Here is a 144,179-nt window from a genome sequence, read left to right on the forward strand (position 1 = left end):
ATACTTTGTGTTAGTGTGCGTGAATTGCTCAAAATAGAGGTTAGTTCTAAAGTCTATTTTTTTTCGACATTTTCACAGCTGTCATAGTCTATCTAGCCATAAACATAAAGTTTACGGTACTAAATAGATACTTATTATAATATAATATATAATATTTAAAGACTTTATAATCAAAACAAATATAAAAAAAAATGTGGGTAGGTTAATGTCAACAATAACTGTGGTGGTGATACCAAAATTATTATGTAATACTAGCTGACCCAGCAAACGTTGTATTGCCATATAAAGTAATTAAAAAAGACCTCTTTCTCAGACCTACCAGATATATCGTACTACAATTGTTGTATTCGATTGCCATCTTGCAACCCTATAGTGGATTAATTGTGGATGGAACAGAATAATATTAAAATCGGGGTACAAAAATAGTTATAAGTCGTAGAATGGCGGAAATTTCTATGTATTGTTCAATGCTGAATCATAATAAAAAAAATGTTAAAAGAAATACATATAGGGGTATTAAAAATAGATGTTGGCCAATTCTCAGACCTATATATGCACACAAAATTTCATACAAATCGGTTTAACCGATTCGGAGGAGTTTTGTAATAAAATACGAGAATTTTATATGTTAGATTAATATTTATTTTTTAATTTATCATGATTTAACTACGTGGTACAATTAATTATTTAATTATAATATATTCTTGACATAAAATAAATTTATCGTAATATCTACGAATTAAATTTATGGTCTGTAGGTATCATCAACAAGCTGAATCACTTCTTCATAATAACAATTTGTTATCTGTGGAATCGGTTTAATTATTTAATGACCAATAAAACAATTATTAATGTTACATATTTACAGCCTGTGTCATAGTTTCTCATTAAATTGGATAATAACATGTGAGAAGTTTGAACTACCCACTCTTTGAAATAAGTATCATTATATAAGAAAATTTATTTGAAATAGGCGTTACTTTGCGGAAATCCATAATTATTCAAATGATTTGAGGTTTCTTTAGTGGTAATTCAGATTTTGGACACGTCCTGAGGATGCCTCGTGTAGAGGCGAAACACGTGTAGATATGTTTAAAGACAAATATTGGCGGAATTAACACTAAAGAAAACTCAAATCATTTGGATAATTATGGATTTCCGCAAAGTAACGCCTACTTCAATAAATTTGTAAATTGATAAAAAAAAATAACGGGTTGTACTCCGGGAGTGATGGTGGAAGTGAAAATTTGAACATTAACGTTGTGCACTTTTGAATATTTTAATAATATAATTTTTAATATTATAATATCGCACGAATTGCTTTATTTATCAGTATAAAAGTACTAGCTAACTAAACTCTCACCATCCTAGCGATGAAGTATATCCGTTGTATTAAAAAAGAATAATTGAAATCGTTTGGTTGATATTGAGTTATTCGTCTATTTGTCCCGCACTTTCTTAATCAAAACTTAAGACTTTTATAGCTTTCTCGTGGATGCCAGTTTTGGACCAAATTGCAATGGGACCACAGGGGAAGCACCAGCTTTCGAACAAAACAAGCATCATCAAGATCAGTTCACTCAATCGGAAGATCTGAGGTAACAAACATAAAAAATACAGTCGAATTGAGAACCTCCTCTTTTTTTGAAGTCGATTAAAAAATTAATTCAAAATCACAAGCTCCTCCTATTTTTGAAAGCAGTCGAAAAGACCTCCAACCTATACTTAATATTTGTGTATCTTACCTACTGTTCCTACTAAATGTAGTATTTTTTTATGAAATAAGAGACGAGACGAGCATGACGTTCAGCTGATAGTAATTGATACGAATTGCCCATAACAATACAGTGCCATAAGAAATGACATAAGATGTTAAGTCTCATTTGCTTTAATTTCACTTGCTATTGCACACTTCAGACCAAAAAGCAGTAATGCTTGCAAGGCAGAAATAAGGCGCCGTTGTGGTACCCATAATCAAGCCGGCATCCTGTGCAAAGGATTCTATACCTTCCACTGTAGTCTATTGAAATTCAGATTAATTGACTTAAAACTAAAGCTCATTTATTCAAAATGTCAAACACGTCTCAAGGAAGAACGTAGAACAAATAAAAGTCTTCTCAGGTAAGAAGTATAAGAGGCATATAATTAACGACAAAGAATTCAGCAGCTCTTTCGTTACTTAAATCATCTAAGCTAAACTTTTAATTGAAAAGATAACTATAAAATAGTTGTCTAACAGTTTATTGATGTATTAACACATGGCACGTGCCACGGAATACATATTATTATAAATACTTATTCAATTAAATCACGTATAACGATCTACAACTATTAGTATATTAAATATTAGAATTTGCATAACTTAAACGCTAGGCGCCAAAGAACACCTACACAACAAATTACGTAATGAGCTAGCGACTTATTGTTTTCAATTTCATAGAGCTCTGATGTCGTTAATTTTAACTCCATAGTGCTCAAATCTATTATTATTATTGGCTTTGAAGATGTCGCTTCATTGTCTACTACTGCATTTATCACGGGGAGTGTTCCGAAGAGCTGTTTCACCTGATTCTCCTTGGTGCAGTTTTCAAGCAGAATTCTTCCACGTACAACCAGTCTGTGGAATGAGCTTCCTTGTGCGGTATTACTAGAGAGTTGTTTTACTGGTGTTGCAAGAGAGTTTGGCCGGCGGGGATCACTTAATATCTGGTGACACATACGGTTTGTCCTCCTCTGCCATAAAAAAATAAAAACTGATATAAGATAATGACGTGTATGTAAAAATGTGACGTTTATGGAATGACGGATACTAGGTAACTATAAGTCCATTGATGAAGAGGAATAAAGGCTGAACAGACACAATGGTCGGTTTGCCTTACACAAGCTTAAATAAAACTCCAATAATCTTTATTTAAATCGAAAAAAAAACTTATTTAATTTACTGAAACGTGCTGCATACCGCATATTCGGTAAAAGTGGAGCCCCTATAGATAGAGATAGCTTTAAGGGAAATGACAAATACGGGGCGGATAAGCAAGATGCTTGCAAAATCACGTAACATAAGTAAATCTGTTCTGGCAAGTTTCTAATTTTTATCTTTAATTGATACACACCAATGTGTAAATAAAATAATTTTTAATTAAAACTTCATAAAGATATGTGTCAATTTGATTGCAGGTAACACTTATTTTGTTTTCACTTTTTTTATAAATTATTTTTTTAATTAAATTAGCCAGAAAAGTGGAAGAAGACATAATAACACGGGCTAGAGTATGAAATTGCTGTTTTATTGTAATAGGTACTTCGGATTGACATAGAAACTTCATGGATTGAGATTTTTGAGTTTAACTTTCTTCACATACCTATGTAGTTCTTCTTTTAAATAATGAAACATTCGATAATCGACTTTCAGTTGTATTCTTTTCTTCAGCTTAGACAAGATTCCACCTTCGCACGACACGCCACAAGGAGGATATCATCCCCACCATCTGGATGTGTGGCGGTCCTCCACAGTGCGGTTTTCAAGGAGCTTTCTTCCACGTACTACAAAGCTGTGGAATGAGCTTCCTTGTGCGGTGTTTCCGGGACGATACGACATGGGTTCCTTCAAAAAAAGCGCGTACACCTTCCTTAAAGGCCGGCAACGCTCTTGTGACTCCTCTGGTGTTGCAAGAGAATGTGGGCGGCGGTGATCACTTAACACCAGGTGACCCGTACGCTCGTTTGTCCACCTATTCCATAAAAAAAAATGGATAATTTGAAAATTCGAGTGATTTTTGAATACGCGTTCCGACGCGGAACTAACGCGGCAAAAAGAGCTTGCAATATCCATGTTGCGTTTTGGAGAGGGGACTAATGAACACACCCTGCGAATTATGTTTAAACGCTTTCGTGATGGACACTTTGATTTGAAGCACGAGCCACGTGGAAAACCCACACAGGTGAATAACAATGAATTGAAAGAATAGGTGGAAGCCGATCCGAGCCAAACTCCCCAGGAATTAGCGGTATGGTTTAACTTTATCTTACCAACAATATTGACTCATTTGCGTCAAATCATTAAAATAAAAATATAGTAAAAATGAGTGCCTCATGCTTTGACTGATCTGCAGAAAGAAATGCGCGTGTTGAAACTTGTGTTGCCTAGATGAATCAACCCCAGCTCAAACTTCGCAACAGTGTCCTAAAGAAAAGCTTACCATTAAAAAGGTAATCCAGCTGGCTTGGACTTAAAAACACATGATAAACATTTAATTGTGAAAATTGATAACTGAAGATTATATTATTTATAACGTACTTAGATGTAACATCTCTAACATAATTAAAAAAAATCATTTTGAAAATTACTCCTTATCATTCTGAATAAGTCCAACAAACGCTATTATTATAATGTACGCATGCTAGCCTAGAAAGCATTGCTAATTCGCACTCTGTCTTCTTCTATTGACCTAAGTCAGAAGAAGAAAAAACACTCCTTAGCTGCTGTTTAAAGTTAGCGGACCATTATGAATAAGGGGGTAATACTCTATTTTAGAGTACGGTTGGTATCCGTACCATCAGTACTATAAACTTTCTGGCATGCGTTATAAGGGGGTTAATCTCTAATATATCGGGTATACTAATATAAGACTTATCTAATAGAGTCATCATCATCGTCATTTTAGCCGGCAGACGTCCACTTGTGGACAAAGGCCTCCCCCAAAGATCTCCACGACAATAGGTCCTGCGCTGCCCTCATCCAACCTATTCCAGTGATCTTGACCAGATCGTCGGTCCATCTTGTGGGGGGCTTGGTGCCTACCAACACTACGTGTTCACGTACATGGTAGCCTTTTGAGGACTTCTCTGCTCCAGTTTCGCAACCATCTGGGCTATGTTGGTAACTTTGTACTATGGATCTCCTCATTTCTGATTCAATCTCGCAGGGAAACTACGAGCATAAGCCTCTCCATCACCCCCTAAGCGACAATGAATAATAATAATAATAGCCTTTAATAACAATCTTTACATAGTTTTCGATCTACATTTAGTTTGCAGTAGACATCGGCACAGATTGTTTTGCTTTCGCATAGGCCTCCCCCAGGCTCTTCCACTGTTCTCCGTCATGACATGATCTGCTCCACGTCACACCAGCGGCATCTTTTAAATCGTCGCTCCATCTACGACTCGGTCTCCCTCTCTGTCTTTTTCCTTCTCTAGGATACCATTCTGTTACTATTTTGGCCCATTTTTCTTGTTTGTCTCGTATTGGGTGTCCTGCCCATTGCCATTTGAGTTTACTAATAGTTTGTGATACACCTGCAATGTTTGTCCTTTTTCTTATTTCTGTTATGTTGCCATGTTTTTAGTTTGTTGAGATTATCGTTGGTTGCCCATGTTTGACATCCATACGTCATGGCTGGGAGTATGCAGGTGTTGTAAAAAAATACTTTTGAGTTTTAGTGGTATTGACGGGTTTTTCATAATCTCCTTTAGGGACCAGTAACGTTTCCATGCTATATTTATTCTGTTATGTATTTCCTTTGAGGTAGTATTCGTAGGGGAGATTATCTGGCCGAGGTAAGTATATTCGTCGACGTAGTCTATTGTTACGCTGTTTACTTCAATCGGTGATCTTAAACTATTCGTCATCAGCTACAATGAATATCTACGCTAAAATAGGTAGGTCAGTTTTACATATACCTACTTACAAATTTTTTGGTAGCCACTTATACTTCCTTTCTATTTTCTAAACTAAATATTTGGAAAAACTTTTTTTGTCTCTATACTACTCTTAATTTATTCCTTCTGAAATCAGACATAGCCTGTACTTTAAATCTTCCATAAAAAGCTGGCAAGCCCAACAGATAACATATTTTATCCCTTTTTTGCATACTTGCTTTTGTATACAGCTCGGCTGGCTTGGACATAAAAACACATCCTATGCATAAAATGTGAAAAATCATAAACCGTAGACTAATTATTAATAACGTACCTTTTTTTATGAAAATAAGGGACGAGACGAGCAGGACGTTCAGCTTATGGTAATTGATACGCCGTACCCATTATAACGCAGCGCCGCTCAGGATTCTTGAAAAACCCAAAAATTCTGAGCGGCACTACAATTGCGCTCGTCACCTTGAGACATCAAATGTTAAGTCTCATTTGCCCAATAATTTCACTAACAACAGCGCCCTTCAGACCGAAACACAGTAATGTTTACACATCAGCTGCTTCACGGCAGAAAAAGGCGTTGTGGTACCCATAATCTAGCCGGCTTCCTGTGCAAAGGAGCCCACTGGTGTACCTCACACCTACGTATGTATCTTCTTTATAAGAGCGCGATTTGGTGGTATTAAACCTGACGACAAAAAGAAATCATTATGGAAATTATTCTTCATCATTCTGAGTAAGGCAATCAAATAAAGCTGGTGTGCAAACAAAACAATTTTGTTATTATTATAATGCACGAAGCGTTCCGCGCCCAGACGTCGCCAGGTGGGGCGCCGTCAACCGGGCGTCGCCGTTCTCAATAAAATAACGATTATTTTTATTGGATTCAAATTGATATCTACATTAATTTATTACTATTTATGTCGCACATTCATCACTAGGTCTTATGAGTGTTTTTTTTTATGGAATAGGAGGACAAACGAGCGTACGGGTCACCTGTTGTTAAGTCATCACCGCCGCCCACAATCTCTTGCAACACCAGAGGAATCACAGCGTTGCCGGCCTTTAAAGAATATGTACGCGCTTTTTTTGAAGGTACCCATGTCGTATCGTCCCGGAAACACCGCACAAGGAAGCTCATTCCACAACTTTGTAGTACGTGGAAGAAAGCTCCTTGAAAACCGCACTGTGGAGGACCGCCACACATCCACATGGTGAGCATGATACCCTCACTTGGAGTGTGGACTTGATAGTACTCCTACTTACCTATACCTCTCTTTATTGTTTAAGAGAAGTTCCCATTCTAAGGATGTTGAGTACAGATATCAATTAGATCTTAAGGCGAAGAGTAAGCAGAAAACACGTTACACATATCCTTAAGTCTTGTTTGTAGGTTGCTAATGCTTGCTGTTGGTTATAGTTAACACTCCCGAGCCTTTTTAAACTACCACTTTTCTTTGCAGTTTAACAAGTTTTTTTGCATGACAGGACGCATTTTTTTAGTACTACTCTCAGAAAAGTTATTCTTATAGCTTGTACTTTTTTGTGTAGGTACATTTATTCAGATTAGTAGTGAATAACGAGGATTGTAAACAAATAAACTGTTTTCCACGCAAGAATTTTGAAAATATTGGCTTTGTTACATAGATGGCAAGCCGGCAGCCGTGAACTCATATCGCTCAAGGTCGCTAGCATTTAGTGTCGCCTTAAGGCTGGGGACCGAGCCAACGGCCTTGAGGAATCGAGCGGAGCTAGGTTACCTCTCCCGTACAAGATCGCCATAGTTTTAATTCGAAATTAGAAGCATTTTTAATTTATTACAAACATTATACAATTTTCTTTACAAAACTACCAAAACTGTGTCATGTTTTAAAGTATTGGTGTAAAAATTAATAAATTTTCGTTCAATGTTTATCTAGACTGAATGCTAGCATGGCTACAACTGTAAAAGTTAGGGGTATTTTGGTGTTTTTTTTTCCGCACTGTCTATAAAAAATAGAAATGTAATGAAAAAATGAATTTTCTTCTTATGTTCTGTAGATATGTAATTATTTTTGTAAAAATATTAGCTTTGTATAAACCGTCAAGAAATGGTTTCAATTATGCGCTATTTTGGCGATTTCTTGGGATAGCTGCCTTTATATCGGTTTTTCTACACATCACTCTAGCGTACAGCTAAGTCGAAGGACTAGTCGCGTCGCTGTTGGCTTAAGTACTTGTACTAAATATTCTTTGGCTTAAGACCTTGTGAACATACAAATAACATTGTGAATAGTGGTGTAACATGGTGATAAGGAGTTTTTTAAACTTTAAAGTGCCAAAACAATCTGTGCGTAATCCATTCCTATTTTCAATGGATTCCTCAAATAATAATTTATCGCATATCAACCCCATTAAATCTATCGAATGCCGATGGTCTGTTAGGAGGACTCTCAAATCTAGTGTGTGATGATGTCATCATCGGGATCAACTTGGATGTGAGGTCATTATGGTGTCATGTCAGTATTTCACACAGGGATGCTGTAGAACATAGGCGCACGCCTCCCTCACCAAGATGTTATTTATTAGGGCGGTGGTTTGCCTTGTCGAAAAACCGAGAAAGCTCTTTGAAATATTGAACGATGCGGGCAACTCCAGTTCATATTATATAATTTCCATGACACAAAATTTACCTATTCTGGCAATTACTACCAAAAATTTCCTTACAATTCGTATTTGTAAAAAAAAGCGTGTAGGTATTTACAGCACACTACAGAAGTAAAATCTTCAGTCCCCTTAGTGGGCTTGAGGCGACTGCAGCGCATCGATGTTAATAGCCAAGCGTGACAGCGAGAAGCATCAGATATGTGCTTAGCTCGCCTAAAGTTTCCATTTCAGCCGCCATTCATCCACTTGGCTGCCCTTGACCAGATCGTCGATCCCTCTAGTTTTACGTGGTCACCATTCGAGGTCTTATCAGCCCCAACGGTCGTTTGTACTCGAGCTGAATAACCTGCCCATTTCCACTTCACTTCCGCAATCATCAGGGCTATATGGGTAACTTTGGTCCTCCTACGGGTCTCGTTTCTGAACCGATCTCGCAGGGAATCTACGAGCTCTCTCCATTGCCCTCTGAGTGACCATAAGCTTTCTCATAAGGCCCATAATTAGCGACCACGACTACGTTCCGTACTTATCACTGGCACCATGCTGGTACCACACAGGTTAAAAATTTTCATTGTGAGACACATAGAATAAGCGTTATTATTCTATGGTAAGACACTATAGTATTTGGAACGAGACGATTTTAAGCAGCTTCCGAAACACTGCTTCAATTGAGTTAAGGTTTATTTTAATGGTTAACGAACTAAGCAAAAAGTCATTAATTGTTTTCATAACTTTCACAATTCTTTACCTATTATGTTGTCGTCTATGTCGTTGTTTCTGCTTCATATTATGTATAGACAAGAAATTTAATTCGCGTACCGCCTAAATTTCTGATGACAATTGATAATACTAAGGGCAATATTTCTTTGTAACGCTACTATGACCTTTGTGCGAAAGTGCTTAACGAATATAAACTTTCACATATCTCATATTTCAAGCAATAAGTCAGCGATAATGTACGCGAATCAAATTCCTTGACTGTACAGACGAAGGTAAGTAGATACCTATGCCATTCAATAGTTGTCATTAGTTTGCAGTAAAGAAAATATTTGGTTGTGATTTGTATTTAAAAAGAGATTGAAAAAAAAACCTTGGTTTTTTGGGCACCTATGGAATGATACTTTACTCGATTTGATAGGTTTTATCAATTTTCTTTTATTAACGTGACTGTTACACGTTTAAATAAAACACTTTTAAAGGATTAATAAAGCGTGTAATTGTAACGGTTTTACATTAGATTTTTGCCCCAGGTGTTCGATAATTTTAGACTATCTTCTCTATTCTAAATTTAAAAAACACCCAAATTTCAATAATCCAATAATCTCTAAATTAAAACCCATAACTACACATACCAAAAAAGAAGAGGATACTGTCAATAAATAATGCCAAAAACCACCTGTGTACAGCAAATACCACATCCGAGGAAATAAATGGTGCTAAAAAAAAACTTCATAATGACAACTATGACAAATACCTACTATCTTTGACTCATTTCATCTGCAGTCCCCTTGAAAACGAGATCAGGAAAGGTCTTGAAACGTCGGGTTAACTAAAATAAAAATGTAACTTTTACGCAATCTACAACTCCATGACGTTCTATACATGATAGAACGTCATGGAGTTTTATAGATAAAACATCAAAAGTAATGTATACCTACATACATATTATAGGTATAGCACGTCCACCTACTTACAACACAGAATAGGGTTTGCTTTCCTTTTTGGCAGGAACAGCTATGCGTTGTAATAAATCGATTATCCCTTTAAAAAGTTTTAAAATTGAAATTCTACAGCAGGGATCTGCAAGTAGTTTTAGGTGGGTTCCGTACACTGTGGGAATATTTTAACGAGGTCCAGAAAAAATTATTGTTAAGTGCTACTTTCCTATTTAATGTATGGTTGCAAATACAACTCAGAAATTTTAAAACACAAGGCCTAAAATTAATGTGAGAAACTGCACCGACGGCCTTGAGCCAGTTTTTTATAAGTAGTTTGTTTCTCGAGAAGATCAGCAAATTCGCAGTTTGTCTTCTAGGTGAGTGTCCGTTAATCTCGAACGATATTTTCAAATAATTAATATCTGAGAAAAATGTTTCACATACGTATTAGAGAGCTCAACGCTCAGCAAAGTCGCTAAATTGCGGAAGTCTCACTCCGCAAAATCAAATAAAGAAATAGGGACTCTTGCGGTCATAGAATAAGGTTTAAGATCGCACAGCGCTACTAACCTACATTTTTATTCACCTAGAAGTTGCCTCTCTTTCTATCGCGTGACTCTTAACCTCTTCTGACGACATTAGGGTTGACTTCTTCACCTACAACTGTAACTTACCTAGTGTAAGGCCGTTTTATAAAAAGAGCTCAGTTTTTTCTATGATATAAAAGGTATGTAATCGTTATTTTCAAACCTACATTAGTTTGAGATAGTATTGTAACCGTTGGAAGACCACGACATAGTCAAACCTACTTAGTATAAAGGAACTAAATGGGTAGCTATTTCATGAATAGTTATTTCATTATAATAACAATCACTTTAAATTAGATTGTTTCAGCGTCTTTAGGAAGCTTAAAAAAAGTTTGGATCGCAATGACCTTTTAATATGCTTTGCTTTATTTACCTATGTTTCTGTATTTTTAAAATATCGGTCGGATCTGTGAAGTAGGTGACAACAAAAGCTAACTCGTGCAACACTGCTCGCTCGTGAGTCCCTACTGGCTGGCCTTCTCTGTAGAGACCCCTGCACGTACTTACGATTTCGATACCTACACGGGGAGTGAGACAGGCGTGTAGCTAGTTTTTTGCAATTTTCATATATATCATACTTGGTTTTAAATTATTAATTCAATAAATAAAGGTATAGTACCTACATATACCTTATCTATGTAGTTATTAATTTGTACCTGGTATACAATACAGAACAATATTGGGCGGTCCGAGGTTCGACCTATCGCGATGCACCTGTTACTGACTCTTGATCTATGAAATGAAATGATTTATTTGTATGAATCGTGGTAACATAGTTGTTAACAATTAATTGTTGTGCAGCACAATTCGCCAATATATCGGCAAACAAATTTTTGCTTGTCAATATTGGAATTTTTATATTTATACGTCATTAATACACATTACATAGTTTTAATTCAATAATATAATATTAAACATTAGTTTGTAGGTACCTCTTAAAAAATTACATTTAAATACTATTATTTTTGGCTAAAGAATTCTTATAAACTATAAAAGCATTTATCTTTTAGCCATAATTTTAATTTTTTATGCATTAATGTTTTAGGCATCTCTAGAATATTAGATTCTAGAGGAACAGAGATATTTGGTAAGTTGCAACTTGCAGCATAGAAGATTATTTTAAACCTTCAATTTATCTATCTCCTAATAATTACTCACTTCATAATATGCACCTACTTATAAGTTCCGGTGAGTTAAGTTACGTAATGACCATAAAAAACCACAAACAAAAATACTTTCCATTGGACGGTGTTTCCCTGCGAGATCGAATCAGAAATGAGGAGATCCGCAGGAGAACCAAAGTCAACGACACAGCCCAAATGATTGCAAAACTGAAGTGGCAGTGGAGGGGAGGGTACATAGTTGAACGGGCTGATGACCGTTGGGGCAGTAAAGTCATCGAATGGCGATCACGTACCGGATGGACTGACGATCTGGTCAAGATCGCCGGAATACGTTGAACGAGGGCGGCGCAGGACAGGTCGTTGTGGAGATCTTTGGGAGAGGCCTTTGTCCAGCAGTGGACGTCTTCCGGCTGATGATGATGATGACGAGCATGGTGTAGGAATTGCATTTCGCGCTTTTATACATAATATTCCATGGGGTAAGTCCAGACAAAGCGTATCTGATAATCAATAATATTACTCTTTCACTGTGGTTAAATATCTTTCGGAAATAACAATTAAAAAACTTATGGTTATGGCCGTATTAATGGCCATAAAAAATTGTTGATCGGGCGGTTCGCGCAGAACGAATACGCTTCAAAGGCAAAAAAACTTCTTGGCATTTATCTGAATGAAGGTACCGGCTAGTGCATATACCCAAAACGTAGTGTTTAAATTCTGTTTGTATAGAAGGCATTTATTTTCACAAAATTTATTCCTTTAGAATTCTTTTTGATGTAATTTCTAATATACTAGACATTACTATCGCTTCGGAAACAAATGGCGCTCTGAGAGAAAAGAACCGGCGCAAGAAACTCTCCCAGCATTTTTTTGCGCTCTTTTTAATCAAATATACTATAGTCTTTCACTTGCAACCTGTTTTCGCACCAGCTACAGATGCCAATTTGCAATTATGAAAGATTCACTGCAGATTTTGGATGGTTTTCTCAGTGGTTACTACCGGAGTCATTTGAAGGGCAGTCGGTCATAGTACAGTATGCATCACTCTGAGAAGTCGGTAGTCTATGGACCAACATTAACAGTCAGAGCTGACGATAAGTCATGAAAAGGACGATCTGTCATAGTCAAAGGAGGGTAATTTTTTTCTCCTAATATATTTGGATCATAGGCCCTAATTGCATCCAAAACCGATTTGGCCTAGCTGCATTATTGGAATAGTTCTTGTTCGAAATACAGCCATATTCAGAGGCTGCATTCGATCACTCGTGTGTGGTGCGAAAAGTAATAAAAATGAGATTTTTTCTTTTTTTTCATTAATTATTTCCAGTGTCGGGTCGCGGTGTGGTGCGGGGCAGGGAATTCCGCGTAGCACCTAACCTAGCTAAGGATCCCACGGCTGAGCCTAGGATCAAAGTTATATTACTGAGCCTTCAATTTTTTTTAGTTCTCTCTCATCTATAAGAAATTTGAAGAAGTATATTTTGCCTGTAGGGCGTTAAATTTCAAATTTGATAAAGTGACTTTACACCAAAGTTAATAAGTAAACTTGACTGGCAAAAAACAACTTGAAATTGGAGCGAGTAGCGTCGCGCCTATAGGTGATAGTCGAACACCGAAAAAAAAACCACACACAGGTGCTATGGCGCCCTAAATAATCTCTTCCCTATACCTACCTACCTTAGTGTCAGATTTATGTAAGTGAATATGTATTAGAAGTTAAGAAGAAATAAATGTAAATTTCACACAGCGTGCAGCCGTTTCATTTAATTAAACGGAAGAATCTCATTTTATTTGTTCCACAGGGTTCTATTCTCGGTCCTTTCTTTTTCTTATATATATTAACGATCTACCGTTTGTGGTACATGATAGCCACGAGATTGTATTGTTTGCTGATGATACTTCACTTATTTTTAAAGTGAAGCGACGTGCAGATATTGATGACGAGGTAAACAATGCACTCTCAAAGATAGTGCGTTGGTTTGAGACGAATAATCTGCACTTAAGCAGTAAAAAAACAAAATGTTTACGGTTCATTACACTAAACACAGCGGAGGTACAAACCAACGTACTTATAAATGACCAGAGATTGGAACTTGTGGACACTACGGTCTTCTTGGGTATCACGTTAGATAAAAAGCTTCACATATTGCCCATCTAGCATATAGACTCAGCTCTGCGGATTATGCAGTTAGAAAGATTAGAGAGTACACGAATGTTGCGACCGCTAGATTAGTGTACTTCAGTTATTTTCACAGTATCATGACGTACGGTATTTTACTATGGGGTCATGCTGCTGACATTGATATAGTGTTTGCTCTGCAAAAGAGAACTGTTCGTGCTATATATCAGTTTGGTTATAGACAGTCTCTCAAAGAAAAATTTAAAGAAATAAATATTATGACTGTTCATTGTCAGTACATTTTTGAAAATTTAATATACGTTCACAAAAATCAACACCTTTATTATAACACTAGAAATAAGGGATTGCTTGTAACTTATTCTAGTAGGCTTCATAAGACGCAGAATAGCTTTAAGGGTAAATGTATACGCTTCTATAATAAAGTCCCAGACACTGTTCAGGCATTATCTATAAATAAATTTAAATGTTTTATAAAAAAAAATGGCTCTGTCGTAAATCCTATTACTCCACGGCTGAATATCTAAATGATCGGACAGCCTGGGACTAGATTGTGATTATAGCGATACAAATGACTGTACAATATTGTATATTTTTATTGAAAAGAGCGCAAAAAAAAGAATGCTGGGAAAGTTTCTTGCGCCGCTTCTTCTCTCTCAGAGCGCCATTTGTATCGGAAGCGGTATTAGTATCTAGTGGTTTTTAGAAATGACATCAAAAAGAATTCTAAAGGAATCAATTTTGAGAAAATAAATGCCTTTTATGCCTTTTAAAGGAGATACAAGAAAACGCCCCCCTTACCTACGCCTTTACCCCCCCGACATCTTCGTCAACACCCCCTTGACACCTCCAGTCATTCAACATAATAAGAAACTGTAGCAAATTTATAACATTTATTCGACAGCAGTCACCAAAACTTAATCAACAAAGGAATCCGTTAGAGATTAATTTGAAGTTCTTAAACAGCAGTTATATAACCACTGTTTAAGCTCGATGGCAGAAATAAAACACCCACAACAAGAATAAATAACATTTATAATTAAAGAGAATTCGACTTGTCATGAGTTCAATTCTAAATTAATATTCACAGAGACAATGCTCCAAATACTGGGAACGTGATATCTTGTTTGACATTATATTTAAACCTATTTAACAGACCACTAGCGATCAAAACACCTTTAACATCGGACACAGATCCACTAAACACTGTTCTGTTCGGCTTCAATATATTCAAACTTCTACAGTTTTTTATTTTTATAACAATACTTCTTCTCCTATAGTTAGACACTTCAAACACGTCATGCTGCAACTTTTTTCTGACATTTGGAGGTATCACTTTGACTTTTGCCCGACATAACGTCCGGAGGGGCATATACAAGTCTTCATCACACTTTTCACTTTTTTCACTCTCACTTTGTTGATTTTCTGTAAATAAGGAGACTCTTGTACATATTTTTTTTATGAAAAATAAAGGACGAGACGAGCAGGACGTTCAGCTAATGGTAATTGATACGCCCCGCCCATTACAATGCAGTGTTCAGGATTCTTGAAATACCCCAAAAATTCTGAGCGGCACTAAAATTGCGCTCATCACCTTGAGACATAAGATATTTATTTTTATTTTTTATAAGTGTCGTTTGCCCAGTACTTTCATTAGCTACGGCGGCCTTCAGACCGAAACACAATAATGTTTACACATTACTGCTTCACGGCAGAAATAGGCGCCGTTGTGGTACCCATAATCTAGACGGAATCTCCGGAGCCTCCCACTGGTTTTAAACTAGACATACTTATTTGTTACTTTTTTTGCTGATGACACATCTTGATTGATAGTAACATGAGTTGTGAAAGAGTGACAAACATACGTCCATACATTCTTACAAACTTTCGTGATTTTGTAGGATGCAACCAGAAATTCTTAATAAATACTAGAAACTTTGACCAATTTCCTTACTTTCTTTCTATCTTTGAACACTTTCTGTATTATTAATAAACCTGAAGTAAAATTATTCCAAATTTAAAACTTTTTTCTTTATCTTACCTGACAGGGAGAAGTAATTTTAAACTTGTGGTAACTTTACATTGCGTTTATTAATAAGACAGTTTAAGAATATCTTCATTTTTATTTTATTATTAACGAGGACCAACAGTCTTCAATTAAAACTAAAATAATAATAAATACAAACTTTAAAAGCTCAATTGCAGGTCATCGCTAGTAGAAATAAATTAGAGGTACACACAATTCAGATTTATAAAAAAATGGTTAAGAAAAACTAGGAACTTAATACTTCATAAGTAAAGTGCAAAATAAATAAAAACATTAGCACGACACGCCACAAGTTAGGATATCATCATCACCATCTGGATGTGTGGCGGTCCTCCACAGTGCGGTTTTCAAGGAGCTTTCTTCCACGTACTACAAAGCTGTGGAATGAACTTCCTTGTGCAGTGTTTCCGGGACGGTACGACATGGGTACCTTCAAAAAATGCGCGTACACCTCCGTTAAAGGCCGGCAACGCTCCTGTGATTCCTCTTCTGGTGTTGCAAGAGATTGTGGGCGGCGGTGATCACCAAACAATACGAACCCGTACGCTCGTTTGTCCTCCTATTCAATAAAATAGAAAAAATAAAAAAAAAAAAACAAAAGACATCATAGTCAACTATGCTTATTTTTAGAAGATAGATTCACATAAGTAAAAAGAGTTACCTAGGTAAGGGAACAAAGTTCTCCTGGGTAATATTGAGTCTCCGAGCATTTCATATAATGTGTAGTCTGTTGTAACGAAATCTTCCAGATATGTTGTAAGCTCCGATCTCAAAAGACATGTTGAAACGTCCTGAAAGATAAGAAAACATGGCAGATCAAGGACAAGACAAAGAGAAATGAAATACATCGGGGGATCACAAGACATAACACACCAACTAAAACGCGTAACAGATTTCAAATCTGCCCTTGCTGCTTATTATGCATATGCACATTCTAGATTATCATATGGAATATTAATATGTGGAAACTGTAGTGAAATAAAAGATATATTTATTCAACAGAAAAAATGTATCAGAATTTTAGAAAATATCCAGCAGATGGATTCATGTAGACCATATTTTATTAAACACAAAATTTTAACTCTTACTTCAATTAACATCCTAGAAGCATGTAAATTTGTTAAAAAACATTCGGACTTATACTCAACACTACCAAATAACAAGCGAAATAATAGAAATTTAAACAAATTAAAAATTCCCCAAACAAGTATGTCATTAGTGTCATCGAGCCCTCACCACATGGCAATAAAAATTTATAATCACATCCCAAACGAAATTAAAAATAAAGAGAAGCCTTCTCTATTTGAAAGACATCTTAAAAATTTTTTAGTTTCAAAATGCTTCTACGATTTACCCGAATTTTTTAATTACAAGTGTGAGAATTAGTTACAATATAGTATAAGACTTATTTATATTATGTATAACGTTGCTGTGCCCTTGCAGGGCGTCACATATTGTCTACCCATTAATGTACCAACCATCCTACTGTAAAATGTGACTTGCAATAAAATATTTTGATTTGATTTGACATAGAGGAGGATCTTTTGCCCCTATTTCAAATACTTAAAAAGACTCAAAGAAAGTTATATTGATTTTAATAAATCAAATAATATAAAAAATTTACATTTTCACCAACAAATATTGACCATGCGACATGTGAACGACATCGCCAGAACAACTCACGCACATACAAATTAATGAGATAAATATTGAATTAGGCGTTATTTTGCGGAAATCCATAATTACTATCCAAGTGTTGTGTTTTGTTTAGTGTTAATTCCAATATTGTCTTCAAACAATTCGACACGTGTTTCGCCTCTACACGAGGCATGCACAGGAGATGTTCACTCGCCAAGTTCTGCCAGAATTGTTTGAGGACAAATCTTGGCGGAATTAATCAAGAAAACTCACAACATTTGTTTTTTTTTTATATGACATTAAGGGACGAGAAGGAGGAAGTTCGGCTGAAGGTAATTGATACGCCCTGCCCATTACAATGCTATGTCGCTCAGGATTCTTGAAAAAATCAAAAATTCTGAGCTGCACCACAACTGCGCTCGTCACCTTGAGACATGTATATATATATGCTAAGTCGCATTTGCCCAGTAATTTGACTAGCTACGGCGCCCTTCAGACCGAAACACAGTAATTCTTAAACATAACTGTTTCACGGCAGAAATAGGCGCCGTTGTGGTCATAATATAATCTAAATCTTCCATATGAATATGATCTATCCCTTAGAAAAACCTTAGACAAGCTTCGACTCATGTTTAAATATAATCAAGGTATAAAGATTGTTGAACGCTAAACAGAAAGACACGGATTTGTAAAATAAATTTTTTAAAACAAGTTTTCAACACATGTTTAAATTTTCCTGTACACAAAAATAGCAGCTTTTCATGTCATATCCTAATAACTCTGTTGTAGCGAAAAGCGAACATGGTGATTTTAAACAATTGAATAGTTTTTAAAAGAGTTACAAGTAATTTATTTTTTTATGGAATAGGAGGACAAACGAGCGTACGGGTCACCTGGTGTTTTTTTTTTTTTTTTTTTATTTATCATATTACATATACCGATATAAAACTAGGTCAAATTAGCATCTAAAAAAAAAACCACAAAGGTTAACAACTAATGCTAATAACACTTAATAATACGTCACAACTCAACAACAACTTATGCTATAAATTAAATGAACAACAGTGAAAATATTTTAAAAGACTTAAAAACGAATAAATATAACTTATAAATATGACTTAGCAGGTTCAAGTGATCACCGCCGCCCACATTCTCTTGCAAAACCAGAGGAATCACAAGAGCGTTGCCGGCGTTGAAGGAAGGTGTACGCGCTTTTTTGAAGGTACCCATGTCATAGTTAAACATACATTGTTTGTTTGTTTGAACGCGCTAATCTCTGGTACTACTGGTCCGATTTGAATGATTCTTTTAGTGTTGGGTAGTCCATTTATCGAGGAAGGCTATAGGCTATGTTTTTTTTTCAAAATTAGGGATCCGTAATAAAATTGCTATTTTGTAACACAAGGTGTAAAATCGAAAACCTATTTTTGCGTGCGCTGCAAAAACTATTGACAATAGAACAAAATGATGTACAGGCTATAATATAGGCAATATTTTATTACTTATAAAACTATCGCGTGAATTATACTTTATATGGCAAAACAACGTTTGCCGGGTCAGCTAGTTATGAATAATTTAAGAGAGTGAAATTTTAAGAAGCGCGCGCATCACTGTAAAAGTAACAGGTTGAAGTTGGTTCCTAAAATATTCTGACATTTGCGATATTCGTTATTTTTTTTTAAGATTTCTTCGTCCATTATTAGGGCAAAGGGTTCAAGCCCGTGCAGCCGTATTCGGTTTTTAATAATTAATTGTCAAAACCATCGTTGCAAGATTTTTACAATATTGTTCTTTCTACAAACGTAGAAACGAGAAATAATTAATTTTAAGGACTTTTGGTTTGTTAGGCCAAAGAAGTATAACTTCTTGCGTGCATACATATCTGGATACATGCACACACTTTTAGTACAAAATCAGTAGAATTATCATGTATTGGCGATGTGCTCGATGTTAAAAAACCTCACCTCGAAAATAGAACTGTCAGTTATAATAAAGTATTTTGATTTGTATTAGTTTAAAATAATGCCACAAACGACATAATCCTCACCAGCATTGTCTCTCTCAGGTCGCATTGTCTATGATTCCTCCGAGGTGCGTGTATACTATTATCCAGGTGCTCCAAGTGATCACCTAGGCATTCGATCAGCGCGCCGCGACCCAGGGCCATCACACAGCGGATCATGGGTGCCGTGAGACGGTCCTTCGTACCTTGCGAGAGGTAGTCGAAAAGAATACCTTTACCTGAAAATTATTGGTATGTCAGAAACAAAAATGTTTTGACAAAAAATTGTATGTAAAGTCGGTTTACGAATGTTAATTTTAAGTACCTAATAACGTCTAAAGGAAACATAGATAAAAAATTGCATACAAAATTATAAAAATAATTGATTTATTATCACTGAACTATCATTATTTTGTATACCTAATACAAAGGAATATTTTTGAAGAATTGAAAATAACAAATTTTTCGATAAAGGCAGAAATCGATCGACATTATTTAAAAATTAACGAAGCATCGTACATAGGCAAGTGGATATATATTAGTACAATTATAAGTTCATTTGATGACTATATGAAAATTATTTAGATTCTAGGGTATGGGAATAGAAAAAAAAAGAAAATTTAAAGTTGGTTACAACATATGTTGTCCTGCAAAAACGTAACGCTATGCCATAGAGATATTGTTGAAATGACAATTGACAGCCCCTGTCAGTTGTTATTTAAGTTTGGTTTCACAGTTATTATTATAAATTGTACCTACCTTTATACTACCTATAGGTACCTACTTTTTAGTGAAAACCTGAATAGCTAGGTTTATACAATATAATATTATAAACATTATGGATACAGTCAACACAGTCTATCGGTAACAATAACCTCTACTCACACGTCTTAATACTATTAATAATAATAATTATACTTCGTTTTACATTATCTTTTTTCTCCCACTCTTTTAGACATACTTACCATTTGCTTTTTTGTTACTTTTATCCCGTTGTACAACAATAACTAAGTTTCCAAAATGTACGCTATCTCTATCAGTGGGTCCCAAAATACATGCAAATTCGCCATTCTCCTTTAGAATTATATGCACTCGTTTAATCAAATATTTTTTTACTTTAGGCGAAGAGTAAGCAGAAAACACGCAAACATGGTGTTTTTAGACAAGTTTTGTGGTGTAAGTATAGCATTTCGAGCTATGAACATAACTTAATCCTGTTACAGATATCCTTAAGTCTTATTTGTAGGTTGCTAATGCTTGCTGTTGGTTATAGTTAACACTGCCGAGACTTTTTGAACTACCACTTTTCTTTGAAGTTAAACAAGTTTTTTGGCATGGCGTGACGCATTTTTTTGGTACTTCTCTCAGAAAAGTTATTCTTATAGCTTGTACTTTTTCGTGTAGGTTATAGGGGTAGGTAGGTTATTCAGATTAGTAGTGAATAACGAGGTATATAAGCATATAAACTGTTTTCCACGCAAGAATTTTGAAAATATTGGCTTTGTTACATAGATGGCGGGCCGGCAGCCGTGAACTTATATCGCTCAAGGTCGCTGGCATTTAGTGTCGCCTTAAACCACACCTTAGGCCGGCCATACGGCATATTTCTTTATCGCTTGTTCCGCGTTTTCTCTTGCACGCTCAGCTAAGCCGGAACGTGACAGTGAGTCATGCTTCCATTTATGAGACAGTGTATGTTTATTTATAAAGTTCGCACGACACGCCACAAATTAGGATATCATCCCTACCATCTGGATGTGTATCCTAACACTGTGCGGTTTTCAAGGAGCTTTCTTCCGCGTACTACAAAGCTGTGGAATGAGCTTCTTTGTGCGGTATTTCCGGGAGAATACGACATGGGTACCTGCAACGTTCCTGTAATTCCTCTGGTGTTGCAAGATAATGTCCGCGGCGGTGATCACTTAACACTAGGTGACCCGTACGCTCGTTTGCACTCCTTTTCCATAAAAAAATGTTTTTTGGGAGCGTAGAGGTTGAGGGTTTTGGTCTATGAAGCACGCTGCATTCGCTTGGATTCGGATGTGACCAGGTGTGGATACAACTTTTTACAACATTTACATGAGTCGCATCAATCCACACACACTGTATAAGCAATGTGTGTGTATTCATTAGTTGCATAGAGCACCTAATTTTGTTGGTATTGAATGAGATTGAACCATCACGCTCAGCTGTAGTAACATTTAGTAACGCGATAAATCAAGTTCATCAAGCCTCGTAATGAATTTTAATCTAAAAAATATTCCGATAATTTTGCTTCATTGATGTAAAATTTTCAATAGAAGAACACATTTAACGAAAGCTTTATCTTTAGATATATCATAAATATCTTATGAAGATAGTTTAACATATTATAATATATATATTAACTAATATAGTATATATAGACGACCTCTATAGCCGAGTGGTTAGCGATCCTGCCTACTAAGCTAGAGGTCCCGGGTTCGATTCCCGGTAGGTGCAAGCATTTATATGATGAATATGGATGTTTGTTTCCGAGTCATGGATGTTTAAATGTATTTATGTATGTTTATATGAATTTATGTATTTTTAAGTAAGTATATTGTATTAAATATATCATTGTCTTGTAACCCATAACACAGGCTATATATGCTTAACTTGGGGCAAGATAATTTGTGTGAAAAAAAAAGTGTCTCAAAGTGTCTCAATATGATTGGTTTTGAGCAGATTATCGGCTATAATAGATGGCGCCACAGCAGTGCTTTGGACAAACATATCAAGATTTAAGGATAAAGCTATATTCGGATGATTGGCTAAGTGGTTATAGCTCTGGGGCGTATGTGGCCGTAGAGGGGGGTGAGGGTAATCATTTAAAAGTGACAAAATAATATTAAACAGTAAATATTTACCTATAATAATGAATGATGGCCAAGTCCTTGTTATTTTCGTTAATATTGCAACCATTTTCTCTGCCAGTGATCCATTGCCTAATATATTTGAGACCATGACGGGAAACAATCTCTGAAACTAGAAAACAACAATTCAAATAAATTGTTAAATTGAATTCAGAAACTAAATCACGTACCACAGCAGAGAGTTAAGATATTTTCTACACAGAATTCTGGGTTTTTCAAGAATCCAGCGGGAGGCTCCTTTGCACAGGATGCCGGCTAAATTATGGGTACAACAACGGCGCCTATTTCTGCCATGAAGCAGTAATGTGTAAGCATTATTGTATTTCGTTCTGAAGGGCGCCGTCGCTAGTGAAATTACTCGGCAAATGAGACTTAACATCTTATGTCTCAAGGTGACTATTGGGTTTTTTCAGTAGTCCTGAGCGGCACTGTGTTGTAATGGGCAGGGCGTAACAATTACCATCAGCTGAACGTCCTGCTCGTCTCGTCCCTTACTGTCATAAAATAAATCCTGGTACTGTTTTGTAATCGACATCACGTACTACTACCGACCAGGTAAACATCTTGCTAGTCTCGTAAGTTTTTCTGATAAAAAATAACTCCTCAACAATAACTAAATACCAAAATTTAGTTAATTACATTAGATACCCATTAAAAAATCTTAAATTATAGTCAACCATACCAGCTTTAAAATAATTAATTAATTACCTAAACCATGCGTTATTTTACTTTATTATAATAATAAAAACGTGTTGCTATGTTATCGCTGTGGTAGATTTTAACATTAAATATGAGAATAATTTACAATCATATACTTAAAAAATTAATAGTTAATTATTTAAATGCTACTGCCCTGTTCTGCCCCAGGGCGTAAAAGGGGATGAAATGGACTGAGTGCTAAGAAAGTCATGGTTGTACAGTGGGCCTACCATGAACTCTTATTGCGATTCAATTGACAACCTAAAATGAACTGCTTTGCTATTTCGTACCACGACGTGATTAGAGCTATCTGATTTAGGTTGACGTCAAATAAACTGATTAAATCGCAATGATGTCAATTGAATGTCAAAAATTATATCAACTGAATCGCAAATTGATTTAGTTCGTTTATTCATTCGTACCATGAGGTAATATTTCAAGCTAAACTGGATACCTAATGTGTCAAAGTGAGCGATTGTTAATAACTTTTAAAAATAGTGAAAAAATACAGAAAAGGAAATTATTATTATTATTTATATTAATATAATTTAATAAGTACAAGAAAAGGCTTTATGGTTTTTATAATTTGACGCTATAAAGCGCAATTTAAAATGTTTTTTTAGTATTTTCTACGCAAAAAAAAACCGCTAAAATCATATCATTTTAGGTTTCGAAACGCAACGCATATGGTTCGAGTAAGAGAGACAAACTTATGCAACGACTGTAGAGCGTCATCTCTTTCTCACCACAGACAAATTTATTTCGTTCATTCTTCTTAAGGGATCCAAACGCCATTCAGTAAAAGACACGTCTTGGTACGAATTTTAGCAATTCAGTTTAGGTACCTAAATCGAACTGCATCGGAATCGCATCGCTTATTAAAAGTTAATGGTAGGCCCTCAGGGCAGATTGAACGGCCTGGACACTCATACAGAAAAGCAGCATGAAAGTGGCCTGACACCTCTGTTTCACATGGGTTAATGTCAAAAAGCAGCAGAAATTTAATGTTATGATAAGGATTCCTTTTTTAATTTATATAATGTTTCTTTTTACCTACATAAACCTATATTCTAATCACCTGCTGTTGAATATTAGTGTCCATGCTGCAAGGGTTAGAACACAACGCGTCAACCATATCCAGAACATTCGATTGAAGCGGCTTCTTGGCGGGAACATTCAGCGCGTTCAAATTATCATCGTTTAATACTAGCACAGCCAGGTTGAACAAGTTTGGGAATATGGGGCCTATTCGAGTATTCGTTGTCAGATCTTGAACTGCTATCTGCTTCGGTTTCTTCTTAAGATTTAAAATTGCTACAAAGGACAAAACATAATACAAAACTAGTAGATTCTGATTCCAACGGCCTAATTCCACCACCGGACATTACGTACAAAGTGCCACCATCAAGATGACTTCTGGCATTCCACAACCGCGCGTTTTGCAAGATATTTCTTGTCTCGCACAGCCACTTTGTGGAATCAATTTTTAACTAGATTATGATCGTAAGATAGATGCAAAAGAAATCTCTTTTGTATCCATTCGATTCTTTGTGAGTAAATATTAAAGTGTGGATTCCATACAACGCTGCAGTATTCCAAGATACTACGTACCAAAGTTAATTATTTACTCAGCTAGTTACGAGGATAAATTAAAGTACTTCAAGCTTCAGTCACTTTCGAATCGAAGACAGCTCCTCGATCTTACTTTCTTATATAAGTTGGTGAATGGCGTCATTGATAGTACCTATTTATTAGCTCAATTAAATATTCGTGCCCCACTGAAGACACTAAGGCCGTCGTCTTTTATGCCATTCGAAGAAAAAAGCACACGCTCAATTAATAGATTGATATACAAATTATTCAAGTTTTCTTTAGTGTTAATTCCGCCAATATATAATATATTGGCAGAATTAACACTTAAGAAAACTTGAATAATTTGTATAGTTATGGATTTCCGCAAAGTAACGCCTTATTCAATAAATTTTCTAATAGATTGATGTTGAGTTATAATGCTATATATAAATTATCACATGAGAAATGTATTGGTGTCATAACAACTACTGTTAATAAAGAAAAGGATAAAGAAAAAGATAAAAAAGTTGATATTGATATATTTTCAGACCATATTTCGTCATTTAAACGGAATTTATTTCATTTATATTCATTTTTTTTTTGTAAATTATAGGCAAAAATATATTTTATTCAAATAATTAATAAATACTGATAAGTTTAAGTCTGTTTTATATAATTGTGAAATGATGCATGTTTTAATTATTATATAATATTATTGATCTCTTATTCATTTACGTTTAATTCAATTTGTAAATATTCCGATAATGTTTGCATTCATTTTAATTAAATATGTTTGTGTCTATGTTTTTGAAATGTGTGTAACACCTATAATTAAGTCAACACTTAGAATTTATTATTTATTGTAATAATGTCATTATACTTTCGTTAGTGTTTGTCTTGTTGGTGTTAAATAAATAAATAAATAAATTACCAGCTGCGGTTTTCCTGAACCGATACGACTTAGGGACCTTTAAGAAAAGAGTATACTCTCACCTTAAAGGCTGTCAACGCATCTCTTCACACCTGATGCTGCGGATGTCCATGGGCGGTTGCCTCACCTCTCCCCATCCCATGAGCTTCTTGCCCATTTAAAGATAAAGATAGCCCTTATTGCTAGATATTAGGTGTAGTAACATGTTTAATTTTATTTCCTCTATTTTTTAACTATTTCTAGTTTGTCCATTGACATAAAACTCCTCAAAGACCCCTCTCTCACCCGCGCTTTTCCAATCCAAACTGGTCCAACAACCTTCTTTATATCATCTTCCCACCTTAGTCTGCTTGCTCATTTGCCCCATTTTATATTAAAAAAAAAAGAATGTCTGGCGTTCCTCTACAGTGCCGTTTTTAAGGAACTTTCTCCCACATTCAACCAAACTATGCAATGAGCTTCCGTGTGCGGTGTTTCTAGGACGTTACAACATGGGCACCTTCAAAACACATACATTTCTAGAAGGCTGGCAACACTCCATCGATTCCTCTGTTGTTGTAAGAGAATTTTGTGGTGGTGACTTAACACCAGGTATATTATATGTTTGTCCTCCTCAGCCATAAAAAATACAGTCCTAGTGGTGAGCAGTCGGTGTCTCATAGGTTAGTACCATTGCCTATCAGGCGGCAGAATCCTACATTCAATTAATGTGTTATCTATTTTACGAATTCATATTATATTTGATTTATCTATTGGCTCATACCGTTTGAAAACCTACAGAAGGTTGTGTGTAAAATTAGCCAACTTGGACTTGGCTTATAATATGAAACCAGGAATACAAATGAATTTCACTCACACTAGGCGCACAATAGACATCAATTTTCAGAAAAAAACCACATAACATTTTACTTTTAGGTATATTATTTATCATCTGACTACTGCTGTGGCTTTATTATTATTACTAGACTAATAAAAAAATTATTATGATATCATGATTTTTGTTTTTGTATCAGTCAGCAATGGAATATCATGGGGTTCTGTTGATACTAACCCCCTTATTCATAATGGTCCGCTAACTTTAAACAGCCGTTAAGGAGTGTTTTTTTCTCATTCTGACTTAGGTCAATAGAAGAAGACAGAGTGATAATTAGCAATGCTTTAAGTTAGCAGACTATTATGAATAAGGGGGTATGTGGTGACCTCATCCATTACATTACTAGTAAATGGACCAGTGGGAAGGTTTTAGTTAACAGTAATAGGTAGTTCATGCCACTGTCAGAATTTATTAATGTGTGTAGACTTACCTCTAGCCACTTTTGTATAGTAGTTTTGTAAATTAGAACCAATGTTACTACTGCCGCTTAAACTTCTCTCATCCATTATCCATTCAACTGTCATTGTTGGCACAGATGAAAACACATAGCTCTGACTTTTTAATGCCTTATCTGTTATATTTACTAGAGTTTCCTGGAACAATATATTATAATATATAAAGGCATAAAAGGCATTTATTTTCTCAAAATTTATTCCTTTAGAATTCTTTTTGATGTCATTTCTAATATACTAGACACTACTACCGCTTCGAAGAAGAAGCGGCGCAAGAAACTCTCCCAGTAGAGTTGAGACGTACTAGGTATGACGGTGACTGTGACTCAAAAGTAACAGTGACAAATACCTGTTACAAAATACTAGCTGTTATTTTAATACTATCTGTGATAAGTTTTATGTTACCTGTTAGCGCCATCTATACGTATTACGTAGTACTTTCTCTTGTGATAACTTCGAATTTTAAAAGTTCTGTTTAGGTGAAGCTGTACAGAACTAGATTTTTTTTATAGTTTTGAAGTAATAAAAATAATCATTATACTTTCGTATTCATTATGTTTCAATACTACCTATACTTAAATAGTGATCCCATTCTTGTACATAATTAAAATTCATACAAATAAGCCCTTATCATACAAATAATTCAAGAATAAATTAGATATAAACATCATAAAAATATATTATTCAGTAGGTACTATTAAATTACCAAATGAATGAGTTGAATTTTCCTGCTCGTAGGCACAATATAACTGAATAAACACGAATACGAAAAATGATATCAGAAACAAAAAATTTAGGTAGCCTAGATACATAATGGAAATAAAAACAGGGTCTTCCATTTTAAATTTACTTCAATATCTTAATTACTTACCTATCTTATCTAGTTAATGTATGAAAGTGATGTAGCTATTATTTACGAATATGTCTGAAAGAAAAATATTCAGTAGACAATTTAAGTAAACAGGGTTTTTCTTATACCACATTTAAAAGAAGACTTGAGCCATAACTATTTTACTACCTATTGTATCAAAATAATATAACATAGGTATGTATGGTACCAATCACACAATTATAGAAGCTCTAACAAAATACTAGTGTTTACCTACTAAATACCTACTCCTAATCATTTGTCCAGTAACAGCTATTACTTAAATATCTGTTGTTACTAAAATACTAGTTGTTATTAAATACTTGTTCAGTAACAGTTATTACTCAAATATCAGTCGTTTCTAAAATACTAGTTGTTAAAAAATACCCCTAATACTTGTCACTGTTATTTTTGATATCTTGTATCAGCGACAGCCGGTGATATTTTAATACCTGTGACGATAAATACGTCTCAGCCCTATCTCCCAGCATTATTTTTTGCGCTCTTTTCAATAAAAATATACAATATTGTACAGTCATTTCTATCGCTATAAAATCTAGTCCCAGGCTGTCCGATCATTTAGATATTCAGCCGTGGAGTAATAGGATTTACGACAGAGTCATTTTTTTTATAAAAAATATAAATTTATTTATAGATAATGCCTGAACAGTGGCTGGGACTTTAATATAAAAGTGTATACATTTACCCTTAAAGCTATTATGTATCTTATGAAGCCTACCAGAATTTGTTACAAGCAATCCCTTATTTCTAGTGTTATAATAATGAAAATCACTATTAAGAGCAAAAAGGTGACTATTTTTGTGAACGCATATTAAATTTTCATAAATGTACTGACAATGAACAGTCATAATATTTATTTCTTTAAATTTTTCTTTGAGAGACTGCCTATAACCAAGCTGATATACAGCACAAACAGCTCTCTTTTGCAGAGCAAATAGTATATCAATATCAGCAGCATGACCCAAGAGTAAAATACCGTACGTCATGAAGCTGTGAAAATAGATATAGACAGTCAAATTGCAAGGATTATTGCAAAACTGAATACAAATTTTAAGAGAGGTCCAATTTTTTCCACTGGTGTTATTTTGTTGTCTATGCCCAGATGACCACTAATTATAGAATTTTAGGACATGTTAATGTATATTATTTATGTTCGGGTATATATTAACTTATATTTTTATACCTTGCTGTGGGGACATCTTTACTAAAAGCTTATTTGAGGATGACCAAGATGGTTGCTGTGGTAACCTAATATGCAGGTGCACAGTGCATTATATTTCAGTTAGTTCATTTGTTTAGCCATATATTTTCATAAATATCCTCCTCTCTACAGATTGTTTACAAAACTACCCGAAAAGCCGAAAGGAGGTTAAATCGAGCCTTATAACAAGTCCATTCACTTTATTTCAGAACTGTAGTAACACTGTATAACATACCAACCCCAAAAAAAAAATATAATATTTTCACTGATGTGCAATAAAAGTATTTCAGTAAAATTTAAGAGTAAACTACGGAGAATGTAACCTACATTTCTACCTAATTCGCGGAACGACATAAATTTTAAAAGACCTAACCTAACGAAACGACCTAAACACACACTTACTTTTTATAATAAACGTTAAATTTACAGACACGGCTCAAATAATACTCCGCCTTGCTTAATACACAAGCTCGCTTGTCCGGGGAAGGCTCGTGTGGCATTGTGTGTGGTGTTCCTCACCTCAGCAACAGTTGGGCAATCGGAGAAATACACTCTGTCCTTCACATAACCATTTCTTCCAACTAGACATTTTTTAAAGCCAGTACTTGAGTATAATGACATCCTTGTATTGTCGTAGCAAACGGAATGAATGAAAAATAGAAGAATTATTAAAGTAGACAATTAAAAGGGAAAATAGGTATGTAGGCCTTTCTGTTTAATTATCTGGTTCCCTGACATGACAGGTTACTAGGGTTGACAAAATTGTTGGCTTTGATAGTTACGTTATATTTTTTACAGGGTATTTTGTAACATGTTGCATATATGTAAGAACCACATATATCCACAGTGCAAGTATCGAGGAACTTTCTTCCTTGTACCTTATACATTATAATATTATTATAATTATTGCTTGTATTATTATATACCAAGGTATCAAATGAACGTCCTGGCATTATTTTCACAAAAAGAACCTTAAATACTGTCAAAGCTTCTTATTTTTTTTTTGGTGTTGCCAAAGAGTATAGATCACTTACTTAAAATATCAAAGAAGATATAAGCAAATTGATACTAACTGTTTCAACACATAGTTTTTCATCTCCCGAGGTTATTGTTGTATATTGAGTAGAAGAAGTGCCAATAATCGGGCTGGTGTCGGTCAGCATGAGGAGAGTGTTCACATCCCAACTATCCAACACAGACTTTTTCATCAATTCACTGTGCAATGATATAGCCTGCGGAAACAGAGTCATTAAGTAAAAATTTACAACATTTAATAAAGATCATACCTTCAATGATGTGGGGATCAGAAGATAGAGTATGGTCAAAGAGTAAGAAGAATTTGAAGCTTTGTGCCAAGGGGAAATTCCAACATAGAATTATTTAAAAGTAAATGAATATCCAAACTCAATAGTAGCCAAATATGAACAGCGAGCTAATAACTGATTGATAATTCAGTATTGAGTAATTATTATTTAACCTATCATAATATCTGACAAACACAACATTAATAAGCATTTACAAAAACTTAACAAAATAAAATTTTAATTTAATATGTTAATATTTTTTTATATGCTTTTAATACAAACTTAAGATAACAACCTCCAAACATCTATAAATGTTGTTGCCATACCACAGAGTGAGGTCTTCACAACAGATGAGAGTGAGCAAGTAACCATTGGTTGCATTTCAGCAGGTTAATATAATTTTTTTTTTATATAATTTTATCATGCAATCAGTCTAGAGAAAATCCCTTATTAGGAATTTCTCTATACATATTTAATAAAAAGAAAATATAGAAGTTTTGAGATTTCTTTAGTGGTGATTCTGCCAATATTTGTCTTTAAACAATTCAAGTGTTTCACTTCTACATGAGGCATCCTCAGAAGATGTTGACTCGCCAAACTCTTGGAGTGCAGAGTCCAGTCTCATGCCAGAAACCAAACACATTTGGATCTATATTTAATCTTTTCAGCCTGTGCATTGCATCAGGAAAAGTTAACAACAAGATGTTTTGGGTGAGAGGTTTTTTTAGTATGTAATTTTGGTTTTCCTTATTTCCTCTTAGACTATCTTAATATTTAGGTTGCTATGGATTTCAGATTAACTCTTCAAAGCCATTTGAGATATGTTTCAGGATTTAGTTCTGACATCTTTATATTAAACTGATATTGGAATCACTAGCCGAGCCCCACAGTTGAATTCCATAGATCCCTATTGGCCTCAATAAGGTCTTTATTTATAAGCAACAAAATTTCCAGTGACAGTCTGGAGTACCTTAATTAGTAAAATAACATAATACTTACACTAATAGTCTGTCTCAACTTGTAGCTAACATCTTCAGCCAGGTTGGTTGCTGCTTCAGCACTCATCTCTGCTCCAATTTGTTCACCCATACAAATAATAGAGTCTGGCCCAATACCCGCAAATTTTCCTTGAGTTGAGCTGCCATCCTGGATTTGAGAAAAATATTCCCTACTTACTAAATTACTGTACTACTTACTGTTACTAAACTATAAATTACTATTTCATCCCTTTTTGTCAAGTTTAGTGGTTGTAATATAAAGATATTTTATAGGGAAGACAGTTTCTAATTTATTAGAAGTACTAGACACTGTGTCTAGTTGGTAGGACCCCCGACAAGGTGGACCAACAATATTGTCAAGATTGCCAGAATACATTGGATGAGGGCAGCGGAGGACCAATTGTTGTGGAAATCGCGTGGGAGGCCTCTGTCCAACTGTGGATGTCTTACGGCTGATGATAATGATGACAAGTACTTATAGTATTGACCTAATTTATTTGAAAAATTTCTTATTCATAACAGAAAATCATTTTATTGCTTACTACATATCAAACAACAATTTTATAGACTTATACCTACTTTCAGAATTATTGTACTATTATTATACTATATTTCTGAACATAACCCGTATTTGTAACTGCTGAGATATTTACTATGTTAAATCCTCTAAGATATAGATTTATCTCGTTAGTGTATAATTATCCTCACTAGTTTTGTCTTACCTTCTCAGTGAGAGGTGGAGTATCGCATTGACTCGAACCACCAGATTCTGAAGTTATAGGTTTAATTTTATCACGTTCACGACTACTATTTATTACTTTTTTGGAATGGTTCTTGGAGCTGCTTAACGTCGACATATTATTTTATTTAAGTGCTGATAGAAAAAACTCCGTTTGCATGAAAAGACTAATAATTTGAAATCACCATATTAACTTATATTTTTTCACTTATATTTACTATGTATAAAACACATTATAATTTTAAAATTCAAACATAATTCAAAACATCTAACAATTTTTGGGAGGTACGTACAATTCGTAAGAGTAATAAAAATAAATATTAAATAGTGTTCTAAAATCTAAATCTAATTCAGTCTAACTTCTGAATCTGTGGTCTCAACTGACAAGTGTGACAACTCTCAAGTGTGGGTACTGGAACTGGATACTGGGCACAGAGTACAATATTGAATACAATATACTGAATTAGGTACAACATTATACAGAGTACAATATCGTCGGTTTACTGCAAGAACTCAAAACAGAACTATGAATTGAGCCACTTTTAGTTTTAGTAATATTGTTTTCCCTATATTATCATCTTAAATATTATTATGTTAAAGAAAAGTAAATTACTATTATATTGCTGAATATATTTATTATTAAAATGAAGCGAGTTTTTTAAATATTAACAAGCCATAATTAAAAAAAAAAATTAAATGTGAAATTAATGATTTCTTGCGATTGGGCCTTTGTTCGAGGTTTCAATTAATTATTTCCTGAAATTGAAATCTATTTTAAGAAATACGTACTATTAATTAATAATAATAATTTTTTTGTGGAAAAAGAGGGCAGATGGGCATGAGGATTACTTTTCAGGAAAAGGTGTGGAAATGGAAGCAGAGTGGAACTATGGGGCTCTGGGGGAGGAAATGGGGGTAGCCCTACGGGACTGTGGTGGAGGTAAAGGGAGTGGACCTCCGGGACTCTCACTGACCAATTGAAACGCGACAAAAATACTTTTCTATGAAGGCCTGCTCTCCTTTTATACATTTCTTACATTTTCCATAAAGTGCTTTTAGCCCAGTTAAAAATATTCGCATTCTTTACCTTAAAAATGCTCGTCAACTGCCGTCTTCATCTCTTCTTCACTTGGAAATCATCACCTTCGGAGGTCTTTCTTTACATTAGAAAATAGAAAATAATTACTGGGAACTAGGTGGGTGGTTAATTTCTTCAAGCCCTGTTTAATCAAGGGCACGCATTGCAGCTCGCTCTTAGTTAAATAAGGCATCAAAAACAGAATACCACTTCACGCACTTTTGTCAGCAATGCGGCATAAAACTCCCCATTAGTTTTTTAGGAATATAATAGACAAGCAAATCCCTTCACAATACCAAAAAACAGTGGAAATGAGTTTGGATACCAATTTGGATTGACTTGGATATCAATTGTGCAAATGATTATACGAAATTCCGCCGATGCGTTCCATATAGCTTCAACTTTCTGCCACAACTTAGTTGAGTGAATAATTTAGTTATTTATTTATATAGTTTAATAAAATTAAGTGACAGACTACCGAGCGAATCGGCAGGTTGAAGCAGCCCACCCCGCACGTTATCCTACGTTGCACTTATCTCACCCCACGTATGATCCTCCATTGCACTTATCCTACCCCGCCTTTCATTCCTGAGCTATTACAGTAATAATTATTTATTGGTTTTAAGAAAAAAAAATCACTAAATAGTAATAGAGGGATAGTGAATTCCATTATAAGGTACTAACTGATTTAATCGATATAAAAATAAATTTACAACTTCTTTATAAGAGCAATGATAAATCATAAAAATATAATTCTTTTTTGATAAACAAAGTTTAATATGATTGCAGTTGTTTATCAATCAATTAAAGTTGTTTAATATGTCTTATTGTAACATTATTGTTTATAAAACGTAGTGACTTTTAGCCAAGTTTCGTTCTAAAGTGATTTTCGTATGTCATATTAAAAAAAAAACACTAAATAACATGAGTTTTGTGATATGGTCATTGTTCATTATTTCAGTGCTTTGATGTTTTAAAAGTTTACAAAGTCATTTAATGATTTTAATAGAACCAATAGTCCCAAATTGTAATTATCAACTTTAGGAAAACATAATAACATCCAAATTAAAACAGCTAGAAATACGTGAGTTTTTGCATTCTAGAGAGCTCTTCAAGACGATGTTCGCGCAATTATTATTAACTGCACTCAATGATTTCTTGCATTTAGTGAGTTCTTGCAGTAAACCGACGGTATACTGAATTAGGTAGGGGCATCAGCCGCATCACTCGCCTAGGAGTACTATAGTTCTATACTCATTCCCTTTTTCTGGTAACTGTACAGCGCCATCTGCATTCGTGATATAGACCTGAGAGTATAAAACTGCTGTTTTCGAATAATAATAAATTTGAATTGACATAGAGCCTACATGGTTTAAGATTTTAGAGTGAAACTTTTTTCACATTGCACCTATGTAGTTCTCCTTTTAAAAAATGTGCAACATTTGATTATCGACTTTCAGATCGATCGATCGATCGTTTCGAAAATTCGAGTGATTTTTTTGTAATGCGGCAGAAACAATTCGCAATATCAATGTTGAATTTGGAGAGAGGACTGCTAATCAACGCATCGTGTGATTTTGGTTTAAACGCTTTCGTGATGGAAAATTGATTAGAAGAACGAACCACGTGGAAGACCAATTTGAAAGAGATGGTGGAAGCCGATCCGAGCCAAACTACCCAGGAATAAGCGGCATGGCTTAATGATACTTGGCCTTTGTTCGAGAAATGATAATTTGAACTTAATACTCATTTTGTTGAATAATATACTGATTATGACTATATTAAGTAAATGCACATTATTTCTATTCTTGTGACTTTTCTTATTGCATTTTAATAAGCTTCTGTTCTTAATAAATCAATATTTACAAAGCAAGACATATTTTAACTAAAGATCGTAAAAAAGGATAAATTTCTGCTCAATTAGACCATCATTTATAAAATGAGTTTTATGCAACACTCAATTACCACTAATCCGCAATACTCAAATTACTGTCACTAACGCAAAACTTACAAAATAATGACGTTCACATACGATGTTTCTTGGTCGCAAGTGAAACTAAACAGAAACATTGACAAATAGTTATTGTTATGTAATGATATCGCATGCATGAAGCATGGTATTATTATTTATTTGTTTACACATCCAGGTAAGTATAAAGTTTATCCTAGGTTTGACCAGATGGTAATGTTGCCAGGACATGAAATAAATCCAATGACTCAAAAAAGTACTGACCCTCTATTAAACTTTGTAAATGTTACTTTAATTGTAAAACATATTATTGATGAAAAAAAAAAAGCCCGCTGAGTTTGTTGCGCCTATTCTTGGGTTGTAGTTTTATGACTTTCAATAAGTGATTTCACATCCTGTTTTGAATAAAAATATTTGAATTTGAATTTTAATATATAATAATTATTATTGTTTAATATTAATGTTCGTGGTTAAAAATTAATTAAGTAAACAATATTTATTGATTTATAAATATAACTGGGGGCGACTAAGCAGCCAATTACACACCAAGTACCTAAGTAATTATTTTGTGTATGTAATTATTAAATAAGCAAGTAAGTAATTAGTGACTGTTTACCAAATGAGAAAAACTTTCTTTTAAATTCTATTTTTCACACAGACACATAATCTTCAAAATAATTATGATCACCCCAATTGAACTTGAAGCACGCGGTGTAAAAGTCATCATCGGCATCATAATAATTGTAATAGGTAATAATCACACACACATAAAATTATCACACAAATATTATACACACGTGATTTACTTTATTTTTTCTCTTGATATTGAAAATTTGAAATGTAAAATGGTTTATATTTAATCATAACATTTAGGCAATTTAATATTCCTCATTTCATTATCTTAGAAGGACTCTCTCTCGGCGGCCTTTTTTGTTTAGCATACAACGTGAACGTTATTTTATAAATTAAAAAAAATGTTCTGGAAGAAATTATGAGATCAAATTATAAGGTGTCGACTATAGTAAAAATAATACAAAGAATTCAATAGCATATAATAGCAATAGAGATTAAATCTGAATCTGTTAACTAAAAAAATGAAAGAAACGAAGTCAAATAGATAGAACGATCGCGTCACTTTTCAATAACGTAACGTAAGCGCATTGCAATTATTTATTACAGACAGTTAAAAATTCTGCCACAGATCGCACCCTTACTGTAAGCCGTTTAGGAGTTCCATTGATCACCAAATTTGACTACGAAAATTACTTGACCATAACGACGTTTTGGTAGGTGACTCAAATATCCGGATAGCAAATAAAAAATTCGGCCGAATATCGTTAATTTGCTCCTAAGAATTGAAGGGTTCCGTTACTTTGTCACAGATTTTTTTGTTGACATTAAGTGATAAGACGAGCAGGAAGTTCAGGTGATGTTAATTGATACGCTCTGACCATTACAATGCAGTGCCGCTCAGGATTATTGAAAAACCCAAAAATTCTCAGCGACACTACAATTGCGCGAGGTGACCAACCTTGAGATATAAGAAGTTAAGTCTCATTTGCCCAGTAATTTCACTAGCCACGGCGCCCTACAGACCGAAACACAATAATTTTCATACATTACTGGTTCACGGCAGAAACAGGGGCCGTTGTGGTCCCCATAATCTAGCCGGCATCCTGTGTAAAGGAGCCTCGCACTGATCCTATAATCAGAACTTTATCAAACTCTCATCAAACTACTCATCATCGAAATCGGTTCTTAGGTAGCAAATATAAAAAAAATACACTCGAATTGAAAACCTCTTCCTTTTTCGACATTATACTTATTAAAATATCAGAAAAAAAAAAGAAATGTACCTACTGGACCATCACCAAAAGTTAGGTAACGAATACAAATTACAAAATCTTCTTTCAATAGATTTATGATCAACAATGGCTGGCGTATAGGTACTAGGCCTTTCGAAACACACTTTTTAGTTTTCTATAAGAATCTAACTTGCTTTGAAAAAATCTAAGTCGAAACTCTCTAAGAAAAAAAACGATTTACTCAATTGTATGAAACGTGCAGTGATTGATAGATTGACAGATGACGGCTTTATTCTTGTAAAAAATGGAGATAGCCGAAATCCACTACGTTAGTTTTAAGTTACTGTGCACTTTCAAACCTAGCCGGATTATACATGGTTGCCGTAATGGAATGTACTATTTCAAACGTATGAAAAATCTCACTTCACGTTTCATACTAAACTAAATTTAAATTTTTACATAGGCATTCCCGCATCCTATTACATAGTATTTACATCCTCTTTGATCGAAAACGTTAAGAAATAAGTTCATAAAATTGTGCACTGAAAACATTGTGTTGGCATTTCTCTATATGGAGTATGGTAGGCCCCCACTATCTACTAAACCATTTCTTTCAGTAGGTACAAATTTAATTAAAAATTAGATAACTTGCGATGCTAGCACTCTTATTAAGTACTAATTCCTTTCCGATTAAAGATGAATTTTATTTCTTTGGTATCATAAAATGTTAATTTTACAATAATTATAAATAATTGTGCACAATTGATTTAGAAAATTTATAGAATGACTAATGAATACTTTAGAAGATACCAATTATTTATATAAAAAAAAAGAGAAAATATACGTTGCGGATTGACCCTGAGTGTTTAGTGCTTTTTCCATTGAAATCATTGTTCGTACCTATTGAATGACGAAAAGTCAGATCTAAACATATTGTTTAAGTATTAAGAAATGCCATTTTGTGCCCCTTTTTTTTCTTAATTAGGTACACAACAGAACAGAATATCTACCTTTCTGTGTTCTGTGAGGTTACACCAGGGGTGGTAGTCCCACCGTGGGACAGACGGGCTCATCAAACTTAGCCCCCGAAAAAAATTTTTTTTTCTATTTTTGAATTTTCAATATCGCATATCGTTAGTTCGTAGTTTGTTCTTAATTGTTCGCTATAAATAATTGTTTGTTATTTTGTTGTTTATTTAAAAACAAATTAATTAAAAATGGGGGGAAACGCCTACTGTTTTGTTCTAGCACTCGCCGGCCGCTGCCGCGGCACGCTACGCTCGGCTCGTGCGTTGTTTTAACTGTTCTAACATAACCTAACCTAACCAATTTTAATGAATTGCAAATTAAAAAAAAAAATCGAGAACAAACAAATGTTTATAGAGAACAATCAAGAACAAATGGCGAACTAACGATGTAATAAATAAAAAATCTGGGGGGCTTGCAATACCTACATTAAAAAGTAGAGTTAGTTATTTAACTGCGTCACAACAAAATGAATTTTATAATTTCGAGCTTACATATAGTTATTGTCGGGGCCAATCTCCAGATGGCGCTAGTTTTCAAATAGACAGCTCATAATGCGTAGAGAGGGCTCTCTTTTCCCTATATATTATTATACTCTTTGGGTTACATCCAGGGCATGGGGCTATTTATAACAGGTCAATGACATGTAACACGAGAAGACACTATTGCTATCAATATATTGTAGGTGACAAATAGTCGAATTTACACTAATAATATTTAAACAACTATTTCCTTTAGTTGTGCTGTGTTACATTAATACTCACCGAAAAACACTATAGGTTTTGATAAACTAAATTAGAAACCTGAATTTTCCGTACCTTTTGATGGGTTGAAAGAGCTAAAATTTTACAGTTTTAGATGCTGGAGACACCGTAAGCCTTTGATGTTAATGTGAACTGCTTCCTTCACGCCTTTCATAGAAAAAAAAAAGATATTTTAGTCCGTCAGTCATTTGGTAGTGATTTTATAAGAATTTTTATTTTATTTTTAGAGGTAAGTAACCTGAAAGAAGAAGAAAACTTTGAAATATTAACATCATACATACATACCTACCGATTTGTTAAAATACAACTTAAAATTTTTTAATATCATCACGTTCACCGCCATTTGATAACACCACAGTTAACACCAGTATCAAAATTTAGAGAATATCTAATTTTAATTTTTAATTTACCTTCCTTTTGTTAATTATGAGAAAATGTGGCGTCTTATTAGCCCAATAATTTCACTAGCTACGACGTGGTACGGTGTGCAATACAAAATAACCTAAGTGAATCAGCGTTCTCTGATCCGCGTGATTTTGGCGCTAATGCGTAATATTTTACGTGTAGCAAAAGATTGCTTATAATTAGAATGATTTGAGTGATTGTATCAGAAAGCTATTGAAACAAGCTATAAGACCATGCAAAATAAACCATCTTACAAACAAAATAAGGGTCTGAACTTGGTAAGGGAATAGAAACTTTAGTTATTTCCATAGTATTATGCCGATATTAATACAATTTTTGTGCTGCAGAAGAGGACTATTCGCGCTATTTATAACCTAGGTCCTAAAGAATCATTGAGAGCAAAATTCAAAGAAATTAACATCTTGACTGTTGCTTCTCAATATATTCTTGATAATGTTATGTCTGTTCATAGGCACATAAGTGAATTAGCCAGAAACTGTCATAACCATAATGTTAACACCTGGAACAGACATAAACTGATGCTGCCTACTACTCGACTAAGTCGAGTTAATTAGTCTTTTGTGGGGCGATGTATATGCTTTTACAACAAGATCCCAGAAAATGTTCAAAACAAAAGTATTACGTTATTCAAAAGAATTGTTAAAAAACGTTTGTGTGGTAAAGGTTACTATAACATAAATGACTTTCTTTATGATACCACAGATTGGGAATGGAGTGACCGCCCTCAGGCTATTATATATATATAATAAGTTTAATTGTACAATATTACTTTGTAAACATATTGGGTGGTACTTTTTTGACTTTCAATAAGTGATGTCACATCCTATTTTGAATAAAAATATTTGAATTTGAATTGCCGTAAGTACACTCGGTTTTGGTGTATCTGAACAAACTAGTGCCCTGGGGCACTCCCGATTTGGAGTGTATAAATAGAATATACACAATACTCCTTGGCGCAAATTAAAGGTGCCGCCGTACCTGCCATTCTAGCAGATATCCTTCAAAGAAGCCACCAACTAGTTTTATCACTCCAGACGGCAATAACGTCATATAAGTTTCTAATATCCCAATTTTATTCCTTCTCTCTTCGATAATAATAGCTCTTTATGAAGCCTTGTAAGAGTTGCGTGCAATTAATGCTCTGGCTGCCCTCGACATTTCTTCCTACAATTATTAATTAGTGTAATATTTGTTCTTACATTACACCTTATAATATAGTTCCGTCACCTTGTAATGCAGGTCACGAAAGGCTAGGAGAAATTTTGGCTCAATCAGTTTTAGTGTCATTTTTGTACCAGTGGGAAGGCTGCTTTGCACAGGATGCCGGCTAGATTATGGTTACCTATTTCTGCCGTGAAGCAGTAATGTGTAAACATTATTGTGTTTCGGTTTGACGGGTGAACTAGGTAGTGAAATTACTGGGCAAATGGGACGAGCGCAATAGTGCCGCTCAGAATTTTTAGGTTTTAAAATAGTTATAATTTATTTTTCTCCTCGCGCCGCTCCTTGCTGTTATTTTGCCTGTTGTAAAAAGCACTTTTTATAGAATTTTTACTTTGGTGTTTTTTTTTATTTTTTTTAGTCTTGCATTGTTGAATTAAAAATTCTCTTTGGTATTCGAAAATTTCCTACTATTAGATAATTCGGTTAAAGATAATGGTTAAAATTAAAAATTAACATAAATTCCTGCCTTATATAGACGATAGATGAAAATTATATAAAATAACAAAAAACTTATTATGCAAATTGAAAAAAAAAAATATGGAATAATTTAATTAAATTTATTTACCTATTGTCATCGGTCCTCGATAAATCTACGAAGTTTGAACTAAATCTGGCCGTTTAAAGTGGGTCAAAATCACGCCCAAATGAGTTACAAACAAACATACATACAGGTGAAGCTAATAAAAAGCGTGTAAAAACGTCGATTGTACGTATTTGTAAACAAAACATTTTAACGCTGAAATTTTCACTTATCTTAATTACAATATATAATTATTAATTAATAATAAATGAGATCATTAATTGTGCCAATTCTCGTCATAAATTATTATTAAATTATAACAATAACATATCATGAAGGAGACTGGGGTAAAATGAAATTAGGATCAGTATATGCCAGGGAAACTTAAGGTTGCGTGTTTTGCTATGAAACAAAATAAAACTCAATTTTATGTTTATTGTGTAACAAAATCTAGTGTTAAGGCGAAGGGTAAACAGAAAACACGCAATCAAGGTGTTTTAGACAAGTTCTGTGGTGAAAATATAGCATTTGGAGCTATGAACACTACTTTATCCTGTTACACATACCCTTAAGTCTTACTTGTAGGTTGCTAATGCTTGCTGTTGGTTAAAGTTAACACTCCAGAGCTATTATGAACTACCAGTTTTCTTTGCAGTTAAACAAGTTTTTTCTGGGCATGATGCATTTGTTTAGTATACTACTCTCATAAAAGTTGTTTTTATAGCTTTTACTTTTTTGTGTAGGTACATTTATTCAGATTAGCAATCAATAATGAGGATTGTAAGCAAATAAACTGTTTGCGCCTGTTAAATGTTACATTTTCGTCGCATGAATTTTTAAAATATTGGCTTTGTTACATAGGAGCCGTGAACTCATATCGCTCAAGGTCGCCGGCATTTAGTGTCGCCTTAAAGACGAAGTAGCTTGTATGAGGTAACAAAGCAAGTTTTACCCCTCTCGATCAAAAACAATAACTGTAATATTGTATTTAAATAATTGTTGCTGTATAACTTTTTCTTTTTTTTAAAGACACAGGCATATAAAGAGAAAGTTTCCATACTTTCATATTTATAACATGTAATATCAATGGTTTCTATCATGCACTTGGTCGTTTGAATCAAAACGATTTTTACTTATTGTCGATAACTGAATAGTAATCGACATGATCAGTGACATAAGTCAATCTATTGAATTCATTATCTTTATTAATTTAAATCACTTTTCACAGATTTGAATTATTTTAAAGACTGCAAGTTCACATTCTTCTTTTGTTTTTTATGCGAGCAAAAAGTTTTCCATCATTAACATCTAATATGAACTGTTAATGATTTATGTATATTTTTTGAGATAAAACTGACAATTATTTGGTGATTTCTCTCATATATACATGCGAAGGTGCGTTAATTATTATAACACTAGAAATAAGGGATTGCTTGTAACAAATTCTAGTAGGCTTCGTAAGATACATAATAGCTTTAAGGGTAAATGTATACACTTCTATAATAAAGTCCAAGCCACTGTTCAGGCATTATCTATAAATAAATTTAATTGTTTTATAAAAAAATGGCTCTGTCGTAAATCCTATTACTCCACTGCTGAATATCTAAATGATCGGACAGCCTGGGACTAGATTGTGATTATTTTATAGCGATAGAAATGACTGTACAATATTGTATATTTTTATTGAAAAGAGCGCAAGAAAAGAATGCTGGGAGAGTTTCTTGCGCCGCTTCTTCTCTCTCAGAGCGCCATTTGTTTCCGAAGCGGTAGTAGTATCTAGTGGTATAAGAAATTACATCAAAAAGAATTCTAAAGTAATCAATTTTGAGAAAATAAATGCTTTTTATGCCTTTTTATGCCTTTTAATTTAATATATTTTATTAATAATAATAAATCTTCATTGTCATGCATGTCCATAATATTCTCTGAAATGTAGGACTATTTTAATGTATATTGTGTACAATTATTATCAATTTGAATTGTATCTGTGGTTGAGGACGTGAGTAAGAATAGGTCAATCAGCAAGCTTTCCTTCGCTTTGACGTTTCAATTGAGAACGGGTGAAATTTTTGATCCGCGCCGTACGAAATTAATTAGAATTAGAATTATTTAATAGATTGTCTTTGAAACCGCCTCTCATTATCATCAGACGTATCAAAATCAAATGATCTAGCTAACTTTGTAGAACAGCAAAAATATTAACGTGATAATCAACTAATTACATATAATATTAATGGAACTTTGAAGACCAATAACAAATCCATTAAAACCAGTTTTGCGACCTGACTGTACGATTAAATTACCATGGGACATTTTTCAATTTGGTTAAATATATTTATATTTGATAAAATATAATACATTTTTGTTTATCAACTGTGCAATATAGAAGTTAATTTACTACGAATGTAGGTACTAAGCAATTGTGTATCTAGCCATAACTTTAATTTTTTGTTTGCAAACATGTATATGTTTGTTAGTAAGGTAGTCTCTTTATTAATGATGTAATTCATGCAATGACATACAAAACTATTTTTAATGCCTTCTTTGTCCACTATAATTTCCACTATAAGGAACTAGACGCATAATCACGCTCGAAAATTGTCTAAAGCAAAACTCTGCCTACGCTTCTATTAGGCAGACTTTTCGTTCACTTTTGACTGCGTTTTGTATACCGAACGCCACGCAAAGATAAAGTGGTCAGGGAAAAACTGTCCAAATTACAGGATATCCAAACTGAAAAAATTGGAGTGCTATATTTCAGGTAGGCAACTGCCCCGTTCAAATTAACAAAATTGATAAAACATTTCAATTGTTAAAACAAAATGATCTTGCCTCATGTTCGCGTCAGTCTCGCGCGTGTGAGTGTTTATATTTCTAATGAGCGTATACAATAGACTTTGAACATTATTGCCACGAAGTAAGGTATTAATTTGAATGAATGTTTTAATGTTATCTGTAAGTTAATGTATACGTATATAAGATGCCGCTCGAACATTTTTGATGACCTTTTAATAGGCGATTGGGAGTCTTGTTGTTTATTGTATGACAATGTATACCACTTTTTGAAGTTTAATTTTTTTATGGAAAAGGAGGACAAACGAGGGTACGGGACACCTGGTGTTAAGTGATCACCGCCGCCCACATTCTCTTGCAACACCAGAGGAATCACAGGCTTTCGTGGCACGGATTATAAAAAGCATTATTTTCTGTATTTTTAAATGTAAAATGTGGCCTGTATTACTTAATTAAAAATACAACTTATACTAGTACCGTTCCTCCCCTGTCTACCCTATCTATAAATTAAATCACACATCATACGTTAACATGAGTAATGTGAAATGTGATTTTAGAACGGAATGGGAGTGCCAATTAATAAGTTATTGAGAGTGCTACAATTATCATGCTTGTTTATTGAAGAAGATTTTTACAAAATTATCAAAAATACATAACTTATTGCTCAAAAGATGAATACGAATCCTTTTAGACTACTACTCTTAGACTATCTCTTATCTATCTCTTAGCACCTCTCAGAATTTAACATTTACAGAACCGAAGAACGAAATCACAAATAAATACAATAGAAATTCCATTAATCACAGGTCAAATAAAAGGCACTTATGAATGACAAACTTCGGAAAAGGTTGAGCTGTAATGAGAAGAAGAGGCAATTATTTAAAATAAAAATTTATAACTTCATATTTTAACAAATTAAATATCTTCATGACTTTAAATAACAAAAAACAACAGACTTAGAAAAAACTATTCCAAAACAATATAATATGCACTAAAAAGTAAAACAATAATTGCGTTTTCTAATCAACTTATTTTTAGAGTTCTCCTAAGAAAAATGAAATGAAACATATTGGACTACCTATAAATCAATCAAATTATTATGAAAATATAATGTAGTTACAATTATTGATAATATGGGAATCGGTATCCTCCCGCAGCGGCCCCGCGCTCGCCTTGGCCTCGTCACGTCTCACGTGCGACACAAGCACATCACACCTATAACTATGTATGAATAAATTAATATACTTTTATGACATTGAATTTGTTAATATTATACATAGGTACTAAATGAATTATTAAGTTATTTACGTCTCATATTATAATATTATATAAGTATTAAAATTTCATTTTATAAATATTATTGATATCATTGTGAAATCCGACATGTTTCAATATAACAGTACGATTAGTGTTTAGACAATTTTGTAACATATTTTGCATGTCAATTGACGAAACATATTGGATTATCCATTATATTGTTAACACCTTAAGTACAATGTTTCCTGCAAATAAATTTCATTTCATTTCATTTTGTAATTGCAAACCTACCTTGGCTGACACTGACTAAACGTGCTGGACTGAACTGCTCATCAGGAGCACGTTATCGGCGCCGTTTAAATGAAAACAACGAAGTCAGGGAGAAACGCCTATCTCAACAGACTAAATCTCCCTCGAGGACAATTTAAATAGGGACTTGCGAAGAGTGCAAAAATAGATAGAACGCTTGCGACATGTTGCAATGCAGCAACGGTGGTAAGTTCATTGGGATTTGATTACAGACAGTTAGAATTTCTGCCACAGATCGCGACCTTACTGTAAGCCGTTTAGGAGTTCCAAATTCGACTACGACTCAAATATCCAGATAGCTTTTAGATTCACCTGAGTAAGAATTGAATAATTCCGTTACTTTGTCATGGATCTCAAAATCCCTAATCAAACTTTAATACAAACATAAAAGTCAAATACCGTGGAATTGAGAACCTCCTCCTTTTTTGATGTCGGTTGAAAATAAATGTTAATGAATTAAAAATAAACACATATTTTATTAAGTACAGTGGATTCATCAAACCACACATTATGTAAAAAAGTTAGGTACTATGCGAGTACCATTATGCTTACAATTATTAAGATATAATACCTACATAACTTTTTTTTTTAATTTTAGCGACATAAAGCGGAATTCTAGATGACCGGATTTAAACATTACCACCGCTTCGGAAAAATATCTCATTACTTGAAGATAGAAGATGCGGCGCAAGAAAAGAAAATCAATTTGAATTTGTAATATATATATTTGAGTGAGTAATAGATACTAGAATTGTCCTAACAAAAAATGCAATTTAGTAGAAATAATTGCTTTTGAGTTTGCGATTCCATGAATACCTAAATAAATAAGATAATTTTAAGCATTTTAAAATTTCGTTTATACTACCTACTCGTAATTTTGTTAAGTTATGGTAGGTAAAAAGGTAGGTATTTTTTAAGGTTTTCATACCTCATAAAAGGCATAAAATACTAATATACTAGATACTAGTACCGCTTCAGAAACAAATGGCACTCTGACAGAGAAGAAACGGCGCAAGAAAGTCACCCAGCATTCTTTCATCTTAGTCTTTCATCAGTCAAGTGTTCAAATATTTTGTGGATAGTGGAATGATAAAATTGATTCGAATAGTACTGCAAATAAAAATTTACGCAACATAAAATAATATAAACGATAATTCATAAGTAAAACTTCTTCTACCGTATTTATCACGGGAAGTGTTCCGAAGAGCTGTTTAATCTGATTCCTGCCGCCGAATTCCACCTTCCACAAGTTAGGATATCATCCCCACCATCTGGATGTGTGGCGGTCCTCCACAGTGCGGTTTTCAAGGAGCTTTCTTCCTCGTACTACAAAGCTGTGGAATGAGCTTCCTTGTGCGGTGTTTCCGAGACGATACGACGTGGGAACCTTCAATAATGCGCGTACACCTCCCATAAAGGCCGGCAACGCTCTTGTGATTCCTCTGGTGTTGCAAGAGAATGTGGGCGGCGGTGATTACATAACACCAGGTGACCCGTCCGCTCGTCTGTCCTCCTATTCTATAAAAAAAAAAACACCTGGGATTGGTAAGATTGAACGTTTAGTTACTTACCTAATTATCATTTTCATAGTCAACTAAATACATTTTCCAGTTGGAACAAACCGTATTCTTTTCAGTCCATTAGTAATGAAATCACAACAATAGCTTCATTCAAAGTAGGGCTGATATAATTTGCTTGGAATCCGACAATTTTTACATCACAAGCAGTGAACATAAACTGTCAGTCTGTATCGAGCTATAGTGACTTGCGTTTGTTTATAAAAATAGCTATAAATATTTTAAAATGAAAAGCCACCATAGATTGCAGGTAATTGATTTTTTATTGTTATCAAATCTGGATATTTAAATAATCTAATGATTTAAGTATAATGTTATTCTTAATGAAAATTAAAAAAATTAAAAATTATCATATAAATTCATACAATAAATATTGATATAAATCTTTTAGGTTTTATATTATGTATATAGATTCATATAATCCCAAGGTTTATTCATATTTTATTTATTATTATATAAATTAAATTTTCAGCACGATTTATATATTATTATATATAATAGATTGTTATATATCATGGATGTATATAAATGTATATCTTTAGTGAGTAGGTCTTTCTCGTATGTTTTATACAAATATTTCGTTTTCAGCTAAATTTATTTGAAAGTAAATTATGGATATTTAACTAAATATAAATCCCTACTGTGCAAACACTCACTCATTAAAAAAAACTTATTGCAGTCCGGACTGTATCGGCTGTAGTTAAAATAAAATTAATCGAGTCAAGTCGATATGTGTGGCGGTCCTCCACATTGCGGTTTTCAAGGAGCTTTCTCCCTCGTACTCCAAAGCTGTGGAATGAGCTTCCTTGTGCGGTGTTTCCGGGGCGATACGACATGGGTACCTTCAAAAAAAGCGCGTACACCTTCCTTATAGGCCGGCAACGCTCGAGAATGTGGGCGGCGGTGATCACTTAACACCAGGTGACCCGTACGCTCGTATATCCTCCTATTCCATAAAAAAAAAGTTGTTTCTCTATTTTTTGTTTAGCTACATGATTATATTATAAGATCTAGATTAACTTCCTTTATATACATGGCATCCCACGATATGCCACATGGAAGGGAACTACCTTAAATATTGTGAATTGAAGGATTAAAATCTTCTTTCAATTCATTTATAATAAATTATAAAAAACTATAAAAAAAAAAACAATTTAAGCCACATCTAAACAAACATAACGAGTATGTTTAAAAAGAGTAATAAATGTAGAGAAAGCGCATGAGGTTTGTAAGGATAGAAGAAGTGGCTTTCTATTGTCTCTGCCTACCCCGACGGGAACAAGGCGTGAGTATGTATGTGTGTGTGTGTGTATGTTAAACTGCATTCATAGATTTTGAAATAATTCCCTGATTGAACCAGGAGTCGAACATAATAATGTTAGTTGTATATCCATACGGCAATGCCAGCTTTATATTTTTAACCGACTTCAAAAAAGGAGGAGGTTGTCAATTGATCGGTATTTTTTTATGTTTGTTACCTCAGAACTTTTTACTGGGTGAACCGATTTTGATAATTTTTTTTTAATTTATTTGAAAGCTGATGCTTCCCCTGTGGTCCCATTGTACAATTTGGTCTGACAATGCATAAAAGTCTTAAATTTTCTATAACTATGTGCGCGACAAATGGACGAATAACTCAATATCGCCCCAATTGATTTCGATAATTCTTTTTTTATTTTAAAAGGCTATATAAAAAGGCATAGAAGGCATTTATTTTCTCAAAATTGATTCCTTTAGAATTCATTTTGATGTCATTTCTAATATACTAGATACTACTACCGCTTCGGAAACAAATGGCCCTCTGACAGAGAAGAAGCGGCACAAGAAAATCTCCCAGATTTCTATTTTTTGCGCTCTTTTCAATAAAAATATACAATATTGTACAGTCATTTCTATCGCTTTAAAATAATCACAATCTAGTCCCAGGCTGTCCGATCATTTAGCTATTCAGCTGTGGAGTAATAGGATTTACGACAGAGCCATTTAAAAAAAAATTAAATTTATTTATAGATAATGCCTGAACAGTGGCTGGGACTTTATTATAAAAGTGTATACATTTACCCTTAAAGCTATTATGTATCTTATGAAGCCCACCAGAATTAGTTACAAGCAATCCCTTATTTCTAGTGTTATAATAATGAAAATTACTATTAAGAGCAAAAAGGTGACAATTTTTGTAAACGTATATTAAATTTTCATAAATGTACTGACAATGAACAGTCATAATATTTATTTCTTTAAATTTTTCTTTGAGAGACTGTCTATAACCAAGCTGATATATAGCAAAAAGAGCTCTCTTTTGCAGAGCAAACACTGTATGCACTGTATCAGCAGCATGACCCCATAGTGAAATACCGTACGTCATGATGCTGTGAAAATAACTGAAGTACACTAATCTAGCGGTCCTACTTTCGTGTTCTCTCTAATCTTTGTAACGGCATATGCCGCAGAGCTGAGTCTATCTGCTAGATGGGCAATATGTGGACCCCACTGAAGCTTTTTATCTAACGTAATACCCAAGAAGACCATAGTGTCCACAAGTTCCAATATCTGGTCATTTAAGTAAGTAAGTAATTAAATATATCTTTATTTGGAACAAACACTACAAATACTCGTGAATATTTACAAAATATAATAACAAATAATATGAAAAAACTTATCTAAAAAATTACTATAATATGCCTAATCTAATTAAAAACTAACATGCAATCAAAATCTAAAGTAAGGCTTATTCTATATCAACATAATAAGGTGGTGTTTGCAGTGTTATGTCCCAAAAAGGTTTGCTACTCAGCATATTAGTTGGGTATCACCCAACACTGATTTTCAGTAGCTACCTTCAATAAGGCGGCCGTCGCGATTACAGCCACAAGTGCTTCCATTATTAAATACAATAATTAAGTAATTAATAATAAATAAATAAATGATAGTACTCAAAACATACGGTAAAAAATAATATTATAGTAGACATTTATAAGTACGTTGGTTTGTACCTCCGCTGTGTTTGGTGTAATGAACCGTAAATACTTTGTTTTTTTACTGTTTAAGTGCAGATTATTCGTCTCAAACCAACGCACTATCTTTGAGAGTGCATTGTTTACCTCGTCATCAATATCTGCACGTCGCTTCACTTTAAAAATAAGTGAAGTATCATCAGCACACAATACAATCTCATGGCTATCATCTCCCACAAACGGTAGATCGTTAATATATATAAGAAACAAGAAAGGACCGAGAATAGAACCCTGTGGAACACCTATTCCCACTACTATTTTTGTTCATTAATTAACAAAAATGCATTTGTAGCTGTTGAAACAAAAGTTTTTCAAAAATTTTACTAAGAATATAAATATACTTCACAGGTTAATTTACGAATAACTCAATATCGCGCCAACGGATTTCAATCATTCTTCTTTTATTGGATATACTTCAAAGGTAGTTTGGTGAGACTTTGGTTAGGTTCTTCTTGTCATGGAATCCATGAAAAAGTAACCGTAATCTTCAATTCTTAGGAGCAAATTAACGGTATTAGGCCGAACCTTTTATATTCTATCCGGATATTTGAGTCACCTACAGTAACGTTATCATGGTCAAGTAATGATCAATGGAACTCCTTAACGACTTACAATAAGAGTGCGATTAGTGACAGAATGTCTAACTGTCTGTTATCAAATTGCAATACGCTTTTCATTTCTGCATTGCAAAGTTTAGTAAATATACACATATTTAGACAAATTATTAGTTAGTGTAGGTACTTCAATCTCACTAAAACAAAAAAAAATAAAAAATAAACACTACACAATCAACACAAAAAAACACTATGCAATCTAATTCTAGTTACAATTGTTATTTTTGGAGTAGGTTAGCCAAGGTAGGTGAGCCGTGGAAGGCCTTATATATTATTAAAAAAATTGTTCAAATTTATATAACAGCAAATTATTATTGTGAGATTGAGAGTCTGAAACTATAAAACAAACAAAGATCTGTTCTTTAGAATCGGGAATCAGATCGGGTATCGAAGTGTGGACCATCACTCGACTTAACCCCACTACATTCTTTTTTGGGGTTGCGTTAGATGAAGTGTGCAAAACTAGCTACGACACCATTATAAACCAAAGAGCAACCATAAAGGCAATTTTAAAGGCGCTGCCCCACAATCACATACATTGTCCAAAGAGGATGTAAATACTACGTAATACGAGGCGGGACTGCTTAAGTAAAAATTGAAATTAAGTTTTGTATGAAACGTGCAGTGATTTGACATAAGTTTGAAATAGTAATAATTACAGTATGGCGGTTGGTAGCGAATAATCCGGCTAAGTTTGAAAGCGAACAGTTGCTTAAAACGTAGTGGATTTCGGCAATCTCCGTTTTTTAAAAGACTATATCCGTCATCTGTCAATCTATCAATGACAGCACGTTTTGTACAATCGCGTGAATCGTGAATTTTTTCTTAGAAAGTTTCGCTAGGCTGACACTGCAATGCATTTTATTCATTCTAGATATCAAGTGTTATAGTAACACTTACTGCTTTACCTACTCAATCTTTATCTAAATAGAAATAATGTACAGTTTATGTATTACTTTTCAAAACTTTCAGGTTCGATTCTCAAACTTAATAGTAGTTTTTTTTAAATCTATGAATGCATTTTTTTCATCAGTTCCTAGGAACCGATCGAACGAGATCATCGTCTTATGCCTACATAAGGCATTCTGTATAGCGAGTTTACCTTCAGCACACTAAATAATCTTATATCATTTATACGTCTCGATAGACTATGGCAGCTTTGAAAACGTCGAAAAAAATTGAGGTTGACAGTTTAACCTCCATTTTGAGCAAACACGTGACGCACATATTATCGCGAGTGAAAGACGTAGTTTGTCACGCGCACTTATCTAATACACCTGGACTGTTTTCATTGGTATTCTAACAGCAAGAGGCTCTATCTAGATGTATAAAATTACCTAAGTTTATAATAATAATTCTTTTGAATAATGTGTGTATAAAAGTTAAGAAAAATTACAATACGAATGATCACATTAGCCAAAAAGAGCACGCAAATTAGATCAGTTCTGCCTCATTATAAAATAAATAAAATTTTACCTCGTACATATTTCACTGTCACATCACTTATTATTAATATCTACACAAACTATACAATAGATATTCAAAAACATAAATGGCCTTACAAATAAACTCTATATAAATTTATTGCTGAAGATAAACCAAGAATATGCTAAATGTTGACGATATCGCTAACAACATTGTCATTACAATGATAATTCTAGATTTCCGAATGTCAAGCTGCCTTGCAAATAAACGTGGGAAACGTTAAATGTCTGAATAAATCAATCATAAGCAAATTGTCTATTTCTAAACATTTTGATTATTCTTGGTTTGTTCTCAGGTATAACTTTATACCAAGTTTATTTGTAAGGCCGAATATTTTTAAAAATATACAAGTTTGTAAATGGCAGATACAGCATAGAAATTGTTATTATTTAGCCATTCCCATAGTTTTGTCTTAATAACCCTAATAATGTTTAGAATCGGGAAGTTTATTAAATATTTGAATACACATGTCACTACAAATTTTTGGTATACAAAGTGGTCCAGTGCTTTTGTTATAAACAAGTCTATTTGGATGTCGTTGGTCGAGGCCATACATTTCCTTGGCATTTGTGAACACGAAGAGATAGGCACCTCACAGCTAACTATTTGAGTTTAATAAACAGCGGTTTGTACGATTCGCACGTACCTACACATATCGCACGGGTAGGTTTTTTGCGCAATAAATACTTTTTGGATGTTAAGCCGTTACTACCCCAAATTATATAAATTATATATACTTAACTCTGTAATTTTTCGTAGGCACCTCAAGGCATAAACAAATTTATTAACTTTACCACAGACCTTATTTATGTGTGATGTCCATTTCTGTCTGATGCTCATGTCAGTGTCTAAAATAATACCTAAAAATAAATTTTTCTAATTATTACGTAGAGGATTTAAAAATGTCATAATATAGTTCGCTTTAGTGAGACTTATTTTAATACTATACACCAAGCCATTTTATCATTTTGTCCATATCATCAATAATGTCACTGTCAAATTAATAATGTCAAAGCTTTTAATGTCAAATTCAAAAACTATCGAAATATTGTCCGCGTATAGGATTACTTTATTATTTGTAACGTCTTGTCATTGATATAAACCAAAAATAAAATAGGCCCCAGGACACTTCCTTGAGGAACACCACACTGGTTTAATGAATAATATTCAGATTTGTAAGTTTCTTTCTCATTAATTTTATTATACCGAGTAATATTAACACATTGTTTCCCATTTTTTTTATTCGATTGGAACCAATCTAACACAAGCTCCCGTATTCCAATAATTCATGGGACATTCGATCAAAAGCTTTTAACATGTCAAAGTCCAATACAGTAGTCAATTTTTTAACGAATTGAGTTTGATAAAGATTAAATTGCATCATTAGTATATCTATTTTTCTGAAAGGCAAATTGTTCATCTTTAATTATATGAAACTTTTGATCATTTATACTTTTAGGTAAACTGAGACAGCTGTGATAATGTCGAAAAAAATTGAGTTTAGTGCTCTATTTTGAGCAATTCACGCACATAAACACAAAGTATCATACAAATCGCGAGTGTAAGACGTGGCTTGTCACGCATACTTAACTAATGAACGCGAAACTGAAGTGGCAGTGGGTAGGGCACATAGCTCGAGGGACAGATGGCTGTTGGGGCAGAAAAGTCCTCGAATGGCGACCACGTACTGGAAGACGCAGTGTTGGTAGAACCCCACAACATAGATCGACGATCTGGTCAAGATCGCCGGAGTAGGTTGGACGAGGGCAACGCAGGACCTATCGTCATGGTGATCTTTGGGGGATGCCTTTGTCCAGCAGTGGACGTCTTCCGGCTGAAATGGAATGGTACGTGGGGATTACTAAATGGAGTGCAGTATAGTCAAATTTGAGATTTGGATTTTTTTTTATTTTGATTTGAGACCCATAATTATTTTTATTTCCAACTAGTTGACCCGACAGACGTTGTTCTGTATATAATAAATAAAATAATGTTTTTTATGAATTTGTCAATAATATATCATAACATTAAGAATTATTTCGTAAAATATGCACCCTATTGTTGTAATGAAATTGTTTTACAGCAGAACTGTCAAACCATTCATCAATAAATTCTCTGATAGAAAATATGTTCATACAAAACAAATATTGGAAATAAAAATAATTGAATAAATGTGTGTATGATGATGAATGTACAGAACAACGCCTGTCGGGTCAGCTTATCATATAAAAAAAACAAAAAGGTCTTTTAAATAATATCTTCTATATAAATATAATTAACATGCTTTGACCTTTAGTAAATCAATACATTAAGATCTAAATAAAAATATATAAAGTGTTAATGATAATGCGTGTCTTATCAGTTTAACAATAATTTATTGCTATGATTATTTTATGACAATTTCCTTAACCTTATTTAGCAACTATAAATAGTAAATTAATGTATAAATTAACAATATTGGTACTTAGTGTCTAGCAACCTAATCAAAAGTGTAAGCTGTAAATAACAAATCCAAAATGGTGGCTTGTACTTCTAATAACAGCAGTACAGTTAGTAAAAAAAGTATTAAGTTCTAGCTTTCGCCTTCATGTTCCGTTCTTCGATTGACCTAAATAATTAGTGGCATTAATTTAGTACCTACGGTGATATTATTTGTGTGTGTATGTAGCTATAACGTATCTATATATCTATGTATATAAGTACATATACCCACCTACAACGTGTTTCGACTACCAATTGCAAAATATATGCGAGGGTTCTTAAAAAACACTCTATATACGATGTTGATGCACACTTAGGTTTGCCAATTTTAATCAGAAAAAATAGATATTTGATTTCAGAGGAGGTAACTAAAGAGATAATCTTTTATTTTAATAATTTTAAATCCTTACTAATAATAATAATATTATAAATGAGAATGTAAGTTTGTTTGTTACGCTTTCACGCCTAAACCACTTAAAAGATTTTGATGAAATTAAGTACAGAGATAGACTAGAACTTGGAAAAGGACATACATTACCTTTTATCGCGAATAAGTGGTTTGGAAGGTGGAAATAGGGGATGGATGTTCGTATGGAAGTTCCTCATTATCAAAGGTGGCACTATGAAATTTGTATTTAGGCAATTGATTAGAAATAACTATATAAATTGTTCTAGCATTTTTGAAATTTCGACCTGTGTTGGTTTGAAATAGGGGATAGCTAGGAATTCCATTTTGATTATATTTGGTACAAAAATAGAACGCTTAAAAGTTTCAAGAATATTTTAAGTAAAATATGTATTTACCATAGGATACTATATTATATGTCGTGTTTAGGCATATCAAATATGCAAAATGTTTTAGCAAAGGATGGAAAAACAAAATAAAGTAGTTTATAAAAGTGTATAAAAATAAGCAAATTTATAGTTAGCCGCAGTAGTTTGTATATTGTGTATTATTATCAAAGTATTTAAAAAAATAAAAAAAGCTGCTCAAAGTAAGTATTCCACGCGGATAAAATTCACGGGTAAAAGCAAGTATAATATAATTATTTAAAAAAATGTGCTTGCATAGTATTAAAATTACTGGCACTAGTATAGTCACTGATCTCTACTGTATACGACTGGACTGGTGGCTGTCAAAGTGCTTTTGTGCTTGTTTGATATTAGCCATTTTGGCGCTGTTGGTCATGTAGCGAGAGTCTGCGGTACTAAAACTAGTGATGAAACCTCAGCAAACATCGATAGATGGTGGGAAAGTATTAACAAAAGAAAATGTGTACTCTATTACGTTAATTCTTGAAGAATAAATAACACGTAAAACGAACGAATTTCGCGGCTATTTCATTTTAAGTCAAAATTAGTTCTCTGGACGCTCTCGAGTGGCGCTTCAAGTAGGCGCAATTAATTTGCTGTCAAACATTTAGAACAGCCTGTCCAATTGTATTTATACAGGTCAGTGAGTATTGTAAACATTGCTTAAAAAGAGTATTTTAGCATACTATATTAGTGTTATAGATTATAGAGCACACCTACATGATATAGAGTACAATACTCTATTTTAAAGTTCGGTTGCGCCTAATTACACCACAGTTTGTATGTATGAGTATACACCTACCCGTATTTCATAATAGTCTGTTAACTTAAAGCATTGCTAATTCGCACTCTGTCTTCTTTTATTGACCTAAGTCAGAATGAGAAAAAACACTCCTTAGTGGCTGTTTAAAGTGAGCGGACCATTATGAATAAGGGGGCTAGTATTTAATGCTTAAAATGATTTCATTTTAGTAATTTTCAATACCAAGATCTTTGATAATAATAAAATATTAAAAATTATTAAATTAATATAAAACTTGTTGATAATTATTCATCTTAATAATCGAAATTGAAGATTGTAATTGAAGTTTTTTTTGTTTTGTCTAAGTATATCATAGGTAATATAATATCACTGTTGGCCAATATTTTATATTACTTATATTATCTAGCTAACAAGTGAAATTTATCTTGTGACAGCAGGGCGGCGATCCTCTTAACTGCTCCTTAAAATAAATACTGCTAGTAATATTGTAATAGATTCGATATAATATGCAATGATTTCACTATTTGATATGTTGTTTATTTTATTTTTAATTTAATTATTGTTTAATTACCTTAAAATTTAAAATTCTATTCTTACAGATTATTATCCAGGCCGGATTAATGTTATGCAGTATATCCGATGGATTCATATTTGGCCAAATGTCTGGAATGATAGATGCGCTAAAGGGTAGCGACCATAGCATCATGATGACTGCAGAAGATATTTCGTTAATGGGTGCGTAGACATCCAAAATGATGTACAATAACTGGCAAAAAACCTAGACTATCTTTCTATTATAGTCCGACAACTTCGTACGCGACCGTTCCATGAGGTGACAGATGTTGCCGCGTCGGGGGTACTAGAGATGTCAACGGGTAGCGGTTGGTGTTTAGGGGAAGGGCAACGCGGAAGACTTCCGCACTGACCTCTAATATTTACCACTAGACTGGCGGCTGTCAAAGTGCTTTAGTGCCTGTTTGATATTCGCCATTTTGGCGCTGTTGGCCATGTAGCGAGAGTCTGCGGTAGTAGTAGGAGAGTAGTGATGACAACCTCAGCAAACATCGATAGATGCTGGGAAACTGTTTACAAAAAAAATGTCTACTTTAGTACATTGATTTCAGAAGTATGAATAACACGGAAAACGATCGAAATGAATTCAAAATGCAATAATACTTCAGCTTAAGCAGAAATATAAACAAGACGTATGGCATTAGTGTTAGAGGGATTAACAATAATAAAAGCAAGGCAATTGTTTGCCAGCTCAGATTATCTCTCGAAAATTTTCACATAGATAAATATTCTCAGATAGTTGGAAACTTTTGTAAGTTGAATTTATTCGTAACTACCTGACTTGGCAGACGTTGTTATGCCATAAAAATTATATATGTAAACCTTCCCTGAGCTTCAACGAATCTATTACAAAAGATTTCATTGAGATCGGTCGAATAGTTTAGGAATTATTAGGGAACATACAAACATATATTCTCTTTTATATATATAGATAGATAGATAGTAGTCCAGTTTAACCGGGCTAAAAACTGTGAAAAAATGTATGTATTTTGACATAAGCCATCAAAATTTCTATTTAATGGAGTTTCTAATCATTACTGTCATACGTATGCATTTCTTGAAATCTGTAAAAATCAAGTTTATAAAACAATCAAGGGTTTTTGGATGTCTTGCCTTTCGGCATAGGCCTGCTCCAAACTTTTCCGTAGTGAGCGGTCTCTCGCTTTTCTCGACCTTGGTTGCACCTGCTGCTTTTTTTATGTCATCTTCCCATCTAAGGCTAGGGTTACTATGGATGCGAGTTCTGACGAGTTCTGACGGATTCGTCAGAAGAAACAAACGCCTGGTATCCAATGTTAGTGTTTACACTGGCAACGACGAACGCGTCAGAACATGCACGACGTCGTCAGAACCACTCGAGCGTTCAAACGAGTTTGATTTTTTCACACGACCTGCGTCTGCGAATATTGAATGATTTGGTTTCCGCCATGGATAACGATAAATTGATCAGTCTCGTGTACGAGTACAGGTGTTTGTGGGAATTATAAGAGACAAAAATTATCTCAACAGAGATATTTCTCGGCAAAAGTGGGAGAAAGTTGCTACAGAACACAACACTCTACATTTGGAACTCTCCTTTGTTGTCTCTTCTAGAAAATAACTCTTTGACATACTCTGTCTTTCCCCCATTTAACAATAATAATTTAAATAACGGACTTTCAAGAAAATCAAATTCATCCAATTTCGCTGGACGGCAGAAACGAACTGACTATCAGAATAACAGAAAACGCGCACAGTAAAACGCCATGTTCAGACGAGGATTACGGACGTACTCGTCAGAACAAATTTTCGTCAGAACTCGCATCCATAGTAACCCTAGCCTAAGACGTGGTCTGCCTTTCTTCCATTTATGTTGTCTAGGATACCATTCTGTAATATTTTTTGACCATTTCTATTCTTTGTTCCTGATCATGTGGCCTGTCCATTTCCATTAGAGAAATAAGAGACACAGAAGAATCAAAAAATTTAAAAGTGCTAAAAAATCACAAAATATGTCGCTCCATTTTTATTTATTTCCTGTTCATGTTATTTGTAAGAAAGGTTTTCATCATATTAGATAACACAGGTATTTACTGAATTATCCTTAATAAACCTATTAATTACCCTTTGTGTCGTCATTTCGAATAATTTGTAATTAATGAATATTAATATCTGTGACAATTAGTGTTGACAGGAAATCTGTCACATAATGATTGTCACCTTGTGTTATTGCCTATACTTATGGTTGCTGGTACTTCCGTGAGATTTATTGCAGATTGATTCGCTGCATTATCGTTTCAAAGAAAATCTTGATAGACGGACAGATGGTCTGGGGAACAACTAATTATTAATCCTAACGCAACGTCCGCTGAGCCGTGTTTTAGTGTTTGTTAGCACAAAAACATGTTTTAGAAACAGATTATGGGCGTGGCTTAGCAGTTTTATTAAATAAAACATCTCAACATTTACCCCGAGAAATGAATAAATCCACCCGCGTTTGCCTGCGGGAAGGCAAATAAACGTATAATATGTTAGCGTTCACAGAATGATGATGTATCTATCATTCGTTGCTAGCGATAATTCTCTTTGGTTTGTTTGTAATGGAGTGGAATAAAGAAAATACTTTGTTTTTATGCAACTGATAACAGAAGGACCGGTTTTTTGGGTACATTAGATCATAAAAATAAATACAAACAATTCTTTATTGAGACATAATGTTACTGAACTCTTTTTTAAAACTGATGATGAAAAGAAGAGTTTTTTGTCCCAAGTACGATAATTTATGCAACAACGGAATCATGTGGAATGAAACACAAAGATACTGTAATGAAATATAAATAAACTTTTAAAAAAAATAATGATAGAAATGTCACGTCAACAATGCGAAAAATCATTCTCCCAAACCAAATAATATTTTTTAATCAATTAATTTGTTTGCTTTCTTGTTTCAGCGGCTCTTGTTAATATAGCCTGCGTTGGTGGATTCTTCGTAGTTGGCATAGTAACAGAAATATTTGGAAGGCGAAAAACAATAATGATCCTTACACTACCTTTAGCATTCTGTTGGATAGTAGTTTCTTTTGCAAGAAGCAAAACAATTCTTATTATAACAAGAATAATTGTTGGAATTACTTATGGAGGAATATCACTACTGAGTCATATAACTGTCGGAGAATACGCCCCGTATAATCTAAGGCAAATCTATTTTAATTTTGTAGCAGGTACGGGCTCTCTTTTAGGATCTTTTCTTGGACATATTCTGAGTACATTTTTAAATTGGAGAACAGTGGCCCTCATAGGCTTAATCCCAACATTACTATCCTGCATTATTCCCATTTTTTGGGTAGAAAGCCCGCCGTGGCTTGCGTCAAAAGGCCGTTACGGTGAATGCCAAAAAGCATTTAAGCAACTGCATTTTATGGACAAAGAATCTGAAAAAGAACTAGAAGATCTCATAGCTCTTGAGAAAACGAAATGTAGTGTTATAAAGAGTGATTCGGCTTTCGCTCCAGTTAAAACTATGTGGCGTGCTTGTCAACAGCTTTATCTATGGAAGATTATATTATTAAGTTTGATGACAAACGTGTACAGAATCGCCGCAGGCCGGGTTCTTTTCAACACCATGGCAATAACAATATTCAAAGATTTTACTGGACAATCCAAGCTATGGTTGGTTACTCTTATCATCGATGGTTTCGGAATTTTCGGTGCCTTACTTTCGTGTTTATTAGTAAGTGTATTTAACATGAGAAGTTTATTGTTTGTTTTAGGAAGTGCAGGTAATGTTGTTCTAATTATCTTGAGCATTGTTCTATATTCGTGGCCTGATATTGATAGCAATTTTGCCTGGGTCAAAGCCTTATTATTAGCATTATACTTAATTATAGTCAATTCAGGTCCATACCCTGTTCTTGAGACTCTACTTTCCGAAATCTACCCTCTAGAAGCTAAAGTCTTTTGTATATTCATTGTTGGGTCAATATCGGGCGTTCTTCAATTTTTAGCAATCAAATTTTCCCCGATATTGTTCATAAGTATCGGTTATCATGGAGTTTTCCTAATTAATGCGGCACTTATATTCATATCACTAATCTATTTATGGAAGTATTTACCGGAAACGAAAGGAAAAACCTTGCCAGAAATTGAGTTGTTTTTCAAAAAAGGTTTTATTGACACCATTGATAAACACAACTTTGATAGGGAATCTGATTATAATATTATGTTGAAAGAAAATTTGCCGCAAACTCAAACAAAATAAATAGTATGTCGACATTTAGATACCATGTTAACTTTGCTATCAATGTACAGTAGGCGCATAAGAGCATGGTTTCTCATGTTTACTATTTCGATGTGTTTATAATGTAAATTTAGATTTACTTGAACTATGTAATATGTACGAACCGGAAGACGCAGTGTTGGTAAGCCCCCCACAAGATGTACCGACGATCTGGTCAAAATCGCCGAAATAGGTTGGATGAGGGAAATCCGATCGTCGTGGAAATCTTTGGGGGAGGCCTTTGTCCAGCAGTGGTCGTTTTCCGGTTGATGATGATGTAATATGTAAAATAACTGTATAAGTATATAATAAGTTTATGATAGAATAATATAAAAAAAATTTTCAAATTAATTGTTATTTGCTGTGTAAGGATAATGTTTTACATGTGAAATTCCCAGGAGAAATATATGAAAGCCTATGGTAACTTTATTGAATGGAGAAATGCAAGAGGCGCCAAGAATTTTTCAGAATTTGTGTTTTTGGCCAACTTCCAGTACTTACCCAAAACTAAACAACCTTTCACTCTTTGTAGTACCTACTGAATGCTAAAATCAACAGTCCGTTCTAATGGCGCCGTAAAATTGGACACATATTCGAAATTAATAGCGTATCTGAAGAGGATCTCCGATGGATTTAAACCTAAAATATCTAAAGTGTTCTAAGTCAAAAAGAGGGGACTTTTCTGAATAAGGCACCCGACAAAGTCTTTCTTAGCTTAAAAGTAAGTAACTATGTCTTTTGTACAAAAATACCCCTGCTGATATAAAGACCAATTGGTTTTTCATCCGTCATCAAAATGACAAGTCCTTTAAACAAGTTATGAGAAAAAATAAAATCGCAACTTATTTGAAGTTACCAGATATCAAGCTGTATACAGGACATAGTTTTCTTTCGTACTTTTGCTACCCTTTTGGCAGATTCTGGAACAGACTTAACTGTTCTCAAGCGACATGGAGGATTGAAGTCGAGTGCTGCAGCAGAGGGGTATATAGAAGATTCCATTGATAACAAGGCGAAAACATGTGAACGCATCGTGGAAAACATTAAATTGCAACCTTCAGTTAATCCATCCATGCAACTGTCGCCTCACCCATCTACATTCAAACAACGAGATTCACCGTCACATTTTCCTCCAAATGAGCCAGATTCGGACATTATTTCAAACACGCAGAATATAAAATCAGCAACAATTTTCATAATTGCGAAAATGTCTCAAATGTAAATATAAGTTTTAAGTTGTTTTATTATTAGTTATTACATACTATTTAATTTAAATTAAGTTGTTACTCTATTCATTTATTAATATTACAATAAAATATGAGGCCATAGTGGTTCCTCGATATGTTCAGGATTCCACTAAAGAAGCCCTCAGAAACATGATACTACTTTCACATATATTAATAACAGTCTTGCCTAACATAATTGTTGTATATGTATTTGTAAGTAAAGATTTTGTTTAAGTTAATTACGTTAGTACTTAGGTTAAGATACATTGTAGATAGTAATTGATAATGATAAAAAACTCATTAAAATAACAGACATTTTACAGTACTGTCATTTCTTGTAAATAGACATGAGTGTTTTAGTAAATTTGGGTAACCCTAATCATTTAACGGCCGTACCCAATATTCAGTATATCTCTCACTTGAGATAAAAATCGTAACTATCGTTGACTTTTCTGTCCCAATAAACTTATCGACGGTAACTCACCTTATCCGTACACGCTGTCTGTCAATAGGACGTCGCGACGTATAGCTTACCAGCGATAGAAGTTTGTATAGAAGTTGCAATTCACGCGCCCCAATATAAGGCGATAAGAATTACTTATCGGGTATATTGGGACAGCTTCATATTATTGACAGCTAATTACTGACAGTAGAAGGTACTAAATTATCTCTATCTGTAGATATTATATTGGGAGCGGCCGTAAGTCATCGCAAGCAAGAGCCGAGATGTGACGCGAAATAGTTTTCATCATAAACATACAATATCATGATTATCATCAGCCGGAAGACGTCCACTGCTGGACAAAGGCCTCCCCCAAAGTTCTCCACGACGATCGGTCCTGCGCTGCCCTCATCCGGCGATCTTGACCCGTCATATCGTCTCTTCAATTATATGAGTACTACCAGTGCCGGATTAACCAAGCGAGGGGCCTGTAGCAAATTCTTTCAGAGCCCTGGATCTATATTGGAAAAGTTAGTTACCGAGTGAATGACTGCCTGAAGTTATACAGTCTTCAACATATAAGACTTATAGATTCAAAAAGACTTATGGCATCCTTAAATACAGGACGGGCAAGTATATTTACAAACATGCCCGTATCAAATCTGTTCAAACCCATAAGTCCTAAGATTTCGTATCTACTAGACTGAAATCGGACACATTCATTTAATAAGTGTTCAACATTCTCAATTATTCCACATGAATCACAAATTCAAATTCAGGAATTTAAAATCACTTATTGAACGTAAAAACTACCACCCATTCAAAAGAGACTGCCTCAGACCTGAGGAGAATGGATTTTTTTTATATAAAATATGGATTACAATGTGATATCGTACAATAAACATTTATAATTAAAGAGCCTGAGGGTGTTCGCTTTATTCCCAGTCCGTGGTGACATTAAGAAAATCGTTTATGCTATAATAACCCTTCCCACACAAACGTTTTTTAACAATTCTTTTAAATTTCGTAACACATTTGTTTTGTTGTTTGTTCACATAGAGGTGACTCCGCAATTGTCATCAAAAATTTAAACTTATTCAAAGGCATGTGTGCCGGATCTCAGTCTGTGAGCAATAACAATGAACCTCCTTTCAATCTTTACAATCAAAAACCACGGTGTATGAGGAGGCTGAGACTGCGTAGTTCTATACCAAATTCCTTGTTCTAAAGATTTACGATCAAAGTACGCTTCTCATTAATCCTGACACTTCCATTTATATTTTAGATTCAGTTTAATCCGGTTTAGTATACATGTTTTTACCCTTCAGTGTTGCTTCTTTGGCCAGTCTGTCAGCTACTTATTATCTAAAAATCTTGCCTGTCTCTGTAATATTCGTACCTACTGTTGAGATAAAAACTATTCAGGTCGATGATTATAATACTTGTTTTATTTATTAATCTCATTATGTTCTCGACGAAACAGCCACTAATGTTGTTTCCTCTTAGAGCCATCTGTTGAATCTTATGGCACTAATATTAATTCTACGGCTGCATGAGAAGCAACTATTGACAGAAATCAGTCCATATCCGTCAAGCTGTCCGTCAAGTTGAAAAAGCGTCATAGAGATGGCCCACGAACTTTATCAAAGAGGATGTAAATACTACGTAATTTAAAATTAGTTAACCTTAGATAATATACACGTCTATAGATAGACTATGACAGCTGTCAACACGTCGAAACATTTCGTCACTATCATTCGTATGCTGAAAATAGTTTTTTTTTTCAGCAAACGGACGCACACTTAAACAGTGACTAACGTATCACGAGTCTATGAGTTGTAAGACTTCTCTGTCATGCACACTAAAGTAATAACCCTGGCCTGTTTTCATGCGTTGCCTAACAGCATGAGGCTCTAGTACAAAGACTAGATGTATGAATTGTCTAAATAGACATTGATATTTTTCAAATTTTAAATTTTAAGAAAAACAGGTAGAATAATCATAAAATATAATATATAGAAAGTAATAAGTACTTAATTAATTCTATTTTTCTAAAGTCTAATTCACATTTGTTATTTCGTAATATTGTGCATACCTTTGAGTTACATAATATACTAGCTGTTCCCGCCCGCTTCGCAGGGCTAATTTTAAAAGGAAATAAATTAATGAAGGAACGATAGAATTCGAAAAATAAAGTGGCCATAAACAATCTAGGATAAATATCGTATCGAATGGTGGTAGTTTCAAGTCAATACGATCAGTGGTTTAGGCGTGATTGAGCCTCAAACAATTACCTTTTTCATTATATTATATAATAATTGTAACACTTATAATAATTGTTATCTTATACGTTAAATTACGTATTACATGTTAAATTATGTATCTAGTAGCTAAATAAATAAACTAGGTTTTTTTATTGCATCATTAGTAGAAAAGCGACCCCTATTAGACTTGTTCAGAATTTTTTCTTTCACCATTTAACTGTTTCTGGATATTTTTAACATACACATAAATACAAAACACTTGAGTATAATAAGAAAGCGACAAACAATAAACAAAAGAAAATTATTCCCTTCAGATTCCTGCTCTTCTATAAAAAGTTTCACTATACAACGTTCAAAGTAATAGTAGCTTCACGAAGCATACAATAAACGCAGCTAAGCGATAACATATTTTAGGAGGAACATAGATGGCACTAGCTATAGATAACACCGCCCTGAATATATTTATTACGATTACGATAGATATTTTTTTTTTTACTAAACTATCACTGGTGGGTCTTCCGCGTAGGTCCTTACGGACCTCGGGGTAACTGTTCGGGGCGATGGCCCCTTTCAGTAGTATAAACGCCGCCTGCAACTACAGACTGGGTACTGGGTGGGACCGGTTGGTCCGTGGTGTCATGTCCGGTGGTATCTTGCTACAGTGCGATCAAGCCCGCGTAGTGTCGCGAGCGATCTGCGGACTGCAGCCGGTCCGTGGTTAGCTTGCGCCCGCCGCTCAGCGAGGTCGAGCCCGCCGGTAGTGTACCGGTGAGCGCCCATCAGCCAGCGGCGAGGAAGCAGTCGTGTCCTAGGAGACTAGGTCACGTGGTAGTCCTCTTCTGTCCGGCGGTCGTCGATGGTATGGCGCGATGCCACGCAAATGCTGGGATCGCGCTCCATCGGCGCGCGCGAACATAGAGGTGCTCAGGCGACGAACGAAGTCATCCAGGCTCTCCATGCGCAGGTCTCTGGAGATGACCTGATTTCGTACGAAGCTTGGTGCTCCGGAGATGGTGCGGAGCGTCAGCGACTGCTGCACTCGCAGCGACTTGCGACCCGTCTCGCTTGTCAGCGCAAACCAGGCGGGGGCAGCGTAGGTGAGTCGCGTGCGAACGTACGCCTTGTATACGCACAACTTCGTACGGAGAGGCAGGTGGGACGCCAGCACGGGGTGGAGAACGTTCCGTGCGGCGCGCGTCTGGGCAACCACGTTCTTAACATGGGGCTGCATCGAGAGTGTCCTGTCGATGGTCACGCCGAGGTATTTGGCCTTCGGGGACCATACAACGGTCTCGCCCATGAGTGACACCGGGGGCAGCAATAGGCGCGCCCGCCCGATGGATCGCCTGAGTCTTCGCCACATTGACCTTGAGTCTCCAGTCCTTCAGCCAGGTGGGAATCGCGTCCAGTGCTCGCTGCATCTTCAGCGCTGCATGCGGGGCATTCAGCGAGGTGGTAATGAACGCCGCGTCGTCGGCATACAGCGCTAAAATGGCACCGTCGGCGATTGGAATGTCGTCCGTGTATCTGCTGTAGCAGACGGGCGACAGGCAGCTTCCCTGGGGCACACCAGCTCGGATGGGGCGCTCCGTGGACAGAGCGTCTTCAACCGCCACTTGAAAACGTCTGCCTTCCAAAAAGGTGGCCACAGTCTTAACTACTCGGCGGGGAGTAGTAGACGTGGACAGCTTGTACACGAGGCCGGCGTGCCAGACGCGATCGAACGCCTTCTCCATATCGAGGAATACTAAGTATGCCTAAATGACTAAACTATGCCGGCTACCGACTGCTGACCGACAGCTCTATCTGATCTTGTATAGTGATATGTTCTTATCACTTCCCCAATAAATGATTACATACTGCAATATACTGAAATGCAATTTACATTCATGATTCACACGATGCAATAATGTAGCGGGTAGGGTACGTACTATACTATGTAGTTCCCAGTTCCCACCCAGCCTCACCTGGCGCAACTCTCTAATAAAATCGAATATGTATGGCATTTAACTAAAAATAATGGCGGCAAACGCTCTCTCGCTCTAACATATATTCGACTCTTTAATTGAGTGTCATGTGACATGTCATTCAAATGGGAGTAAGAGAATTTTCATCGCTAAATTATTTTTGGAAAAAGAAAGGTAAGAACGGTTGAACAAATAATAAGTTAATAAAGAATGCTTAAAGTGATTAAAAGTGATAGAGTATTGATTTAATTCATCTAGAGTAAAAATTATAATCTATCTGTAGTGTTTGACACTTTTTGATCGATTATCGATATTTTATTTTAAAGTATTATTAATTTTATTTTTATTTATTTCATTTTTATGTTATCTATGTTTTTGATTAATAAGTTTATTGATTTTAAATAGTTTATAATTTTAGTAACCTTTAAAATCCTTTATATTCTATTATATTATGGTAATGATGCTTTAAAGCCGAAAAATTTGGGTTAACTAACTTCTGTTAATATGTATTCTGTTATATCAGGCCCCACGACTTTATTGCAACATCTGAAAAACGAATACCAAAGACTGTCTAAGCTACAACGCAAAACAAAACTATTAATAAAATGTTAATTGTTTTTTATTTGAGATAACTAAAACGTATCCCTTAGTTTAAACTAGTTATACTTTCCTTAGGTCCATATAAAAATTTACAAAAGAGAACCTTAAAATTAGACATTTAAAGTTGGATAAACAAACAAAACAAATTACACAAACAAAAGAAATTTAAGGTTAGATTTTGTAACCCGGGATCTCTAGGAACACACCATGATGAAATAATTGTTCTAATGGCACGACATAATGTAGATATAGTCGCATTAAACGAAACATATATCAGGGAGAAGAAGGTAAAGCTCCTCGTATACCCGGATACCGCTTACGCCATATTGCTCGAATACCTAATCATTTAAAGTCGCGAGGTGGCGGTGTAGGTTTTTACATTAAGAAGGGAAAAACAGTCCGCTATCTTGAATGTCCCACTCCGTCATTAATTGAGCAGATGTGGCTAAGAGTAAAAGTAGGAACCAAAATTATTGCAATTGGCACTGCTTATCGCCCACAGTGGACTAACACAGCAATATTTCTCGACTCACTTACTGAAACGATCGGTTCACTCCCATATTATGACTATATATTATTAGTAGGAGATTTTAACATAAATTACTTAAACTCTCAGGAAACAAGTAGCAAGTGCTTAGATAATTTTCCAACAATTCATAACTTGAAACAACATATTAATGAACCTACACATTTTACTGGCGATACTGCAACTTTACTTGATCTTGTTTGTTCGAATACAAAAGTACATAACGTGTGTCTTGACTTAGTTGCGGAGATCAGCGCTCACACATTTATATCTTTTAATCTCAACATCATGAGGGATAAACTTTCGCCGCCAAAAAATAATATTTAGGCCGCTTAAGGATATAAAATCGAACATTTTGGACAGTGCATTAAATTTAATTAACTGGCAGAATATTTCACAAGCGCCTAATGTTAATAACATGGTAGACCAATTCAGTCAGAACGTTTTGTGGTTGTTCGATATATTAGCTCCGTTGAAGACCATATGCATACGCGACCATCAATATCCATGGATAACTTATAATATTAAGTTACTAATGAGACGCAGACATGAAGCACAAATAAGGGCTAGAATAAACAAATCGGAGGTGTCTAAAAATTATTATAAAGACCTCAAGTCTGATGTTACGGCCGCAATTTACAGGGAAAAAGCGGTATATTTTGACACTTATATAAATTCGAATTTACATAAATCGGAAGTTCTTTGGAAACATGTGAGAAGGCATGTTAATGTGAATCAAAAAAATTACAATGATCTTCCTGAGCACCTTAGGGATTCCGATTTAATAAATTCACATTTTGTGAATGTACCTGGAAGCCAATATGTACCGCTTTCGACTCTTTATTATTATGAGAATAATAGGTATAACCGTAGTGTATTTTCTTTAAAGTCCACGAACGAAATATCTGTTTTAAAAATAATACGTTCGTTACATTCTAACGCTGTTGGTCTTGATGGTATTTCACTTGATATGCTCCAATTATTGTTACCCCACGCTTTACCCGTCATCACTAGCATAATGAATACATTCATATTATCTGGTGTATTCCCTACAAGTTGGCAAACAGCTTTGGTGAAGTCCCTACCAAAAAAAGAAAATATTAATTTAATTAAAGAGTTACGACCAATCAGTATATTACCGTGCCTATCGAAAGTATTAGAAAAAATTGTTTATCCTCAACTCACAGAATATTTAGAGATAAATAACATACTACCAAAATTGCAATCGGGTTTCCGGAAACGGTATAGCACAACAACTGCTTTAATGGAAGTATTGGATAATATATTAGATGCACAAGATAAGGTGGCGGGTACAATCTTGGTCTTACTAGACTTCTCGCGTGCCTTTGAAACTATAAATAGATCTTTATTAATATCTAAGTTAAAATTTTATGGCTTTAGCTTGGACACTCTTAAATGGTTTCTAAGTTACTTAGAATATCGTAAGCAGACTGTGGAGCTTACATCATTTGATGGCAAGAAATGTTTTTCTGAATTTACTCCTGTCAATCGAGGTGTTCCACAAGGTTCCATCCTAGGCCCTATAATTTTTGCACTTTACTGCGCAGACATTGTAGAAAGTATTAGGCATTGTAAGTTCCACTTATATGCTGACGATATACAATTATATATTACATGTAAGCCTGACGATGTTAGTAGCACTGTTACGAAACTTAATGAAGACTTACAACGTATTTCAGAGTGGTCAGAGTCACATACTCTATTATTAAACCCCGATAAAACGAAGTTCATGATATTAGGAACTAGAAATCAGATCGATATTATTGGCCAACAGCATCCATTACTTCAAATAAATGGGAAAAGTATCGAAAGAGTTAGTGAAGCACGTAACTTGGGTTTATTAATGGACGAACAGTTAAGATTTGAGAAGCATACACTCACTACCGTCCGAAACTGTTTCTATCGACTTAAAATTTTATACAATATTCGGAATAATTTGTGAGAGTCTAGTTCTATCTAAATTCAATTATGCCGATGCAGTTATAAGTCACAGGCTCTTAGCAAGAACTAAAAAACTTATTCAGCGGGTACAAAATGCCTGCGCTAGATATTGTTTTAAAATCCCTCCTCGTGAACATGTCTCACCATATCTAAATAATGCTAAAATGCTAAAAATGGAATATCGGCGACAATTGCATTTTGCTACTCTTCTTTTTGGGGTTATAAAATACAAAATTCCACAATATCTTTATACCAAGTTACGATGGTCTGCTGACACTTGCAAGTATCACACTAGAGCTTCTCCTTACCTGCTCTGTGTACCACCACACCGGTCAGCGGCATTCGAAGGAGGCTTTTGTTATAATTATTCTAAAATATGGAATGACTTACCTCCTCCCCTTCGTAATATAAATAGTGTTTATACCTTTAGAAATAAATATAAAACGAATTTGTTTACACTTCAGTTGGGCCTCTCTCAAAATAAATCTTAATATTAATTAGAAGGTTAAAAAAAAACTACGCCGCAAATCTCTTTCATAGTTTCAATGAATATATTTAATGTGTATATGTATATATGGACATATATGTTTATATATATATATATGTATATATATTTATATATTGGGCATATAAAATAAAAAATATAAAAAAAACCGTTATGCACACAAAATTTCATACAAATTGGTGTAGCCGTTTCGGAGAAATTTGGTAAGAAACACCGGGACACGAGAATTTTATATATTATATAATCAATATATATCTAATTAATAACTGTTACGATCTAGCCGTCTACTACAATATTATTTTTTACCTTATGTTTTGAGTACTATCATTTATTTATTTTTTATTTATTACATAATTATTGTATTTAATAATGGAAGAACTTGTGGCTGTTATCGCGACGGCCGCCTTATTGAAGGTAGCTGCTGAAAATCAGTGTTGGGTGATACCCAACTAATATGCTGAGTAGCAAACCTTTTTGGGACATAACACTGCAAACACCACCTTATTATGTTGATATAGAATAAGCCTTACTTTAGTTTTTTAATGTATGTTAGTTTTACTAAGATTAGGCATATTATAGTAATTTTTAAGATAAGTTTTTTCATATTATTTGTTATTATATTTTGTAAATGTTCACGTGTATTTGTAGTGTTTGTTCCAAATAAAGATATACTTACTTACTTACATTATTTATATTTATATTATTAGTCAAATATCGATAAAAATTATCGATTGATTCCAACCCTATATATTTATTATATTGGCAGCTCTGATATTACGTCATTAGTTGATTATGTTGGCATCAAGATTTATTCCAATACAATACAAGCGACATTTCTCATAATTTTCTATGGCACTCCCGTCTCTTGAACGTAGTGTTTAAATTCTCTTTGTTCCCACCTACCTCTAGTCTAGAGTCTAGACTCTAGAGGTAGAAAGGCAGTAAGGCCCCTGGCTATAGCCTGTTCGAAAGAACGAATTAATATTAAAAAAAAAAAATCTAGAGGTAGATGTGTGTCGGGTAGTCGACTGTCGGTACTTGTTATTTGTTTTTCGAATACCGGTTTCGAAAACTATTTTTTTTTAAAGTACCTTTTCTTTATTTTTCAACTGGCGGATTTTTTAATTCATGTATGGTATGTACCTACTTACTACTTCATTCTTGGTAATTTGGTATTTAATAATTTATAAAAATGTTTTATTGCTACGCAATTTGCTATGTCGGAATTTTTAGTAAGATATTAATACGACTCTTACGAATGGTGGTTGTTTGTCGCGGCGGAATTTAATGTTTATAAAATTGTTACCAATATGAATGTTTGTCTCCGACTTCTTGATGTTTATTTGTATTTATGTATGTTTAAGTAAGTATGTTATACATAATGTATGTTTAAGTAAGTATGTTATACATAATAGGTTATATTATTGTCTTGTACCTATCGTGTGCCTATTTTGGGGCAAGATAATTTGTGTAAAAGCCTGTCTATATTATATTATTACTTTATACTTACTTATATTGTATTTAAGGCTCTTATATGTGTGAACGATAGATCGTTACTGTGATGGAATTTATTCGTCAAATTATTATCTCAAGTCAAGCTGTATAATCTAATCCATAAATTTTGTGTCGTACCGCAATACAAAATTACTTAAGGCGTAACATACTGCGATACGACCTCAATAACATGATGCGCCCGCCACCCGTCACCCTACGACTTATGGAATGTCACATGAATTATTAATATGCATGTATGTATGTATGTAGCTTAGTAAAATGTTTCACTACCATAAAGAACTGCTTTGTTATGATCACAACTTCAAGCCACAATGACAGCTGCCGGCCCCGAAGTAAAAGTACTCTGTGGTCAGAGTAAGTAAACTTTAGTAACAAATGTAATTTTATTAGTTAAAAATTAAAAAAAAAACGACTAAAATAACTAAAAAGTATCAAATAACTAAAAATTTAATTTAATACACCTCTTATGCAAACCTTTACCTTTAATATTCATAAAATACTATTAAGTACTTATATGTACTATATTTGATACTTTTCAGTTTTTGAAGTCGGTTTTTTTAAATGTAGTAAGTATTTTTTTTACGTTTTAGTGCCAGTTAGTAATAATAATATATAGTATATATATATATATATAATAAAAAAACCGTACACAGAAAACAATTATGTCATCCAGGTAGACGAAAATTTATATAAATGTTCATAAAATGAATACTACTGGGCCAAACTATGTAAAATTTGTATGGGACCAAATGGCATCTATATCGGATCATAAATCTCAAAGTAATCGGTGTACATACATAAAAAATACCGATCGAATTGATAACCTCCTCCTTTTTGCAGTCGGTTAAAAAATAGAATGAACGAAAGATGTTGCAACGTAATAATTCTTCGACGAGAATTTTGTCACTCGTAGTGTGCATGTTAGGGTAAACGAGAAATTCACCGATGTCGACAACTTTTGTCTCTCGTGTCGCGACATATCTCGCGTAGCCTAGCACGGCAGGGGTGAAGACTCAAGAGATGCGTTGCCGGTGTCTACATAATAGCAAAGAACACTTAACTTAGATAATTTTTACGTCTAGGTAGTCTCTGGCTCTTAGACAACCGATAAAAACAGGCCAGATTTAATACATTAGTGTGCGTAACAAGCTACGTGTTACACTCGCGATTTGTATGTACACTTTGTGTTAGTGTACGCGCATCGCTCAAAATATAGGTTGACTGACCACTCAATGTTTTTCGACGTTTTCACAGCTGTCATAGTCTATTTAAACCACAGACCTCTACTATATACCACGGGACTGGCGGCTATCAAAGTGCTTTTGTGCCTGTTTGATATTCGCCATTTTGACGCTGTTGGCCAAGTAGCGCGAGCCTGTGGTACTAAAACAAGCGATGACAACATTCTTGAAGTATAAATAACACGAAAAACGAACGAAATGAACTCAAAATTCAAAAATACTTCAGAGTATTGTACGTTCCAGTTATTGTACTTCGCAGCCATTTGTATTATACGTCAATATTAGATCTCTGGACACTCACGTGTGCCGCTTCAAATAGGAAAAAAAAAATTGGCTGTCAAACATATGGAACAGCCTGTCCAGTGGTATTTATACAGGTTAGTGATCTAGACTTAACTGAACTAATAGAATAAATTATTTTCTAAAAAACATAACTAACAACCAAAAATAACTATTTTATGAAACTTGAATATACTTAATTTCTTATCAAAAATATGCGCAACTCGTATGCATATAAATTAAATAGACGTCACATTGACCCTTACAATAGAAATAAATAATTAATTAAAATAGATAGTACGATTAGATTGATCGATGATTTAAAATTCCGTTACACATACAATTTTGCTTGTTTGTTTGATTTCTTGCTATTTACAAGTTTTATTTAAGATTATTTTATGGTTAACAAAAGTTTCCTTGAATAGCATACATTATAACACTTAGTTCTTAGACCTATTTCTGCGGACATAATTCAAATGTAATAATAACCTTATTTCACTAAACAGAGGTTCACAACACTTAAATATTAGTATGTAAGTACTACGTCTAAAAATATACTTATCTATATAAATATAAATTAATTGCTGTTCGTTAGTCTCGCTAAAACTCGAGAACTGTTGGACCGATTTGGCTAATTTTGGTCTTGAATTATTTGTGTAAGTACAGGGAAGGTTTAAATTAATAGGAAAATGCTTCGAATTAAATAAAAACAACAAATTTGTTTTTTCTTTGATGCGTCCCCCGTCGATTTTATTGACGCAACGGTTTGACAGTTATGCTGTGAAACAATTTCATTCCAACAACAGGGGGCATTTTTACGAAGCAATTCTTGATGTTATGATATATTATTGACAAATTCATAAAAAAACATTATTTTATTTATTATATACAGAACAATGTTTGTCGGGTCAGCTAGTCTTAAATAAAATGAAGTGTTGCATCGAAACTCTGATGCCCATACTTAGTATACTGTACTAGGGTAATAGAAAAACACTCTCCTCATTACGGAGAGACTAAATTTAAAATGTTTATGTCTGTTTACAGATGGGTTGGTGAGTTAGTGAAGTGTGTAGTATTTTGCTTTTGGTCCATCCCTATGATAAATATCGATTAACTGCATCATAGTCACGTATACAATATTTTCAAAAAAAAAATTTTTTTTATTCCTATAATCTTAAGAAGTTAGAGTATTTATAGAGAAATTAATCACCACGAAAGTTGTATTGAAGAATCAGCATTTACCTTTGAAATGTTTCTATAATTCTAATACACATTTATTCAAACAAAACAAATCTTATAACTATATTAACAATACTATGACTATACATAAAATTAAAACTATCATTACGTGGAAGCGTACCAAGAATACTGGCAGCATTTCCGCGTTGGAAATTTGATTATATTTCTATAATTGAATTGATGCTTGCAACAACACAATCTAATACAGAACACGACATTTTTAATTAATATCCGTCAAAACACAGAACAATAACAATAAAAACATCTACATTAAAACGCGGTCCAATTTGACAGGAGTCTAATGGACACAAAATTATTTCTAAATGGTTTCATAGACTTCATCTATTCCGTCTATTTCTCCCACCTAAGTTTTTATGTAAGTATACTTATCTCAATTTTTTTTATGAAAATAAAGGGACGAGATGAACAGGACGTTCAGCTGATGGTCATTGATGCGCCCTGCCCATTACAATGCAGTGCCGCTCAGGATTCTTGAAAAACCTCAAAAATTCTGAGCGGCACTACAACTGCGCTCGTCACCTTGAGATATAAGATGTTAAGTCTCATTTGCCCAGTAATTTCACTAGCTACGGCGCCCTTCAGACCGAAACACAGCAATGCTTACACATTACTGCTTCACGGCACAAATAGGCGCCGTTGTGGTACCCATAATCTAGCCGGCATTCTGCGCAAAGGAACCTCCCACTGATAAGTTTAATTTTACATAGGGTTTGTGTCTTACGCTAAGTTTATGGTAATACCATGAAAAATGAAGGAGCACGCATACATTTAAGGTAATTAACAACATTTTACAATAATTAATAATACGTGTAGAATATTCCTATGTTGCAATAGGTAACTAATGTAAACTATATGTACAAATACTAATTACACTATTATACACTATATTATATGACATTCTTAATTTATTTTATTATAAAGATGACTTGCGATTACTTGATGAAGTCGACTGGTTAGAGATGTTATAAAAGTTGGAACTGGAAATACTCTTTGAGATTTTATTCTCATTTAGTTTTTATCATATGAGAAGGTGGTGAGTTTTCTTATCACGGAATGAAGTATAAAGAGCTGTCGAACGGTCAGAACTTCTTTGTAAAGCTGACTCGTAGAGTTAGGTACCTAAAAAGGTAACGGGTCATTACCTTAATCACAGCTCTTTGTGGCAATTGTAGTTCAAAAACTGGTCTTTGCGGCACCTCCCCATATTGGAATGCAATAGCTGATGATGGACGATCACTATCAGCGGAATACCTAATATTATTAAATATGTATAATATTAATTTTCGTATATGCAAGGAAAGTTTTTCCAGGTGAAATTTCCAGTTTAATTGGTTATAAATATAGACTCCAAAATATTTGATATTATTAGATCTAGATAAAGATGGGCAATCACATGAAGAAGGTGAAAATCGATTGGTGCAGGAGTAAGCCTTAAACGGGAAAATGTCTGGTGATGGTTGACCTAGAGATATTATTGAAAAGGTCACGTAAGTAAGTTATGTAAGGTTCACCTTTCTGTGAGCTTGTTCCGCTAAAGCAAAAGTGGTAGGCCTGTCACTTCCACGGACTAGGAGTGCTGTATCATCTGCATAGGTGAGCTTTGAATGCATATTGAACAGTTGTGAAGAGAAATATTGCAGAGGCTATAAATATGTACCAGGAACAGGGTGGGGCTTAAGATAGAACCTTGGGGAACACCAAAAGTGGCAGATACTTCGCTATTCACAAATGAGTAAAGTTTTATGTACTGGATTCTATCAGAGAGATAATCTTTGAGTTTGTCTAGGTGACCGCGGATCCCCATTCTTTCCAATTTATTTAGTAGATGCGGAACAGAAACAGTATCGAATAGGTTCGAAAGTTCCAAGAAAATTCCAATACATTTGTTATGTGTCAAGTTTGCTAAAAACATGGTCGACAAGAAAAGACACTGCGTAATAAAAGAATAGCGTCAAATCAAGGAAGAAATACATTACATACTGAAGAAAGCGAGGCGCAATATGCAAAACAATCTGCAAAGTACTGCTTACTTCCATTTTTCAATTCTTAAAAAAGCTTTTGCCCTGTGCTTCACCAGGGCTTAAAAAAATAGGGAAGTCCCAGGCCCAAGGGTGTCGTGAGAGGCGTATTAGGGCAAATGAGACTTAACATCTTATGTCTCAAGGTGACGAGCGCAGTTGTAGTGCCGATCAGAATTTTGCATTTATCAAGAATTGAGCGGCACTACATTGGCATGACGACCTGTATAGCCGAGTGATTAGTGATCCTACCTACTAAGCTAGAGGGCCCGGGTTCAAATCCCGGTAGGTGCAAGCATTTATATGATGAATATGGATGTTGTTTCCGAGTCATGGATGTTTATATGTATGTTTAAGTAGGTATTATTCAACAGTACGAAAAGGCAAAGATCCTATTGCGTAATGTCGCAGCTCATACTTCTTTTAATGTGTCCCTCAACATTATTTTGAAATCACAATCTTTATCACTATTATCTAGTTCAACAGAATCAATAAAACCTTTTTTGAAATACAATTCAATTTCTTGCAATGTTTTTCCCTTGGTCTCTGGTAAATACACCCATAGATAGCCTAAGCTGACGAAAGTTAAGAATGAATTGATAAGGAATGAACCATGATACCCTATACAGGCAAACATCTTTTGAGCTAAATTAATTGCAAGGAATTGCATAGCACCAGTGACCGAACCCACTATGAATATACAAAATGCCTTAGCTTCCAATGGATATACTTCCGCTAGTATGGTTTCAAGAACGGGATATGGACCCGAATTAACTATAATTAGATACAAAGCTAGCAAACAAGCCTTAATCCATGCAGTTTCCCCATCAACATCTGGTCTATAATATAACACAAAACTTAAAATAATAAGAACAATATTACCTATTGTTCCTAATACAAATAATAAACTTCTCATCCTAAATAAACTCACAAAAACACATGAAAGTAAAGCACCAAGTATACCAAAACCATCGATGAGTAAGGTCACTAGCCATAATTTAGATTCTCCAGTAAAATCTTGAAATATAGTTAAGGCCATAGTATTAAAAAGAATACGGCCTGCAGCCACTCTGTACACATTTGTCATCAAACATAAAAATATAATCTTCCAAAGGTACAACTGTTGACAAGCCCGCCATATGGTTTTCGCGGGAGTATTAGCAGAATTACTTTTTAAAGCAACTACTTTAGTTTTTTCGAGTGCAATGAGGTTTTCTAATTCTTTCTCATTCTCTTTGTCCATATAATGCAGTTTCTTAAAGGATTTTCGACTTTCATCAAATCGCCCTTTAGACGCTAACCACGACGGACTCTCTACCCAAAAAAATGGGAGTATACAAGATAGCATTGTTGGTATTAATCCTAATAAAGCTACTGTTCGCCAATTAAAAAATATACTCAGCATATGTCCAGAAAACGATCCCAAAAGTGATCCAACTCCCGCCATCAAATTAAAACAAATTTGTCTTAAATTAGAAGGAGAATATTCTCCTACACAGACATGACATAGTACCAAAATGCCACCATAAGAAACTCCAAGTATGATTCTTGACAACAAAATTATAAACTTGTTGCAAGCGTAATATATCATGATCCAACAGACTGCCACTGGAAGTGTAAGTATAGATATTGTCAATCGCCTTCCAAAATATTCAGTCATGATACCAACAATCATGAATCCTCCTATGCATGATAGGTTTACTACCGCCGCTGGAAAGAAGAAATCAATCATTATTTTAAGAAAAATATATACTAGGAAGCCATTAATTAGAAGTTGAATAATTATTTAATATTCGAATTAATTAATTATTTAATAACCGCCGAATTCCACCTTCGCACGACACGCCACAAGTTAGGATATCATCTCCACCATCTGGATGTGTGGCGGTCCTCCACAGTGCGGTTTTCAAGGAGCTTTCTTCCACGTACTACAAAGCTGTGGAATGAGCTTCCTTGTGCGGTGTTTCCGGGACGATACGACATGGGTACCTTCAAAAAAAGCCCGTACACCTTCCTTAAAGGCCGGCAACGCTCCTGTGATTCCTCTGGTGTTGCAAGAGATTGTGGGTGGTGGTGATCACTTAACAACAGGTGACCCGTACGCTCGTTTGTCCTCCTATTCCATTAAAAAAATATATTATGATGTGCTAGCTATGACGTTTTGAACATTGTGTGTTAGTACAAAACAAAAAATAATATTGGGGTAAAGAAAAGTGCGGTTAAGGAATTCAGTTCAATTATATCTCATAAAACTATAGAACTATGAGTTTGCAACAAGCTACTTGAGTAATATTATATAAGATAATATTTTCAGTATTTAATTGTAGTAGCAATTAAAACTGTTATTCTATGGATTTTATGTTATTTATCACTAATTTCTGAGCAAAGAACGTTTAAATTTATAAGTGTTTTCGGAGCTTGATTAATAATTAATTCATTATAATTTAAACTTAAAATAGATGTTGACGCTACGAGTATGTTAAATATGTACAAACCCATTAGTGATATATCCTCTGGGGTCATTATTATAGTATCATCTTTACCCTGCAAAGCATCTATCATTCCAGACATTTGCCCAAATATAAACCCATCAGACACGCTGCATAATATTAATCCTGTTTGTATTACTAACTGGAACAAAAATAGTACGGTAGTTCACATATACCTAAATATTCAAAACAGATTTAGTCTGCTTGCATCTATATAAATTTTGTTTTCAAATAGAAGCGAGGGTTATCACCTTAAAAATATAACAAATTGTTTAGATCTATAATTTTATATAAAATAAAATTTTCCCTCTTCAGTTTACAACAGTTTACTTTTAGAAGTGGGAGAGTCACGCTGCCGTCTTTTGACGTCAGCACAATCTGGCCAGGCTCGTCCGGGTTGATTACCACACTTGCATAGAATACCGGTGTGAAGTAGCGGCCTAGTGCCGCTATGTTTCGCATAGGTTAGTGTCGAGGACCGGTGGCCATTCCCCCCCCCCCTCCACCCGAATATGTCAGCGGAGCTTAAAAAGATTTTACCCCAGGAGGGTACCGGCTCTACCAGAGTCCGAGAATCCCTCCCCGAGCACTCTAACTCGGGCTGCCCTTCGTATTCTTGGGAGGGCACAGAACCGCGCATGACCAAGGACAAACGAGGCAGTAACACCACGGCACCCCGCTCCACACTCAACGTGGACTTTTGCAATATCAGGGGAATTCACTCCAATTTAAACGCCGTCCACCACCACCTTGAGACGGCGCAGCCGGCCTTGTGTTTCCTTACGGAGACGCAGATATCTCGACCTAGCGATACGTCATATTTAACGTACCCCGGGTACAAAATTGAGCACAATTTTTTGCCTCATGCCGGGGTACGTTAGGGAGGATATCTGCTGTCGCCGTCTCGGCAATTTTGAGGGTAGGGACCTGTCCACTCTCTGGCTCCGCGTAGATTTAGAGGACCGCGTCCGCATCTATGCGTGTGTCTACAGGTCCCATAGTGGTAGCGCAGAAACCGATCATCTCATGGGCTGCGTTCAAGCGGTAATTGACGACGTGCTTGCACAGATCCCCTCCGCTGAAATCGTAGTCTTGGGTGATTTCAACGAGCACAATGCCGAATGGCTTGGATCACGTACCACAGACTACGCAGGGCGATCTGTGCATAATTTTGCATTGGCGTATGGTCTGTCCCAATTGGTCGAGTCGCCAACGCGGCTCCCGGATGTGGATAGCCACATGCCGTCCTTATTGGATATTCTGCTGACTACACATCCCGATGGTTACCAGGTCTTTGTCGATGCCCCTCTCGGAACGTCCGACCATTGCCTGGTCAGGAGTGTAGTGCCTATCCGACGCCAACGTCGCAGACCACCAGCGATCCGCTGCATTTGGCACTACAAGTCAGCAGATTGAGATAGGATGCGTTCCTTTTTTGCATCCTGCCCTTGGGGCAGGGTTTGTTTCCCTTCGGATGATCCTAGTGCCTGCGCCGTTGCAGTAGCCGATGTGATACTACAGGCTATGGATATTTTTATACCAAACTCTGTAGTACCCATCGGTGGCAGATCACAGCCCTGGTTCGATGCGTCAGTTAAAGCAGCATCTGACTGCAAAAAATAGGCGTATCGAGTTTGGGTTGCGGCGCTGGGCGCAAAGGATCCGAACTGCACAGTTCTTAAGAGGAAATACAACCGTGCCTCCAGATTTTTTAAGCGGCAAATCACCCGTGCAAATCAAAACACGTCGTCAAAATCGGCGAGCAGCTTTCCAGTTACCCGACCGGAACACGCAAGTTCTGGTCGTTGTCGAAAGCTGGTCTTTGGCCAGCCGTCCATGCCGCCGTTGCACATGAGGAATGACACCCTGGCCCATGCGGCAAAAGAGAAAGCCGATCTCTTGTGCACTCTCTTCGCCTCCAACTCGACTCTTGACGACAACGGAAAAACACCGCCGACCATCCCGCGGTGTCAGAGCTCTATGCCTGAAGTACAGTTCAGACAGAAAACTGTTAGGCGAGCTCTGTTTTTGTTGGACGTCAGGAAGTCGAGCGGGCCGGATGGCATTTCTCCAATCGTGCTTAGAACTTGTGCCCCTGAGTTGACGCCGGTGCTAACGCGTTTATTCCGGCACTCATATTCTAAAGGCGTAGTCCCTGACTCATGGAAGTTAGCCCTTGTCCATCCGATCCAAAAAAAAGGAGACAGTTCGGATCCGGCAAACTACAGGCGTATTGCTATTACCTCCCTGCTCTCCAAAATCATGGAGAGCATAATTAGCCGTCAGCTCTTGGTATATCTAGAGGGTCACCAGTTGATCAACGATCGACAATACGGGTTTCGCCATGGTCGGTCGGCAGGTGATCTTCTGGTATACCTAACACATAGATGGGCAGCGGCTATTGAAAGCAAGGGGGAAGGCCTGGCAGTTAGCCTGGATATAGCGGAGGCCTTTGATCGTGTATGGCACAAGGCGCTCCTCTCCAAACTTTCATCATTTGGGCTTCCCGAGAGCTTGTGCAAGTGGACCTCCAGCTTCCTCACTGGGCGCAGCGTACAGGTCGTTGTCGACGGATATTGCACGAACCCGAAGCCCGTGAATGCTGGAGTGCCCCAAGGCTGTGTGCTGTCTCCCACGCTGTTTCTTCTGCATATCAATGATATGTTGGACACCTCCAACATTCATTGCTATGCAGACGACAGCACTGGTGATGCCGTATACACTGGCCATGCAGGTCTCTCTCGGGAAATCGTCGACCAGTGCCGGGAGAAACTTGTGTCTTCTATCGAGTCCTCTCTTGAGAAGGTCGCGGAATGGGGTAAGTTGAACCTTGTCCAATTTAACCCCCAGAAGACTCAAGTTTGCGCGTTTACCACTAAATAAACCCCATTTGTCGTCTCACCGCTCTTCGACAACACTTCCCTCAAAGCCTCGCCTAGTATCGGAATACTCGGTCTCGAAATCTCGAGCGATTGCCAATTTCGTGGTCATCTGGAAGGCAAAGCGAAATTGGCTTCAAAGAAACTGGGCGTCATTAATAGAGCACGGCAATACTTCACGCCGGCCCACATACTAGCGCTCTACAAAGCGCAGGTCCGGCCACACATGGAGTATTGCTGTCATCTCTGGTCTGGCGCACCCCAGTATCAGCTCGATCCATTTGACCGCGTGCAACGCAGAGCAGCTCGAATTGTCGGGGACACAGTGCTCTGTGAACGGCTGGACCACTTGGCGTTGCGTAGAGACGTCGCTTCATTGTGTGTCTTCTACCGCATTTATCACGGGGAGTGTTCCGAAGAGCTGTTTAACCTGATTCCTGCCGCCGAATTCCACCTTCGCACGACACGCCACAAGTTAGGATATCATCCTCACCTTCTGGATGTGTGGCGGTCCTCCACAGTGCGGTTTTCAAGGAGCTTTCTTCCACGTACTACAAAGCTGTGGAATGAGCTTCCTTGTGCGGTGTTTCAGGGACGATACGACATGGGTACCTTCAAAAAAAGCGCGTACACCTTCCTTAAAGGCCGGCAACGCTCCTGTGATTCCTCTGGTGTTGCAAGAGATTGTGGGCGGCGGTGATCACTTAACAACAGGTGACCCGTACGCTCGTTTATCCTCCTATTCCATAAAAAAAAAAAAAAAAACAAGGTAAAAAAGTCTTAAATTTTTGGAGTTTACTCCTTTAGAATCGATTTTCATATAAGGCGCCCGGTATGAGAAAAATATGGACCGTAAAATCTGCTCATCAAAATTTGATAGTAACGTTTTTCTCATTTAATAAAAACAGACTTTGTCGGCTTACAAATAAGGTAGCAATTAGCATTGTATTTTACTATCGGCCACCATCGTCACATTTGAAAATTATTTTATTTTGCAATAAGAAGTGTTGTGGCTAATGAAAGTTAGTTTCCTAAACTTTATTAGATGGCGTTGAACCACAGACCATCACATCAAACCAGAACCCATCTTAGTTCAAATTAAAAGCTCAAGAAAGTTAGCCCCCCAGTTTTTTTTTTATTTTTTAATTTTTTTTTATTTCATCGTTAGTTCGCCATTTGTTCTTGATTGTTCTCTATAAACATTTGTTTGTTCTCGATTTTTTTTTTAAATTTGCAATTCATTAAAATTGGTTAGGTTAGGTTATGTTAGAACAGTTAAAACAACGCACGAGCCGAGCGTAGCGTGCCGCGGCAGCGGCCGGCGAGTGCCAGAACCAAATAGTAGGCGTTTCCTCCCATTTTTAATTAATTGTTTTTAAATAAACAACAAAAGACCAAACAATTATTTATAGCGAACAATTAAGAACATGCGATATTGAAAATTCAAAAATAGAAAAAAAATTTTTTTTGGGGGGCTAAGTTTGATGAGCCCAAATTAAAAACAAATAATACTAGATTTAACGTCATCTAGTGTCACTTTCATAAACTATTTCGTATTTCCAAATCGAACGCTGAATCTTTCGAGTAATACGACAACATAACTTTTTATTATATTGATATTGGTTGATATTATAAAAGACACTAAACTTGAACTTAAATTACATAGAAATTGGAGGAAAACCCAGCGGCTATATGACTTCCGGGCCTTTTCGGATATGAGAAGTTCATTAAAACGTCGAGCTGCTGAGGCTAACAATGCATATCTAATACGCGTAGAAAATAATATCAAATCTAATCCGCTTGTATTCTGGAAGCACATAGCAAGTCTTCGTTCGAAAGGAGGTTTTGAGCCAACGGTAAAGTTCAAGGGTGACAGTTTTACGGGAGCTGCAGCTGCTGATGCATTTGCCAGGTTCTTTGCAAGTGTGTATTCTACCGATATTACACAACTAAATACAACACAAGCCAATAATAATGACACTTCTCACAATAGCAACTATATAAATACACTGGCCTGCAAAAGTAAGTATCACACTTTTCAAATTATTTTTTTTTCTTAACTATAGAAGGTAGAGATTTAAGATTAAAAACGTTTTGTTGCACATTTTATAGGCTTTAATTCTTAGAAACTAATATTATACATTAGTAACATTTTTAACTTAAAAAAGATAAAACAATGAAAATAGACATTTTTAGATTAGTGTAAAAAAATTCAACTAAAATGTATTACATGTTATTTAATTTTTGATAACTGGTATTGCCTCCTCGAGCTCTGATAACAGCTTCAAACCGGTTTGGCATACTGAACACTAGGTATCGGAGCCGATGTTGGGGAATATTCTCCCATTCTTCTACCAGGGCCTGCTTTAGTGCCCTGAGGGTAGTAGGTGGTGGTCTGCGATTTCTGACTAGCCTCCCAAGCTCATCCCAGGCGTGTTCAATCGGGTTGAGATCAGGACTTCTTGATGGCCAAGCCATCACGCTGATACCGACCTCCTGAATATACTGTTGTACGATATGAGCCGTGTGTGGCCGGGCATTTTCATGCATCAGCATCGAGCCATCACCCATATTTGCTAAATACGGCCCTGAATACTCATTGAGAATCTCTTGAGCATATCTTTGCCCAGTGAGGGTGCCATTTTCTATGGCTACTAGCTCTGTGCGACCTTCTGAAGATATGCTAGCCCATACATGTACACTGCCTCCACCGTACTGGACTCTTTCTGAGATGCAGGCTTGAAGGTATCGCTCACCAGGTCGCCTGTAAACTCTTCGCCTTCCATCAGAAGTGTAAAGGGAGAATCAAGACTCATCTGCAAACAAAATTCTTGACCATTCTTCTTCATTTCACTGCATGTGTTCACGGGCGTATCGCAGTCTCGCTACTCGATGCTGTCTCTCGAGTTTTGGGCCACTCGCTGGTCTTCGGGGTTTCAAATTTGCTTCAGCAAGTCTTCTTCTCACACACAAATTTAATACATTCTTCATCAATAGATTCCCGTGTTATTTAGGTAGCTTTTTGTTTAATAAGATAAGTAAAGACTTAAACTTACACAAAGTAAACTATCAAAAAAGTAAAGAACTTCTATTTGAATGGCGAAAACACTTGGACTACACTGAAACTGAAAATTACATACACCAAGTCACTACATACACACACACACACCTTCACATAACCATCATCAACACTAACACCAATTACTTCCTGTATCTAATTAAGTTATGTTTATCTAATTAAGTTTCGTTATAATATATTTATTTTTTGTTTATTCGCTCCATCATTTTAACCATGTGCTTTGGGGGCCCGGTGACTTGTAGCACAGGTATTTTGTTACCTATTTCAAGCGCCGGTCTCTCACAATTATAACAATGTATCAATATAGATTTTAATAAACTGTGTATTGTAAGTTTTTATTGTGAGAGAAAATAAATATATATATATATATTTTTTTTTTTCTCACTGTACTGTCACTAATGTAGTCCCTCTGGGTCTGGGCTGTTGCTGGACTTCAACTGCATTTTTGTGGCGATTTCTTAACACAGTGGAAATAATATAACGATCTTCTCGGGTACTGGTACACCTGGGTCTGCCATTACAAGGTCTCCTCAGATAGTGTCCAGTCTCTTCGTACCTTCGCTTTACCTTCTGGACCGTTCGTACCGTCACATCCACCATTCTTGTAGTGTGAAGTATACTGATGCCTAGTTCCAGAAAAGCCATGATCCTAGCACATTCTTCAACTGAAAGAGGCATGATAAATAAATGTTATGTGCTTTTTAACATCAATTTTAAAACAAGACCCATCGATCTTGAAAAAAATTTAAAACAGAAAGAAAAATGTGAATGGTAAAATTGTAATTCGGAAACATCCACTTTGAAAAAGGAATGGTTTTGTTTTTGAAGTTTTTTTTCAGCCAATTCTTAAAAGAAGGTTACCGACTATAAAGTTTTTATGTACAAAATTAAATTCTCTTTGGAGTCCTTTTTATTTCGAAAGTATATCTTGTGAACTTAAAACGTTATCCCAATTTTAAAAGTGTGATACTTACTTTTGAAGGCCAGTGTATACTTAAATTCACATCTCAGGATATGGGGTTAATAAATTAAAATCTTTCAGTTCATTAGGACCTGACTGATTACCATATTTCTCTTCAAGGATTTAAAGACATACATTGCCTCCCCTTTATGTCATATATTTAATTTATCTTAGCAAACAAGTTGCTATTCCAATGGAAAACAACGCGTGTAACGCCTATACCGCAGAGTTCTGCTAAATCCGATGTTGAAAGTTATCGACCCATAGCAATTCTATCTTCACCAGCTTAAATATTTGAAAATATTCCCCACAGACTAATTTATTTACAGGTAGTTAAACTTCTTAATAATGCTCAGCATGGTTTTAGAAGCAGAAGGTCAGTAAATTTTTTTTTTTAACATTAACAGAATTTATATCAACACAATTAGATATACGATTACAAGTAGATGTGATTTACTTTGATTTTCGTAAGGCCTTCGACAGGGTTAATAATGACATCCTGCTTGCTATACTTTGTGCTATAGTCCAAAGCTTCTTAATCTCTTCTCTGACTATCTCCGTGATCGGCAGCAGTTTATTAGACATGGAATTTAGGAATCGAAGCCACTCTGGAGTGAATCGAGGCTCAATTCGACGACCTTTATTGGAGTTTATTAGAGTTTACCCCTTAAGAATCGATTTTCATATAAGGCGGCCGGTATGAAAAAAATATGGACAGTAAAATCTGCTGATCAAAATGTCATAGTAACCTTTTTGGTGCGCATCATTTCTCGCGCACCTTTCATTTTCTTGTATTTTGAAGCTTTATTATATTATTGAAATTGATTTATTATTATATTTTCATAAAGTTTTTATTTTATGCAGATGATTTAAAATTGTATTCCCACATTGTTGACTTCAATGATGTCCTGCTTATGCAGGAAGACTTGAATAGGTTAGATGTCTATTGCAAAAGTAACAAACTATTTTTAAGTTACACTAAATGTAAGCATATCTCTTTTACGAAAAGCAAAAACAAAATTGAAACGAGATTTACACTAGGCGATCAAGAACTTGAAACAGTTACCTGTATTCGTGATCTTGGGGTATATCTTGATGCCAAGTTGACACTTAATGACCACATTGATCACATAGCGAATAATGCATATCGTATGTTAGGCTTTATTACACGCATCTCTAAGGCATTTAAAGATACATATATGTGTCTTTATCGAATACTTGTGCTACCGCAGCTTGAATATGTCACCCCAATATGGAATCTGTATAAGGTATATGACCATCAGGTCGAGATGATAAAAGAGAAATTCTTACTTATCCTAAACTTTCGCTTGGGTGGACGTCGAAACCACTACAAGAATCTCTTAAAACAATTTAATATTCTTTCATTAAGCCAGCGACGGAGTTTAATTGAATTAGTCACTCAAAAATATGTACGAGTGAAATCATATCCTCAGAATTGCTTCATTTAATCGATTTTCATATACCAGCCCGTGCTACACGCTCTAATAATTTATTTCATCTCGCAAACACCAGAACAAATACTGGTAGACGTACGCCACTGCACAGAATGTTTGCTCTCTATAACTCTAGATTTAATTATGTAGATATGTTTTAGTGTTCCTCTAAAACTTACAAACTCAGAATAAAACAAATCCTGGCACAAACAGAGTGAGTTAGAAATCACGTAATTTCATCTAAATTGTAACAATGTCTGCAACTGCATTATGTTAGATTTATTTATTAGCTGCTTGTCTGCAACTAAGTGTAATGTGAGTGTAAATTTAAATATTAAGTGTAGTTAGTGAAACTGTTTAAGGAGACATCCTTGTATCCATTTTTCTATTTTTCTTTATTTACTTTATGTTTAAGGATGTATCTGTATCTGTTTCCAAATAAATAAATAAAATAAATAAGTTAAGGGAAAATTCTGGAAGAAAATGGAAGAAAGTGGTGTAAATACTAGTGCCGGAAAATTTGATAAGCACGTGGGTACTAAGTATGTTAAAATTCATACATTAATATGACATGTATTGTATATATAAACATGTGTGCTTTGTATTTATTTAATATTGAATTATCAATATAGTTGATACAAATTTATATGAGCTATACACATAATTAAATGTTTAATTTAATATGTAGAGTATAAGCGCATTTCACGCCAAATAGACAATTATTAACCTAACCTATTATTTTATTTATATATATCTATATTTTTTTAAAATTAATAGGCTTTAATTTATTAGCTTCTGCTGTATGTATGTTTGTAACCGACTCCATTGGACTTGATTTTGTTTAGTACCTGTTCAAAGACAATCGTTCTTGAGCAGTAAACTCCAGTCGTGCGTCGGAGCTGACACACACTCACTTTTTTAATGCATATTTTGCATTGCATTGCATGTTAGAATAGCCTTTTTGAAAATCTTCTAAATAGTAATTGACACCTATGACAAAAGGTAGGTTTTTAAATATAATATAATATTTTTGATTCATTCTAATTTATGAAATTATGTTAGAATAGATATACAAAACAGAATGTAGACATATTCTAAAATGTGGCTGTGAGCGCTGAAATAAGGACCGGCTTAAAGTATTATCTCCGCCGTCTCAATGTACGACACCCAGTTTCATCGAAGCTAATTCGGCTTTGCCTTCCTGATGACCGCGTAATTGGCAATCGCTCGAAATTTTGAAGACCCAGTATTCAGATACTAGGCGAATAAGACAAGTGCGGTTTTCTAGACGTAAACTCGAGTCTTCAGGACATTAAATTGGACCAGATTCATTTGACGCTATTAGGAGGCCCCGAAACGCCTTGATCAATATACGACCTGGTATATCTAGACTAACTACCAGGCCTTCTCCCTTGCTTTTGATAGCCGTCGCCCTTCTATGTGTTAGGTATACTAGAAGATCGCCCGCCGCCTGTCTCCTTTTTTTTGATTGGATGGACAAGTGCTGACTTCCATAACTCCGGGAGTACGCCTTTTGAATATGAGTGCTGGATAAAACTTGTTAGCACCACCGTCAACTCAGGGGCATAAGTTCTGAGCACGATGGGAGAAATGTCATCCGGCCCGGACATGTACAGTAGTGGTAGAGACGGCTGGTTGAAGTTACCAAGAGCAGCTTTCGAAAACGCTGAGAACGTGCGTTGCTGCTCGCCGATTTGCTGCTTAAAGAATTTTAGGCACGGTTGTATTTCCTCTTTACAACAAACCCTGCCCCAAGGGTAGGATACAAAAAAATGCATCTTATTAAGGCAATATCAATCTGTTGTTGGATAGCTACTACACTACTGAGCCGGAAATGGTCGGACATTCCGAAAGGGGCGACGACAGAGACCTGGTAAATATGCTTATGAGTAGTAGATCTAATGAGAAGGATGATAAGGACGCCAATGCAACAAGGCCTGTTGAAGTCACCCAAGTCTATGATTCCAGCGGAGGGGATCTGAGCAAGCACGTCGTCAATTGTCGTTCTAACTAAGCCCATTAGATGATCCGTTTCTGCGTTACCAGTATGGGACCTGTAGAGAAGAGCCATCAAAATCTACACGCAGCTAGCTAGTAGACAAGTCCCTACCCTCTCTAACGAACACGCATACCACGGCGTATGTAAAATATGATGTATCATTATGTGGTAATCTGCGACTTCGTAAAAAAAAAACAGGGCTGGCTGCGCTATTTCAAGGTGATGGTGGACGGCGTTTAAATTAGAGTTAATTCTTCTAATGTTGCAAAAGTCCACATTAACCGTGAAGTGGGATGCCTCAGTGTTGAAGCCCCGTTAGTCATCAGACATGTGTGATTTTGTGCCCCCCCTAGAATACGATGGGCTGCCCGAGCGAGAATGCTCGGAGAGGGTTTCTCCGATTCTTGCAGAGCCGTTACCCTTTTGGGGTAAAATCTCCTTAAGGACCGCTGTGCTTCACGCTGATTTTCTGTGCGGGTGTGGTACTTAATCCGGACGAGTCTGGTCCGTTAGTGCGTCAGCACCTCAGTCATAGGACGAGTCTAGCATGAGTCTCCCACTTCGGAATTAGAAGCATTTTTAATTTATTACAAACATAACACAATTTTTTTACAAAACTAACAAAACTGTGTCATGTTAAATAGTATTGTTGTACAATAAATACATTTTCGTAATTTTTTTTATCTAGATTTAATCATTAGCATGGCTGTAAAAATTAGGAGTATTTTAGTGATTTTTTCGGAATTTCTATAAAGAATAGAAATGTAATGAAAAAAAAAATCCCATATTCTGTAGATTTATAAGTATTTTTTGTAAAAAATATAAGCTTTATATAAATAGTCAAGAAAATGGGTTCAACTAGGCGCTATTTTGCCAATTTCTTGGGACGTCATATTGTCCTGGGAAACACCGCACAACGAAGCTGATTCCGTTTTGTTGGGTTTGACTGATAATAGTGTTAATTCAATGTTTCGGTTGATTTTTTAAAATTGAATTGAATTTAAAAAAAAATCCTAAAATGTCTCATTTGCTTGCTTGACAAATAATTATGTAGTCATATGAATCATTTACACCACAAACTCGCTATTAGAAATAGCGCAATTAACGGTCTTTGTAATTATTTTTATAATAATACTGATAAAAATATATAAGTATTGAATAAGTTATATGATATGAGAGTGTGTAAGAATAGTAAAAATGTTTTTCAAATAATTATAATATTCATAATTTTATTCTTAGTATCTTGCAAATATCACGATTTTATCCACTAAGATATCTTTATTTTTAATACCATTTTAATAGCATAGTTATTCGGTGTGTTATTTTATAAATAATGCCGTAAGAGTAACCAAAGATACTCGTAATTATTTTCTCGAACTGATGAAAATATTATGTTAGTATAGTAGTTTTCTATCTCTTGTTGTACCTAAAGTGTAATAAGTTAATGACGTATCGATAAATATAATTCATATTTGTATGATCGGACCAGCTGTTGCCTCTCATAAAAATATATTCTGTTAATTTGAGATGGTGTCGTGTTGGTGATGGTGTTACGGAATTGCAGAGTAGATGAAGAGGCGTTCCATCAGCCTCAAGGCAAAATCTGCAAGTTCTTTCGTTTTTTTTTATTCCGTACCACACTGAGATGCTTATATGGGCGAAAGTGCCTAGTTAGCATCCTGGTGAGTATGCATAGGTTTTTTCTGTTCAATGATTCTTCAATGGACTTCATTCGCGTTTGTGTTATTGAATGCCTTTATCAGTGCTTTGGAATGGTTTAAACCTGTTGATTTGTTCCGCTGCTGCTTTTAGTGCTTCTAGTTGACATTGGTTCCTCAGTGTGTGACGAATGGCGCTCTCAGGCAGTCCACAAATAGGTTCCGAACCGTATTGGACTGCTTTAGCTTCAGCTCTTGCGAGCTCATCGGCTATTTCATTACCTATGATTCCGGCATTCCCTGGGACCCATCTGAGAATCACTCTATTTGTTTATGCTTAATTTGTTTAGGCAGTCAGTACAGTTTTTGACACCATCATCTCTGACGTCCTCCTGTCCTAAGTATTAAATGTCGTAATTTTTAAGCTAAAGTAAATGTGTGCTATCATCATAATGTTGTACAACACATTATTTTTCTACTTTTAAGTATATTCACTTTTATAATACGCCTACGTATCTTCTAAATTCTTCATTGTTTGTTAATAAAGCGTTAAAAAAGGCAAGTCATAAAAGGCATTTATTTTCTCGAAATTGATTCGTTTAAAATTATTTTTTATTTAATTTCTCATATACTAGATACTACTACCGCTTCGGAAACAAATGGCGCGGTGAGAGAGAAGAAGCAGCGCAAGAAACTCTCCCAGCATTCCTTTTTTGCGCTCTTTTCAATAAAATTTTGTAAAAGAATATACAATATTGTACTGTCATTGCTATTGCTATAAAATAATCATAATTTAGTCCCAGGCTGTTCGATCACTTAGATATTCAGCTGTGGAGTAATAGGATTTACGACAGAACCATTTTTTAATAAAACATTTAAATTCATTTTTAGAAAATGCCTGAACAGTGGCTGGGACTTTATTATAAAAGTGTATACATTTACCCTTAAAGCTATTATGTATCTTATGAAGCCTACTAGAATTTGTTACAAGCAATCCCTTATTTCTAGTGTTATAATAATGAAAATCATCATAAAGAGGAAAAAGGGGACGATTTTTGTGAAAGAACGTCATTGGAAAGTATAATAAATTTTCATAAATGTAAAAACTGACAATGAACAGTCATAGTATTTATTTGTTTAAATTTTTATTTGAGAGACATTCTATAGCCATGCTGATATACAGCACGAACAGCTCTCTTTTTAGCAAACACGGTAAATGACCCCACAGTAAAATACCGTACGTCATAAAGCTGTGAAAAATAACTGAAGTACACTAATACTTACATAGATTATAGCTATTACCTGATATTTTCGAGAATATTTTATATTCACAGTCATTGTAACAAATTCACCGTTCACGCTTATCACTGACTAACTGTTAAGTACATACGTTTTTGTAACTGTTTTATAATACACCACTTTTATACGTTTTACTGTCAGTACAATGATACTGACATTACATTTTATGGTATTGAAATATCTTCGAATTAATTATTCTTTAGTATGATAAGAAAATGTTTATTAAAACAGAGATTTGTAATAAATTTTTACTATCTTTGTACTTATTTTTTAAACTTTATTGAATTTTATGTTGGATACCTTACAATTCAATTATTTATGTACCAATTTGGATTTAATTATTGAATTTGTAAAGTACCTACCTAACTAAACACATCAAAAAGGTGTAGTCAACTGATTAAAATCTGTTTTATTTATTTCTTTTCAATTTTATCAATTGATTATTCTTTGCTGTTTTGTATTGCTTGTAAATATGTATTTTGTGCAAAAATTAACTTTCTAGAAAATTCCAAAACCATCTTCGGGGCAGTTGGATAAAATCTTATATAGCGTTCTTCCACCTTGGATACTTAAGACTTGTCTGCGTGGATTCTGCATGGAATCAATAACATGTAGATGACCAGAGGAAACTGAGTATCTCTGTGATCGTCAGATGTCGGTCTTCAGGACTCTTTCAAAGAAGATCTAATACATATCTGCATAGCCATCCATTATTGAGTCCGCCAGCCGCCATACTGTATGTATTTTTTGTAGTACAGGCAAAGACTTCTATGTATACTACTAGACAAGAAGTTAACATTATATACATAAGTTAAGAATAATATTAATAGGTTTATAGTACGGTTAGACTAGGCTGGTTGAATGAAAATGAGTTAAAGTATGTCAGCACAATGTATTTCATCAACACAAATCATTCTTAATGAATCAATTAGAGCACGACGGTGACTTGAACTGAGTAGATTAAAGTGACTGAGGAGATCGTCATAATGAGCACGATGCCCAAAGACGTGGTAACTTATGATATGCAGAAATATCCTTTGTTCTATTTCCATCTTACGTTTCAAGATATCGTATAAAGCATTCCATATAAGAGAGGCGTACTCCAATCGAGACAATACTAATGCCTTGTAAAAGCATAAATATGTATCACAGTCTTTAAAGTATTTAGAAATACGTCTTACAAAGCCTAACATTTTATAAGAATATGGCCAATACGCCTATCAAGATATAACTTCGTGTCTAGGTCTACGCCAAGATCTCGAATACAGGAGACAGACTCAATGATGATGGTCACCTAGTTAAAAAGATAGTTATATAGAGGCCCGAGAATTGAGCCTTGCGGTACACCGGACTTTACCGTATAATAATTTACAACTACAGACTGCACTCGACCATTAAGATAAGCAGAATAAGTCCTTTTAAAGAATAATTAGAATTAAATGATCACTTTAACTAATAATACTTCCATAAATCAAATAAAATATTACCTATATTGTTCCAATTTTTTTATTACGTTCAAGGCCATTACATAAATAGTCAGTTAAAATAAGTAGATTTAAAGGTGACTTACAAGTGACAAAAACATGTTGTTGATCTAGAATAGTATTTTATAATCTAATAATTTGTCTAAATATGTGTAGATGTACTAAATTTTGCAATGCAGGAATGAACATAAGCGCATTGCGATTTGATAACAGAGACTTAGAAATTCTGCCACAGATCGCACGCACCCTTACTGTAAGGAGTTCCATTGATCATAATTTTATTTATTTTGATTAAATCGGTTACAAGACCAATTATATTAATCAAATACATTGCTATTGCTAGACACTACTATGCGAGGACTCACAAAGTTGGAGCAGCAACTGCACCAACACCTCAAGTATGTTTGTAAATAGATCACAATCAGGGCGGGCTTCTACGAGGCGATTAAACATTTTCAAGACTCGCGGCACGGGCGCCGCAGTCCGTGATACAGTGCGACACGCGGGTCGCGCGGGTATTCGACAACGACAATAACTTGACCATAACGACGTAACGGTAGGTGTCTCAAATATCCGGATTGCATAAAAAAGATTCGGCTGAATATCCTTAATTTGCTACTAAGAATTGAAGAGTTCCGTTACTTTGTCATGGATCCCATAATCCGAACCTAATCTAACTTTTACCAAACTACCTTTGAAGTATCATTTCCAACAAAAAAGAATCATCGAAATAGGTTGGCGCGGTATTGACTTATTTGTCCATTTGTTGCTCACATACTTATAGCAAATTTAAGACTATTATGGCTTTCTCATGGATGCCATTCAGATCAATAAACATATAAGGTGAAACAATATAAATCTTTAATAATAAGAAATCTTTATTTATACATTAAAACTTATTCAATTGTATAAATACTGTTTTATTACAGTACTTTTATATAAAGGTTATAGAAAGGTAAGCAAAAAATTTATATTACTAATGGTGTAAATTTATAATTAGCTCATTTAAGCCAATTAAATATTATGTTACATTAGTATGTACATGTAGATATGTACTTTAGTGATGTCTAAACTAAAAAGGTAAACTACTTGTGCCTTAAACATCAAATTATACAATTTGAGATTACAAATGCAAATCTACAAAATACAAAATAAAAAATCGTCAATAATTATCGATAAATAATGTCATTCTTAAGATATGTTAATATGTCCCACTAAGTTGTTTTTTTCAAGTCATAAAATGAAAAAATCTTACGCGCAGCCAAAATATACTGTACAATTAAACATTTATAAATACCTGTTGCAAAGTCTGCGGCTGAAACATTTTAGCACCAAAAACTTTTTATTTAATAATGAGCTGAAGGTTATATCTCTAGTATGGCACATACACAAATACGGCGTAAACTAATAATGGAAAGAGTGAAGTTGTATAACATTAGGTACATTAAGAAGTAGAGTTCCGTATTGAAATAGTAAAAGATGAACCAGATTGTAAGATTTCTTGAAGTAAAATTTTGGTTTATCTTGGTTTTATACAAATTATATTATATAATTAATAATATTTCACAATAATCAACCAAGCGAGGATACTGGCATATCTATATCTATGCATATGCATATCTAAATCTATCTTAATATCCAATGTTATTCCTAGATCTTTAATATTACTAACCACTCTTCACAGAGCGAATATGTATAGTTGCTAGCGGATCTCTTTTTAGTAAAAGTGAAATGCTTTCATTAACTCAAGCTTAGATTAAGTCTATTTTCTGTACAATATTTATTAAATCTATTTAAATTATCCTGTAGATGATCATGATTATCTCGTAATTCAATTGTTTTAAATATTTTAAGATCATCTGCATCAAACACACTTACTCCCTTGGTACCACCTGGTGGTACCAAGGGAGTAAGTGTGTTTGATAAAATACAATAATTGTTACTGGATAGGAATAGATCTAAAATATAATTATATTGTTATAGATTCAAGGTCTTCATAAATTGACAAAAATATTGACTCGTTAAACAATTACTATTAGTTAGATGTGGTTCCATATGCGCGCCGTGTCGAATCCAATTTATTGTCAGTATGTTAAAGTCGCTAACAAGTAAGTAATTTTATGCTTTTTTCGCTTAAGTATCATTGTAAATAATAAAAATAACTACTCTTTATGCCTTTAATCTATTTAAAATATAATATAAAAAGTAATTTGTTCAAAAACATTAACATCTTTTTTCTCTAAACCTTCTTATTGCAAAAAACACGTTATTTATTTAATGAAATAATAAAATGTTTATTCTTTTTGATAACAAATATTTTTAATTTAAATACAAAGCAGATAAAGCCGTTTTTTTAATAAGTGACATAAAATTAACTCTTGTTTTATAAACATAAATTAAAAAAAATCCCATTTAAAATCATAATATTTTAACATTAAACATTAACAAAACTATCTTAAGTATGAAATGAGATCACGCAATTCAAAAATATTAAACAAATGCTTCATTGATATTTAACATTTGCTGATATGAAATTAAAAATAGTAATTGTATTAAAAAGTTTTTACAAAATCTCAATTCTCATGGGCATTATCTTCAGTATGTAATTTTCTATAATCTTTAGGCTTTAATTTACTTAAACTATTTTTATGTTGATCTTTTGAGATGTGAAACGCAACATTGTATGCAAGTTTTAGCTTCAATTCATACGTTGTTCAAATCGATTTACATAGAACGATTATAAGTTATCAGTACGCAGTAATTTTTTTGTTCAAAATTACTTAAGAATACAGCAATTTACCAGATAAATGAGGATCTGCTTTATTTATTTCTTTAAGGCCGCTATCCCAAGAAATCGCCAAAATCGCGCATAATTGACATTTCTTAAAGCTTATATTTTTACAAAAAATAATTATATATCTACAGAATATGAGACAAAAATTCATTTTTTCTTTACATTTCTCATTTTTATAGACAGTGCAAAAAACATCACCAAACTACCCCTTCAATCTAGATTAAAATTAAGCGAAAATTATTAATTGTACACCAATAACTATTTAAGATGACATAGTTTTGTTATTTTTTTTAAAGAAAATTGTGTTGTGCGTGTAAAAAATTAAAAATGCTTCAAATTCTGAATTAAAACTATGGCAATCTTGTGCGAGAGAGGTAACCTAGCTCGATTCCTCAGGTTTGGTCCCCAGCCTTAAGGTGCAAACATTCTTCCGTCCTATGCCCAATTTCTATATAGGTAACTGCTGTTCAAATAGAATTTAATATTTGACAGAATATTAACTTTATTCATCATAAGCCTGCTAGGAACCCTAGAATTAGTTATAACATCGTACACTTCTAGGGAATAGATAATTTTGTTTTTTTTTCAGTTGAGAGAAATGCATAACATTCTGTGTTTGTATAAACCTGTGCTGAATTTGTATGTTAAATTTTTGTGAACCTTACATGTACAAAAAAAAAGCTGTTTAATTCTCATTTTGGTTCTCAGTTGGCAATACAGTAGTGCCAACTAACAGTTGGTAGCATCATCACTGTGACGGTCGTACCCTATATAAGCCAGAGCGCTCAGTTCGAGAGAAGGTTAATTATTGTGAATTGTAAGGGGTCAAGCTGCCCAAATTATATTGAGTAATTTATTTTAATAATCATTATTAGTGGAAATATAAAATACAGATTTTCTATTTTAAGTGCGTTTAAATTACCAACCCCTACAAAAGACAGTGAAAACGAAATGCCTCCTACGAGTTGAAAAATTAACCATTTGATCCTGATTTACGAAGATTTATAAGAAAGATAACACCCGCATCGCTGATGTTATCAAGGATCAAAACGATTCTATCGACGGCCCTTGGTTTGTTTTTCCCTCTTCTTTCATAATCGGTTATGAATATCTGACGTCTTCAAAAGCACGTAGTAATTCTAACGCCTATGAAAACCTACAGAGCAATTGCATATTCCATTGTATTTAACAATTTTAGAAGGCTAGTAATACCTTTATTATATTTTCTTGGGTTTTCTATATCTTGTTTCGAGGTTAAACCGTTCTTTGCCATCCGTGAATTACAATCTAAAAGTCGAATTCGCATTAAAAAAAACAACACCTGTATTTTAACAAAAAAACAACCGACTTAAAAAACTATACAACCTAAACAATAGATATAATATGCACTAAAAAGTATAAAAATAATTGCATATTTTTCTACAATCTAATTAATTAATCTAATTCTAGTTACGATTAATGTTAGAATTGCTAGAATTATTTACTTTGATATTAATATTTTTTGATTTTTAGTGAATTTGAAGTACACTAAATAACAGTAATTTATCTAAATATGGGTAGATTGCGAGTTGACTAAGAATTGAAGAGTTCCGTTACTTTATCATGGATTCCGTAATCAGAACCAAACCAAACTCTCACCAAACTATTTTTGAAGTATATCCTTTCCAATAAAAAAAGAATTATCAAAATCGGTTCACCCAGTCGAAAGTTTTGCGGTAACAAACATAAAAAATAATACCGACGAATCGAGAACCTCCTCCTTTTTTGAAGTCGGTTAAAAAAAGATTTTTATAGATTTCTGAGAACTCTTGCAGTGAATATGCATCCTTTCGGAGCATCTATATGTTCTATCTAATAATCTATATAAATCTATATTGCATTTTAGTTTATATAAATGGAAATGCCATCACAAATGACTACGGCATAATCAATCCAAAAAGAACACTAATTGTTATAATATTATGATGAAGGATTTAAATCATGTGCGATCTGTTACCGCGCAGAATAAAAATTTAAAACTGGAAAAGTACCTAATGATCCGGCCAAGATCCCGCTCGTAAAAGAAACTCACGACCGCGCGCTTAAAAGAATCATAATTATAGCCTCTGTAAAATAATATAATAGCCTACACAGTATGCTGCACATTCTAATACACTTAGAATAATAATAACGCTTAGAACGTGAGTAGGCCCAAGCGAAATGAAGCAATTTTAATGTGGCCTTTAAAGGTCACATACGTTTCCCGCCGCGTCAGTGTCACGCTGTCAAGTTCCATGACAATCAGCGCGCGAAATTTAATTGAAAAATGACTTACTGTGCAGTGAAAACGAGTCACAACGCGTCTCATAATAAAAATAACGATAAGAATATCACATTTCACATCTAATTACTATTTCATTATAATTTAACCTAATACATTCGTCAAAACAGCAAAATATTTTGTAAAAAATATGTTGCCAGCTATGAAAGTACTATTTACCCCAAGTTCCTCCGTTGGGATATTTTTTTTGTTTTTATTGTTAGATATTGATAGGAGGCTATAATGTATGTCAAAGTTAAATAATCTTAATTCAATTAGGCTTAAACTAAGCGCTTTGAATATTCAACATAAATATTTATTTTAAATTATTGAATTTACCATAATATGTTCGGAAAAAGTTGAGGTCGTTAGAAGAACATCAATGGCCACTGTTTTCAATCAAATTGAGTAGCTTACAATGACTGTAGTATACATAAAAAATAGTTTGTATGGTACTGGCATCCATTAAATGAATCGTGTTTAAATATTATATTTTTTTTTCATAAAAAGCAATAAAAAATAAAGTGTATAAATATAAATTATCGTATTTTAGATGCATCAACCTTTAGAGCTTGAATTCATTGTTTGTGTAAGGCTGCTACGTGAACATGATGGTAGAGATTACTGTCATAATTAGTAATTGCATCCAACAAATACAATGATTTATTTACTATATCAGGTTGCACAACAAACAGCTCCTGTTATTAAGCGCGATATTGCAATTGGCAATCATTTACGGATATATTTAAATGTATTTATTTTTATATTTCGTTCGAATCCCATTGCTGCTACTTGATAGATAGTTAAAATACGAATTAATCGATGAGAATAATGTTGGAAGTATGTATGAGAATGCTATAACAAAGAAAAAATTAATATGTTTGCCACTATTTTTCTTTTGGTTCCTATTATTTAATTCAAACTTTCTTTTTGAATAATAATCAGATAACCGTCACTTTGTTGAAGGACTGCATATTTTTTGGAAAGGCGAAAGTCAGAATAGTAATGATCAATAATCCTCACGATTTAGATAAGACAGGGCTGGTTTGTAATTTGACATATTATGCAATTATTTAATTTTATTTTTGAGCGACGGATGACTGAACAGTATCGCATTAAGTTTACAATCTGAACCTTATTCCGCGCACCAATTAGTAATTAAATTAAGTGTCTTAGTTATTGAGTTAAGTCGTTTGAGGCTATATTATTCCACCTCCATCACGTGAGCTTACTAATTTGTGGTACTCATACTTACTATTCACAGTTAATAGGTCGATGCAACCCATGCATTTTAAATGATTACATAGAGATCTCACCACAAAACCAGCTATTTATCCAACTATTTGCGATATATATTCACAAGATTGGTTATGATCAAGTAAACGAGACATCATGCCTCCATTTTCTTCTAAGTTAGCTATAATATAACGGTCACTTTCATTCTCATTTGCACCATCAGTCCACACAGAAGAACACATCAAAATACTTATGTTTTATTTATTTATTTGGGCAACTAATAAATTACACTTTTTACATGCTTAAACTTAAAATATTATAATAATATTGATAAGTGTTAATTCACTTATAAGCTGCCACAGCATTCATATTATTACAACGTCTATAAGACAGTAATTTTAACAATTTAAAAACTAAAATCTATAAATATTGTATAATAGAAAAATAAAAATGAAATATGAAAACAAAGTTTCTAAGTCACGTGTGTAAATTAAGTATTTTCTTTTTATATTGAGCAAGCGGAATGAATAAATCAATGTTCTGCGAGTTGGCCATTGAGTTATATGACCTACAGCCTACGAAACTACGGCCTAGAAATAGTTGCGTTTTGACCCAGATTAGTCCTAGATTTTGATACTACAAACAACGAATAGGCATTTTTTTTTATTAATTTTGGAGGAACTTTTATTTTGAATTTTGCGAGCAAGTATGGAGAATCTATTTTACCGCTAAAAATATTGTGTAAAAACAAAAGATCTAACAGTGTCTTCTAGTGTATCGTGTTCGTGTTCATTAGCACACAGTTTCCTGATCTCAACGATTTTAGTTTCCAAGTGGCAATTTCCGAAAGATGCCTTTTAGTTGTTTCGCATCAGGTTTATCATCACCACGCATACGTACGCCCCAAAAGAATTGTGCGTGGTGGCCAACTTGGATTTCAAAAATGATCCCAAATTCGTTCTCTGCACCCTCGAGAACCTCGGGTAAGATATCCATATTGTTGAAATCATAATTTTGCACGGCGGCCATCTTGGATTTCAAAATGATGCCAAATTCGTTTTTCTGCACCCTCGAGAACCTCGGATACGATATCCATATTGTTGAAATCATAATTTTGGGTGGCGGCTATCTTGAATTTCAAAACTGATCCCAAATTCGTTCTCTGCACCCTCAAGAACCTCGGATGTATCTGGCAACGGCGCCTCTATCATCTGGCTTTTTCGTTTTATCGAGTTCAAATCCAACGAAAGAAGTTTCACTTCAAAAATTATTGAAATAATAATTATACGTGTTTTTTTTTATTTAATTCTAAATTTATATTTCATTTCTTCTTTCTTATCACATATAATCTAGTATTTCGTACAATTAACTGATTTAGGGAAATGTCTATTCACTTGCAACATTATTTGGCTGTCTGTGTGCATGTTGACGAATGTAAGTACGTGATGCTCACGCTCACATTAATTCTAATGTTACTTCTATATTGACAGGAACTATGAATGAAACTGTCGTTCTGAGCATTATTATTCTAAGCTAATAAATACACAATAAAAGCAGTTTTAGAGCTCCATAAGTCGTTTTATATCTCATATTATAGCTTGTATTTCAACTGACGAAGTCGTGTGTTAAAAATATATCAATAGGAATGGTGTTACAACAGGTATGCCGTTTTAATTAACATTTTAGTATATGTTTTCGTGTCTTATTAAACCAAAATATATTAACGCCATAGGTGTTAGATTCTAGTCAGTAAGACAGATGACCCGAATTTTTCTGATTCCAAATTACTTAAAATCTGCTTATGTGCTATGCATATTCACAATAAAAATAATTTCTTAAAACTATTCCAAACTTATGCTTATTGTGTAGTAAAACCATGACTTATATTTTTTTTTAATGATTTTCTTAGGCAATGTGTGACGGTTTTACGCAATATTGATTAACTAATAATATATTACTAGGTTGTAATTTTGTGAGTAGTATTTAACAACAACGATTTGTGATTCATTATATGGTGTTATTCCGTTCCTTATCTAGGCAATAAATTAAATATAACAGTTTAAGTAATCACAAACCATCACTTTATAATATTATAATTCATACAATCTTAAAAATTAAAACTGTAGTTAGCTATGTATGTACATGCAAGATATCGAATTAAAAATAAATAATTAATAAATTTAATAATAAAAATTAAAAAATGGCTCTGTCGTAAGTCCTACTACTGATTATATATATATATATTATATAAACTTGGTTAGAAATGTCGAGTTGTTCCATTTTTTGTCTATTTACAGCCGTTCCCAATATTCTGTCTATCTCTGGTTGTGGAATTTATATAAAAAATCGTAACTATTTTTGACTTTTCTGTCCTAATAAACTTATCGAAGGAACCTTACCTTATCCGTACACGCTATGTGTCAATGGGACGACGTATAGCTTACCAGCGATATAAAGTTTGTATGGAAATTGCAATTCACGCGTCCCAATATACCTAAGGTGATAAGAATGACTTATCGGGTATATTGGGACAGCTACAGATTATTGACAGCTAATTACTGACAGTAGAAGGTAGTAATTTAACTCTATCTGTAGGTAGTATATTGGGAACGGCCGTAAGTGATCCGTCAGCCTGGGACTAGATTACGATAATTTTATAGCACTAACAATGACAGTAGGTACAACATTGTATATTTCTTTAAAAAGAGCGCAAAAAAATAATGCTGGCAGAGTTTCTTGCGCCGCTTTTTCTCTCTCAGAGCGCCATTTGTTTCAAAAGCGCTAGTAGTATCTAGCATATTAGATATGACATCAAAAAGAATTCTAAAGGAATCAATTTTGAGAAAATAAATGCCCTTTATGCCTTTTAATAGAAAAAATAAATAAGGGTATTTTTATCACAACATAATTTAGGATATTTTTTAAATTACCATATTTGACATTGTGCAGTCACAGAAATGACCAAACAAAACTAGTATCTTAAAAGCGTTATTAATACCCCCATTTTTTTTTTCAAATATCTTAACATAAACAATCTTAACTGACTCCAAAGCAGTTTTCATTGTTTTGTAGTAAGCATGGGCTTACTTTTACAATTTGGTTTTATTCAAACTCTTCAAAAAACATAAAAAAATTAAATGACTTTGAAGTCCACGCATCCAATGTTGCGGGCAAAAGCTCGTTCCGAATTATATTGTTATATGATAATTTATACGTCTAGGTCATAGGTTCTCAACGTGGGCGATAACGCCCTCTTGTGGGCGTTTGAGACTTTCGGGGGGGCAGTAGAAGACCCAGAGAAAATCAGGGGGCATTGGCGCAGATGGGGCGTGGGTAGATTAATGATATAGTCTAAAAAGGCAAAAAATACACGAAAATACTCTAGAAAAAAACATATTTTCAAAGTGGACGGTGAGCAAAATAAGGTTGAGAAACTATGGTGTAGATAGTAGATATATATATATCTAGATCTCTTGCTGTTAGACAACCGATAAAAACAGGCAATATTAGTTTTGTGTACGTGATAAGCTACATCTTACACTCGCGATTTGTATGACACTTTGTGTTAGTGTGCGTGCATTGATAAAAATAGAGGTTAACTGTCAGCATCAATTTTTTTTAAAGCTTTCACAGCTGTCATAATCTATATATACGTATAAATGTTCTATAGTCCGGTCAATTTAGACAATTAAAATAAAGAAAATTCCGACAGAGCCAAATCTTCGTAGAGACTTAGGTTTACCACAAGGAATAAAGTGTCAAAAGTCCCCATCAGTCCCATGTGAGCTTAGGGACTTATTCGGGGCCCAAGGTCAAAATTTTAGGTTTTTTGGATTTTTCTCGAAAACGGTAAGTTTTATCGAAAAAGGACCGAGCAAAGTTGTAGATCTTAAAATTCTCTATAAAAATGGTCTCTATGTCTTTTTCTCTAAGACCCACTATTTCCCACATATTGCGCTTGTAAGAATCATGTTCTACTTAGTATGCACACATATGCCACGTGTAGGTGGTGGAGGTGCCGCGTTATGCCATATTTAGGTACTCAAGCAAGCAAAAATGCCTACCCGTGTCTCTCTGCCTATTCTTTTGTCCATGTGGTGTCGTTCACGTATACCTGCTTCATTTAGTGTTGAACGAGCAGTTCGAGTGACTATACGTATTTATTACAAGCGTCTACTATTGTAGTTAGTGCTGATAAATATTAAAAAAAAATGTCACAATTTTGCTTTATTTGTAATAAACTTTTGACTGAAGATGAAACTGTTGTGGTCAGTCGTGGAATGCCAACTTTAATCGATGCAAGTGTCGCGAGAAGTTGCTGATTATTTAAGAAGCCAAAAGTCCGTTACAATTCACGTGGATTGCAGAAAATCATACACCCGGAAAACTTCAATCTCTGCATCAAAAAGACAACGTGAGGAAGAACAGGCCAGTAGTTCAAAAGTAAGTCCACCTCATACTAGAGCGCGAATAAGTGAATCCAGCTTTTGTTTTAAAAACCACTGCTTATTTTGTGGCGATGAAGCGGATGAAGAAGCAGAAAAGAAGAAAGTGAAGATTTATCGCCGAAAAATTTATAAAGTTCTACACACTCAAAAGCTGTCTTTGCGCGTATTAATTTTCAGTATGATTTAGTTGCTGCCGGTCGCTAAATACCATGACAGTTGTTACAAATCCTAATAAATCCTGTAAAAAATACACGAAACAAAAAGCAAGTACAGCTATCTTGTCTTCCTCCAACATCGGCATCTGCTACTCAACATTTGTTTCGAGTATACTATCAAGTTCAGACATGGCAAGGCAATGAACTGAACCCTGAAGACTGGGGTTGGAAATTGATAAATAATACTTTGGAACCGATTCGAACTTTACTGCCCCCTGCTCCAGAAAAACTTCTTAACACTATTTTTTGCAATTGCAAGAAAGGTTGTAGTGCCAAATGTGGCTGTAAAAAAGTGGGGTTGCAGTGTTCTCCAGCGTGTACCAATTGCCAAGGTGTCTCTTGCTCAAATGTTCAATTAAATACAAGTTGAATATGAAGAGTATGAGTCAGATTAAAGTAATAAAAAAAAGTTAGAACGACAGTTAAACTCAGTAACCCATATCAATAATCTTCATACTATTAAATAATTATTGTTCCTGAAAATAACGTCATAAAGGTTCGTGGAATAGGCCTACCGGGTATACCACGTTAAAAAAAACGCGCCGAGTACACTACCTCACAGGTGGTGTTGAAATATGTGCATATTATGTAGAACATGATTCTTACAAGCGCAATCTCTGGCAGCAAAATCTGGGAAATAGTGGGTCTTAGAGAAAAAATCATAGGAACCATTTTTATTGAAAATTTTAAGATCTACAACTGTACTCGGTACTTTTTCGATAAAACTTACTGTTTTCGAGAAAAATCCAAAAAACCTAAAATTTTGACCTTGGGCCCCGAATAAGCCCCATTGGGCCGAAAGCAGGAGTGCTATCAGGCTTGGGTCAATGCGGTGGTATCTAAGGATGCGAATTCCAGCGAACTTAAAAAACACTTCAATCATGCCTCCAGGTCCTTCAAAAGAGTTATTGCTGACGCGAAGTCGAAGCACATTGGCAGAATTGGCGAGAGACTTGCACGCCTTCCCTCGGGAACTCGTGCGTTCTGGTCACTCGCCAAGGCTGTCCAAGGAAACTTCTACCAGCCAGCCATTCCGCCACTGCACAGGGATGATGACTCGCTGGCCCATGACGCGAAAGAGAAAGTTGATCTCCTGCGCGTCCAACTCGACTGTGGATGACCAAGGTGCACCACCAGCGCATATTCCGCGGTGCGATTCTTATATGCCAGAGGTAAAAATCCGGCATGGTGCCGTGCTTAAAGCGCTTCTCACCTTGGACATTCACAAATCGAGCGGGCCCGATGGCATTCCCCCGATAGTGCTGCGGACATGTGCTTCGGAACTGGCGCCGGTCCTTACCCGTCTTTTCCGGCTCTCCTACTCATCAGGCGTAGTCCCGAAATTATGGAAAGCGGCTTTAGTGCACCCGATCCCTAAGAAAGGTGTACGCTCAGATCCGTCCAACTACCGCCCCATTGCCATTACCTCCATTTTCTCCAAAGTAATGGAGTCAATCATCAACCGCCAGCTCTTGGGATACCTAGAGCGGCACCAGCTGATCAGCGACTGCCAGTACGGTTTCCGTCAGGGTCGCTCAGCTGGTGATCTTCTTGCGTACCTCACCCATAAATGGGCGCAAGCGGTTGAGTCGAAGGGAGAGGCGTTGGCGGTGAGTTTAGACATAGCGAAGGCCTTTGATCGGGTGTGGCATAAAGCGCTTAAAGCGAAACTGCCATCCTATGGGCTTCCCGAGAAGTTGTGCAAATGGGTCACTAGCTTTTTGGCTGATCGGAGCATCAAGGTTGTTATCGACGGTGCATGCTCCGACTTAAAACCCATAAACTCTGGTGTCTCGCAAGGCTGTGTGCTATCCCCTACGCTGTCTCTTTTGCATATCAATGATATGCTGCAAATCAGCAATATTCATTTCTATGCAGACGACAGCACGGGGTATGCTTCCTACACCGGCCGTGGCAACATGTCCCGGGATAGCGTCGACGTGAACCGGATCAAACTTGTGTCTGAAATCGAGACTATGCTTTGCAAAGTCTCGGAATGGGGCCGACAAAATTTAGTCCAATTCAACCCCAAGAAGACACAAGTTTGTGCGTTCACCGCTAAAAAGTCTCCCTTTGTCGTATCCCCTCGATTCGAGATCACTCCTCTAACTGCCGCAGCCTGTATTGGCATACTTGGCGTCGATATATCGAGCGACGTTCAGTTCCGTGGTCACTTGGAAGAGAAGGCCAAACTGGCCTCTTGGTGTACTCAGTAAGGCGAGACAGTACTTCACTAAAAGCCACCGCCTGCAACTTTATAAGGCGCAAATTCGGCCACACATGGAGTACTGTTCTCACCTCTGGGCGGGTGCTCTCCAGTACCAGCTTTCTACCATTTGACCGCATACAACGAAGAGCGGCTCGAATCATCGACGATCAAGTCATCTCCGATCGGCTTGATTCTCTAGCATTGCGTAGAGATGTGGGTTCTCTCTGCATCTTCTACCGCATTTATCACGGGGAGTGCTCAGAGGAGCTGTTCGGGATTCCAGCGGCCGAATTCCACCATCGGACATTACGTGCAAAGTACCATCCGCATCACGTAGACGTCTGGCATTCCACAACCGCGCTTTTTCATCGAAATTTCTTGCCTCGCACAGCCACTTTGTGGAATCAACTACCGGCAGCGGTCTTCCCGAACAGATACGACTTAGGGACCTTCAAGAAAAAGCATACTCCCACCTTAAAGGCCGGCAACGCATTTCTTGACACACCTGTTGTTGCGGATGTCCATGGGCGGTTCCCTCACCTCTCCCCATCCCGTGAGTCTCTTGCCCGTTTGCCCCCTCTCATATAAAAAAAAATAAGTCCCTAAGCTCACATGGGACTGATGGGGACTTTTGACACTTTATTCCTTGTGGTAAACCTAAGGTCTCTACGAAGATTTGGCTCTATCGGAATTTTCTTTATTTGATCACTATTTTTATGTCTACATTGACCGGACTACTAATATCAACTGATGAACGTAATACTCACTTCAACGATGCACCAAGACGTGAGGCTTGTGATCATACATGCGACTATTCCAAAAAATCAAGAATGTCTGTGTGTGGCTGTAAACTGCTGACTGGCTTACTCGCCCATAAAGGGTTCCGTAGCAACAAGGAACAAAATGTGAAACTTCTTGTAGTTTGTTGTAATTTTTTTTAAACGAATTATGAGGTAACACTGAAAATGTTTAGAAAATGAAAAACGGCTTAATGTAGAAAGTTGCCAATACTTTTATTGTTTATCGAAGTAATCTCCGTCCTCTCTACTTATCGTCGCATTCGATGGTAACACTGAGAAAAGCAGTGGGCCCATTCTTCCTAAGGGGTCTCTTCTATGGCATTGTCGTACGATTTCACCGCATCTTCAGGGCTCGTCAAGGGAATACCTTGAAATTTATCTTTAGTTCTTCAGTCAGGTTCAGGTCAGGACTGTATGGCGGATGATGACCTTTCCGACCAAAGAATGAGGCAATCATCTTTTTTCCTTGATTTCTTCCTTTCTTCACCTTAGTTAGCCGATCCTCGAAAAGAAACACCCACTGAGCTGATTGTCTTTTGGTTTCGGGTTCTTAGCCATATACCCAGCATTCATCACCTGTGACAATGTCAAATACAGCATTTGAGTCACCGCCGTTGAACTTATCTAACATTTGGCGACACCAGTTCTATGCGAAGGTGTTTCTGGTCGTCGGTTAAAATATGGGGAATCCATCTGGTACAAAGCTTCCCGACGCCTAAATGTTCGTGTAATATTTTTTGAACTTGACTCATACGAATGCCTAGGCTTGCCGGTATCTGCTGATAGGTCACACTCTTATCTTCCTCTATCATGCGTCGCACAGCACTGATGTTATCTTCAGTAGTCGCTGTTAAAGGACGTTCCTCACGCGGATCTTCATGGAGATTGCTACGTTCACGCTTAAACTCATTAAACCAATTGTAAATAGTGGCACGAGATGGGGCTTCATTAAGAAGTGCTAATCGCAGTCTATCATAGCTTTGTTGTTGAGTAAGCCCACAACGAAAGTCATAATAAATCACTGACCAAAAATTTTCTCGCGTTAGGTTCATTTTCACGTGTAACAAGAGTTTTAGATTTGCCGCTAATTCACAAAAACAAATGACAAATGAATGCAATATACTACATTAGGCTACCAAAGAATTCTAACATTGAAATTCAAAAAAGTTTTCATTTGCAAAGTTTCTAACTGGCCAGTTCTAAACATTTTCAGTGTTACCCACGTAAAAATAACTATTTACTAGATCTCGTTCAAACCAATTTTCAGTAGAAGTTTTCTTGGTAATGTCAATAATATATTTTTTTTAGTTTTATCATTCTCCTATTTTAGAAATTACAGGGGGGGGGGGACACATTTTACCACTTTGGAAGTGTCTCTCGCGCAAACTATTCAGCTTAGAAAAAAATGATCTCAACCTCAATATATTTATTGAAAACCTATGCATAATACTCCACACGTATGGGTTTGATGAAAAAAAAAATTTGAGTTTCAGTTCTAAGTATGGGGAACCCCCAAAATCTATTGTTGTTTTTTTTTCTGTTTTTGTGTGTAAATCTTAATGCGGTTTATAGAATACATCTATTTGCCAAGTTTTGGAAAAAATCTATAAGGGTTCCGATTTTTGCCAAGAGCTACGGAACCCTAAAAATCATTGTGTTTAATTAAAAAAACTCATTATAAGGTATATTAAGCAGCCAGGGAATTCAAAAAACATAGTTTCTTTGAATTTAAGATCAGCTGATAATATACGTCTGAACTTCGGATGTGGCTTAATAATATATTTTTTTTTTTTTTGAAAATAAGAGACGAGACGAGCAGCACGTTCAGCTGATGGTAATTGATGCGCCCTGCCCATTACAATGCAGTGCTACTGAGGATTCTTAAAAAACCCCAAAAATTCTGAGCGGCACTACAACTGCACTCGTCACCTTGAGACATAAGATGTTAAGTCTCATTTGCCCAGCTAGCTACGGCGCCCTTCAGACCGAAACATAGTAATGCTTACACATTACTGCTTCAATAGGCGCCGTTGTGGTACCTACCCATAATCTAGCCGGCATCCTGTGCAAAGGATCCTCCCACTGGTAAACATTAAGACACTCCATTAAATCGACACAATATTTATACAGGAATATCAAAGGCACCGAGGGGAGAATCTCATTAATTCTTAGGAGGGTTCACTTTTTTTTAATACCTGTCAGATACTTTGTATATTAATAATGGTAATTGTGTGCGGTTTTTAATAATAATAATAATAATAAAATATTTTATTTGCAGCTAAAAAACACACAAAAAATAAAACAATTCTTAAATTAAATTTGAAATTAAACAATAAAACACTCCATACTTATTAAAAGACTAGGAACGTTAGCCGCAAATAAGCTCAAGCTCGGCATATGCTGGCACACATTATGCATGCTCAGCGCCGATCTTCCGCTTGAGCCAGTTTAGTTTAGTGTCAAAATATTCAATTGTCTTCAAGGGGCTTCAAGATCTAGCTAGGTATAGAGATAATGTGCCGTGTAGTACAATCCAAACTCAGTGCATAAGCCATGCATAAGCAGCAGTAACGGATTAAGCTTACGCGCGGCTCGTAGCAAATTCTTGCAATGAGCGCTTGGTTTATATACTGGAAATAGTCAGTTACCGAGTGTCTGACGTGAGTTGTCTCAGTAGGAAAAGTAGTAACGTTTCACGTTTTTGCCACGTCAAGAAATTCAATATCTTAATAAGTTTCACTCAAAAAATTATGCTCAGAGATGAGTGGGGGACCCCTTCTGCGCGGGGCAATTGCTACACTTGCTATATGGCTAATCCGGCACTGATAAGCAGACCGACTAACTTGCAAACTCACCCACTTCATACATTTCTATTCAAATTCAAATTCAAAAAAATCATTATTCACTGTAAAAATTATAAGTCACTAGCTGACCCAGCAAACGTTGTATTGCCGATATTAAAATCGCGAAACAAAAGTAGATGTGTGAAAATTTGAAGTTGTATCTATTTTTTAATGCTGACTCATAATCAAACAAATTAAAAAAAAGGTATAAAAAATTTAAAAAAAAATTGGCGTGGACCACCCTTAACATTTAGGGGGATGAAAAATAGATGTTGTCCGATTCTCAGACCTACCCAATATCCATTCAAAATTTCAATTCAAGAATCGGTCAAGCTATTTCGAAAGAGCTTAACTATAAACACCACGACATGAGAATTTTATATATTAGATTTAGCGCAAGTCAAGATGAAGTGCTAAAGTTACAATAGCATTCAAATGATTAAAACAATATTAATTAACAATAAATTTAGAAACATTAATTTCAACTATCTTTATGATTCAAATAATCTTTCACATTATAATAGGCCTTAGATGATAATTTATTTTTTACGATACATTTAATTTTTCAACAAGTCTGAAAGAAGATGTTATGACAGAAATTGAGAAAGGTATGCTGAGATACTTTGGACATGTCGAGAGAATTAATGAAGAACGATTGACGAAGAAAGTGTATAAGGCCAGTGTGAATGAAAGTGTTGGAAGGGGTAGACTGAGGTGGACGTTTCAAGATCAAATCAGGGACGTCTTGAAAAAAGGCCAGGTCAAGAGTACCCTAAACCGGAGAGCATGTATGAAAGGAATAATGAAAGTGGACGAAGCGAAACAAGTATGTAAGGATCGTAGCAAGTGGAAAGAGTAAGTATTTATATATCATTTGGGATCTTATTATAAAATGTAACACAAATATTTTCGAGGTTATTTTTGAAGTCCGCAAATGAATATTAACGATATCTCATTGCTTCTGTTGGTGCATTAATTTATTAGTAAATAACAGAACAAAGCAACAGTACCCACAATTAACATAAAATAAAAAACAACGAAATAATTAATGTAAAACATAATATTAAGTATAAGACCTTCATAAAGTACTGGTTTACAACAATGTTAAATAAATACAAGCTGTAGGTAAAAAATAACAAGACTCGTCAGTATTTCCGCTATTGTTCGTATGTATGTTTATAATAATGTGTGTATGTGTTAAATGACTTGTGCAACAATGATGTGAAAAACAGCACCAACAATGTGAAAAATGATCGTTGTAATATATTTCTGCTGTGAAGCAGTAATGTGTAAGAATTGCTGTGTTTCGGTCTGAAGGGCGCCGTAGCTAGTGAAGTTACTTAGCAAATGAAACTTAACATCTTATGTCTCAAGTTGGCGAGAAAGAATCCTGAGCGACACTGCATTGTAATGGGCAGGGCGTATCAATTACCATTAGCTGAACGTCCTGCTCGTCTCGTCCCTTAATTCAATAAGAAAAAATTTAAAGATATAGTTTAGTTGAATTAAGACTTGCCGATAGAATGTAATAATATTATTGGTATAGTTGCGGGCTGTGACAGTTTCCGCAGATAGATACGCTGTAATCTTAGATTAAGGATTAGTCTCCGCTGCGCTCCAACTAGATACCGCAGGCGTAGTCGCAAAGTGTGGCAACTAATACTACGTCCAAGTGGGCGTACTGGAGCCATTCTCGAACAATGTGTGACGTTGACTTCCCACCTGTTCTGTTAAACTTTGCTAATAATTGAAACTAAAATTTTAGTTGCGTAGTAAAACTTTGTAAAAGTACATACTACAAGAAATGAGAAAGACACCGGGAACAAATATCATCATTATATATATTGTATTTTATTAATTTCAATGTAAAATAACACGAAACATGTGTTGCAAAATTTTAAAGATGCCAATGAGTGTCAAGATGCCACGCACAAAAGCATCTAATAGTTGCCGTAGGTAGTAAAAAGCTGTTGTTCTTAGGTAGTGCGGTACCTATTTAAAGCGCAGCGGAGACCAATCCTTAATCTAAGTTCTCCATATTCATAAATGTGAGTGAATTTCGAGGTAGATGAAGACATAAAATATACAGAAGAAAGGAGAGCCTTGCGTAGTATACGTAGAGTTTGAAATAATGATCCCCTTGCGTACCGAGTAAGTCGATCGGAAGCATTTAAAAAAGAACTATTTTTTTTTCTTTATTGTTCACAATTAAAAGTATTACAGACAAGAAACCATGTAAGGTTTATCCGTGGGGACGAAATCGCTCTTAATTACTTACATTATTATATTAGATTCTTATACTAATTATATTAACACGCCTTACGTATACATAATTACATAAAAAATTGTTTGCTTAATAAATACTTTGCCTTTTCCGGTTGTTTCTCAATACTTTCTAAAACGTTTGCTGGCAAAAACGACCATTTAGTGTGTCTGGCAATAAATACTCCCATTTCCGCCTACCATATGCATTGTTATATTTAGGTAATATGTATGTGTTTAGGTAGGACAGACTACGGAGGTGTGGTTGCCGTGACCGTCTTATTAAAGCTTTAATATAATATAATATAATATATATATATATATATATATATATATATATATATATATATATATATATAATATAAATACTATAATATAATAAAAATGCTATTTTTCTTACGAAGATACTAGTTGTAGCGCTTCAGAGCACCAATTCTTAATCTAAGGCTGAAATATAGCATATTTGCACGTTGTTTCACGTGTGCCTTTCAATTATTTACGTGTATTTACTCGTATTAAACCAAATTATCAAGCGACGCAATGATCATAACTGATACATGACGTCAATCATGTGTCGATAACATGTCTTAATGGCGTATATTATACTCACACCCATATTATCTATATATATAAAAATGAATTGCTGTTCGTTAGTCTCGCTAAAACTCGAGAACGGCTGGACCAATTTGGCAAAGAACAATGGCGAAGTTCAACAATATATTTGAAATTGAATGGTAGCGTCTCAAGAACTGACGTGTACTAATTAATTCTCTATAATTTTCTGCATCTACTGACATAATTCATTTTTAATTTAGAACCGGGATAATGGAGAATTAAATGATTATTTTGTTTGAGTTTTTAGGTTAGGTTTTTCTGTTTATTACTTTAGCGTTCTAACTATAGTATACTTATCTATTATATTCTAACTAACATGTTCCAACAACAATAACACTGAATATCACGAATTCCAAAAATCTTTAAGGATAGGAACTAGAAACCATAGGCAAATAGTTAATTAATACCTAATTACTAAACTGTCTACGGTCAACAACTCTGAGTATTATATTATGATAAAATGGAAACTTGTTACTTGATGCAATGGTAATAACAGTTTATTTTCAACAAACCAGAGTTGGTTGTCCATAGCTTTATAAGTAATTTTATAAGAGGGAAGTCAAATGCGCAATCCATAGTGGTAGGTAGGTACTTCTAAAGTGTACCTAACCTACGCCCGATGTTAAGGCTCGGGTCGACTTTTAAACTAAGTACTTCCATTTTTATAATCTTAAAAAACTGGTAAAATAAGTACTTAGTTTCCTAATGTCTTTTTCTCAATCGAAGTTCTTATTTTGTAGAAGTAGGTAGCAGTAAATTAAACAAGCAAAATATTTTATTTTGTTTATTGTTATATAAACAGCGTACGTTAGACCAATTCGTGGGGCATATCATAGTCCGGTAATGGAGAGGAGAAGTAATTCAAAATGAGGTTCAGAGTTTAAAACGAGGGAAAGATATTATTCAAGTCCAAAACCAAGCCAGGTAAAATAGAAACTACTTATTAATATAAAGAAAACAACACAACAGCGGTAACTATAATTGATAGGTATTATTAGTATTAGGCATAGGTGACAGGTATAGATACTCATTGCTCATTCGCTCATCGCAGTCAGTCCTATTGACAGATAGCTTTCCTTGATGTAACCTAAAATGGATATGATTTCATAGTTGTGACAGCATATAATGTGAAAATGAAATAAATATTTTATTTATTTCCCCGGTTCCTTTTGCAATACAATTTTATCTAACAAGTCAATTTATCTATGAAGTTTTTTTTGTAACAATCCTAACCTTAGACGGTTATTCCTATAGTCAGGTAAAATTTCGCCATTGTTCTTTAGGTCTTGAATTATTTGTGGAAGTCCAGGGAAGGTTTAAAAGGTGAATAAATGGTGAAAATGTTGCTAAATTAAAAAAAAAACAACAAATTTGTTTTTCCTTTGATGTGTCCCCCGTCATTCAGAAATCAAATAAAAATGATAGTTTTAAATGAATAACTAATTAGAATTTTTAAATCTTTCTCTTAAGGTGAGTTACCGTTAATAAGATTATTGGGACAGAAAAGTCAATGATAGTTACGATTTTTATCTCAAGTAGGCCACAACCGGAGATAGAATGAATATCGGGAACGGCCGCATGACAACTGTGAAAACGTCAAAAAATTCAAATTGAGCTTAGAACTAGCCCGTATTTTGGGTACACAAAGTGTCATACAAATCGCGAGTGTAAGACGTAACTTGTCATGCACACTAAACTAATATTCCTGACCTGTTTTTATCCGTTGTCTGACAGCAAGAGACTATCTAAACGCATGAATTATCTAAGGATTCCTCTTAAGCAAAAGACGATTTCAATATTTTGTAAGAAATAAAAAGATTTACACTTATTTATTTGTAAATATTTACATACGTATAACGAAACATATAATACTGTTATTATTATCTTTGCATGGTGACATAAATAATTCAATATTCAAATATTGGACCCGTTTGGCCCATTTATCCTAATGGATTACTAATTTTATTGTAACAATTTAAAACTCGTTATAATAAATAATCGTTTTAAGTGTTTATAAAGGCTACCAATGCTCTTAAAATTTAACGGCCTTACAAATAATATTGGCATTTTTTTTTTGAGATTTTATGACCTGGTAACTAAGACCATTAAGTCAAGGCATAAAGTGATAACTTAGCATAAACCCAGATTATGTAAAATGTTTACAAATAGACATTTTGCTTACGAATGGTTTGTTCGGACGTATAACATTTCCCGCGTTTATTTGCAAGGCAGCTTGTCATTCGGAAAACTTCAGAATTATCCTTGTATTGGCAGTGTTGTCAACGATATTGTAAACATTTTGCATTTTCTTTGTTTAACTATATATCTATATATTTATCAGTTATAACTTTATACCAAGTTATTTGTAAGGCCGAAGTTTAAATTAAAACTATCTTAATTACTTAGCAACATTTCACTTTCACATTCGCACGACACGTCACAAGTTACGATATCATCCCCACCATCTGGATGTGTGGCGGTCCTCCACAGTGCGGTTTTCAAGGAGCTTTCTTCCTCGCACTACGAAGCTGTGGAATGAGCTTCCTTGTGCGGTGTTTCCGGGACGATACGACATGGGTACCTTCAAGAAAAGCGCGTACACCTTCCTTAAAGGCCGGCAACGCTCCTGTGATTCCTCTGGTGTTGCAAGAGATTGTGGGCGGCGGTGATCACTTAACACCAGGTGACCCGTACGCTCGTTTGTCGTCCTATTCCATTAAAAAAAAAAGTTAAGCAAGAAATTGAACTGTAAATCAAATCAAATCAAATACATTTTATTTCGTAGGTAAATTACATTACACTTGAAATATGTATTTTTTTTTCATACAGATGATTCGAAAGGCAGATTTTTTTAGAGAAGAACGAGCAAGAAACTCCAAGGTTACTGTTTTCAAAACAGATTTGTTATAAAAGTTCTTATTTGCAATTAAATTATTTCAATTAGACTATTTGCAACGCGATCCAACAAAAATACTAATTGCCTAACACCAGTAAGTCAAAAAAAATGTGAATTAATAGTAAAAGCACAAGAGTATATACATATTGTAGTACAGTTCAGTAGATGCATCAATCCACATATACCGTTAATAAAATAAAGGCATTATGCGAGCATTTTATTAGCAAAAAATATATATAAAAATATTTAATTAATTAATTAAAAAAAAAAAGAAAATGTATCCGCAATTAATGTATGTTTAAATTCAGGATATGATCTAGCGATTAAGTGATGTGGCAACATGATGTCGAAGAATTTTCTCGATAAAAAAAATCACAATGTTGACTCTCAATTATTAATATAGCCTGTCAGGATTAAAAGAAATACTTTGAATATGACTTTGATACTTTGCATAGTAATTAAACTTAATTAAAAGCAAGTCTTCGTTGATCCAGATTTTTTAAAATATCCATTATATCAATTAAAATAAATGCCGTGCGTACAAATTACACATGTCAGAAATGAAACCTGCTTTGTGCATGAATCTTTAAACTGCATTATTATAGATAAATGCGCTCAATATGCTATAATAGATAAATGCGCTCAATATGGTATTCGAGCCGCAGTCAATACGTTGAAATTGCTAAATTAAATAATAAACAAGAAGTAATACCTTATCAATCAGAACTTAGACTTAAAACAAAAGGTGTACCACAAGGAAGTATATTGGGTCCACTTCTATTCATAATCTACATAAACGACTTACCTAGCATTACTACTTATAACTACTCTTTTTGCTGATGACATCTCTATTGTAATTAAATGTAACAATGAATTGACATATGATATAGAAATTAATAAAACAATAAAGGACACAATTGAATGGCTTATTGAAAATAACCTGACTGTAAATATAAAAAAAAACAATGTATATGCAGTATTATAATAAGAATGGGAAAGGAAAAGATATTAATGTTAATTATCATAATGAGAATATTAAAGAAGCACAACTTGTCAATTTTCTTGGTATTACTTTAGACAGCAACTTGTGCTTCAAGTCACATGTTGACAAAATTAGCAAAAAAATTAACCAACATGTATTTGTCCTCAAACGCGTATCAAAAACAATAGGTGAAAAAACAGCGCTAATGGCATATCATGCATTCGTGGTTTCAGCTTTAAGATATGGATTGGTCATATGGGGCAACTCGGTGAGCATAGGGCATTTATTTATTGGACAGAAGAAGTGTATCAGGGCGGTTTGTGGAGCCGGCCCCCTAGATTCTTGTAGACCGCTATTTAAAAAGTTGAAAATTCTATCGCTGCCATGCATACATTTATGAGATAAGCCTATTTGTTTAAAAACATATGTGTGATTTCTATACAAAAAAAGGCCAGTTTTAGTAGAAATTGTTATAGCATATAGTCTGTGAAAATATATAATAAATTGCCCAATGAATTGAAATTTTTACCGTTCAAAGTTTTTAAAAGAAGACTGCATCAGTGGTTAACAAATAAGTGCTTCTATAGTTTAAATGAATTTTTCAATACAAAATGAATTAGTCTATTTGATAATAATATATGTAAATTAATATACTTTTATGAGATTGAATTTGTTAATATTATACATAGGTACTAATGATTAATAATAAATAACTTAATAATGAATTATTAAGTTATTTAAGTCTCATACTATAATATCTTAAATTTTTTTTTTATAAATATTAATGATATTATTGTGAAATCCGACATGTTTCGGTATAACAGTACGAGTAGTGTTTAGACAATATTGTAACATATTTTGCATGTCAATTGACGATACATATTGGATTATCCATTATATTGTTAACATCTTAAGTACAATGTTTCCTGCAAATAAAATTTCATTTCATTTCATATGAAGTCCTGGTACATGTTGCTAGGATGACACATGATTTCAACTACTATGAAAGGCATAACTATCACCGCTACCATGTTTATGTTCTCCTGGTGTATATATTGTAGTAATAAGTCGTGCGCATGACGTCAGAATATATTAAGGTACCGCGTCATACATAAGACAATCTCTTCTAAAACTATGATCGCCTAGTAACAAAACAGTGTATATTGCTATTCTATCTCATTTTCTCCCACGCTAAGTCTTATGAATGTATGTGTCTGTCTCTTTTTAATGTCGCGTTTTTTCGCTTCATCGACTTTCAAATCACAACGATGTGAGAGAAGTTCACTCTTCAAAAATATTTATTTAGATTGTTACGAGAAAGATGCTTTTTCTTCCAGCATTATATTAGTGAGTATTTAAGAGATAAAAAAAGTTATGCTAGGTTCTTGAACTTGAAGTACGTTTTGATGATTTTGAATTTAAAACATATATCACATTTTCATTGAAAAAAAAGTGTAATGTGTGTAGTGATTACAAAAGTCACGAAAAACACACTCTGGCGTTGTGTTTAAATTATAGGGGTGCATGAAAATGCCGTTTTATTGTAATAGGTACTTCGAATTGACATAGAACATAGAAGTTTGAGATTTTGGAGTGAAACTCTTAGAATAGAAGTTTGAGATTTTCACATGGTACCTAAGTAGTTCTTCTTTAAAAAAACCCTAAAAATGGCTGACCCCAGGTCAAACACCGCATCAGTGTTCTAAAGCAAAGCTTACCAATAAAAATCTAATGGTAACTGTTTGGTGGTCTCATGCATGTTGTTCACTATGGCTTTCTCCGATCTGGTCAAGCAATAACGCCAGATCTCTTCTGTGCCGAGCTCCAAAAATGATAGCAAAACTAGCAGTGAAACAGTCCCGACTCATGAATCGATCTTCACCATTATTACTCCATGATAATACAAGACCTCATACAGCATGAGAAACCGATTTAACTCGTGATTTGGAAAATTTTCTGTGTGATAAGAAGTTGTCTTCTCAGGAGGCAGTACAAAATACTTTAACACAGTTTGTCGACTCTAAATCACCACAGTTCTATTGCAAATTATTCAAATTAGATGGCAGAAATGTACAGATAATAATGGTAATTGTTTTAATTAAATAAATAAGTTAAATTAAAAAAAAACGTACATACTTCAACCCCAACCCCTGTTGGAGGTTGGAGGCATCCAATTTATTAAACTTTTATCTTCTATAAAATCACGGATTGGGGTTAAATGAAAATTGTTCAATTTAACGCTCCAGTTAATGCCGATTATTTTTTTTTGACGTTCCACTTTCTATCACAAACACGCTCCTCTCCACGAGCTTTGGTAACTTATTCTGAAAAAATGTTAAAGAATATAAAAAGAAAAAAAACAGTTTTCTTACAATAATATAAACCAGCATATCTTGCAATAGTTTTTAATAGTTATATTGAAAATGACCTTCCTGACCTTTTTAAAGTCACCAATATTTAAGTTGGCACTTCTGATGAAGCGCACCTCTGACCTGAATAACTATCTATCATCCTGTTTGGTACTACATATATAATATGATATACTTGGTTAGAAATGTGTAGTTATTTAATTTCTTGTCTATTTACAGCCGTTCCCAATATTCAGTCTATCTCTGATACCTACTTAAGATAAAAAATCGTAACTATTTTTGACTTTTCTGTCCTAATAAACTTATCGACGGTATCTCAGCTTATCCGTACACGCTGTCTGTCAATGGGACGCCGTATAGCTTACCAGCGATAGAAATTGTATGGAAATTGCAATTCACGCGTTCCAATATAAGGCGATAAGAATGACTTATCGGGTATATTGGTACAGCTTCAGATTATTGACAGCAAATTACTGATAGTAGAAGGTAGTAATTTATCTCTATCTGTAGATAGTATATTAGGAACGGCCGTTAGGCCTTTGCTCCTTAATCTCTACTAATATTATGAATGTGAATGTAAGTTTATTTGTTACGTTTTAACACCGCAGCTACAGAACCGATTTTGATGGAATTTGGTACAGCGATATACTGGAGGTTGGGAAAGGACATAGGCCACATTTTATACCAGAAAAATCTATGGTTCCCGCGGGATTTGTCAAAAACTGAAATTCACCATATAACTATACCAATAGTAAGTTACTTTGCCATAGCAATCATCCTCAAAATAAAACTAATAATATAAAATGTTGGGAACGGGAACGAAAACGGGAACCGGAACTAGAATAGGACATGAGATAATCTTCAATTCCAAACTTGCTTATTATTTTTAAAAACCCTTTATCTACGCGGTCGAAGTCGCGGGCATCCGCTTGTTTTAATATAGATGTCCTCTTGCCTTATACAATATCCATACACGCCATTAAGTAACAGACAATCAGGCTTGCTTTCACAATCACATTGTTAGTGTTCGCTATTTGTAAAATTATACTTATTATGTGACGGAAACTAATCATAAATTTATAATTAGCTGCTGTGCAATCATTAGCAATATTATTGTACAATGTAAAACACAAGATCAACAATTAGTTGAACCACAGATAACAAATCTATAAATTAATAAAGTCACTTCATGTTAATGGAAATTTATAATGTCGTTTGAACGGATACGACATCAAAAGAGCACATAATATAATAAAAACAAAATTAAAAGGAATTCACAGTGATGCAGATGCAAACAAGAATACAGGTTCGTGCTATTTTATGTAACACTAGCAATGCCCCGCGGTTTCACTCGCTTAGATACCGATCTCGTGGTAGTGGAAAATCTACTTAGTTGGACTATAGATTTTTTTGGTAACATAAAAGATTTATTTCACTTAGTTATTATAGTGAAACTTTTATTACATCGTCTCAAACTTTTTCGTCTGTGTGTTGCATGTCGCGTGACGCTCGGGCAGCGCCTATAGTTCGCAGCAGCTGACCGTGTAGTGTATAGACTATTACTCATTTGTGCCAGTGCTCAACGCTATTTTGTTTGTTTTTGTCAGTGTTTAATGTAAATGTTGTTTGTCAGTATTTATCATTCCAATTTTCCAAGAACAAAATTAAGATTGATAAAGCGATTTGTATACCCTTAATGGAATATTATTCCAAAATTATGTAGTTTATGTCTATAGTATGAAAAAAAAACCATTTTTATTATTTTAATATTGCATTATTTTCTTTAGATTGACTTTTTTAAATTCGTTATATCTGTTATGCGAAATGTACGATTTTAATAAATTGAAAAGTATTTTACAAATATTGAAACGGTCTTTAATAAAATATCATTTAATGGGATAAGGATTAAAACAGAGGGATTGATAATATAGATTGATTATTGTCGGCACTTATTATTGTTGGATGAGGGCAGCGCAGGACCGATCGTCGTGGAAATCTTTGGGGGAGGCCTTTGTCCAGCAGTGGACGTCTTCCAGCTGATGACGATGATTGTCGGCACTTATATGAACTTTTAAAATGTAAAAAAGTTTTTTTTTATGATAATAAGGGACGAGACGAGCAGGACGTTCAGTTGATGGTAATTGATACGCCCTGCCTATTACAATGCAGTGCCGCTCAGGATTCTTGAAAAACTCAAAAATTCTGAGCGGTACTACAATTACGCTCGTCACCTTGAGACATAAGATGTTAAGTCTTATTTGCCCAGTAATTTCACTAGCTACGGCGCCCTTCAGACCGAAACACAGTAATGCTTACACATTACTGCTTCACGGCAGAAATAGGCGCCGTTGTGGTACCCATAATCTAGCCGGCATCCTGTGCAAAGGAGCTTCCCACTGGTAGTTATAGTGACATTATTACAGTAGTTGAACATATGGATACTTTAAAGACGTTAAAGTTTATACCTGTAGATATGAAATAGGTTGGAGAACATGTAAAATAGTATGCATGAAAGGTAGGTACTTAAATCTCTTTGCCGTGTCATGCTTTTGAGACATTTCGTTCGATTTTGAAATTGAATTAAAATTGATGATATAAAATTTAAAATTATAATTAATTAAATTTAAAAATTTATATCTAATATATAAAATTATCGTGTGATGGTGTTAAACATTGAACTCCTCCGAAACGGCTTCACCGATTGTCATGAAATTTTGAGTGCATATTGGGTAGGTCTGAGAATCGGACAACATCTATTTTTCATCCCCCTAAATGTTAAGGGTGGTCCACACGAAATTATTTTTTTATTTTTTTGACATTTTTTTTAAATTTGTTTGATTATGAGTCAGCATTAAAAAATACACACAACTTCAAATTTTCACCTATCTACGATCAACAGTTACTTTTGTATCGCGATTTTAATATCGGCAATACAACGTTTGCTGGGACAGCTAGTGTGTAGTAGTGTATTTATAAAATTGTTCAGATTTTAACCTTATTAGGTTGACTAACGTATCAACCTGATCTGTTATTCTATGTATTTTAATTTGCTTTGATATTACTTTGAGTTTAATCTAGATTCTCCATATATCTGCCATAAATTATTGTGTTTATGATGTACTAGATGCTGCAAAAAAAACTATGCCTGCATCTTTTGTTTTATTAAATAAGAAGCCGACGTTGCAAACAATAATAATCCTTATGCTTAAAGCACACTCTTAAATATAATTATAGAAATTGTATACTTCACTTACAGGCTAACTTAACATGCATAATGAAATGAAAAACAATACAATATTTTTTTTTTAAACTGAAATGTAATACATGAATATGAGTATATAATATACTGGCAGCTATTTCGGTCAACGGATCAGCCTTGCTATCCAACGCGGTAATGCTGCCAGTATTCTTGGTACGCTTCCACGTAATGATAGTTTTAATTTTATGTAGTCGTAGTATTGTAAATATAGTTATAAGATTTGTTTTGTTTGAATTGAATAATAAATACTCTGTTATAATAAAAGTAATATAAGTATATGAATATTAAATACATCAATGTGAGAGTAAAAATAAAATAAAACAATATTAAAACTAAAAAAGGCATTTCTAAGTGGTGAACATTGTATAAAATTTTCGTTTAAAAGATGAAGCAGTCAGTAGTCGTTCAATTTTCGCCGAGAGCAGTTGCGTTCCTCGCGATCAGGCGTAGGTAAACGCGCCGTGTAAGGCTGGGTGCAAACGTTCGGAAACCTGAATGCTCTAATTACATACAAAATATCCAACAAGGCGCACATTATTCTTATTGTTTCCGAACGGAAAAAACCTAACGTTCGTTTCGGTGCGTTCGGTTTGTAAGGTCGGAAAAAGCTCAATGACGTCATCCCGAACGCAGCTCTCGCGTACATTTCGGCTCAACCGCCACACACGCACGGAAATTTCAATTCAGATTCGCGCGAGCTTTGTAGCGAGTGGACGTCTGTAGACTCGTCGTAGGTAACAAAATGTGTGAAGCGGAAAATTTAATAATGGCTTTCGAACAATCCATGGTTTTCTTTTGTAGGTATTTATTTATTTTCTCAAAATTGTACCCAGTAACGACGAATCCTACATTCCTACTATTGCACTTTTACTGGCGCTAAACAAGAAGAATTGTTTAGCGCCAGTAAAAGTGCAATAGTAATCAATTCGTCTTCATCGTCCCTGATAATACTTGCGTGTGCTTTTACAAGCGTCTCTATTCGTACTGGTCGTAAATAAATCCAAACAAAAAACCGGACGTTTGCGCTAGTCTCACGGAGTTCCGAATCTGAATTCCTGATCAGGAAACCTAATCCTGGCCTAAACCTAAATCCATCACAACACTGGCCTTCACGCGATAACCCAGTTACTGACAATGCAATATAATTGTTATTGATGTCGAACTACCAACTCGTTAAGGCGAAGTTGGTTATCGAATTAATACGGAACGAGACGAGAAAGAATGCAGTGCTGCTCAGAATTCTTGAAAAACCCAAAAATTTTGAGCGGCACTTCAATTGCGCTCGTCACCTTGGGACATAAGAAGTTAAGTCTCATTTGCCCAGTAATTTCACTAGCTACGGCGCCCTACTGACCGAAAGACAGTATTGTTTACACATTACTGCTTCACGACAGAAATAGGCGCCGTTGTAGTACCCATAATTTAGCCGGCTTCCTGTGCAAATGAGACTCCCACTGGTAGAATTATATTAAAATAATGGATTCAAGACCAAATAATGATTCTCCGAGCTCTAGTGTAAAGCTCACTACGGAGACGGAATACTCTACAGACGTTTTACTGAAGAGATAGACGAGCGAGGAAAAATCCAGAGTCTTGTTAATGACTTACAAAGTCAAATAGCTATTCTTAAGTAGAAACTCAATCGTTTTGCTGAGACTAACAATAGTACTCAGCAAACCATGCAAACTTCTGCTCACCGTGTTCATTATAGCACGAATGAAGACGAGCTAGCCAGAGAAACTAAATGGATTCGCGTGAAACAAGGAAAAAGAGAAAATTTAACTACTGACCCGATCAAGTCAAGCCCAACGACGAAAAAAACAAACATTTCATAAAAACCAAAGAAAACCCCACAGCTACCTCCAATTATAGTGGATTGTATTAAAAATTATCGAAAATTCTTTGCTTTTTTGTCAGAGTCAGAACGTTGACAAACTTATCATCAAGATGATGTTTGGTGATACTGTACAGATTAATGCTGTAGATGGTGAGTCATACCGACATCCTTGCTGCAAATACTTTTCTTTAGGCCTATAAGAGCTATGGCGAAAAAATGCATCATACGTGCAAGCCAGCTAGAATAGTCGAGGAGCTACAAATAGAAGGATTGAAAATCACTGAAGCTGTGAATAAGATTAATTGGAAAACGAAAGAGCCACTAAACATGTTCATTTTAACATTCGCCATAACAGCGAAGACATAAATAAAATTTACAATATAAAAAGTATATTGGGTTGTGCTATAGAAATACAGCCATTAAAGAGCTCTAAATTAATCCCACAGTGCAAAAGATGTCAGGCATATTGACATACACAAAAACACTGCTCCAAAGAGTCTATGTGTGTTAAATGTACTGGAAAACATCACACCAAAGACAGCAAGAAACCTAAAGATGAGAAACCAAAGTGCGTTCACTTTGGAGCCCCACATTCCGCTACTTACAGAGAATGTGCCATTATTAAGGAAATCCAGCAGTTAAGAAACAAGAATACTAAAAGACCTATGGCTAGACACCAAAACGATACGCGTGAAATGCAAAAGATTTCAAGTTAGCCTACAATAAATTCGAATCTAGTATGTAATAATAAGACGTATTCCAAGGTTACTGCAAATATAACAAAAGTAACCGAGGTACCCCACATAGCTCTTACATCAGATGATAACATTTTAAAACTTATGTTATCGTTTGATGAATGGCTGAAAAAAATTTAAAATGGCACTATGAAAGCTATACTGAAGCAAAACTAATGAATACACCGCTTAAATAATGGCGTGGAATGCAAAAAAATACTTAAACATTAAAATGCATTGCAGGTAATATTCGATATGGAATGTATTGATGTGTATCTAATATCCGAAACACATTTCACGATGCACTCATATATTAAATATAAAGGCTACAAAATCTGCCATGCGTTACATCCTGATAATACAGCAAGAGGTGGTAGTGCCATTTATTACATTACATGCACATCAAACCGTACATGAAGGTAAGGAATTCAATCTGTATCAATAAGTTTGAAAACAGAGACATATCCTCTAAGAATATCTGCAATCTACAGTCCACCTAGGTATGCGATAAAAAAAACGGTAAAGGTAATAGATTTATATTAGGAGGTGACTTTAATGCCAAAAATACATATTGGGGCTCCAGGTTGACGGCAACAACAGGCAAAGAAATATTAAGTGTAATAAGAGAGATGATAAGAGGCAGCATTTACAGGACGCCCGACATATTGGCCAACAGATCCGAACAAAGTACCAGACCTGATTGATTTTTTTTGTTATAAAGAATGTAGCTACATAAGTACGTACTAAAATAATGATATGAGCTCAGCTCATTCTCTTATATACATAGAAATAAGTAACAACATCTTGTTCAAAGAAAATAAATTAGCCTTTGTAAATAAATATACAACCCAGTATAGTTTTAAGATAGATTTAGATAATAATATAAAAATAAATGTTCAACTTAAGACACCTGAACAGCTAAATGCAGAAGTAAAAAAGTTTGTGAAACTGATTCAACAGCTTGGGACAATACTCCTAATTTAAGAAGACAAAAACCAATTCTTATCCTATAGAGATTTCATTTAATAATATCTTTATAATAATTTTTCTTTCATAATTCATAATATCATATACAAACTTACAGATATATAACTAGAACGTAAAGTAGAAAAAAATACAAACTGCATTAATGTAAAATAATGAATGGTCTTATAAAATGTTAGAAATATTTTATAATAATTTTGCGTAAATGACTGTTAGTTTGTTAAAAATAAAAAAAATGTTACAGGTCCGTATATGCGCCTTCACCTTCCTAAATAAATTACTAATTTTATTTGTAATATATAGTTATTCATTAATGAGATAATGAACTGAGTAAATTTTCTTCATAAAAGATTGTAAAACCATTAAAATCCCTGTGAATTTTGCAGCACAAACGTCTTTTTGGAACGACCAATGGGAATGCCAAATTCGTAAGAATGTTCCTTCTTATGTTTAAGTATTGACACCTCGTTGTATTGGCAGTTTAGGGTTGACAAGTTTCAATAGCCATCCAGGAATAAGGATATAAAGTACCTAATAACACGTGATCATAGTCTCAATTTTAGAAGTTTTTTACAAAACTGTGATAAATCTATTATTAATTCTTCAACTGATTGAAAATCGTTCTGGCATTCGAGCCTTAAACTAACACTTTATGCATATTATACTCGACACTTTGGTCTTTCATTCCCATTCCAGTATTGATATCGACGCTATTACTTACAACTTCATCCTTAAGAATGTTATATTTTATATCTTCCAGTTCCTGGTCACCGTTGGAATCGCAATAGGCAGTATCTCAGATGGGTTCATATTTGGGCAGATGTCTGGTATGATCGACAAACTGCACTCTAACCATAGCTCCATACCAATATCTGATGAATTTGTATCATGGATAGGTAAGTCTGAAACCAGATAATATTATGATTAAAAGTAAGACTTAAAAAAGACATAGAAGGTATAAAAATAATCATATGACATAAAATTGCTTTAAAGTTTGCATTTCTTCCTTTCTTCAGAAGAAATCTCTACTAGATTATTTTTATAAAAGCACTACAATTTTTTGATCTATCGAATGAGCCAATATCAACTCAGATGCCTACATAAGTTCTCCCTTTGGCAGTGGGCAGCTCGGTTCTCTTCACACTAAAATGAGCCAGAATCTGTGAGGACATAAAATCCAATCGAATGAATTAAAAATTTCTCGTGTAAGAATATTGTTAACTTCAAGGAAAGAGTTCGTCTGGAAAAGATGCTGTATGGATAAGCAAAGGAAAAAATAGATCAGATGGGGTCGGTGTGCATACTGAATAAGCCAAAAAGAAAAATGTTAATTATTATAACTGACTGGATTATATAATATAATATAATAATTAATATTTATAATATCATTAATATACTTATGTTTTAAAAAACAGCGCCATTTGCTTCATTTGTTACAGCCTCCACAATCAATATCACCTGCTTCGTGGGCTTCGCTGTGGTTGCTGTTATTACAGAAATGTGGGGGCGCAGATATTCCGTCACTGTGATGTCGATGCCTGCTCTTATATCGTGGATATTAACGTATTTTGCACAAGATAAATATGTGTTACTCCTCACAAGAGTACTGGCCGGTTTATCTTACGGTGGAATATTATTCTTAAGTTACACAAATATCGGTGAATATATGACACCAAGCTTCCGGTTTCTAGCGTTTAATATGCTTGTTTGTGTTGGTTCAATGACTGGAACAATGATGGGACACGTCTTAAGTGTTATTATGAATTGGCGAAATGTTGCTTTAATAGGAATTTTACCAACAATGTTGTCAGCTGCTATTCCTTTATTTTGGGTGGAAAGCCCCATGTGGCTAGCATCGAAAGGCAGATTTGAGGAAAGCGAAAAAGCATTTAGAGCCCTTCATCCCTCTAATGAGAATTCTGACAAAGAATTAAAAAATTTAATTGCAATGGAAACAGATAAGCAATTAAAATACTCCAGGGGTGGTATTTCATCGACATCATATTTTAAGAAAATATTCATAACAATACGACAACGCTATTTTTGGAAGTTATACTCTTTGTCTATTGTAGTCAATGTGTACCGTGTAGCTGCTGGCCGGGTTTTGTTCAGTACATTGGCAATAACGATGCTCCAGGATATTAGTGGAACATCAGACATATTAACATTTACACTATTAACAAACGGCTTCTCAATTTTCGGTGCAACCATTTCTTTTATCTTCATGAGAAAGTACAAAATGCGTCAGCTTTTATTTCCAACGGGAATTTTGGCAAATTTACTATTGGTATCTCTTGGGCTGTTGCTTCTTATTAGGCCTGAAAAAGATGTCATAACAAATTGGGCCAAAATATTGCTGTTGGCATTATATTTAGTTACAGTAGCTGCCGGTCCATATCCTGTTTTAGAAGCATTGCTTACTGAAATAAATCCATTAGAAGTTAAATCATTTTGTCTGATCACGTTAGGCATACTTATAGGTGTGATACAATTTTTGGCGGTAAAGCTTGCACCTGGTATGTTTATTAGTATAGGATACCATGGTGTTTTCTTTTTAAATGCGGCTATTGTATTCATATGTCTTTTGTATCTTTGGTTTTACATGCCAGAAACAAAAGGCAGATCATTACAAGAAATAGAAGTTTATTTCAAAAATAATAAATATGATGACAATGCGTTTAAATTTGAACAAAGTAAAGAGTTATTAGAATTAAAAAAAGATGTTGCATAACTTGTGACATTGAAAGCAATTTACTGCCACATAAAAACAAAAAATTAAACCAAAAGTCATTAATAAGTAGTAGATAGTGATGTTTTTATTGCTTAAACTCACAATCGCGTTATTTAAAATACGAAAAATAACATCTTGCCGTACGTACGTACGTACATTATTCTTACTTAATTACGCATTTTTCAGTTGTTAGTTTATACCGTTAGGGCCGTTGTCCTGTCACGAGGATTTCCAACCGCGTGCGAAGCTAGTCCGCATGATAACACTTTACACTCATGACAGGAAAAAAGCCCGTAGTCATAATCGACACAACTGATCAATAATAGGCTAATAATAAATAAGATGGCTCTCGATATAGAGATAAGAAACATGTTCGAAGTAAATCTATCGAAAAGCATTATATTACAAATATTGCTTAGTAGATAAAATTAATTGTAATAAAACCATGTGTTGCCTTTAGTAAGGCAGTACGCGGATCTCTACTATTAATTGGTTAAAATGGTTAAAATGGTTACTCGGACCAGTCCTGTAATGGTTATAGGCAAATGGTTAATGGTAACTAGGACCGGCCCGATCAATGGTCACCCGCGTACTGCCTTACTAAAGGCAACACATGGTTTTCTTACAATTAATTTTATCTACTAAGCAATATTTGTAATATAATGCTGTTCGATGGATTTACTTCGAACAAAATACATTTATATATAAGTGATAACGTAATCATCGGTTCATAAAATTCTACCAGCGCATTGCGATAAAGACAAGCCCCCTTATTCATAATGGTCCGCTAACTTTAAACAGCCGCTTAGGAGTGCTTTTTTTTATCTCACTCTGACCTAAGTCAATAGAAGAAGACAGAGTGAGAATTAGCAATGCTTTAAGTTAGCAAACTATTATGAATAAGGGGTTAGAAATTAAACATGAAAAAATAAATAAATATTAACATATATTTACATATTTCATAATGTAAATAGTAGTAAAACAGCTGCAAACAGAATTCAAAGCAAAGTTTTTACTAGAATTTGGTAGGTACATATTATATGTTAAAAAATAACACACTTTCTCATAAAGTGATCCTTATTACATCGTTTTGAGGGAACCTCTGAAATATACCACACGCGTGCATAATAATTTTGCACACTGGTGCATAATAGAATGATCCCTACAAAGTTAAGTTAACTGCAATTTATATGAGAGTAAATATAGCATTTTCAATTTAACAGATTACTACGTGTTTTTTTTAACAACAAAGAGGTTTTATGCCTCCTAATCCCTTTATATTTTTGGAATAAAAAATCTGTTCCTAATTAAGGCGAAAAAACATTTATTATGAAATTATATCCGTCTCATAATTCACAATAATTTGTGGTGAAATAATATATGCATTTTATCACTAAAATAATATACAAATGATTTATGTTTTCTTTAGAGTTAATTCCGCCAATATTTGTTTTTAAAACAATTCTACACGTGTTTCACCTCTACACGAGGCATCCTCAGGACGTGTTGTCTCGCCAAAATCTGGCACGAGACATCACCAGCCAGTCTCGTAAACTACTACTAAAGAAAACATAAATCATTTGTATAATTATGGATTTCCGCAAAGTAACGCCTAATTCAATAAATTTACTAAAATAATAATTTTGAAGTAGGCTGTAAGCGTGTGCAAAAAAAAAACTTGCGCGCCATGTCCAATAATTTGCATATTTTGTTTGCATCGCATTTGTTGCTGTATGGTAAATACAAATTTGTTTTTTGCTCGCAAGTATGTTGAAAAAGTGCGTATGAAACTCGTGAGCAAATTGCTTACTCGACACTCGGCAGATTTATGCAGCCTCATGTATAAAGAGCAACTTATCTCTCTTGTATCTTATTACTACTATTACCGCCGTTTTAAATTTTTTTACTTATATACTTTTTTTTTAATATAATAAAAATTGTATTTAATAATAATTATATTATGACTTAGATTGAATAATACAAATACTTATTACATTATGTATAAAGGTCGGGGAAAAAGTTCCTTCTCATTTTATGCGAATACTCAGAAAATGTTTTTTTTTCAAAGTTTATTTACATTACATTACTATGATAATATGATTACTATCTAAGCCATGCTTTCGGTGACTTTTTGCCATCTTGTAGGATCCCATGATCCGGTTTCTGTGGAAGTTTGGGGAGGTCAAAAACCGCGATTCATAGTTTTGGCATTTCTCTTGTGATGTTGACCTGACATTGCCTAAAGAATTCTGAAGATACCGAAACAAGTGGAAATCTGAAGGTATTCTGTCATTTAGACAGATACATTAAAACTTCCCAGCCATAGTCTATTAAATTTTGCTCAGTAGATAAAGATATGTGTATTCTAGCGTTAAAAATCTCCTCGATGTAGGGCCCTACAGATTTTCCACCGAAGTCGGGCCGAATTTGTAGCTCAAACACAGGAGGCGTCTCGGAAGAAGACTAGATCTCGAACTCGGACCAAACTGCGTGCTAGGCTGGATGGATAGAAGATCACTAATGATTTAATATATCTATTATTCCGTTGGACTTTACGTGCGCTAATGTATGTATATGATGATTTGAGTATGTCGCTTGCATGTGTTTGGGTGTCATGTATTTGCAAATGTGTATGTTTGAGTGGCGTGAAACGATTACAGGACGATAACTCTCTAGTCGAGGTTCTAAGTAGGTGTGTGAGACTTGTACATATTATATTAATTTGTGGGCGGTGGTTTGATGTGCATGGCCGCGCCCACGTCTCCGAGGGCAGTGTCTGGTTGGTCCGATTAGCACGTGTCTGGGTCATCTCTGTTGGTTAAGATTTTGGTGCAGTAGCGTCTAGCAGCATGCCTTCGTCACCAACATGTTAGGGTGAACGACCGCCTTATCAAAGAAGCGGGGCTATATCTTCTTAGTCTTGAGCGATCGTCGGCAGCTCAAGATCGCGATGTAGATCTACGTTAGGAACGACCCCGGTGGTCGTGCGGGTGAATCTAGTCTGAACTCCACCTTCCTCGCTGAATTGCGCCTTCGCACAACACGCCACAAATTACGATATCATCCCCACCATCTGGATGTGTAGCTGGTAGTATGTGTGTAGCGGTCCTCCACAGTGCGGTTTTCAAGGAGCTTTCTTTCTACTACAAAGCTGTGTAATGAGCTTCCTTGTATGGTGTTTCCGGGACGATACGACATGGGTACCTTCAAAAAAATTGCGTACACCGTCCTTAAAGGCCGGCAACGTTCCTGTGATTTCTCTGGTGTTGCAAGAGATTGTGGGCGGCGGTGATCACTTAACACCAGGTGACCCGTACGCTAGTTTGTCCTTCTTTTCCATTTCCATAGAAGTTAGAGCTTTAAAATAAAAAAACGTTTCATAGAAAATATTATATTTATATAGTAGGTTAGTATTTGTTCATAAATTTTGATTTCAAATTTAATTTGTGGAATTAATCCCAAAAGTGAGGGCTATCACTAGAAAATAACAAATTGTTTAGATTTGCAAGAGCGACATCTCAAGTCTAATGCCTAAGCAAATATTGGGGTTGAGCAGGTTATCAACTGTAAAGTAGATCCAGTAGATGAAGCCACAACCTGAGAGTTAAAGAAGACGTAAGATTTATCAACGATACGTGACTCGATCGGTTGGCTCAGTGGAAGAGCGCTCGCACGGAGCGCGAGAAGTCGCGGGTTCGAGTCCCGCATCGTTCCTGAAAATTTTGTTTTCAAATTTAATTTGTTTAATCAATCCCAGAAGTGGGGGTGATCACTTTAAAAAATAACAATTTCGGATTACAATTGCGTTCGTCACCTTGAGACATAAGAAGCTAAGTCTCATTTGCCCAGTAACTTCACTAGCTGCGGCGCCCTTCACACTGAAACACAATAATGTTTACACATTACTGTTTCACGGCAGAAATAGGCGCTGTTGTGATGCCCATAATCTAGCCGGTATCCTGTGCGAAGGAGCCTCCCAGTAGTGTTGCCTCCTCGAGCTCTGACTCCTGCTTCAAGCTGGTTTTCCACACTGTTCCACAATGAGCCGGTGATAAGGAATATTCTCCCATTCTTCTATCTTAGCACCCTGAGGGTGGTAGGTGGTGGTCTGCCAATTCTTGATTAGCTCATTCTAGGCGTGCTAAATCAGGTTGAGATCAGGACTTTTTGATGGCTTAGCCATCACGCTGATACCAACTTCCTACTACTGCTTGATCTGAGCCGTGCAATATCATGTCCATTGGCCGGTTAGTTAGTTAGTTAGTTTAGCTGGGCTGTTTACACACTTATGCTCGGTTTCTGAAGTACTTTTAACCGCAGTTTATCTATTCGATACCGCTATTGGTTCGATAACCGACAAAAGTGTGTTTCTGAACGACGCAACACTAGTTAAACTCCGTTTAAACTACAGTTAACTTAACTGACCAATGTGTGCCGTTTAACTGTTCTATAACTTTATTCGACGTTTTATTTCAGTTTTAGGTTATAATATAAATAATAAAGTACCTACCTCTGTGTTTCAAATATATTAGCAGTATTGTTATTCGTGAAAGTAATTTTTTTTCTATTATTCGGATTACGGCATAATGGTTTTTCCGAGTAGTTCCTCAGAATCTGATTTGGAATTACTGGAGTTTATTTCTAATATATCTGTACCAAGAAACTTAAGACGTAGGAGGAATCCTTTTGAAATGTATACGGAGCAAGAATTTAAATTAAGGTATCGCTTTGATAAGAATACTGTGCTTCATATTACTAATGTGATTAGCCCTGTTCTAGCTCCCGTTATGTACCGCCAATACACATCATCTGTTTTAGAACAAATTTTCATCTTATTTCATCATCTGATTTTATGCTACAGGTACTTTCCAAGTAGTAATTGGTGATGATATTAATGTTCACAAAACTACAGTGTCAAGAGTGGTTCACAAAGTAAGCAAGGAAATAGCTAAGCTGGGTAGGATTTATATAAGTATGCCAAATTATGAAGATACTAGGGATGTTAAACTACAATTTTTTAAAATTTCTGGATTGGCCTCCACGGTAGTGCCGTCCAACTTTTTGTTGTCAATAATGAATAGAAATTCTTTGGCTACTTCGATGAGAAGCACCTTGTCTCTTTCGGTGAAGTATTTGCTACGTTTGATGGATTCCATCTTTTAATTACAGAAAAAAAAAACAAGAAACAAAATATTATATTGAATGTTAAACGAAATGCAAACTAAGAAGTTCGAAATACGAATAACGAAACGAAAACAATTGAATTTCGAAAAGAATAGTTTCATATTGACATCTTTTTAAAAAAATAAACACCAAACGCTATTTATATTTATATTTTTAAATAAAAAGTATTATTATGTTACCAATTTATTATAAAAGCACTTATTTATCATCAAAGAAAATAATATTGTACTAAAAACTGGAATTAATGATGAATTTAAATGAATATTATTAATTTAAACTTACCATTTAAAACAGAGCCCTCTAGTGGCACAATAAGGAACCAGTTATCGATTGCATAACTATTGATCGATGCGATCGGTATTCAGAGACGAAGTGACAGTTAACCGACGCTTATCATATACATAACTTTAACGGATCAATAGCTAATAAAAGTTTATCAGAGAGCTTCAGAAAACGGGGATTAGCCTCTTGATTGGGCCATTGTGCGTTTTCATATGTCTTCTGACTCCAACCAGCCCAAAGAATTCCAGAAGTTTAGCAGTCTTTTTAAATTTCTGCAGTCATCAGTAAACCAGGCTGGTGTATAATCCGGCAAGTTTAATAGCGAATAGTTACTTTTAATCGTAGACGATTTCGGCTTTCTCCGTTATTATTTAAATTATATACGTTATCTGTCAATCTATCAATGTCTTCATGTTTCATACAATTGATTGAAACACTTTTTTCATAGAGAGTTTCGCTAGGCTTGACTCATTGATCAAGAAAAAATTTAAAAACAGAAACAGAAACAAAAAAAAATTACTGTAAAACATTCATTTAGGATTATATTATTTTTAAAGATTTTTCTGCCATTTTTTAAGACAATGTTACAAAAGTTTTCATATACAAATTTTAATCTCTTTTTCTAGTGGTCTTCATTTCAAATGTATATCTTGCCTCCTTAAAAAGTTATTCAAATTTTAAAAGTAATATTACTTTTGCAGGCCTTTTTAAAATGTCACAAAAAATTTCGCGGCATCCGCTGAATCGTTTACTTTATTTGTGATAAAAAAAAATTAAATGTTTCGAATTTATTAATTAGAACCGAAAGCAAATGAAACAAAGCTGGAAACAACATTTTCTTTTTTTATTGTCATCAAAACCAGCCAGATACATTTTAATATTTCAACAAAATCTTGTTGATTTTATTGCGTTATTGGCATAACTTCAGTGAAAATCTTGTTTTCAGTTTTTTTTTCAAAACAATCCCGCAATATTTAAAGGCGGTGTTTGCACAAAAATCATATTAATTTCTATTTTTCTATCTATTCTTATAAGAAGAAGAATAAAATTGAGTTTAGAACTAGCCTATATGGGTATTTTGAGCAATTCACGCACACTAACACATTAAAATTATATTCCTGGCCTGTCTTTATCGGTTGGCTTACAGCAAGAGACTCTATCTAGACGTATAAATTATCTAAGATTACTTTGGTATGACTTACGGCCGTTTTCAATAACATTTTCAATGTCTAGTTACAGATAAATTGCTATCACCGTTTAATGACAAGATCTTATCTATCCATAGTTATGTCCAATATAGTTTGTTATTAGTAATAGTCCAATGCTATTTGTCGATAGGTCATTGAAATGTAAGTAAACTTAAAAGGATAGATTTGTCTACTTCCAGTAAGTTAAACGAAGGATAGATAGATTATTGAAAACGGCCGTTAATCGTTATTGTCGTTGAATCGCCACACCAGTCCGAGGCTGTATCATGTTATACATTAACCCCCTTATTCATAATAGTCTGCTAACTTAAAGCATTGCTAATTCTCACTCTGTCTTCTTCTATTGACCTAAGTCAGAATGAGAAAAAACACTCCTTAGCGGCTGTTTTAAGTTAGCGGACCATTGTGAATAAGGGGGTTATACAATACAAATATTGTGTACTTTTTAAATTGTTGTTTATGTATTTATATATTATGTATGAAGAGAATATACAATTGAAGTGACCGTCTATTTTTATTTTATTTATTATTATTTTTATTTCAACAGTTTTTTGTTCTCAACTTTAGGTCGGTAATGAACCTAAGTACGGGCATATGCCAAGTAACTTGGTTCAAGTGTTTTGCGAATGAAGATGTGGTGTTGATGAGTTATGTGGTAATGAATGATGATTGGTATGATTTTCGTCTTGGATTGTCAAAGAAGTTGGGTTCATAAAACGGCGTACTATAGAGCAAGTATCTATAATTAATGATTTTTGTAAGGGAATATATGTATTTTTGTGAAGATCTAAAAGTTTGAGAGCAGATTTTAACATTATTATTATCTCATTTAGTCCCTCTTTGCTTAAATTTAAAACCTTTTTTGTATCTTATTAGTTCAATAAGATTAACATCATTGTATTTAGACTTTGATATATTATGTTTAATATTATTTCTCGTGCTAAATCACCTATTAAGCATAAATAATTCATTTGATTTATGTAACTGCGTATTTAATATATTTAATATTAATAAATTATATTTCATATAGGAAACTAAAGATTTATGTGTACAATTAGTCTGTAATGTTACTTTTTTAAATAAAATATTTGTTTCTTACTCAATAAAGTTTAAAAAAATATATTATTATAAACTTCATGGTGCCTTAATTATTTTTTGTACATTTTTTTCTAAGTAAAACAAAGATACGTATGTTATGCATCTACTTAACAATTAATTATGGAACTATTTAACGACTGACTCACACCAATTCTACGATTCTTGAAATTCTGTCTGTCTTTGACGATCTTCATTAAAATTAGTGTGAAAAGATTGTATCGGAATCTTATAAAAATCATGTAGATATGCACATTCCGTGGTACGCAAAGATCTCCTGAATTTTTAGTAGTACTTTTGAAATGTGAATGTCGTTATTTTAAGATGGTCGTGTACTTACGCTCAAATGTGCTAAGTATTTACCTACGAAATTTTGACATGCAGATTATTCATTTTCCAGTTATTGTACATCTACTAAATATTTCTTAATATTTAGAATAGATCATATTACTTACATTTTGTTTTTATCCTTGCCAATTACATGAGTCAGTATGAAAATACCAGCGACCGTGACCAATATATTTAATTAAACGGCCGCTCGTCCGCCATATATGTTATAAAGAAGTAAAACAAAGCAAACGCCTGGACCTAATATAGGTAGGTGAAAACTAAAAATACCACACGCGCGCTAATAGGTGAAGATAGGCACTAAGCAAGCACTCTGTATGTGCGAGTGTAAGCTGGCAACGTCGCAGTTCGCACGACATCGTTTGCAAAGCATAACGAAGCGCCTGATTACATTTTCGAGAAAAAATTCTTGTGTGGAAAACGTAACATTCTAACAGGCACAAACTGTTTATTAGATTATAATTCTGGCTATTGATAACTAATCTGAATAAAATATGTATCTACACAAAAAAAGTACAAGCTGTAAGAATAATTACTGTTCTGAGATTCGTACTAAGCAAATGCGTCAGGCCGAGAAAAAACTTGTTTAAATATAAAGAAAAATGGTAAGTAAGTAATTCAAACTAGGTAATTGAAAATTTTCAACAAATCGGGAAGTTATTGGTTCTACCCCGTTTTTGGAAAATCGAGTTATCATCAGCTCTCGACGTTTTAAGGTGCTACGAAGCTTCCCTCACTAATCCCGCGATCGTACGTCTATATTTATGTGTGTGTATGTATGAATGTATGTAAACATCTTATAACTTTTGAACACGTTGACCAATTTCATTGGACTGTACGGAGTTAGTATTCATCGAAAACAACACTTTGAATGCACACCGGTACAGTTCTTATTCCACACGCACAACACGGTTCTTGGAGAAAATTTGATTTTTATGGACGATAACACTCGCGCTCATCGTTCTAGCGATGTGGACGCGCATATTTAAGAGAGATTGGCCAGCTCGAAGTCCCGACCGAAATAGATAGAGCACATTTGAGAAGTTCTAAAACGAATCGTAAGATCGGTACAGCCCGCTCTGGAAAACATCAGGAAGTTAAGCAATGTAATTGCTGCGCAGTGGAAGCGTATTCAAAAAGAAATAATTAAGAATAGCAGCTGTCATTTTAGCAAGAGGGGGCCACACTCGATATTAAACTTTTATTTTTATTTCAAAGAAAACTTTTGTTTTTAGACTTTTTTTTTATTTAATGAACTGATACGCAACAAGCTGTTTAGACTGTGGGATCATTTTTCATTAATTCCATCGAAATGTAATGATGAAATTGACAAAAGCTACTTTTTAATTATTTATCAAACAAGCTACTAAGAACTATGAAATAATCTGATTTCTGAAGATGCCATATATATATATATAATCTGCAGATGATAGGTTATTTAGCTAGGTGCCCGTTGTATATTATTAAAAGAATTAATATAAAATCTGACTTGTTGTATGAATGTAATAAAAGATTTCGTTAATCTATGTAGAGAAAATGCCAACGCTGCTCAGAGATGAGGCCATATCGTCAGCGTTTGACATATATATAATACGAATCATACAACTTACAAACAAATCGATATGGTTAAAAAGAAAAATGAGAGATGTTTATTGTTACAACACAAAATATAACTTTATGTTTGAAATATGTTTATGACGAACTCTTTTATGAGCATATAATTTATGTTTCGCGAAAAATTGTAATCAGTAAGTGTATCTAGTTTTTTAACCAGATGGGTAAAGCATGGAGTCTTTCTTGCTAATTTAGGAGTGCTAACACTCGCTTTTTTTATCTATCTATCAAAAGGACTTACCACCCTGCTGCAGTCCGCAAATCGCTCTCGACACAACGCGGGCACGATCGCACTGCAGCAGGATACCACCGGATACGACACCATGGACTAACCGGTCCCACCCAGAGCCCCGCCTGTAGTTGCAGGCAGCGATGACATCACTGAAAGGGGCCACCGCCCCGAACAGTTACCCAGAGGCCCGTGAGAGCCTATGCGGAAGACCAAGGAGAGGGAGAGAGTCCTGCAAAATGAGACAAAACCATGCTGTGTGATTTTAAGGAATTAGATATATCATTCACACAATCGTATTGTCATTCAAGCCAAGCCTGATAAATTTTTAATTGTATTGCACCTTCGCACGACACGTCACAAGTTAGAATATCATCCCCACCAACTGGATGTGTGGCGGCCCTCCACAGTGCGGTTACAAAGGAGCTTTCTTCCACGTACAAAGCTGTAGAACAAGCTTTCTTGTGCGGTGTTTACGGGACGATACGACATGGGTAAACGCTCGTTTGTCCTCCTTTTTCATAAAGAAGAAATACACATGCAGGTAGATACATATTGATACAGCACTTAGAAAACATCGTGAATTTCTTCTTAGGTAATTTACAAAAATTTTCATTCTTAGAATGAGTACATTTTAGATGTATTGTTAGGTATCCAATCATTTTCCTGTTTCTAATTTATAAGCTTTTATCCATAAATCTTTACGATTCCTGATTAATTTGACGACCTGTATAGCCGAGTGGTTAGCGATCCTTCCTACTAAGCTAGAGGTCCCGGGTTCAAATCCCGGTAGGTGCAAGCATTTATATGATGAATATGGATGTTTGTTTCCGAGTAATGAATGTTTAAATGTATTTATGTATGTTTACATGTATTTATGTATGTTTAAGTAAGAATATTGTATTAAATATATCGTTGTCTTGCAACCCATAACACAGGCTATATGTGCTTAATTTAGGGCAAGATAATTTGTGTAAAATGTGTGTCAATTTTTATTTATTTATTTATTCCTGTCGCCCATAAAAATAACTTAGTTAAATTAGAAAGTCACTAGCTAAAGTCACATTTCTTTTAGAGTATTCATTGATAAGAGGCGGAAAAAAGTTAATATTACCGAAATACAGAAAACCATCCCTACCGACCAAATTAAAAAACGTATTCTGTTTGTAACTAAATAAATATTTTAGCTCTGTAATAAAAAGTTAGTGAAATATACTACTTACACTATGCATAACGCCATCCCTCAAATAAAATTTTTGCTATCGTATTTTTAATTAATTACCTTATTACATGTGAAAAGTGATTTCACTTCTCTTGGGACGACGATCCGTATGATTTCTGTATCACTTTATAACACATGGATGTATTTGAAATCCTTGTTTTAACTCTTTTAAAAATCCCGTCCTACTAGGATCTGATCGTGCTCACTCATCTAACCGAACTGGTCCGCGTGCTGGTACAGTTTATAAGCCCGGCCCACTATGGTATAGTTTTAGTTGCGGTATTATAAAGCGTCAGAAATGCTTCCATGTCTTATATGCGTTTACGGGTTTATTGTAATATTTCATATATTTTGTGAAAATTATTCATTAAATGAAATAATAATTGTGTCTTAGACCTCATCTATGTACTGATAGCATGCCCTCAAGCTCTGTGTTTTATGTTGTTGGCAGCAACAACCGACAGCCTCGTGTATAATGAGCAACTTAGCTCACTTGTGTCTTATTATACATTTATACAGTCACTATCACAAATAATTATATTATTTGCTCATACTTTATTGAGTCTTTGAAAAAATCTATACTCTATAGCCTAAAAAAGCATTGTTTACCGTACTAAAATGTCGCATAAATGCACATTTTGGCACCACAGACAAATAATCTAAGTTAGGTATGGTATAGTAGGTAATACGTAGTACATACTTTATTGCATATTTCTATGTTTATATTTATATAAGACTAAACTTTTTAATGTCAACTTTCGGAAAATATACTTGTTAGTATAATTTGCCAAGATGGTGCGAGGTGTTCTGTAATTTTCACATTTCTAGCGTTGGCGGTATGGGTATACCTTTGCTATTACTTGAAGTAGAAATAAAACCACTCACCAGAGTTAAGTACACACACAATTCAATGAATACATTTCCCGTCCTTTTAAGCGGCAAGTCGAAAACTTTTGTATTTGTTTGTATATTAATAAATTAATTACCAATTCCTAGAAAAAAAAATTATACGCAACACGTTATATAACTAAGTCAAAAAACATTATCATTATGTGCGTTAGCTATATAGTTGTATAATATTTAAAATACTAATGAGCTTATGCCAAGCGTGGCTGACTATTTACGTTTTGCCAATAAAATGGTTGACAGTCAATAGAATCGCTTACCTTTTCTCAAAGAGTATATTAATATATTACAGGGAAAAGAGAGCCCTCTCCACGCATTATGAGCTGTCTATTTTATATATAAGCTCGAAATTATAAAATTCATTTTAAATGTTGTGACGCAATTAAATAACTAACTCTACTTTTTAATGTAGGTATTGCAATTTTTATTATAATAAATCTTGAAATTGCGCGTAGAGTTAGTTATTTAATTTTGTCACAACATAGAACATAAAGTATAGATTTAGTAGTGTAAATATGCAAAATGGAACACGAGACCTACAGACATGCCAAAACGCTAGAAGTAGCCGCCATTTTATGACCAGTGGGCAGTGACACTAACAAAGAAAAGTTGAAAGGTTTCAAAGCGAGTGACAGCTGACAAAGTTTTCATTTTCGGGCCAACTAACAGATGGCACTACATTCTTCTGAAAACGTCACTTGAAGGCGTCTGTCCCACCCCTGCCTTTTTTACCTTGCTGAATCTCCGTTTGAGACGTTCTCTTCTCTCGCACGCTTTGTTCGCTAGTATATGTTATATTATAGTTATTACTAGCTGACCCATCAAACGTTGTATTGCCGTATAAAGAAATAAAATAAAATCAATAATTAAAATTTTTGGGGTATTAAAATAGATGAAAACCGATTCTCAGAACTATTAAATATATCGTACTTCAATTATTGTATTCGATTGCCATCTAGTAACCCTATAGCGGATTTATGATTGGAACAGAATAATATAAAAATATACACAGATACAAAAATAGTTGCAGATCGTAGAAGGACGATAATTTGAAGTTGTATGCATAGAATAATAACGCTCAGAACGGTAATTTCATTCATAGTTCCTGTGAATATAGAAGTAACATTATAATTAATGTGTGCGTGAGCGTCACGTACTTACATTCGCCAACACGCACACACAACAGCCAAACCTCTGTGGTTTTTGGCCTGTTATATAATAATAAATTGTAATTCTATTTTTCATAATAAAAACAAAAAAAAAATGTTGCAAGTGAATAGACATTTCCCTAAATCAGTATATTGTAAGAAATACTAGATTATATGTAATAAAGAAAGAAGAAATAAAATACAAATTAAGAATTTAATAAAAACATCACGTATTTAATTATTGTTGCAACAATTTTTGAAGTGTAAGTAAATAAGTTCTTTACATTCGTTGTTTTTTGAAACTCGATGAAACTAAAAAGCGAGAGGCACCGTTCCTAGCTGTATCCGAGGTTTTCTTGGGTGCAGAGAACGAATTTGGGATAATTTTTAAAATCCAAGATGACCACCCTGCTAAATTATGATTTCAACAATATGGATATCATATCCGAGGTTCTCGAGGGTGCAAAGAACGAATTTGGGATTATTTTTTAAACCAAGATGGCCTCCAAATTATGCAAAATTATGATAACCCTAAGTAATGCCAAACAACTTATAGGCATGTTTCGGAAATTGTTGTGAGTTGTGGGAAATGGAACTAAAATCGTTGAAATAATAATTTGCGTGGCGGCCATCTTGGATTAAAAAAAACAAAATGGCACGTAACCGAAAATCGTCACGATTTGCTATAAAGTTTCTCTCAAACATCTATACAGAAGTTTCACTTCAAAAACATACCGACGAATTAAGAACCTCCTCCTTTTTTGGAGTCGGTTGAAAAGAGTGGCCGTTAATGTTCACACGAGCTCAACTTTTTCCTAAAATATGGTAAATTCATTAACTTAAATGAAATATTTATAGTGACTATTCAAAGCGCTTTGGTTAAGCCTTGATTTATTTGACTTTGACTTTCAATACTTATAACATCATGTGGCGTCGTACATTATAGCCTCCTTTCAATATCTACCAATAAACACAAAAAACTATCCCAGCGGAGAAACTCGGGGTATATAAATAGTACTTTCATAACTGGCAACATATTTTTTAATGGCATCTGTTTTGTTTCAAAATATTTTGCTGTTTTGACGAATGTATTAGCTTAAATTAATATTTGTGAAATAGTATTTAGGTGTGAAATGTCATTTTCTTATCATAATTTTTATTATAAGATGCTTTGTGACACCCTTTCACTGCACAGTTCGTAATTTTTCAATTAATTTTCGCGCATTGACTGTCCTGGAAGTTGACAGAATGACACTGACGCGGCGGGAAACGTGTGGTCAGAAACGTTCACATTGAAACTGCTTTATTTCGCTTGGGCCTACTCACGTTCTAAGCGTTATTATTCTAAGGTTGTATGTATTGTTCAATGCTGAATCATAATAAGTGGGTCACTCTTATCATTTAGGGGTATGAAAAATAGATGTTGGCCGATTCTCGGACCTACCCGATATGCACACAATTCTTACAAATCGATTCAGCCGTTTCGGAGGAGCTTGGTAACAAACACCGGGA

General features: G+C 34.7%; 4 protein-coding genes and 1 long non-coding RNA gene across 12 annotated transcripts; 2 read left to right on the forward strand and 3 right to left on the reverse strand.

Annotated features, from left to right (window-relative positions):
• Positions 1-14,820: 14,820 nt before the first annotated feature.
• LOC126971775 (uncharacterized) lies at positions 14,821-32,395 on the reverse strand. Its single transcript, XM_050818172.1, has 9 exons — positions 32,028-32,395; positions 31,307-31,453; positions 30,077-30,235; positions 26,892-27,054; positions 24,163-24,398; positions 22,380-22,497; positions 19,537-19,730; positions 16,513-16,642; positions 14,821-15,229 (listed from the first exon to the last, which is right to left on the reverse strand). The coding sequence occupies exons 1-9, from the start codon at positions 32,160-32,162 to the stop codon at positions 14,889-14,891; spliced, it is 1,623 nt and encodes a 540-aa protein (XP_050674129.1). The 5' UTR covers positions 32,163-32,395; the 3' UTR covers positions 14,821-14,888.
• Positions 32,396-38,705: 6,310 nt separating this feature from the next.
• LOC126971783 (probable metabolite transport protein CsbC) lies at positions 38,706-62,338 on the forward strand. 2 transcript variants are annotated; one of them, XM_050818194.1, is made up of 4 exons: positions 38,706-38,915; positions 45,814-45,946; positions 56,562-56,697; positions 59,466-62,338. In XM_050818194.1, exons 3-4 carry the CDS (start codon positions 56,583-56,585, stop codon positions 60,770-60,772), a joined length of 1,422 nt encoding a protein of 473 aa, XP_050674151.1. In that variant the 5' UTR covers positions 38,706-38,915; positions 45,814-45,946; positions 56,562-56,582; the 3' UTR covers positions 60,773-62,338. The 2 variants fall into 2 exon arrangements, with proteins under 2 accessions (XP_050674151.1, XP_050674150.1); XM_050818193.1 differs by lacking the exons at positions 38,706-38,915; positions 45,814-45,946 and adding an exon at positions 46,900-47,042.
• Positions 62,339-74,554: 12,216 nt separating this feature from the next.
• On the reverse strand, positions 74,555-92,580 carry LOC126971779 (probable metabolite transport protein CsbC). Of its 3 annotated transcripts, none has more exons than XM_050818183.1 (3): positions 92,438-92,580; positions 79,091-79,226; positions 74,555-78,305 (listed from the first exon to the last, which is right to left on the reverse strand). In XM_050818183.1, the coding sequence occupies exons 1-3, from the start codon at positions 92,471-92,473 to the stop codon at positions 77,008-77,010; spliced, it is 1,470 nt and encodes a 489-aa protein (XP_050674140.1). In that variant the 5' UTR covers positions 92,474-92,580; the 3' UTR covers positions 74,555-77,007. The 3 variants fall into 3 exon arrangements, with proteins under 3 accessions (XP_050674140.1, XP_050674139.1, XP_050674141.1); XM_050818182.1 differs by lacking the exon at positions 92,438-92,580 and adding an exon at positions 88,306-88,685; XM_050818184.1 differs by lacking the exon at positions 92,438-92,580 and adding an exon at positions 85,599-85,698.
• A 9,194-nt stretch (positions 92,581-101,774) lies between these two features.
• On the forward strand, positions 101,775-129,930 carry LOC126971778 (facilitated trehalose transporter Tret1-like). 5 transcript variants are annotated; one of them, XM_050818179.1, is made up of 3 exons: positions 101,775-101,907; positions 127,461-127,596; positions 128,140-129,930. In XM_050818179.1, exons 1-3 carry the CDS (start codon positions 101,893-101,895, stop codon positions 129,429-129,431), a joined length of 1,443 nt encoding a protein of 480 aa, XP_050674136.1. In that variant the 5' UTR covers positions 101,775-101,892; the 3' UTR covers positions 129,432-129,930. The 5 variants fall into 5 exon arrangements, with proteins under 5 accessions (XP_050674136.1, XP_050674135.1, XP_050674137.1 ...); XM_050818178.1 differs by lacking the exon at positions 101,775-101,907 and adding an exon at positions 126,045-126,135; XM_050818180.1 differs by lacking the exon at positions 101,775-101,907 and adding an exon at positions 126,079-126,216.
• LOC126971823 (uncharacterized) lies at positions 119,690-128,187 on the reverse strand. Its single transcript, XR_007730996.1, has 3 exons — positions 128,098-128,187; positions 127,422-127,602; positions 119,690-119,841 (listed from the first exon to the last, which is right to left on the reverse strand). It is a non-coding gene; the product is annotated as an uncharacterized LOC126971823 (long non-coding RNA).
• Positions 129,931-144,179: the final 14,249 nt, after the last annotated feature.

This window comes from Leptidea sinapis, chromosome 24 (genome assembly GCF_905404315.1).
Source record: "Leptidea sinapis chromosome 24, ilLepSina1.1, whole genome shotgun sequence".
NCBI classification, from domain to species: domain Eukaryota; kingdom Metazoa; phylum Arthropoda; class Insecta; order Lepidoptera; family Pieridae; genus Leptidea; species Leptidea sinapis.

Coding starts and splice junctions, on each gene's coding strand:
- LOC126971775 (XM_050818172.1), bottom strand. CDS start 32,162: ATGTCGACGTTAAGCAGCTCCAAGAACCATTCCAAAAAAGTAATAAAT. Junction 22,498..24,162: donor ACACTAATATTCAACAGCAG/GTGATTAGAATA, acceptor GTTGTTTTCTAG/TTTCAGAGATTGTTTCCCGT. Junction 16,643..19,536: donor ACCTGAGAGAGACAATGCTG/GTGAGGATTATG, acceptor CTTATCTTTCAG/GACGTTTCAACATGTCTTTT.
- LOC126971783 (XM_050818193.1), top strand. CDS start 47,019: ATGAAAAGCCACCATAGATTGCAG. Junction 47,043..56,561: donor AAAGCCACCATAGATTGCAG/GTAATTGATTTT, acceptor CTATTCTTACAG/ATTATTATCCAGGCCGGATT. Junction 56,698..59,465: donor AGAAGATATTTCGTTAATGG/GTGCGTAGACAT, acceptor TTCTTGTTTCAG/CGGCTCTTGTTAATATAGCC.
- LOC126971779 (XM_050818182.1), bottom strand. CDS start 88,398: ATGCAATGCAAAATATGCATTAAAAAAGTGAGTGTGTGTCAGCTCCGA. Junction 79,227..88,305: donor GAACGATTGTCTTTGAACAG/GTACTAAACAAA, acceptor TTTTTGTTCCAG/TTAGTAATACAAACAGGATT. Junction 78,306..79,090: donor AGAGGATATATCACTAATGG/GTTTGTACATAT, acceptor TCTTCTTTCCAG/CGGCGGTAGTAAACCTATCA.
- LOC126971778 (XM_050818177.1), top strand. CDS start 127,353: ATGCATATTATACTCGACACTTTGGTCTTTCATTCCCATTCCAGTATT. Junction 127,597..128,139: donor TGAATTTGTATCATGGATAG/GTAAGTCTGAAA, acceptor CATTTGTTACAG/CCTCCACAATCAATATCACC.